General features: G+C 47.6%; 1 protein-coding gene across 1 annotated transcript; it reads left to right on the top strand.

Moving 5' to 3' along the window:
- The first annotated feature begins 303 nt into the window (after window positions 1–303).
- CRYL1 (crystallin lambda 1) lies at window positions 304–91,390 on the top strand. The gene is made up of 8 exons (XM_012778651.3): window positions 304–456; window positions 10,529–10,636; window positions 28,884–29,010; window positions 70,120–70,281; window positions 75,118–75,312; window positions 85,178–85,283; window positions 90,373–90,479; window positions 90,859–91,390. Exons 1-8 carry the CDS (start codon window positions 416–418, stop codon window positions 90,970–90,972), a joined length of 960 nt encoding a protein of 319 aa, XP_012634105.1. The 5' UTR covers window positions 304–415; the 3' UTR covers window positions 90,973–91,390.
- Window positions 91,391–144,179: the final 52,789 nt, after the last annotated feature.

The following is a 144,179-nucleotide window of genomic DNA, read 5'->3' on the forward strand; positions in this document are numbered from 1 at the left end:
TAGACGCCGCCGCCGCCGCGCCGGGGCCGCTGAGGAGACGCCGGCACCGCCTGAGGGAAATTCTCGTGGGGTTTCTCGGGGGAGCCCCGGCGGTCGCGCCTGGCGCCAGCCTGGCCATAGTCCCCTTCTGTGTACCCCAATTTTGCGGGGCGCGGCCACAAACTGAAGAAACCAAACAGTGACTCGGGCGGGTGAGAGCGCCCGGTCCTCCCGCCGAGCCTGCGCGGCTGCCAGCCGGCCCGCGCGGGCGTCCCGGCAGTGGCTCCACCGCGGCGCCGCCCACCGCGGCCGAGCGCCCCCTCCCGGCGCGGGGCCAATGGGCGCGGGGCCCGCCCCCAGCGCGGCGCCCAAAAGAGGCCGGCCCGCGCCGGGGGCTTCGCTCTAGTGCGCTTCCCGACCCCGACCAGACCCGGCCATGGCATCCTCGGCGCCCGGCGGGGTGGTGATCGTGGGCAGGTAAAGGCCTCCGAGCCGCCGCGCTGTCGCCACTGGACCCCGGGGAGACGCCGGGCCTGACGCGCGGAGGGCCCTCGGGGTGGGCGCCCAGGCCGCCGTCCCCGGGAGCGGGTGGGGTGGCGTGGCTCGCGCCGGCCTCCCGCCCGCCGAGCGCCCCTCCGCCCTTGCAGCCCTCCGCACGGAGCTGGCTGGGCCGGAGAAGCGCCGGGAGCGGCGGCGGCGGGCAGGCCCAGCACACCGTAGGGTGCCGTTGGATTCCCTCGGGCTGGCTTGCCCGAGGCCCCAAAGCTGGCGGCGTCTGCGGAACGGTGCGGGGCCCAGCACCCAGTCCGCGGAGGCTCGCCAGGCTTTCCGTAGCAACTAATTCTGACAACAGTCCTACGAGAGTGTGTTCTTACTCCCGTTTTACAAATGAGAAAACTGAGGGTAGGCAGTTTACCAACGTCACATTTAGGGACAGAGACGGGGCTAGCCCAGCAGGGAGGATCCGGATGCACGCGTGAGGCGTTCCTGTCGCGAGGGTGTCACCCTCGCCCGAGACACCGCAGGTGCCGGCGGACAGGCAGGCATTCCTAACGCGAGGGCGAGGCGGCGTTGCCAGAGGGGGAGCGATGGAGCCAAGGAGCTTGCCAGGTGTGTTGCCTTAACAGCCTAAATCCCCTCCAAATTGATCTCTGCTTTGTGCTCCCAGTCCTCCCCCACTTTTACAACTCTTGCTATTTTCATTTTTTTTAAAAAGGGCATTTATATGTATGTTTACATTGGTTAGCAATCTGTCAACGTGTAAATATTTGCTATTGATAATTGCAAGCACTTTTTTGGTGGCGACTTTGTGTCCCTTTATGCCATGGAGGTCTAGGTCCGACCGCTCCCTGTCGAGAGACCAGTCCCAGTGTCAGCGTTTTTCCTCTCCAGCTATGCAAGGAAGGCCTCAGGATGCTCATTGTCAGCTTGCTTTTGCTCCCACACGACTGAAATTAACTGTACCTTTGCCCTTTCTGGGCCTGTGGGTGCCTGTGGCTGAATCGTGAAGGAATATAAAAAAAGTACACTGTGCACCGGTTGCCTATTTATGCTTGTCGTGCATTTTAGTTATCGAGGGTCAAGGGCTAGACTCCAGTTTGTACATCTTCCATCATGCCTTGGAATAGTGTTCCACGTGCAACTAGTAAGTGTTAAGCACATTGAGTTTGGTTGTGCTGCTGTCCAGCTGAGGGTGGTTCAGTCTCCTGGGAGTAGCTGTTTGCTATTGGCAGTTGGTTTACCCCTGATCCCTTGACGGAGGCGACAAGGAGTTAGAAGGGGGTTGAGCTAACTTTAAGGATCACAGGAATTACTTGGGGCTTCGGCTTGTTTCTGTATTTTCTGGTTATGAAAGTCCTGTCCCTTACCCCTGACACCTGGCAAACACCCAGCTCTGCTGCTGGATCATGCTGGTTTCTTCCTTTCATTCTTCCTGCTCTTCTTTCCTCTCTCTCCCTCTTTCCTAGCCCTACAAACCATTCCAGGGAATATCCACTTAACAAATAGGGGGTGAGGAATGTAAATTAATTTACTAAAACATGGTTGAATTTCATTCTTGGGTTTTAGCAGACCAAAACATATTTCAATTTCAGGAACATACTGTTCATCTTTTCTTATCAGTTTCCAGATTTCCTCTTAAACATACTTGCTAGAAAGTCTGGATTTAATTCTTTTCTGTTGATCTTTTCCCAAAAGCCACTCTTCCTCAGCGCCCCTTAGCTTTCCGTGAGCATCCAGGGGGAGTCCCTTCAGAATGGTGGTCTTGAAAAGGGAAGAGTAGGTTTTGGAGAATTAAGGAAGGAGAGAAAACCTTGTTGGGTTCAAGGCTGCTGGAACACAAAGAGAGGGAAAATCTGGTAATGCCAACTTTTAGAAATGGGAGTAGAAATAGGTATCATGAAGATAAATTTGCATTTGAGTAGTGTTCTCAGGCCTCCATTGTTTAGCCTTACCTTTCTATAACACCGTGTTTCTGAGTCACTGAAGCATGAGGTCTGTATTCATACACGTGCTGTGTTGTTTATCCACCCACCTGTTAGGCCTTGAGCTTGTTTCCAATATTAATAGGAACCAGTCTGGGAGGAGACCCATGTTGTGCATGTTCCTGGTGCTTGGCATGGCCCCTTCTCTCCCCCTTGGAAGGAGCACAGGGAACATCCTGCTTCTGGGGCCTTTCTTTTAGGGTAGGAACTGTATTGTCACCAGCTGTATATCCACCATGCCTAGTCCTAGTAGACAGATGTTGGGTGTTTGTAACAGGTTGCATGTTTTCTACTGATGTGCAGTGTGAAGGGCTTGGTAGGGTATTGTTTTACATCAAGCAAGGCATCCCATAAGTTAGAGTCTCCATTTTTGTTAGATTGCAAACATTTTGTTTGGGGTGACTATGTACATTTTTTTATAAGAAACTTTCTGAGGCATGACCTTTCTTTGAAATTTTGCACATACAGACACACACCCAGCAAACCTTAGGATGCTCCTGTTGCCTCGTGAGTCAGCTTAAACTCTAAATGTGCCCTTCCTAAGTATTATTTAATAGTTCTTATGGGCAAAATTCCCATAGTAGACTTAGATCACAAGTATAAGAAAGTTTTACTTCAACTTTAGCCCAGTAAATAACTGTAGCTGTTACTTATTTAAATGTATCCAGAGATTTATTCAAAGTTAAGTGGCATTCATAAAATTGGAATTGAACCAATTTATTAACTTCCCTGCTGCTTTGCTGCTGTGTAACAGCATACGTGTGTGTTCATTTGCATTAGTCTTCTGTAGTACCCATTGAGATTTGAGTTTAGAACCTTTAAGGCATATCAGAATGGGAAAGACCTGAAACTACCTGTCACAGGCTCCCATTATATGGGCCCCAGGTATCTATCAGTTCAGAAAAAGTTAATAAGATGTCACAGGTGCTCAGGACAGGAAGATAATTATACTTGGGCCTGATGTAAAGTAGTATTGGGGGCAAGAAAGCTGTGGGAAACAAAGGCAGGGAACTTGCCCTGTTGTGCAGCCGTGTAGTCTGATCTCTGCGCCTCTCCATAGACTGGTCTCCTCTGTAGGTGCCCCCTTCTTGCCTGGCTCACTTTCTTCTCTCCCCTGTGACTTTATCTTGCACGTCGTTAACGTTGTACTCTTTCGAGCATAGTGCTGGCTACTGATTTATAGCATCCAATTTTCTGGAGAGGAAATTAGATTGGCTCAGTTCCTCTGTGCAAACCAGGCTGCAGAGAGCACAGGTGCTAGTGAGCAGCTGACTGGCTAATTCGGGCCAGGTGTGCGCCTCGTGCCGCTCAGCAGTGATTGCACAGGTGTGTGCTGGGAGGGGGGAACACCAGCTGGGTCCCAGGAGTGGGCTTTCTGCTGAGGGTCCTACAATGAAGATGGGCAGTACAGGTCATGAAACCTGCTACAGCAAAGATAAAGCTACTTTGCCTTTAGCACACATGTGTGAAATATAACTAATTTCCCCCCAACTTTTTATGATAAATTCTCAACAGAAAAGTTGAAAATATACCTACCCTTATATTTCAGTTGTTAAAAATGTGCTATATTTGCTTTATATGCAATGCAAAGTACCAATTCTGAATGCTAGATGGTTTTTAATATTTTTGCTAATATAAATTTCTGTGTGCATTGCCATGTTAACCTAAGATAGATTCTAGAAGTAAAATTCCTAGGTCTAATATTATAAACACTTTTGATACAGGCAGTTAGACTGCCTTCCAGATACCAAATCACATTCCTCCACCATAGGAAAAGAGTGCCTATTTCTCCATAACTTCACCAGCACTAAGCATGGTCAGTCTTCAATCCCTGCGATTCTGTTATATAGTTTATTTGCCGTTGTTAGATTGATACATATATTTGGTATTTATTAGACTAAGGTGGTGGTTGAATGTTTTCAAATTTTTTATTGCCTGTTCACAGGCTTTATCTTCCTCCCTCCATTTGGTGTGTTCATCTTTTTCTTCTGGACTTATAGGGATTTTTGTGTATTTATAGATTATAAGTATTTCCTTTTGGACATTTGTCTTATATTGATTTTTCTTCACCATAAACAGTTAAGATAAATTTATTTGGCAACCAGTATGCAAACATGAGGACCATGGTGACTTGGGTGTTGCAAAAATGTCTTTGGAAAGTTTGGAAATTACTGCTCTAGTGTAAATCTCTCCTTCCTGTCCCCGGCCCGCTGCATTTGTAGGTGGAGAACCGCTGCCCTCTTGGGCATGTGACTGACTTCCGGATTTCTGTATGAGCATAGTGGTAGCACAGCTGAGGACGGAACTCAGGGTACCGATGGCAAAAAGACTACTGAGATAAATGATTGAGTTACAATACTACATATATTGCCCTGACCATTAGAAAAGTAAAGTGAGCCACAAAGGCAAGCCATATATGTAATTAAATTTTCTGATAGTTGCATTTAAAAGGTAAAAAGAGGCTGGTTGCAGTGGCTCATGCCCGTAATCCCAGAGCTTGGGAGGCTGAGGCAAAAGGATCACTTGAGGCCAATAGTTCAAGACCAGCCTAGGCAACATAGTGAGATCCCATCTCTACAGAAAATTAAAAAATGGAAAAAGTAAAAAGAAATAGGTGAAATTAATTTTGATAGTATGTTTTAACATTTACAAAGTGTTATTTCAACAAGTATTATAAAATATTAATGTTTTGCATTGTCTTTAAAACACAGTGTGTATTTTATACTTATTTTGTATTATAATTTTATACATATTACATATTTTTATTTTTATGGTGTTACACTTGTTATTAGCACACTTCAGCTCGGATGAGCCACTTTTCAAGTGCTTAATAGCCCCTGTGGCTAGTGGCTACCACACTGGGCAGTGGAGGTTTAAGCAGTGACCTTTGCTAATCCAGCAAGGTCTGCAGAAAGCTTCCTTCTCTTTTTCGTGGCTTCCCCTGCAGCACACACTTAAACTTGTTTTCATAATGCAAGCTGTGGGAGGTGGCTTACTTAATGGGATGAACCTATTGTGTTCTTCTCAGTGGGGAAGCCTTTGACCTTGGGCTTTTCTAGACCAGTGAGCACCCCGCCCAGTTGTACCTTTGCCCAGCCTCTGCCCTGCCCATTCCCCTTGCCTAGTCCTTGCAGCTCCTTTCTCCTCGGTGCCAACCCCTCTCTCTTTCACTGTGGGGCAGACACAGATGTAAGGGCTCCTGGTAGGGAGAGGGGTCTGCGGCCACTCTCAGGGCCTGAGGGCCAGTCGGTCAGCTTGATCCGGTCCCTGATCAGCATGTGGTGAAGGCTCTTACATGTGTAGAAGGGAAGGGTCATTTTGTGGAGTTGTGGTATTTTCTTAAACTACAGAGGAGAAAGGGAAAGAATTCTCATTTTAAAAAATATTTTTTTTTTTTTTTTTTTTTTTTGAGACAGAGTCTCGCTTTGTTGCTCAGGCTAGAGTGAGTGCCGTGGCGTCAGCCTAGCTCACAGCAACCTCAAACTCCTGGGCTTGAGTGATCCTTCTGCCTCAGCCTCCCGGGTAGCTGGGACTACAGGCATGCGCCACCATGCCCGGCTAATTTTTTTTATATATGTATCAGTTGGCCAATTAATTTCTTTCTATTTATAGTAGAGACGGGGTCTCGCTCTTGCTCAGGCTGGTTTTGAACTCCTGACCTTGAGCAATCCGCCCGCCTCAGCCTCCCAAGAGCTAGGATTACAGGCGTGAGCCACAGCGCCCGGCCTAAAAAATATTTTTATGAATTATGTCATACATACAGCAAAGCACAGAAATAATAAGTACAGTTGTCCCTGGTATCCTTGGAGGATTGGGTCCAGGACCACCCAGTGATACTAAAATCCACAGATGCGCAAGTCCTTGATGTAAAATGATACTAGCACATAACCTATGCTCATCCTCCCATAAACTTTAAATCATCTCTAGATTACAAATAATACCTGATATGATGTAAGTGCTGTGTACCTAGTTGTTATACTGTTTAGGGATAATGGCAAGGAAAAAGTCCACATACTTAGTACAGACAGTTTTTCTTTCCTGAATATTTGTGATCTGCAGTTAGTTGAATCCATTGATGCAGAACCCATGTGTCCCAGAGGGCCAACTCTACATAGCTCAATGATACATCACTGTGAGAGTAGTTTTCATTCTAGAGTTAGGCTGCAGTAAGGGCTGTTATGGTTAAATAAGTCACTATCTGTTTCAAACATAGTGATAATGGCAATAGGAAGAAAAATGTTTCTTCCTATTGCCTATCTACGGCTGGGGCTGGTCGGTTGGAGGCTAGCATGAATGTTCATTGGCCTCTTAAGACCTTATAATTTCCAAATAGCTTTCAAAGGGCTCTGCAAAGAGTGGCTGGGGGTGGGGTGGGGGTGGAAAGAGAGATCCACTTAGCATGAGTTACCTACCGGTATTTCATTCTTTTTTATGGCTGAATAAGTCTGTGTGGTTATAGCACATTGTATTTATCCATCATTAGTTGATGGACATTTGGGTTGATTCCATTTAGCTGTTATTGATAATGCTGCTATAAACATTAGTATACAAGGTTTTTTGTGGACATGTTTTTATTTCTGTTGAGTACATACCTAGGAGTAGAATTGCCGTTACATGCATTTAAAAGAAATAGTTTAGCTTTTAGATGAATTTTAGATTTATAGAAAAATTGTAAAGACAGTCTAGACAGTCTCCATGTACCACCTTACCCAGTGTCTCCTGTTATTAACATCTTACATTAGTATGATGCATTTGTCACAATTAATGAAATAATATATCATTAATATTAATATGAACAATATTGACTATTAATGATAACACATTAAGTACAAAGGTAATTGCATTTTCAGACTGAATTTTAAATCAATATAACTAGGCTCAAACACATCTTTATTAATCAAAATAGGAACCATCACAATCAACACATTTTTGCCAACAAGAAATAAGTTTGTTTATTCCTGTAGCATAAAAATCTGTGCTTCAGGATTCCACGAACTCTTAGAAAGCATTTTCTGCATCCTGCTGGTTGTGGAAGCGTTTTCCCTGCAAAAAGTTGTGGAGATGCTTGAAGAAGTGGTAGTCGGTTGTTGAGTGGCTGATGAGACAAAACTTCGCAGTCCAATTCGTTCAACTTTTGAAGCGTTGGTTGTGTGATGTGGGGTCAGGTGTTGTCAGGGAGAAGAATTGAGCTCTTTCTGTTGACCAATGCCAGCTGCAGGCATTGCAGTTTTTTGGTGCATCTCATGGATTTGCTGAGCAGACTTCTCAGATGTAATGGTTTTTCTGGGATCCAGAAAGCTGTAGTGGATAAGACCAGCTGCAGACCACCAAACAGTGACCAAGACCTTTTTTGGGTGCAAGTTTGGCTTTGGGAAGGTCTATGGAGCTGCTTCTCAGTCCAGCCACTGAGCTGGTTGTCACCAGTTGTTGCATAAAATCCACTTTTCGTTGCACATCACAGTCTGATCAAGAAATGGAACATTGTTACATACAACAAGAGAAGATGACACTTCAAAACAATGATTTTTTTTTTTCAGTCAGTTCATGAAGCACCCATTTATCCAGCTTTTTCACATTCCAATTTGCTTCAAATGTCAATCTGATTGTAGAATGGTCGATGTTGAGTTCTTCAGCAACTTCTCGTGTAGTCCTAAGAAGATCAGCTTCGATGACTGCTCTCAATTGGTCGTTGTCAACTTCCCACGGCCAGCCACTGTGCTCCTCATCTTCAAGGCTCTCGTCTCCTTTGCAAAACTTCTTGAACCACCACTGCACTGCACGTTCATTCCTGGGTCAAACGCATTTTTGGTGTTGTGAGTTGTCTCCACTGCTTTTCGACCCATTTTGAACTAGAATAAGAAAATCATTCGATTTTGCTTTTTGTTTAAACATCATTTCCATAGTTTAAAATAAATATAAAAAAGCAAGTACTAAGTCATTAGCAAAAACACAGAGAAATGTGCAGTAAAATGATATATAACATCACACTTATTTAAGAATGTATTCCAATATCAAACGGCAAATTTCAACAGTTCTAAAACCACAATTACTTTTGCACCAGCCTAATATTTAATGTCCATATTCTCTTTGGATTTCCTTACTTTTTACCTAATGTCCTTTTTCTGTTCCTGGATTCCATCCAGGACACCAAGGGCTGTTTACTCGTCATTTCTGTTTTGGCTTCTCTAGACTGCGACGGTTTCTTAGACTTTCCCTGTTTTTGAGGACCTTGACAGCTTTGAGAAGCACTAGTCACAATTGGAGTTGTCTGATGATGCTCTCACAAGTAGAGGGGAGCTCTGGGTTGGGGGCTCCTGGGTTAGACCAAGGCGAAGTGCCCTTCTCATCACGTCATAGCAAGGGTACGTACTATCAGATGATTCGTCACTGTTGACATTGACCTTGAACAGCTGGCTGAGCAGGTGTTTGTCAGATTTCTCTACTGCAGAGTTACTCTAATTTCCCCCTGTCCATACTGTGCTCTGTAGAAGGAAGTCACTCAGTGCAGCCCACACTTCAGGGATTGGGAGTGAGGCTCCTCCTCTCTGAGGGTAGAGTAGCTACCTAAATTATTTGGCATTCTTTTGCAAGAGAGACTTGGCTTCTTCTGAATTTACTTATTTATTCAAACATTTATCAGTGTGGACTCATGGATATTTATTCTGTACTTTGATAATCCATCACTACATTTTGTTGCTCAAGGTGTTCTAGCTTTGGCCATTGGGAGCTCTTATAGTGGGCTTTTGTATCCTTGTGACATGCCCTATCAATATAGGGTTTAAATTTGTTTTAGCACTTTCTTTCTGGCACTATAAACTTCTCCAGGCTCAGCCTGCATATTTCTTTGTTCAGTCCTAGAATTAGCCATTTCTCCAAGAATTCCTGCTTCCTCTTATTGGAGAATGCAATTAAAAACCAAAGTTTGGGCTCTAGATGTGTTCCATATATTTGTTTTTAACCCTTTGAACAACCACGTGTGAACTCGTGGCTTTTCTTTTATTTTCAAGTAAGTCCGAAACAGCAGGTGGAGTGTGGTTGTTAAAAGTAAGGACTCAAATCAGACTGCTTGGCTTCCTCTTGTGGATCCAGCACCTGTGACCTGTGTGGACTTAATCCCCCTGTTCCTCAGTTTCCCCTTGTGTAAAATGGAAATAATTATAGCACCTACCTTGTAGGCTTGTTGTAAATGTTAACAGAGGTGAGACCTGTGAAGTGTTCAGTGGTGCTTAGCACCTAATCCATGCTCAGTGTGGGTGGAGGTGGCAGTAGTTATTTGGGAGCACAGGGAAAGTGCTATCTCTATTCTCCAAGTTCAATGACTTTCCTGAGACAGTGTCAGATGGGGGTTCACCAAGGGGCCTTGTGCCTCCCTGGCCCCCTGCCACCTCTCGGCTGTAAGTTTTTGTTTCAGTGTGTGAGTGATAAATACCTGAGATACCGCAGTGCTCTGTGTGGAATATTAATGCTGGCCCTGGGGTCCAGGGCTCAGGAGGTCATAGGAGGAAACAGATAACACTTAAATGCAGTTATCAAAATGTATACTTTTAAAAATGTATGTATGATGGTACATATTTATGGGGTACGTGTCCTATTGACACATGCATAGAACGTGTAATGGTCAAGTGAGGGTATTGGGATATCCGTCACCTCATATTTCTCATTTCTTTGTGTTGGGAACATTTCAAATACTTCTAGTTATTTTGAAATAAACAATATATTGTTAATTGTACTACTACTGTGTTATTGAACCCTAGAGTGCATTCCTTCTATTTAACTGTATGTTTGTACCCATTAACCAACCTCTCCATTCCCCCCCCTCCCCAATTCCCAGCCTCTGGCAACTATCATTCTATTCTCAACCTCCATGAGATCAACTATTTTAGCTCCCACATGAGTGACAACATGCGATATTTCTGTGCTTGGCTAATACCTGTAATTCTAAGATATTTATTAAATATTTTAAGAATAGGATACTGTATAATTTTTAAAAACTCATTCTAGGTTAGGAATGAAAAGCTGTTCAATTAAGTTAACTCGAATCCTTTCTTAATTTTGTTTCCCTTTAGCGGACTCATTGGGCGAAGCTGGGCCATGTTGTTTGCCAGTGGAGGCTTCAAGGTGAAACTCTATGACATTGAGCAACAGCAGATAACAAATGCCCTGGAAACCATCAGGTGGGTCAGCTGGTGCCTTCTGGGAGGAATCGAAATGGGTCTGTTTCTCTCAATTGGTCTTATCATTCCTTCAAAGCTATAAATATCTGTGATTTCACTTCTTCACTTGACGGCTGTTGTGGTGCCTCTGAGTTGACAAAGCCCAGGCCCAAGGTGGCTGGGACGTGAATTCGGACTGGAGAAGGGGTTCCCGTTGTGAGGAGAGGATCCTTCGGGTTGAGGAGATGCCAGATGGGAGTGGGGAAGCCGCACGTGGATCTTAGGCTTCACAGGGCTGGAGAGCCAGGCTTTCCTGTGTTCTCTCTGGGCGGAGTGAGCCCACTTCTGGCATGTGACAACCAGAGCTGCACAGGCGCATTACCTTTTAGAAACAGAGGGCCCACAGTTTTTTTTTTTTTCTTGACCTATATTGATCCAGTGATGGCAGGACCCAAATTAAAATAAATATCCTGAATTTTAGAGGTTTAGCAGCACTCCTGTGAAAGGATAGAACTGGAGTCGGTATGTGGGTGTCAGTCCCTGACGACTACACTAGTTAAGGTGTGAGCGTAAGTGAACTTACCAAATGCTCAGCATGCTCAAGGCTGAGTTTTAGGAATGTTAGTCACGGGTAGAGGAATAGGAACCAAAGAAACAGGCAGAGGGAAGGAGGTGAAAGATGGAGGAAGCAAGCTCAGGAGCGTGCCAGAAGGCAGACACGCCCTGCCCTCCCTGTGCAGCACACCCGCCTGTGCCGGCAGTCATTGCGCACAGTTCTGACCATCTCAGATGTGGGTTTGCTTAGCTGGTTGTTATCCTCCTCTGGATGGATTTATAACTTGACTTCGTATTTTTGTGCAACAAAAATATGCTTAATTTTTCATCTTTTCATATGATACATTGGGCTATAGGCATCAAGAAATTGGGTATAGTGGCTCACATCTGTAATCCCAGCACTTTGGGAAGCCAAAGTGGGACAATCGCTTTAGGGCCAGGAGTTTGAAATCAGCCTGGGCAACACAGTGAGACCCCATCTCTACAAAGAATTTAAAAATTAGCTGGACATGGTGGCATGCACCTGTAGTTCCTGCTACTCAGGAGGCTGAGGTGGGAGGATAGCCTGAGCCCAGGAGTTTGAGGCCACAATGAGCTACTATCGTGCACTCCAGCCTGGGTGATAGAGTGAGACCCTGACTCTTAAAAAAACACAACAAAAAACTATAGTCTAACATTGTTTTATAGATTAAGAATCTGGGCCCAGAGAAGTTATTTCTTCTATATAGTTATATATAGCCAGTGCCAACGTAAAATGTCAATCTAAAAAACAAACCAAAAAGTAAAACCACCATAACAAAATCACTTGTGCAGACTGTACTAGTTTGGAAGGAAGGGGACATGGCCCTGCCAGGCATGTTCTATTCACTAGGGATACGTAGGTAGATAACGTAGACAAACTCTATGTAGACAAAGCCTAGAAATCTTACTGTATTGAATGTCATAATAACCCTATGAGGCAGATATTGCCTTTTTTTTTTTTTTTTGAGGCAATCTTGCTTTGTTGCACAAGTTGGAGTGCAGTGGCGCAGTCATAGCTCGCAGCAACCTCAAACTCCTGGGCTCAGGTGATCCTCCTGCCTCAGCCTCCCAAGTAGCTGGGACTATAGGTGTGTGCCTCACACCTGGCCAAGTTTTTAACTTTTTGGAGGGACAGGGTCTTGGTATGTTACTCAGGATGGTCTTGAATTTCTGCCCTCAAATGATCCTTTTTTACCCCTCAATCATGCTGGGATTAGACATGAGCCACCATGCCTGGCCTATTGCCATTATTTTATGAGAAAGCATAGGTCTATCAGTGGTCTGTAACCTACTCAAGGATCCTGTAAGATACAAGATTCCAGCCCTGGTCTGTCTGATTTCAAAGATATGTTAAGCATATTCAGTATTCATTTATGCTACTTGCTTTATAGAGATCCTGCAAATGTTATTTTTAATATAATTTGATATATACAAAAATAGATAATTTATATAAGCTTAATAATGAACATCTGTGACTCTATTACCCAACCTAAGATCTAGAACATTTTCAGTATCTTGTGTGCACCTTTTAGATCTCATCCCCTTGCTTTTCCACCAGAGGTAATAAGTTTCCTATATTTTGTATTTACTATTTACTTGCCTAAAAAACACTTCTATCACATATGTATCCTAAACAACATATTGTTTGGTTTTGCTTGTTTTTGTGCTTTATGAGACTATTTCTAAATTTATCCAGGTTACCGCCTATAGCTATAGAACATCTATTTTCACTTCTATGTCCTTTTGAGTGAATTTGCTATATATTTATTATCCTCTTGGTGAATATTATAGCTCTTTCTGGTTTGGGGCTATTATAAACAATGCTACCATTAATAGGCTTGCATATGTCTTCTGGTATATAAGTGCAAGAGTTTCTGCAGGGTACATACCTAAGAGACTGCTGGGTCTCTTTCCTGCAAGGACTCTGATTGCATGGATATTGAACTATGTCATTTTTTTTCTTCCTGTCTTTTAACCTCTTTCATATTTCCTGTCTCCCTGTGTTTGGGGAATACATTCTAGATACATTCTTTAGATCTTTCTTCCAGTTTATCAATTCTCTTTTTAGCTGTGTCTAATCTGGCTATTTAAACTATGGGCTGAGTTTATTTCAATATTTTTTTTTTTATCTTAAAAGTTCAATTTGCCTTTTTTCCCCAAATGTACCTGTTTATAGTCCCTGTCTGGTTATTCTTTATGGTTCCATATTTCATGTCTTTGAGTATTCACGATTGTTTTGTATTATGTACCTGATAAGTACGATATTGAATCTGCCTTAGATCAGATTCATCAGAATCAGATCCTGAGATGAGGATTCCTGGGCAAGTGATTTCTTTAAGTGCTCCCAGGAGAAACCCGTAAGGGAATAGGGGAGATAGGATAAAGAAGAAACTGACTTAAGGGTATGATTTCAGGAGTAGTCTGAGGCTCACAAAGATTCCATGGGAGTTCTGGAGCATAGAGTATACTGCAAAGTTTTTTACCCATTAAGGCAAGTTAGCTGAGCTTTCATATTCCTGTATCAGTCACTGACTAAAGGCCTCCCCTGGTGGACATAAGCTCTCAGGCATTTCAGGTTCTCTGGTCTGAGTCCAGGGTAGTACTCTGAGGAAGGCTGCAGGTGTGAACCTTTAGCAACGAAGAACTCAAGGGTGTGGGGGTGGGGGGGTCACGAAGTGCTGGTGCAGGGGATTCTAAGGGATCTGGGTGAAGCACCAACAGCCTTCACTATAGCACTTCACTACTATATTGGCAGGCTTAAATATATATATTTTTTTGACTCATTCATACTTCCATTCAAGAATACTAGTTGAGAACCTGCCATGTGCCAGGCATATTTTAGCACTGGAGATTAAGTTGTAAACACAATAGATTAAGATCTCTGACTGCAAGGAACTATGGGGGAAAGGAAGGCTAGAGACATATATAATACAAAATGAGTTACTAAACTATACAGCATATTAGAGCAGGGGTTGGCAAACCATGTCCTATGGCCTGTTTTGTATAGCCTTTTCAATTCCTAGGTTTTTTCCTCTTTTAAAACATAGTTTTTATTTTTTAGAGCAGTTTTAGGTCACAGTAAAGAAGAAAGTACAGAGATGTCCCACATACCCCTAACCCCCCCCCCACATATTCATAGCCCCCACCCAACATCCTCCACCCAGAGTGGTACATTTGTTATAACAGATGAACTTACATTGACATATCATCACCCAGAGTCCATGGTTGACATTAGGATTCACTCTCAGTGTTGTATGTTTCATGGGTATGGCAAATGCATGCTAACATGTATGCACTGTTATATTAACAATATCACTCAAGGAAGTTTCACTGCCCTAAAAATCCTGTGTTCCACCCATTCATCCTCCCCTCACCTAACCTCTGGCAGCCACTGATCCTTCATTGTTTTGCCATTTTCCAGAATGTCATATATTTGGACTCATGCAGTATGCAGGCTTTTCAGATTGGCTTCTTTCACTTAGTAATATGAATTTAAGTTTCCTCCGTGTTTTTTCATGGCTTGATAGCTCATTTCATTTTAGTGCCGACTAATACTACATTGCCTGGATGTGCTGCAGTTTATTAATCTATTCACCTACTGAAGGACATCTTGGTTATTTCCAAGTTTTTGAAATTATGAAAAAAGCTGCTATTAAATGTTTGTGTGCAGGTTTTTGTGTAGACATGTTTCCAACTTCTGTGGGTGAACACCAAGGGGCACAACTGCTGGACCCTGTGGTAAGAGTATGTTTTGTAAGAAACTTCCAAAGTGGCTGCACCATTTTACATTCCCATCAGCAACGAGTGAGAGTTGCTGTTGCTCCACATCTTCATTGGCAGTTGGTGTTGCCAGCCTTCTGGATTTTAGCCATTCTGATAGGTGTGTGAGATATCTCCTTAATTAGCATTTCCCTGATGACATATGATGTGGAGCATCTTTTAATGTACTTAATTTGCCATCTGTATATCTTGAGTTTTTAAAAAAAAATTTTTTTTTTTTTGGTTAAAGGAGGAGCCTTAATTTTCCTTACTTGCTGTGATTCCTAATGCATAAAAATTATTCTTATGATCCAGGGTAAATAGAGGCCTTCAGTGATTTTTTGGTAGACCACAGTGCTGGAAGTCAGTCTTCAGATAGTCTTTAAATGTTAAGCCTCAATGAAACAGCTCAAGGCCATATAGTCCTGCTGTTGTAATTCAGAAGAGATAACCTCTTGATAGAGCACTGACTGGTTCTAAAAAACAAAACTGTGAGGCAAAAGGATTTTCACAGATCAAGTCCGTGCTTTTAAAAGGCATGGTGGGTGGGGCTCACGCCTATAATCCTAGCACTCTGGGCAGGAGTTGGAAACCAGCCTGAGCAAGAGGGAGACCCGTCTCTACTATAAATAGAAATAAATTAACTGGCCAACTAAAAATATATAGAAAAAATTAGCTGGGCATGGGCATGCCTATAGTCCCAGCTACTTGGGAAGCTGAGGCAGAAGGATCACTTGAGCCCAGGAGTTGGAGGTTGCTGTGAGCTAGGCTGACACCACAGCACTCTACCTGGGGCAACAGAGTAAGACTCAATCTCAAAAAAAAAACAAAAAAAAAAACACATACACAAAAAACACATGGAGGCACAAACAGCTTAATATTTGGTGTAATGGAGGTAATTTAGGGAACAATAGGAAGTAACTTACTGATAATCAAAAAGCCATTAAGGGGAATAAAATTGTAAAGAACTTTAAGGAATTTATGGTATTCCTAAATAAGTAAAATTACATCTAGTTTGTCAAATTCTCCCTTTATTCCCACGTTAAGTAGTTTTTGTAGGCTAGAGCATAGCAAGCCCCACTTTGAAAACGGTAGTCATTGCACATGCTGTGCTTCCTGCCCTTGGGTGGCGATCCTGTCTTAGCAGCAGGCCTGGACTTTCAGTTAATTGGTTCTCCAGTGATAGCATGACAGGTGGGTTTGCAGCCGAGAGACATTAGCCTGGTCACGGGCCCAGTATCAGAGGAGAGTTCCATCTAGGGAAGGGGAGACCCCTGAATGTCTGCCTAGGTTAGGCTTTACGCTGGCCCCTCTGGGCTCCAGATGAGGGTTGACAGGGCTGGTCTGGCGGGAAACAACACTTCAGACTTCATGGGTCTTGTGGTGTCAGTCTCAGCTCCAGATGAGGGTTGACAGGGCTGGTCTGTACAGGCTGGGCTGGAAACAACACTTCAGACTTTGTGGGTCTTGTGGTGTCAGTCTCAGCTTCTCACTGTAGACCATAAGCAGCTATAAATGGGTGTGGCTGTGATCCAATCCAACTTTATTTTATGGACTAACACTGAACTTTGTTCATGTAATTTTCATATGTCACAAAATATTGTTTCAAAAAACTTTGTTTCAACATTTTAAAAATGTGAAGACCATCCTGTCTCACAAGCTATATAAAAACAGGTGGGGACCAGATTTGGCCTGAGGGCTGTTTGCCCACCCTACCCTAGACTTCAGTTCTAGCATCGCTTCATCTTTTATTTTGTGGAGTCAACTACAACTTAGTTGTAACTAAGAAAACCCCAAAGTTCCTAACTGAAAAGTTCTTTGTTCTATTTCCTGAGGTATTTGTATTTTAGGCATTATTTTTTAGCCTAATTATATCATTAAAGGTTTTGGGCACTTTTAAAGTCCTTTCAGGCAGCAGGGAGTAAGTCGGGGATAAGGTTTTTGGTTTTTTTCTTTTTCTTAAAATCAGGTTAAAGACTTTGCTATTATCCTATGCTTTATTAAGAGTTATATTTCTTTTTGTTTGTTTGAGACAGTCTCTCACTCTGTTGCCTAGGCTAAAGTGCAGTGATGTCATCATACCTCACTGCAACCGCAAACTCCTGGGCTCAAGCAATCCACCTGCCTCAGCCTCCTGAGTAGCTAGGACTATAGGTATGTGCCCAGCTAATTTTATTTTTATTTTTATTTTATTTATTTTTTTTTTTGAGACAGAGTCTCACTTTTGTTGCCCTGGCTAGAGTGAGTGCCGTGGCGTCAGCCTAGCTCACAGCAACCTCAAACTCCTGGGCTCAGGCGATCCTCCTGCCTCAGCCTCCCGAGTAGCTGGGACTACAGGCATGCACCACCATGCCCGGCTAATTTTTTGTATATATATTTTTAGTTGGTCAATTAATTTCTTTCTATTTTTAGTAGAGACGGGGTCTCGCTCAGGATGGTTTCGAACTCCCAACCTCAAGCAATCCACCCGCCTCGGCCTTCCAGAGTGCTAGGATTACAGGCGTGAGCCACCACGCCCGGCCTATTTTTATTTTTTAGAGATGGGGTCTCTCTATGTTGCTCAGGCTGGTCTCGAACTCCTGTGCTTAAGTGATCCTTCTGCCTCAAGACTCCTGAGTAGCTGGGATTATAGGCCTGTACCACCATGCCTGGCTTCCTGTTTGTATAACTTACATACATTTAAGCTGAGTTAACATCAATATGCAGAACCGGTTATACTACTTTGGCAGGAAATGGGAATCTTGGGGTATCTTGTGACCTACTGCCTCTTCCTTCTCAAATTATTGTTGGCAAATAGCTTCCGGAAAGCTGGTTGAGTCGTGTCATATTGCCCTCCGCCCCCAGGGAGTACTGAATTCTTTGTCTTGAGTAATTTTTGAGTAAATCTGCTTCCCTTTCTTAAATCACAAGATCTTAAAACATGCCATTCCTGTACAGAGAATCCAAAGTAAGTGGATTGAGACCACACCTTGTTTTTGTAAATATTTTGGTCAATATGATGAGTTTTGACACCTGCAGATTGACAGTGACTGTGAGCTTTTGTCAACATCATCATTGTATATTGCCTGTGGTCCTTACATGTTCAGGAACGTGAGGTTAAAATGTCCTGGACCATATATTAGGCAAAAAGGAATTTGTGGAGAACCGACTTTATCCTCTTGTCAAGAGGTATCAATGATGTTACCTTCCTGATTGTGTTGGATTGACTGACGAGTTAGAATAGTTTGTGCTCCATGAGCATCTTTCACGAAACTGTTTTGTGGTCTCCGTGGGTCGTGGGCTCCATGAGGACAGAGACTGCATTACACTCCCAGTGTCCCTCACTAATTAATGTCATGTGGTCTCTGTAGTGGTCATGAATGCGGAAAGAAACAACATGCATGTTTCTTGTCCCCGGAGCCTAGAACATGCGAGGCATTAACTCAGTGGTTGTAACAGGGTCACAGGAACCTTTTCTAGAGTCTCAAAAGTCTGGCCGTGTTTCTCATAGATGTTTTCCCCACAATCTGTTTCACCTTGCAGTCTGGCTCACTTCCCATATCTGATTCTTTTCAACATTTCATAGTTGAAAATATGTGGTTGAAATTTCACTACTTATGTGTAGAAATTTTGTGTGTGTTAGACCTGTTAGATGTCAATCTTGTTAAGCAGCAGACATGGTACATCTGCATTCTGAACTTGTAGAAATGAAGTTAAATTAAATGAAGTTAATTTTTTTTTCAATTTAAGGAATTAGAAGATTAAAGAAATTATCACAACTCATTCCATGCCAAGGGATCTTAGTGAATGGTCGAAACAAAAAAGCTGTCATCCAAGACTAATCTTTTTGTAACAGGGTAGCACAAGGAAAAACTAAAAACACTGAGTGTTTGTATTTCATCATAGAAAGGCAGCTTGACCCTGGGAAACCTTATTAGCAGATACTCCACTACTTTGCCTTCCATTGTGTGCCCAGTGCTTGCTGCATGTTTGGTTTAGGTAAGGATGTCAGAGCATGGATGCAGTGTTCAAGAAGAAAAACCAAGTAAACAAAGTTGTAATGTAAACCCATAGCTCAGGAATGTTTTACTTATACATTTGGAGCTAGTCTCATTTCCATGTACTGGGTGGGCCATTCTAGCCCTCAAGAGACTAGGACCACCCCCAACGGGCCAGGACACCCATGGACACCATGGCTGTCCATGTTGATATCTTGGTGATCACCCTGACTCCAGGGGCAGAACAGGCTGCCTTGTCTGGCCTGAGCCCCAATCCGAAATCACCATCTTCAGGTACCCGCAGCTTTCCATGTCAGTTTCTCTGCTGCCATCTCTCTCTGGTGGTCTGTAGATGGTCACTCTGGTACTCAGGTTCACCTAAAAATGAACCAGCTTTCTGAATGGACTAGGAGCTAGTAAACCACCAGAAGTGATCTCTGGAACTAGGTAGCTGCCCTGTACTCTTGTTCCTCAGTGACTGAACTTCTCAGTAATCAGGGCTCTGACCTTACCTGGACACCTTGAACTCTGTTTTGATCTGGATTTCTCTGGATCGGTCTCTTTCCCTGATTTGAAATTTAGTTTTCTTAGTCGGTAACATACCTTTGGCTAGCATAACTGAGCATGGCAGATCACAAATTGCTCCCATTTCTGCCTGCACTCTGTTTGCAATGTGACTTTGCTACTCTCAACACCCCCCACCCACCCCCGCCGTCCCCCCTCCCCCGCCAAGTCTGGGCTTGGCCACAGGCTTGCGTGGCCAGTGGGCCATTAGCAAGCACAGCACATGCAGCAGAGGCCGCCTGTGCGTTGGGGTGCCCTCATGTGCTGTCAGGGGCCCTTCCTCCCTCCTGTGTCCTGTTGGTCAGCTAGAGACTGTGGCCCAGCTCTAAGCCAGCACCAGCCAACACAGCACCAACTGCCAGACAGGTGAGGGAGCCATCCTAGGCCAGTAGCCCCCAGGCAACCCGCCATTCATGGCAGCCACGCACGTGACAAGCCCAGCCAAGATCGCTGACCCCCGGGACGGTGGCAGTAGGTAGTTGGTAACAGATACACTGAGCCTTGGTCTGGTCTGAGGTTGGGAACCTCTGCCGATTCTAGGGTCTGGGGTTTGTGGGTTTGTCTTTCCACAGCTTTCCTGCTCTCGGGGGAATTCCACTCTTATAAGAAGCCATGCAGAACTATCAGTTCCCGTTCTATGGAACGTATTATAGTTTTATTTGATAAATAAAACCCCCATTTGTTTACTGGCCATCTATGGCTGCTTTAAGTTTACAAGTAGTTGTGACAGACCATGTGACCCACACAACCTATTTACTATCTCCCCACCCAATTAGGGAAATAGATCAGGGACATATGAGTGATAACAAACATGCCATAAGGTTTCAGGAGACGTTGGGCAGTTCCAGTCAAATGAAAAGTGAGTGCTTCATGGAAAAGGTAAAATTTGAATATAGACTTAGTAGGTAAAATTCCAAGGATGGAGAAAGCACATGACATGTTGAAGGAAAAAAAAATCAATTGCATTTCTTTATACTGGCAACACATGGTTAGAAAACACATTAAAAAATGTATTACCATTACCAACAAACATAAGTAATCTGGGTATAAATATTTGTAAAAAGTAGAAGACAGTCATGGAGAAATTCCTTCAATTTTATTGAAGGGGATAGCAAAGAAGACCTAAATAAATGGAGAAACACAAATCCTCTCCCTGGGCAAAAGCCTGTAGTTGTTTAATTACCTAGAAGGAAGGAACAGGGAGACAGGTTGACAGAAGTTCAGGAGTGATCTGAGGCCTGTGGCTGGAAGTTCACGGCTGTGGGTTCAGCCAGGGTTATTCAACCTGACTTATCTGTGTGTTCACAGATCCTGCTGTTACTTGGCCATCATTAGGACAGAGCAAATAATTGCTTCACTTTCCCCTTGTTTATTTTTCTTCCCAAACAAATAGTTCTGCGTTATCTGATTTGCGAAAGCCACATATGCTAGCTGTACATCTACAAAACCGGGGAGAAGTCAGAACACCTTGACTCTCTCTAGATGGCAGGATTACGAGTGACCGTCCCAGAACCTTCTGAGGGTGCACACTTACGTCATCCTGGGCGCTGGGTGGGTGCGTACATGTTAGCAGCGACAGCAGCGCTGTGATGGTGCAGTGGTATTAGGGATGTGTAGTACTCAAGAATGGTGTGAGTCCTCTCTTATCGGATCCTTGTCTCCCTGTGACGTTTCTGACAATGACAAACAGGAAACCAAAACACCACTTTTATTAACTGGGCCAGTGCCTGATACTTCAGCGTAAACTTTGTGGCTGACGCAAGCCCTCTCCTGCCCTGCTCCTCTCGCTGCCCCAGGATCTCACCGTCACCACCAGCCTGGAGGGAGGAGAGCTGAGTGAGGAAGGGGAGAAGGTGCGAGGGCAGGGACCCTGCCGGCCGCCCCATGGCCCTCCTGTGGGCAGTGTTTTCTTCCTTCGGGACATTTAAGTTCACATGCCCCACGCAGAGGCTTTTAGCTTCCGAAGTCTAAGGGCCTGGGCAGGTAAGGGGGGAACGATGGGGCGGGTGGGGCCCTGGGCACACTGGAGATAGTCTTCGGGGAAAGGCATTTGCGATTTTACAGTCTCTGAAATGTTTTGTATTCTGCCCTCCCCTCAGCTTTCAAAACACTTGCCGTGACTTTTGGTGTCCACGTGCTGTTCTGCCGGGTACATGGGGTGCGTTGTTCAGCTTGTGTTCTGGCTCTTTCACATCGTGGTGACTTAATTCAAGGCTCTTGTGCTGGCTCAGCTTAGCTCGTCCGTGTGTAGTTGGAGCCATCTGTTGGGCACTCGGTGAAGTCTGGCTCTGTCCCTGTCAAAGCAGATTACACAGCGTCCTAGAAGCCAAGGAGACTCACCTCTGTAAGCTTAATCTTACCTGGTACTCCACCTCTGCCCGCCTCTCCCTGACTTTAGCTGCCTCAGATCCTCAGACCTTAGGGAACAGGTGGGAGGCAAAAACCCTGCCAGGAATTGTCTTGAGGGTTCATGACAGGCTGATAAGATAAAAAAACATAAACTGTGACCTTTATTCCTCAGGGGTTTGCATTGTGGGTGGAGTCCTGCTGTAGTTGGGAAACAGGCAGTGAAGCATGAAAATAGATGAGGGGTGCACAGGGGGTCAGTGTGGCTCAGGGATGCAGGCCGCGAGCTCTGCAGTTGGATCTGGCTCAGTCCTTCTTCATAGCTGGGTAACTCGCCTACTCTGTTTCCTCATCTGGGGTGTAGAGGGAGCAGAGATAAATATATGTGATTTATTTACCCTGTGTGATTTGAGATCTAAGACCTAGGTCATTACATGAATCAATTGGAATATACTAGCCAAAATTATTCTCTGATTCTATAAAATCTACAAGTTGATTGTTCCCTAAATCAGTTTCTGAATTCTAGTTCACGTGGAGTTTGGCCATCTTTACTGTTTTTAAATGTGCAGTTTAGTATTAAATGCATTCACATAATTGTGCAATCAATTTCTGGAACTTTTTGTCTAAAAGACTAAAACTCTGGGCCAATTAAACAATGACTCCCCACTCTCCTCTTCTCCTGTGGAGAGAAGTTTTCCCTGGAAACCACTATTCTGCTTTCTGTCTCTATGATTTTGACACTCAGGGTATCTCATGTAAGTGGAATCAAAGTATTTGTCCTTTTGTGTCTGGCTTATTTCACTTAGCATAATAAGTGATAGTTTAATCCATGTTGTGGCATATGACAGGCGTTTCTTTCCCTTTAATGCTGAATAATATTTCATTGCTTGTACCACATTTTGTTTATCCATTTGTCAGTGGACATCTGGGATGCTTCCATCTTTGCTCTATTGTGAACAAGCTGCTATGGACGTGGGTGTGCAGCGATCTTTGAGATCCCGCTTTTGGTTCCTTTGGATATAGACCCAGAAGTGGGGTAGCCGGATCATATGGTAGTTCTATTTGAATTTTTTAAGTTGCCACCATACTATTTTCCATAGCAGCTGCACCATTTCACATTCCCACTATTGGTGCACAGGGGTTCCAATTTCTCCACTATTTTTATATTTTTAAATGTTCCTTTTGAAGAAACGTCAAGAAAAAAACATAAAAAGCTAAAAATCACCCATATCCTACCCTACAGTTTGAATTGTTAACATTTCCTTTTCTGCAATTTAAAATAGAAACTTAGCTGAAGTTAGGGTGTAGATATTCTGTCTTAGTGTTAGACTGCCCTCTAGAGGCGGAGCTGTGCATCGCAGCTGCTCGCCGGCGCCCTCTGGCTGCACGGCGGCATCCCCGGAGGCGCGAGGGACCTCGCGTGCCGTCGGTCATCTGGTCCCACTCGGTGTTTCTGGAGAAAAGGCGGAGGACGAGGGGACACACGCGCCTGCGCAAGCTCGGAGCAAGGCGGACGCGCTCCGCCTCCCCCTCGAGCAGGGCGGATGGCGGGGCCAGGCGGGGAGGACCGCGAGCCGTCCGCAGCTTCGGCTCTGTCGCGGAAACGGACGTCGTCCGGGGACACCCGAGCCTCTGGCGGCCGGACGGCAGCCCTGGCAACTCCCAGCAGGTCCTTCGGCGAAGCCCTGCGTTTTGCTGCTCCTGCCCCCCGCGCCCAGCCCCGCACCGTGCGGTCTTCATCTCGGTCCGCCCAGTCGCCACGAGGCGCAGGCCCCCCTGGGGCTGTTCTGCAGCCGGGCGCTGGCCAGCCCTGGACGCCGCCTCTGCTCAGCTTCCCGTCCTGGGTGCAGCCTGTGAAGCCCGGCGTTGGCTCGGCGACCCGGCGTGGCACGCCTGTTGGTCGCGAGGTCCTGAAAGGGGAGAGGGGTTTCCAGGTTCACTGGGGCCCTGAAGGGACAGCGGAGCCGCGTAGTCCAAGCGCAGGCCCACAGGCTGGGGAGCGGGTTAGCACTCGGGAGGAGTGGGTGCAAGCGCCTCCTGTCCTCTTTGCTCTGTTGGGTGCCCCGAATCTTCAGATTTTAAGCCGATAAATTGTGCCAGTTGGTCCTGTAAGTAAATCCCGTCAGACAAGATTTTTATTTTTAACGAGAGACAGTGTGTTTTGGCAGGAAGTTAGTAAGGAAGAGTGGATCCTGTTAACTGTGCCCTAGGAGGAAGAGACTGGGGTTAGTGGGTCGAGCTTCTGACAGCCTGGAGTCCTGGCGAGTCTAACCTCTTTGGGCCACGATTTCTTTGGCACCAAAATGAATAGGTGAGATTAAATAAAAAAGAAACATCTTTTTTGTCTTGATTTATTTCATCAGTATCTCTAATTGTTTTTAAAGCTAAATTTATTAGATTTGAGTGAATTCTTGAATTACAGATATTTTTTTTCAAATTGCAAAACTAGGATAACCCTAAAAATCAGTAGTGTTTTCTTCTCTGCACATATGGACAAGAACCATGATGTAATTAGTTAATAGTTGTGTGTTATAAATTTGTGTGGTAGAGATCATTTTCACATTGAATAACTTATTGTTAATAAAATGAAGAAGGTAAATATTTCCCTTTTCTCAGGAAATGTCAACTATGCATAGTACCTAGGTATATTGGACTTTGAAGAAATGGTCTAAAATTCCGTTTCTGGCAATATGGCATAGTGAGTATCCTGAAAACCCTTTCCCCTTCAAAATACTTAAAAATATTGGGTAATATTAGAGGTGTTTTAAAATGATGCACTGTGAGCTGGCAAGAACATAATGGAAAGTCCCAGAGGCTCCCGTGGGAGCACCAGTCCTGGCGGTCTGAGCGCTGGAGCTGGTGGCTGCTCCAAGGACACTGACCAGTCCTGCTCATCTGGAGCTTTGGTCGTCCGGCCTGCCTTATGCGCAAGGTGAGGGCATGGACTGGAGACCCGTGACTGAAGCCAGAGTTCCCAAAGGGCTACATCCTCAGTGAAAGGGACAGTTAAGACAAAAATCACTCATCTGCAAGTGGAGGTTTGTCTGTTTTGGCCTTGACTCTGGGTATCAGGGAGGAAGTGTTTCTCTGAGGATTTATAACCATGAAGCAGCTCTCAAAGTACTGGAGTCCAAATTCACACTGCCTGTGTGGTCTGGAATACCCCACGCCAAGGTTCCTTGGTTGGCAGCCCCCGAGTGCCTGGCAGAAGTAAAATGCTGTCATCTCCAGAGCAACGTACCGTAAGCAACGCTCATGGGATCCTTGGTGTTCAGTGAACACTCATAAGCCAAACCCCCAAAGTCATGAGAAACGGGCATTTTGAGCGTACTGAACTGAAATCGGAGCAGAGGATATTATTTAAAATGCAATTCAGAGAGATGAAGAGATGAAAATGTGGAAAAGTGGTTAAGAAACATGGAGGATAGAATGTCTAACATCCATGTCACTAGAGTTCTGAAAGACTTAGAGAACAGGGAAGGAAGTAATCTGTGAAGATCTGATTAAGAGTTCACGTCAAAGACACAAATCCTCAGATTCTGGAATAACGAAGTATCCCCAGCAGGATAAATAGAAAGCATGTCTGTACCCAGGAACAGCATTGTGAAACTGTCAAACACCACGCCACAAGGGGGAAAGTTAAAAACAGGGAGAAAAGACAGATTACTTATAAAGGAATGACAAGTTGACAATTTCTCAACAGCCAGTGGAGGTCAGAATATAGTGGGATGATATCTGCAGTGGCTTTACTAGGTAAGTCCTCTTATTATACAAGCATAATTTGGACACTGATTATATAGGATATTCTTATATACATTACATATTCTGAAAGTTTTTTTACGCGGGTATGGTAGGCAGAATAATGGCTCCCCCAAAGATGTCTATGTCTTCATCTCTGGAACCTGGGAATGTTTCCTTACATGGCAAAAGGGATTTTTGTGGATGTGATTCCATTACGGATGGCAAGATGAGGGGGTTTCCTGGGTTGGCCCGATGTAGTCACAAGGGTCCTCGTAAGGGACAAAAGGAGGCAGGAAAGTCAAAGGAGATGTGATGACAGAACATAGGCAGGAGTACAGACTGCTGGCTGTGAACGGTACAGGGGGCCATGGGCCAGTGGTGCAGGTGGCCTCTGGAAGCCAGAAAAGGCAAGGGATGGACCCCACCCTGGCGCCTCTAGCAGGAGGGCAGCCCCGCGGCCACGGTGGTGTCCGCCTCGCTGAGGTTTCTGACCAGAGCAGTAAGATGGTACATCTATATTCTCCAAGCCACTGAGTTTGTGATAATTGGTTACAGCAGCAATAGGAAACGGGTACACCACCTTTTCTGAGATACAATTTACATATCATGCAATGGGCTAATCTAAAGTGTACAGTTCAAGGGTTTTCCATATATTTAGAGTTGTATAACTAAACATTTTTGAAACCTGGATCAGACATATACTGTGAAATGGGAAAGAAATGGCCTTCTCGTCACACAGTGCTCTTCCCTGATATTACTGGGAACAGGCGCTCGGTCTCCCCGCGGGAGGTTTGCCGGGCGTCGCTGATGTGTGCTCACGCGAACCTCTGACCTGTGAACTTTTGCCTTTCCCTTTTATCTTAGTAGGGAACCTTTTCTTGTAACCATTTCTGCTGTATTTTCCTCAATGGTGTTTCAGATATCTATTTGCTGGCACTTACCTTGAACCAGCTTTCTGGATTTTAGCCATCAAACTTTTAAATCTTAACTAATCTGTTGCTAAGGCACCTCACAACGCCGTATACAATGAATATACACTTTCTGGTGAACTGGCTCAGACACACGCTTTGTTTTGTGTATTTCTCATTATTTTATAAGCTTCTACTTTAAGGAATTAGTTGTATGTAAAAACTTAAGAATACCTGCCCATTGAGGGTGGTCAGGGATATTGGGTACCCAGCGTTGAGCTGCTCTGTGGGTGATGAGGTCTCAGGAGGGACCTCTGCATGCTTGTCCTCCAAAATAAGACAGCCATTTTTGGGACTTATTGTAAGGTGTTTTTTGTTTTGTTTTGTTTTGTTTTTAAGTTGATATATTGCAGATCTTCAAAATTATTTACATGAGAAAAACTTCATACATTCTCCCCCTCCTTTAAAAAAAAAAAAAAAAAAGTAAGCCCAGGTCCCATGCGTGGTGATGCCTATAATTGCTTTTTTGTCCTTGCTGACTTGTAAGCAGGAAAGACTTTGCATCTGCCTGATCAGCAGAGGACTCATCTTTTCCTTGAAGCTTCTTTTTGCTAAAGATACTATAGAAACCTATTTGTATTTCAGTGTATCTTGGCAATTTTTGCCTTCACCTGGCGGACATAAGCAACATCAGACTGGGTCATTCTTAGACTGGGACGGAATTAGGCAACACAAAGCTGCTTCATGAATTTGCCTAAGCACAGACAGAAACAAGGCTGCATGTGACCCACCACTCTCTTGGTCAAAATGAGAGACTGCTACTTCTTTCCCCGCGACGGCTTTATCTCTGGTCTGGCCTCCCCTCCATATGGATAAGATCAACTGACTTCCCCAACCTTCAGGTTGCCCCGGCATGCGATCTAGGGGGCCCCACTTCCCGAGACACTCCTCCAAATCTCCCAACCAAAGCCCAACCCCAGTTCCAGGCTTTCTCTGGCACCCTCTCCCTGAGATGTGCCATGGCGCCCCCACGCACGATGTGTGTCTTCCTCGCCGCGCAGACCCCACTGGTTCCACTGCAAGTGGTAGCTTTTGGCTAAAGGAGCATTGACAGCTCACAGATAAAATCTGTGACATGAAATGGTGTAAAAATTATTTGACTTACTGGCAAAAAGTCCACAGAATTCTTTGGAAGGCACGGGCGTTGCTCCTTAGGCCGCCGTGTGTGTGTGTACACATATTCTGCCTGGTTTATTTAACCTGTCATGAGATATAAGCAGCACTGTCTACATAAATTGCACAGCGCAGTGCGAATGAAAATGTGGGGCTCCTTGTTCAAAATTTAATAAGAATTTTAAGAAGGTGACAGCAGAGCATCAAACCCAGCATAGGCCCCTCCAAGTTCAGGGTCCTGAGGGACCTCACAGGTCACACTCCACGAAGCCCACCCTGGTGATAAGACACCTTCTTTCAACCCTTCCATGCCTGGGGACTGACTCAGGCATGAGGGTGAAGAACCACTGCTTCCAATCCCCACCCTCAGGGCTTATGGCATCCTTTATTTTTCAAAATTTCAATTAAAAGTTTAATTGGATAAAGTATATATAACAAATTTATTCTCCTAACCACTTTTAAGTACAGTCAGGTATGTTTACATTGTTGAATGAAGGTGATGGTAGTGCATCTCCCGGAGTGTTTCATCCTCACCCACTAAACACAAACTCCCCATTCCCTCAACCCCAGTGCCTGGCGGCTGGGACAATGCTAAGTTTCTGACTCTGACCACTGTAGGTACCTCTTATCGGCAGAATCATACAGTATTTGCCCTTTTGTGTCTGGCTTATTTCACATAGCGTAAGGTCCTCAAGATTCATCTGTTTGTAGTATATGTCAGAATTTCCTCCTCCTTTACGGCTGCATGATATTCTGTTGTGTGTATGCACAACATTTCATTTTTCGTTTTTCTGTGCATCTGTCAGTGGACACTTAGGTTGCTTCTACCTCTTGGCTATTGTGAATAATGCTACTATGAATGTGAGTATGCAAAAGTCTCTTTGAGACCCTGCTTGAAATTATTTTGGGTAAATAACCAGAAGTGGAATTGCTGGATCATATTGTAATTCTACTTTAATTGGGGGGGGGGGGACCGCCATACTATCTTTTATAGTGGCCGCACCCTTTACAGTCTAACCAACAGTGCTCAACATCTCTGGTCCCTCCACATCCTTGCCAACGCTTGTTACTTCTATTTTTTTGGTAATAGCCATCCTAATGGGTGTGAGGCAGCTTCTCATTGTGGATTTTATTTGCATTTCCTTGGTGATTCGTGTTGTTGAGCTTTGTTTGCTTTTTAATTTGGTTTTGGATACTCGGTGATCATTCTCCACTCCTTTGCAGGAAGGACCTGAAGTCGCTGGAGGAGGCAGGTTCTCTGAAAGGCTCCTTGAGTGTGGAAGAGCAGGTGTCACTCATCAGTGGCTGTTCTAGTCTCCAAGAAGCAGTAGAGGGCGCTGTGCACATTCAGGTGAGTTAAGGACCTTGGCACCCAGGTCTGCATGGCTCAAGAGATCACCTTCCAGCCTCTGGAAGAACAGGGCAGTGAAAGGTGTGGACATTTTGTACCGTCAAGGTCAAGAATTCTGTTTTCTATGGTAGGAAATGTGGTCCTCAAAACATCCCCAATACAGGTTCCCATCAAACTACCCGTGACGATGTTATGGTTCGGAGGGGTTACAGTTTCGAGCAAAATACGACTAGATTATCTGACTGCTAACATTATTTTATTTTGTTTTATCGTCTTATTAAATAAAAAATTATATTTTTGTTCTCATATGTGATTGAATAAAAGCTTAAATTACCTGAAAGAAAACCTTTCATTTGCATGTAGCCTATCCAACAGCTTCACTTTAAAAAAGAGACACCTGGGGGCGCTGTGTCCACAGCGGGGTGAGCCTGGAGAGCTGCGCGGTCGCCCGAGAGGCAGCCGGCGCTGTGGCCGTGGCTCGGTGCTCTTCCAGGCATCCGCCCTCCCGATGCTCCTGCCCCGTGGAAGATCCCTGAGGCGTAATGTTGTCTTTTGAAAGGTTACGCTTATTGCTATTAGGATTAAGTAAATTTACCTAAAAATAAGAGCCATTATTCCCCAAATACTCCTCCTTGGTATTTTGTGTTCTGACACTTGCACAACGCATGCTGTTCCCAGGAGGATATTCCAGCTGAGAATTTGGGAGCAAACCACAAAGGCTCAGGTCAGATACGGGAGATGGAGGTTCTAGGTTTGTGGCTCTCACATTTTTCTAGTTCATTTAACATGTGTGTCACAAAGGAACACAAGGAGAGGGCCATTCAAGTCTTCGTCTCTCTCTAATATACTCATCAGGATCTCTTGATGTGAAGTTTGTGTGAAATTGAAGGGTCTAAAAGGGACCAGAAGGGCTCCCTTAATGAGCATCGATGACGGCCTGCTCCAGCCCTCCCGAGCTGCAGTGCCCTGAGGGGCCTGGTCACGGCAGAGAGGCTTCTTCACGTGGGTTTAGCTTTTAAGGACAGTGTTTAGCTACCGCATGTGATCTGAAGTGTGAGTATGTCATGTATCATTGTAATATTTCTACTTTCTCGTGTAACAAAACACTTATATTGAAACTCTGGACTGGTGTCTCCAACTCCAGTATGTGTGTCTTCATTAGAGCTGCTTTTTGTCTCTCTCAGCAGTTTCCCGGAGTGTGTTACCTTTGCTTCCTTGGAGATACTTGCTACACAGAGCTTTCCGAATCCCTCTGTGATGTTAGCACTGGAATTGTATCCTCAATCACTAACTCTCAAACACTTACGTGTTTTCCTCCCTTAATAATATACTTGTGGGTCCACAGTGTGACAACTTGCTGTGTTGCTTTTTTTTTTCCAGAAAGTGATCTTACTAAAGCTTATTCACAAATTTTCTAGCAATAGCAATTGTAAAGTTATGCCCTAGGAATAATGAATATATCTGTTAAATTTATCTCCTTGTCTCATTTTTAAAAAGTTTATCAGATGATTGTTATAAACACCTAAAACTAGCATGACTGAATTAGTTCAGGCTCGTGTGTCTTCATCAAACAGAATATTGTTTTTCAAAAACTATAGAACCCTCTGCAATATGAGACCATTGTAATGACTTGATTATAAGGTGAGCCTTTCTTCTAAGGGATAATTTTAGGGGATATGCTAACTTATAAGACATTTAAAGTGCTTAGCACAGTACTTCGCACATGGAAAATAGTAAATGATAATGATAACATGGCATTTATAATAATTTTGGTAATAAATAACATGGGGCAATGTATGGTGTTCTGGGCATAGTAGGCACCACTGAAGACTGCTCTTTAAGGTCTATCTTTGTCTTGTAGGTGAAATGACCATATTTATAGGGCGTGGCGTGTTGAGCAGCATCTATCGTGCAGAGGGACAAGGAACCAGGCAGTGTGGGGAGAGGAAGATAGAGAAGGGTGCTGTAAACCACTAGGAATTCCTGCGAGAGATTGTGTTCTTCAGAGACTGTACCTCTAGTACCGCAGAGTGTAATGGGTGAAGGGAACAGTTCTGACCCAGGAGGGTTTGGGAAGGTTCAATGAAGGCAGGATTTGTCCTGGCCTTTGACAAGTAGATTTTGGAGAAGTGGTGGGGAGGCAGAAATAGGGATCATGTCTCGGGAAGAGATGAACAAAGGGTGAGAGGTCCCTGTGAGGATAGTCTAGGCACCTGGGGAGGTTGGCGAGGCCAAGTTACTGGCCCATTGGAGGGATGGGGAAGGGGTGAGGCACGATGCCGTGGATGCCACCCTGAAGAGCGGCCCAGATGAAATGAAATCTGTAAAGTGCTTATGGTAGTGCGTGATGCATAGAAACACTGTTTAAATATTTCCTTAAAGAAATAGAGTTTGGATTTCAATCTATACCCTGATTAGAATCCTTTAAAGAAGGTGTGTAGTAGGAGAGTGAAACTAATCAGAAGGAAAGGTGAGGAAGGAAAAAAAATCAAGATTTCATTTTTGCCAGTTTTCTTGGGTATGTTTACACATTTCTTTATATGATGGGCATATTTTATCCTCCAAATCTTATAGCTGGTGCATATTAGGGTCTCATCTTAGGTTTACCAAACTAGTATTTAGGTTGGTACAAAAGTAAATGTACTTTTAGCATTTTGGAAATTTTCCATTTGATATTGGAATACATTCTTAAATGTGGTATGCATCATTTTAACGCACATTTCTCACTTTGTTTTTTTGCTAATGACGTGTTACTTGCTGTTTATTTTATATATATTTTAGACTATGGAAATGATGTTAGATAAGCAAATTTGAGCAATTTTCTTATTCAAGTTCAAAATGGGTCATAAAGCAGCAGAGACAATTCGCAGCATCAACAACACATTTGGCCCAGGATCTGCTAACGAACGTGCAGTGCAGTGGGGGTTCGAGAAGTTTGCAAAGGAGACGAGAGCCTTGAAGATGAGGAGCACAGTGGCTGGCCATTGGAAGTTGACAACGACCAATTGAGAGCAGTCATCGAAGCTGATCCTCTTACAACCACATGAGAAGCTGCTGAAGAACTTAAGGTCGACCATTCTATGGTCATTCCACATTTGAAGCCAATTGGAAAAGTGAGAAAGCTCAATGAGTGGGTGCCTCCTGAGCTGACTGAAAATAAAAGAAAATCGTTTTGAAGTGTCATCTTCTCTTCTTTTATGCAACAATGACAAACCATTTCTTGATAGGACTGTGTGACTAGGTGATGAAAATTGGATTTTATACAACAACTGGCAACAACCACCTCAGTGGTTGGACAAAGAAGAAGCTCCAAAGCACTTCCCAAAGCCAAACTTGCAACAAAAAAAGGTCATGGTCTCACTGTTTGGTAGTCTGCTGCCTGTCTGATCCACTACAGATTTCTGAATCCTGGCAAAACCATTACGTCTGAGAAGTCTCCTCAGCAAATCAACGAGATGCATGGAAACCTGCAATGCACGCAGCTGGCATTGGTCAACAGAAAGCGCCAGTTCTTCTCCATGACAACACCCCACTGCACGGCACACAACCAGTGATTCAGAAGTTGAACGAATTGGGCTGTGAAGTTTTGCCTCATCCACCATGTTCACCTGACCTCTCGCCAACCGACTACCACTTCTACAAGCATCGTGACAACCTTTTGCAAGGAAAATGCTTCCACAACCAGCAGGATGCAGAAAATGCTTTCCAAGAGTTCGTTGAATCCCAAAGCAGAGAATTTTACTCCATAGGAATAAACAAACTTATTTCTTGTTGCAAACATGTGTTGATGTAATGGTTACTATTTTTATTAATAAAGATGCATTTGAGCCTGGTTATAATGATTTAAAATTCACGGTCCAAAAACACAATTACTTTTGCACCAACCTAAATAAATGAAACCCCCCCAAACAAAACCTACCAACATGGTACCTAATGCTGTACCGTGTTAAGTGGCATTAGTATTTATAACAAACTGGAATGTTAAAAATATATCTTAAATGCCGGGCGTGGTGGCTCACGCCTATAATCCTAGCACTTTGGGAGGCCGAGGCGGGCGGATTGCTCAAGGTCAGGAGTTCGAAACTAGCCTGAGCGAGACCCCGTCTCTACCAAAAATAGAAATAAATTAATTGACCAACTAAAAATATAAAAAAAATTAGCCGGGCATGGTGGCACATGCCTGTAGTCCCAGCTACTCGGGAGGCTGAGGCAGTAGGATCGCTGAGCCCCGGAGATTGAGGTTGCTGTGAGCCAGGCTGACGCCACGGCACTCACTCTAGCCTGGGCAACAAAGTGAGACTCTGTCTCAAAAAAAAAAAAAAAAAAAATATATATATATATATATATCTCTTAAAGAATTAAACATTTCTATAAAGAAAGCTTAGGAAAATCCTGCTTTGGTCTTAGTCTGAAACTGTCTAGTATATTTGTGTATTTGTATTTTTCCAATTATCCTATTTATCTCTAACCTACTTGAGATAATACTGCAAATGAAATTTTGTATCATGGTTTTTATTTAAAACTTAGACTATTTCTTGCTGTGTGATTTGTTTAGAAATATAATTTTTGGCCTTAAAAAATTGCGATATCATTTGATGTCAAACCTGGAAGAGCCTTCCATCTAAAGATGCCAATACTGCTGAAGTTCCAAAGCATCTGCCGAGCAAGGACTGCTCACCCGGCCCCAGGCATATCCTCACCCTAGAGCCTGTAGGTGTCTTGCTAGCTGCTAGTGCTGCTCTTGTCTGCTCCTACGACTCCTTTTTCTGATTTGCACGAGGACAAATTCTCATTGTAGAAAAACTAGGCTATTTGGAGACAGTTTTCTCAAATTTTTACTGATATAGCTGTATATATTTGGGGGATCCATGTGTATTTGATGCATTTATACACTGTGTAATGATCTGATCATGGTAATTGAGATAGCATCACCTCAAACGTTTTATCTTTTCTTCATGTCAGGAACATTATAGATGTTCATGTTCTCTCCAGCTATTTTGAAATATATAATAAATTGTTGTTGACCATAATTTCCTCACTGTACTGCCGAATGCTGGAACTTATTCCTTCTAGGTAGACCTTCTCTTCATCCTCCCTCTTCCCCTTCCCTTCCTCCTCCCTCTTCCCCTTCCCTTCCTCCTCCCTCTTCCCCTTCCCTTCCTCCTCCCTCTTCCCCTTCCCTTCCTGGCCTCTGGTAACCGCTATTCCACTCTCTACCCCCATGAGGGCCATGTGTTTAGCTCCCACATGGGAGTGAGAACTTGCAGCCTTAGTCTTTTTGTGCCTGGCTTACTTCACTTAATGTAGTGTGACCTCCACTTCCATTCACGTTGCTGCAGTTGTCTTACAAAAAGAAAATTATTATTTTAGGGAATTGTTCAAAAGCAGGATACGGAACTTGTGGAGACACACACACTTTCATAGGTTGCTTGCCACAATTCTTCAACTAAAAGCAATCCTGTTGTAGGATCTGTCGGGTCCCAGAGGGCCAGAGCCCTACCACTGTGAGTATAATTCTCCCTGGTACATTGTTTTCTATCCAAACCCTAGAGGGCGGGAGCATGGGTCAGAGAGTTTCCTAATACTCTGCTGAAATGTGGGAGCGTACAAGAAAGAAACCTGAATTTCTAGAACTTAGTGCAATTTTGAAATCAAATCTTGCTTGGCAAGAAAATCTACTGTGTTGGAAAAATAAGTTTATTCTGAAAAGCCTGTCTCAAGTCTTGACTCTTAAAGAGCATTAAGGCTCATTAGCCGCCATGCAGAGGCGTCATCTAATCTCTGGAATTTAAGACTGGAGATCTCGGGCTGGTAAGAGCCAGGGGAATTGTTTATACAGTTAGGAAGTTAAATTGGGGTTTTCTTACACAATCTCAGGATGACAGCTGAAATCTAGAAGTAAAGTTGATATGGTCCATATAGATGATCAGAATTTGCATCTAAACTTTACCTTTAAGATTTAGCAAGTGCTAGTCATTCTGATGAGGCATTTCAGACACTTGTCAGTGGTTACAGGAAGTAGTGTTCATGAATACCAGTAACATTTCTGAAACTTAGATATTTTATAAAAGGATAGAAGCTTGTTGGACTCTTGGTCTTGGTTCACTGAGGCCCAGAATAGCCCTCCTTTTGGTGTAGGAGTGGGGTGGGGTTCAGGTAGCATCAGGCACATGGATGGCCAGCCTTGGACTTACAGGAGTGTAAGTGTTCCATTGAAACTGGAATTTCACTTTTTCTATTCTGTGGTTTTCTTAAAAATTATAAAATTAGGTTTACTGAGGTATAGTTCACGTACAATAACCTGTTTTAGCGTGTAGGGCTGTGTGTTTGCACATGGTCACATGGGAGACCAGCATCAGGCAGGCTGTAGAGTGTTCCTGCTGCCCCCAGGGACCCTTCCTTGCGGTTAATCTCCTCTCCCCCTTCCCCAGGCCTTGACCCCCACTGATGTGTTTGTCCCTGGGGTTTTTCCTTTTCCAAGAATGTTATATGAAATGGAATCATACATTATGCAGCCTTTTGAGTTTGGTGTCTTGCAGAGAACAAGATACCAAATGCTGTGAGAGCATTAGGAGAATATTCAACAGTGCTATGTTCTCTTTGGCCCGTACCCTGTGGGGTTGAGTATGAAGTTAGATGTGCTGGAGCAGAATAGCAAAAGGCAACAGGGCAGTCTGAATTTCTACTTTTCCTTTTTCTTTCTTTTTTCTTTTAAGGAGACAAAATCTTGCCTTGTTGCCCAGGCTAGAATGCAGTGGCATCATCATAGCTCACTGCAGCCCCAGCCTCCCAAGTAGCTGGGACTACAGGCATGTATCACCACACTGTTAATTTTTATGAAGATGGGGGTCTGGCTTTTTTGCCCAGGCTGGTCTTGAATTCCTGGCCTCAAGCTGTCATCCTGCCTCTGCCTTCCAAAGTGCTAGGATTATAGGCATGAGCCACTGTGCCCAGCTTACTTTACCTTTCAATTTTGGTATCTTGTCTCATTTCCTTCATACCAAACTGCAAATGGTATAGTAAATTTTTATAAAGAGTTAAATATGTCTTATTTTTTTAAGTAATATTGGGATCTATGCCGGGTGCAGTGGCTCACCCCTATAATTCTAGCACTCTGGGAGGCCGAGGCAGGTGGATTGAGCTCAGGAGTTCGAGACCAGCCTTAGCAAGAGTGAGACCCCGTCTCTAATAAAAATAGAAAGAAATTAGACAACTAAAAATATATAGAAAAAATTAGCCAGGCATGGTGGCATGTAAATGTAGTCCCAGCCACTCGGGAGGGTGAGGCAGGAGGATTGCTTGAGCCCAGGAGTTTGAGGTTGCTGTGAGCAAGGCTGACGCCACGGCACTTACTCTAGCCTGGGCAACAGAGTGAGACTCTGTCTCAAAAAAAAAAAAAAAAAAAAAAAAAAAGGCTAATGGTGTCTGTTTGGTGGTCCTGTGCTGGTATTATCCACTACAGCTTCATGAAAACTGGTCAATCCATTACAGCAGATGTCTACCACCACCAATTGGATGAAATGATGAAGATGCTTGTGATTAAGCAGCTGAAATTGGTCAATAAAGACAGGCTGATCCTCTTGCAAGACAACACTTGACCACATGTCGCACAAACAACGCTGCTCAAACTACAGAGGCTGGACTTGGAAACTCTGTCATCCACTGTATTCACAAGGCCTTGCATCAACTGACTACCACTTTTTTTTTTTTTTTGAGACAAAGTCTTGCTTTGTTGCCCAGAGTAGAGTGAGTGTGGTGGCGTAGCTCACAGCAACCTCAAACTCCTGGGCTCAAGCAATTCTGCTGCCTCAGCCTCCTGAGTAGCTGGGACTACAGGCATGCGCCACCATGCCCGGCTAATTTTTTCTATATATATTAGTTGGCCAATTAATTTCTTTCTATTTATAGTAGAGACGGGGTCTCACTCTTGCTCAGGCTGGTTTCGAACTCCTGACCTCGAGCAATCCGCCCGCCTCAGCCTCCCAGAGTGCTAGGATTACAGGCGTGAGCCACCGTGCCTGGCCTGACCACCACTTCTTCCAGGCTTTGGACCACTTCTCGCAAGGAAAAATAATCAGTTCTCAACAAGCTGTGGAAAACGCCTTTTGCAGTTTCATCGCCACTTGCTCTCCAGGCTTCTTTGTTACTGGCATAAACAAGCTACCGTTAAGATGCCAAAACTGTGTCGATAGTTAGGCAGATACTTTGATTTATTGTACTGTTTCTTGTTTGAGATATAATAAACTATGCTTTTAATTTGAAATTGGACATTTCATATTTAGTAGACTGTAAACAAAGTTTGGGTGCTGGAAAGGGGAAGACATGACTAATTCAGTTACTCCAATACCCATTTGTTACATTTTTATATATTTACCTCTAATCCTTTTTCACATATTTTTTATAGTTATAATTGCAGTGTGTCTTCATAGGTACAGCATCATTCTGCTTAGATTAGTGAATATTTAACACTTTTCTGTTAGAATTTGCAGTTCTTCAATGGTTGTGCAAGAGGCTGTTGAGTGGCTGTATCAGCTAAGTCAAATAATCATATAGAGAACAATGTCCTTAGAGCTGCTCCTGCTACAGTACTCTTATAGTTAGGCTGGTCGGTCATCCCTGCGTACTGTTCTTTTATGCTTTTTAAGGGCAAGTGCATTAAAAATGGAGTGACTCACTGTCAGCCCCTTTTGGCTCTTGATAATGGCAGTATGAATTCTCCTTATGCCTTCAGGAGCAACCCGTTAGTGCAGTTTGATGTTAAACTTGCCAGAGTTGGGTCTGTTGCTCTTTAAAATGATTATTAAAGTGTTAAATGAAAACATTGTCCCAATTTGTAACAACCAATAATATGGCATTGTCCCAACATGGACATTCTTATTTTGGTTTCTAAAATATCTGTAAAACTGAATGAATAACCCTAACTTTCCTCTAAACTTAAAAAATAAAAGCTAAAAAGTATGTTTTAAAGCAAAAGTCCTCAAACTTTTTAAACGGGGCCAGTTTGCTGTCCCTCAGACCCTTGGAGGGCCGTTGGAGAGTGCGGCGCACATTCCACACATGCGCACTGTGGGCCCGGGACGAGTCAGCTGCTAAGCAGGACAGGCAGCAGCAGCAAAAACACCTGGCAGGCCGGATGAATATCCTCAGCCGGCCGCATGTGGTCCACAGGCTGTAGTTTGAGGACGCCTATTTTAAAGGGTCCTACAGAGCCCTTTTGGAAAGATGGGATGGTGAGTTATTAGAGAGTTGACTTTATGTTGATGATATACTCAGTCTAGATAGAAACTGAGTTGTCTTTCTGCTTTAGAAGTTGTAGGTTGTTATGCCCAAAGTCAAAGTAAGCAAGTATCAAATGTTGTAAACATTTATTTTAGAAAGTCTGTTAAATGGGATAGATAAATACAAGCTAAGGAAATAGTTTTCTAATCTTACAACTAGGTTAAAAACATGATCAGGCCGTTTGAAGGTGACCATAGCTTACATATTTAACACTTGGACAATAGGAAATGCTTTAGCAACTAAATATTTGCTTCTAGTTATTTTCTCCAAAGCGTTTCTCCTTCTTGCTGTTGGAGGCAGGCAGGTTGTTGTTTACAGAGCACACCGTGGAGTCTGACTTTGTAAGAGTTACATTATAAAAGTGCGTGAGGAAGTCTGTCTTGGTGTAATATTGATAAGAAATATGGGACACGTGGGCAGGACTCGGTGCTGGTCCAAGTCCCAGGGACCTGGTTCCCTGGCGAGTGCTGGGAAGGCGCTGGGACTGCTTGTGTTCCCACCGGCCCTGGCCCCCTGCGGGCCTGGCAGCAGCAGTGCTGGGATTGTATCTGCTGACTCTGAACCGCCTGGGTTTACTCTCATTTGAAAGTCAATATGCAAAGACTTGTTGCCCAGTATATCTGTTTGAACCGCTGGGGGAAAATCAGATGATTTCTTTCAAGTCAGCGACTTTCACTTTTTGGGAGCTGGGCTGTGCGGTGTCAGTCCCTGTTACCCAGCAGAGACCTCCCTGTCACAGCCCTGGCCGTGTGCAAGCCCCAAGCTGTGCGTTCGGTGAGGGAGCACGGCTGGGATGCTGTTGCTGCTGTGTGGCTGGGGGGCAGCCCCGGTGCCCCTCTAAGGGGGTTGCGTGCCTGGTGGGGGGAGAGACCTGCCACCCTACCAGGACGTGCGGTGTGCAGCCAGGACGCTCCAGCCAGGAGGAGGCTTGGGGCCTTCCCAGAGAAGGGCAGTTTTCCACCAACTGAGCAAATTTACACAAGCCTTCCTTTCACAGGGTCTCTGCCCACTGTTTTAGTATGTTACAGGGACCTGTCCTGGGGCCTTTACATCTTGCTCTGCTTGTAAGTTTGAAATTTGCCACCTGAGTCGGTAGGTGATGGGGTGGGCATCGTCTCCCTCCAAGGGTCCGGGGTTTCTCCCATAACTCGGGGCACTGCCAGAGCGGCCGTGCAGCACCGAGCGACTCCCCTGTGTGCCCAGGACCCCCAAAGCTGGCACAACCCCTTTTCCATCTTGGCCAGTGACCCCCTACTAGTGGTCACTCCCATGCAGGGCGTGTGTGAGAGCCACCTGCTGCCAGAGCCGTGCTGGCCTTGGGATGTGCCCTCAGGTACCCAGTGAGCACTCTCAAGGCCACTATTATGGCCAACAGTAGAAGAAATTATGAAAAATGTGTCATGACTACCTTAAAACTCCAACTCCTACATGCCTGTAAATGGTGCAATTTTCAGTAGCTGTGGCTGAGCCCCAGCTGCTGTCCTTTGCAGAACTCGGGACACCTGTCCGCACTTTCCTCCAGGCACCCAGGTGGTTTTATCCAGTGTCTGCTCCCCAGCCCAGAAGTAGGGGTGCCCCTTCTTTATAGACTAACGAACAGAAACCAACGCCTATCATTAACAGCGTCTCGGGTGACCCACTGCTAAATTACCCTGTTGTTTATACCCAATTCACTTGGTATGTTTTCGGTACTTTCCTGAGACGATGTTAGAATAGGGAAGAGTCATTGTTTTTTTTTTACATGGACCGTGATAAAAAGAGAAATGAAAAATGACTTATCTTGAATCCTGCTACCCTCACAAATGATCTGTTTTGTTTTTCTTGTTTTCTTTTGGTCCTGATAGAATTTAAGGTAAAGGTCACACCTGGATCGTGCCCCACCCCAGCCCAGCTGTAACCGAGGGTGTCATTCTCCGTTAGGTTTGCACTTTTGTGATGGCGCCCACGTTATGTGTGGGGGCTCTGCTAGCTGAAGGCCAGTTCAGAGCCTCAGGCTGGTGCCAGGAGCTGAGTCTGGCCATGTGCAGTTTCCAAAATAATTGTTCATTTGTTTGTTTGAATGACTCGCTGATGTTTAAAAGTCTGGAAATTTCCACATAAAACATAGCTGCCTCATAGCTCCAGAGAGTTGGGCGGTCCAGCCGCAGCGAGCGGGCCTGCCCACGCGGCCACCGTGAGGCTTTGCTTGTGTCCCCACCACTCGTGCCGAGGCCACGAGTCCACTGCCGCATTTGCACTGTGTTCCTTCAAATGGAGAGAAAGGTGAAATATTTGTGTTTGTATCTCCATCCAAAGTGAGAAAACAAGAACTAGATCGAAGACTAACTTTTACACCTCCCTTAACTTGCGTGCTACCTCTCTGTGAGCAGGCAGGCACTGGCTCCTTTGGCCACCCCTGTCCTCCCCCAGCAGGACTGGATCTTGGCCCCCAAACCCCAAATCCTAACATCCTGATGGCAGGAAGAGGCCCAGAAGTGAGTCCAAAGAGAGATTCCATCTCCCCGATGCTGAGAGCACAGCCGGCTCCCACTCCCTGCCTGGCCCTCCCTGACCCCAGCCAAAGTCCTAAGATTTCCTGGGGTGCCTCCTCCCCACACCCCGGCAACCCAAGATCCATGCATCATCCTGGCATTTGGGGAACCGGGAGACAAGGCAGCATTCCAGCTTCCTGCTCCTCTGTGACAGCTCTGCCCCAGGGAGCCAGCCCTGCACCCCACTCTGTCCTTAGTGTCAGAACCCCTCTTCTTAGAGGTGGAGGCCGTGGGCAGGGAGGAAACTTTGACTGTGGCTACTGCCCCCACTTCAGGAGAGCAAGGCCAGCAATTGTATGGGAAGTTTAAATAACAGAAGTTCTCTCTGCTATAAAATGAAGATAATGATAGAAACTTACCCCCAAGGAGGAAACGTCTACTCAGCATAAAGTGCTCGGAACACCCTGTGTGTCGTAAGTGTCAGCTGTAATCAATCGGTCAGTGCAGTTGGTCCATATCTGTGGGTTCTGCATCCATGGATTCAGCCAACCACAGATTGAAAATAGTTGGGAAAAAATTGCATCTTTACTGAACAAGTACAGACCTCTTTTCCTGTCCCTATTCCCTGTACAGTACAATATAATTATTTACGTAGCATTTCCATCACAGAGATCTTAAGTAAGCTGGAGGTGATTAAAATATATGGGAGGATGTGTGTGAAGTATATGCAAATGCAATGTGTTTTATGCAAATGTGTTGCTGTTTTACGATGTGTGTGAAGTATATGCAAATGCGATGCTCCTTGAGCATCCATGGATTTTAGCATCTGAGGGGGGTCCTGGAACATTGGGAACTGAGGGATGAATATGTTAACGGGGGTGGAAGGTGCCCCAGAAACCTAGTTTCCTAATATTACCATTGCTGTCGTTTTGGATTTCTTTTGTCTTTTTCACACATATGTTTTTTTTAATTTGCTTTAGTAAACAGTTGATACCACAGCGAACATATTATTTAATGTAAAGTGTTCGATGTTGCCTTATTCTCATGGCCATTTTTGTAATAGCCGCATAATCTTTCCCGTGTATTTACTCTGACTTACACAGCCATTCCTGTACTGCGGTTCCCGTGGTTTGATTCTGTTTAGTATTTCACCCTTATGACACCTTCATGGCTGAGACATGTGTACTGTGGATCATTTTGTTTAGGATATTTTCCCTAAAGTGAAACTCTTACACCAGAGGCTCTCTATGCTCTTGTTCTTATTTTTTGTTTTTTTTTTTCTTTAAATTCTTTATATGTTTACTTTCCAAAAGGGTATGTGGTTAATGGTCTTACTGTGTTTGTCTTAAGTTTCTGGAAGAAATGAAGTTGTAGATTTAAATATAGCCATTCAAAATGCTCTTCCCCTTTCTCTTCTTATCTGTTGTTAGTGAGAACAATGAATTGGCTTTTTGTGTTAGTCCCGGGAAAAAAAGAAAATCCCCAGAAGGCTGAAGGATGTCTCTGTCCCTGTCAGCTGAGCGTCTTCGAGGGTGGGCGCGTCCCTGTGGTGTCCCAGACCTGGCCACCCTGAGACCCAGGCTTGGTCTTCCTGCCCCATGGCTGTGCCTGTGCTGTGCCCTGTGCAGGCACATCTCTGCACACTCGGGACAGGTCGCTGCTGGAGACTGCACTTGGACTTGCTTCCAGGGCCATGCCCGAGTCAGGATGATGGGGCAGAGGTTTTCCATGTGCCGGAAGGGAGGTCCTGTTGCCTCTCTGGAGCTTTTTCTCTTCTCTTTTGATGCTGCTTTCATTTTGGTGACAGTGGGCTGCTAAATATATTGCTGTTCTTGGGATATTTGAGGGAGGAAGAAGCCCTGCTCTGTAGGAAAGGTGGATTTAACTTTATACCAAAATTCCAAGTGATCGTGCTGTCAGTAACCTTTTCAAGGACCATTAGGTATAGAAGGTCACACTTCATCCTGTAAGTGTGTGATGTGGATTGACCGTTGTGGCTGTCCATTTAACCATCCTGCTGGGCTTTTGTCATGTTGTGTTTGGCCCAGAGGAGCAGCCTCAGCTCCAGGAGTGGGCCTTGTGGTCTCAGCCCGTTGGGAAGCCGCTGTCCCGTCAGACAGCTCTCCCGTGGGCCAGGCGCTGGTGCAAGGATGAGCAAATGGTCCAGCCAAGACCTTGACAGGTCTCCTGTGACTTTTAGGCTCCTCCTCCTCCTAAGCAAGCCACAGGAGGAAAGTAAATATCCCATGCCTGGCTGTGAGGAGAAGGAATCGTGCAGCCAAGGTGGCCTGAGGATAAACAGATACAAGCATGATGTAAAGATAAGAACATTCTAGGGGCAGGAAAAGTCCCATCCACTGTGTTAACTGAGGTTACAGTCCCTTCCTACCTCGGGACTTTCCGTGCTGTGAGCTGTTCATTTCTCTCTTGCTCAAGGCAGGTTGAATTAGGTGTGTGATTACCTGTAGCTGAAAGCATCTGCCTGAGAAATGTGATCAATTACCTGCTGACCCGGACTCGAACTTCTGAAAGGCTGCTTGGTAGGTTTTAAAATCTTACTGTAGGTTCAGAGGTGTAAAATATCGCTTGTTTTGTCCTCAGATTCATATAAGAATGGTTAAAGCAAGTCTGTATTTATAAAGGACTTTTAGGCCTGGGTTTGAATGACATGCATAAAGAGATAGAAAAGAAAGCTCCTGAATTTGAACCTGCTGACATCTTCACATGCGGTCCAACTGCTGAGGAAATGGCATAAGCTTTAAGACTTCCACAACTTACTTTAAGCCCTTCAGAAAGTAGGTGGTTGTCCTGTCTCTGGCAGGCGCTGACGGAGGACGGAATGACAGTAGTGAAGCTGGCCGTGAGGGAGGAGCCCAGCCTCACTCTCTCCGTGTTCCCACCTCTCATTAGTGTCTCTGGAAGCCTGGGATGCGGCTCCCGGATGCACAGCGAGGAAGGGGAGAGCAAGATAACGGAGGAGGTGGTACCATGTTTCCCTGAAAATAAGACAGGGTCTTATATTTATTTTTCCTCAAGAAGACACCCTAGGGCTTATTTTCAGGGGATGTGTTTTTTTGTTTAAGTACAACAATCTACATTTATTCAAATATAGTTGTCATCTTCTGGAGCATCATCCTACTCTCCAAACCCCGAATTCCATCCTGAATTTCTTGCAACTCTATTTCCTTTAGAACCATTGGCCCCAATCTCTCATGTGGAGCCATAGAGCTCTCATTAAATGAGCAGCTCTTATCCATGTAACCTGCTTGGAGTGTGGTAACAACACTGTCAGTGATTTTTATCCCATGAATTCTTCACCCAAATCATGATCTCTTGCAGGCTTAGCTTCACAAAGTTTCCATGCTGATTTCTTGTCATTCTGTTTTCAATGTAGTCGTTAATTTCCATGCGCAAATGGTCTTTGAATGGCTTGTTTATTGCAATATCAAGGGTCTGCAGATAGGCAGTCATTCCTGCAGGAATCATTATTTGATCTATTTTTCTCTCGGCAAGGAAGTTCTTCACCATTAGCATGGTGAGTGCTGGCTGAATCCCAGACTAGCAGACCTCTTTGGCTGCCTCGCAAAACAAGTGGCAGCATTAAATCAAGCCACTTCCTTATAACTGCTTGTGTGCACCAGGCTTTTTCGGTTTCAAGAACATAAATGTTGGAAACACGTTCAGTCTTATCTTTCTTGCCCTTAGTGATAAGAGGTGTGACTTTCTTTCCATCCAGACAAACTCCCAAAATACAGGTAATGAGTGAACTTTTTTTTTTTTTTTTTTTTTTTTTTTTTGAGACAGAGTCTCGCTTTCTTGCCTAGGCTAGAGTGAGTGCCGTGGCGTCAGCCTAGCTCACAGCAACCTCAAACTCCTGGGCTCAAGCGATCCTCCTGCCTCAGCCTCCCGAGTAGCTGGGACTACAGGCACAAGCCACCATGCCCGGCTGATTTTTTATATATATATATATTAGTTGGCCAATTAATTTCTTTCTATTTTTATGGTAGAGACGGGGTCTCGCTCAGGCTGGTTTTGAACTCCTGACCTTGAGCAATCCGCCCGCCTCGGCCTCCCAGAGTGCTAGGATTACAGGCGTGAGCCACCGCGCCCGGCCATGAGTGAACTTTTGTGACCAGTGGAGGGAACGTAGATTGAGGAGGCACCCCTCTGTTCAATTGTCATTTGGGCTTCTTGACCCATAAACACTGCAGTTTCATCCATAGCAATCATGTTTCAAAGTTGATATTTAGAAAAGTCGATGCCATTAACAAAGGACTTGAATGCAAGTGTTCACTTAATAACTTCAGCATCTTTCAACTTACAGTGTTGTCGATTTTCTTAGAGACAGTTCCTATCGCTGAAGGAAGTCATCCAGCCAGTGTTGTGATGCTTTGAAATCTTCTGGGGATATTTCTAATTGTGGTGCCATTGCAAGGGCAAATCTTTGAATATCAGCCCTGCACACAGCCAAAGCCTTTGCTCTCCTGTCAACAATCCATTCGCCGATCATGTCTTCCAGCTCAGGAAATAAAGGTTGCTGACCTGAACCACACTTGCGCTTCTTAGCATTTCCTCTATCCACATGCAGACTGAGGTTATCGTATTCTGCCTGCCCATTTGGATATCCAACTACTTCTCTTTGCAGAAAGCCGTAAGATTCTTGCCCTTGGAATCCTCCACAATTTCTTTCTTGTACTCAACAGAATAGCTTTCTTTTTGTACTCATCTTGTCTGGGGGGACAGATACTCAGGAAAAGCAGAGATAGGCCAGCAAAGCAGATGTGTAAGGGCTGGCTTATTTATCAGAGATCCAGTGAGCACTGGGTCCAATCTGCACAGTGGAGCAGAAATGATCTCTCTGGGCTCAGTAGGAGACTGCTTGCTGAAGCTTTTCCCCTATCCCCTGGTGTTTGTGGGGGCGTGAGAGAGGCCCGCAGTGCTGAGTAAAATGGCAGCCACAGCTTTCCTTCTTCCCCTTGGGGACACACAATACCTAAAGCAGAGCGTCCTGCTCCTCACTTCATTGAGATGACTTTCCCCTCAAAGCCTCAGCTTGCAGCACGCACAGGATGGCCGGGACCTGACAGGGGGAGCCGACCTTGTTGGTGGGGGTGCCCCGCACCTTTCCGGTCACCTCTGGGATAGTAGCTGTCATGATGGGGCAGATGAGAAGGGCTGCTTGTCATCTTTGCCCCTCGGAGAGGAAATGCATGGGTTGTGCAGATGCGCTGCGTGGCCACGCCCATCACCAGGGCTCATTGTCGGGGTAGGTTTCTGTTGCACAAATGCTTAGAAATCCTGCTGAGGCTTATTTTATGGGTAGGTCTTATTTTCAGGGAAACACAGTAGGGATGTCTCTAGAAAGGAGCCTTAGAAACTGGCGTCTGATGTTTTCAGTTGACGGCCAGCGAGTGGATCCTGCCGGTGGTCCTTGGTTTATACCAGGGGTTGTTGGATAGCTAAGGCACTACTTTCACACAAAAAGTAAATTTTGCAGATATAGCTGAATCAGAAGGGTACTCACTGATTATAAAACTGGAAAATTTTAGACATCTTTAACTTCTTTTAAAAAAATTCAAGGAGTTTTTAATTGTGGAAAGGTTTGGGATAGAACAATCCTGTTTAAGGTATTGGTGTTTATCTTTCCAGGTGTTTTTAATGTGGGCCTTGTAAAATTTTAAGTGAAATATCTTAGACACACAAAAAGATATAAATAAATATATCAAATAATATATTGAAGATCGAAGGGAAAAAACTCAATTTAAGGGAGAAAAAAAAACTTTACAAATACAGCTCCCTGTTGAAGCTGTCCTTTGCCCACAAGCTATCACTGTAAGAAATTTATCCTGTACTCTTTCTATGTGTTTTTTACTTTTACTACGTTTATGTAACTGTAAACAATACACAGTATAGTACTGTATGGTTTTTTACTTTATTGAAACATTATACTGTGTGACTTCTTGAGCAACTTGTTTTCATTCATTGTTGTTTCATACAACTATTACACAATTTATCTGTTTCCCTGTTGATGGATGTATAAAAGTTAATGTTGAATTCTAAAGAATGTTCCAGTGATTATTCTTATTCATTTCTTCTTATTCATGTGCATAATTAGGGTACATAGTTAAGCATAGGCCCTCTGTCTTATATAGCAGGTACAGCAACCTCAACTTTCAACTTCACACACACCAGAACTATCTGATATTTCAGTTTTTGCCAGTCTGATACGTGTGCAATGATAACTCATCTTTTTAATTTGCATTTCCTTGATTACTTGAAAGGTAGAATATTTGGCTGCCCAGGTAGAATATTTGCCCAGGATCATGTAGAATATTTGGCTGCTGCTTTTTTTTTTTTTTTTTTTTTTGAAGTGCCTATTGTATGCTTTGCTTGTTTAAACAAAATCTTTTTTCTTTAACTGATATATAGAAACTCTTTTAAGATTTTAGGCCCTAAATCCTATGTTTTAACATTTGATCACACTTTGCAGGCTGTTTTGCTTCGTTTATGGTGTCCTTCTATGCACATATGGTTTTTTTATTTCAATGCAGTCAAATTTGCCGATCTTTGCCTTTTTTTCCTGTGCTCCTTAACACTTGTTTGCGTATTCCTCGTCCCCTTTGTTTGGAGATTGGGGCGTGTGCAAGGCTGTGTGGCCGTGCTGTGAGGCGAAGGCCGGTCGCATCATTGCTGCCGGCATCCTAGTAAACTCTCTGTAGGTCAGTGCCAGGTCTTTGCTGAGAAGATCTACAAAATAATACTGCAAAATAGGGAGTGGTGTGAGCCCACCCGCTTGGAAACTGCATGCCGCAGTGTGGTCGGTGCCTGCCGCTGTTTGCTCTTGCTCAAGGGATTAATTGTTCCAGTCCTCTCTGGTTCCCGCAGTGATGCTTTTCGATTGTTTGCTCATAGCTCTTTCCTTTCATAAGGGAGAAAAGGAAACCTAACCTCCAAATCACTCCTGAGGAGTTCCTAGGAACTTCTAACCCAAGCCCAACCCTAGAAAACCTTTGACATCTTTGTGTTTTGGTTCATTGCTTGAATAACTCGCATTTGTTTCTCTGATGTTCCGAGGTCCAAGGAGGTCGAGCGACTTGCCCAGGATCACGCAGCAGGTCTGCGGGGAGTGGGGAGTAGATACAGGTTTCTGTGACTCCCAGGTTAGTTTTTTGCTTAGTCCCAAGCTATTCCCTGCTGTGAGACTTTGTTTATCTGTCCTTGAGGCCCCTTCTGGGTATGCTTAGTTGCATAGCTGGGATATTTAAAAGTCTGATATCCCTTCAGCTATGGGTATTAGCCAGCTTTAAAATTTGCACATAGAACAGCTGAAGGAATTGTCCTACTCCTTTATACAGACTACTTTGGAGTTGTTCATGTATCTTTTCTAAAAGAGCAAATTCAATATGAAAAACATTTAAAATCTTCTTGATTGACTGAAGGATTCTAGTGGAGGGACTTCTGGTCAGGAGGCATCAAAGTTGCTTTGAAATAAGCAAAAGGTTTTCTTTCAGGGCTATGGTGACCGTAGCCGTGTGTAGCACATCTTTGTCCTGCAGGACTGTTTTTACGTTGACCATCGTAAAGCCTTTCCTGACACCGACTGGAATCTAAAGTGAAAGTGACGGAGCCACCTCAGGTCAAAGCACTTCTGTGAGGCAGACACCATGAATGAAATCAGACCGGAAATGGCAGATTGGAAGAACATCGATAGCAGTGGAAACTATTTCCAAAAGGCTAATCTATAAAGAACTGCTACAAGTCAAGAAAGGTGCAAAGCAACCCAGTATTAAAATGGCCCAAAGTTATGAATGGCCAGTTCACACACAGAAAAAGATACAAGGGCCCCAAAACATGAAAACCTAAGTTTTTCCCCCCTCCCATCAAATCGGAAAAATCAAAGATTGACAAAGCAGCCTTGGCGAGACACTCTTGGCGTATGCGCACTGTGGGGAACTAGGACTCGTTTGCCCGGGTCCGTTTCCCAGGGCTGCCATAGCAAATTGCCAAACTTGGTGACTTAAGACAACAGAAATGGGTTTTCTTGTAGTTCTGCAGGCTGTGACTCAGGCGCCAGCAGGGCCACAGTCCCTCCTCAGCCCTCCCTCGCTGCTGGCGGTGGCCGCAGTGGCTTCACTCCAGTCTCTGCTTTTGCTGCCTGGTCCCTGTGTGCCTGCCCTGCGTCTCTGTGCCCAGACTCCCTCTTCTTCCTCTTACAAAGAGACCAGCATCGGGTTCAGGGTCCACACCAATCCACAGCCCCATCTTAACCTGATGGCATCTGCAGAGGCCCTCTTTCCAGATGAGGTCACATTAGTAGGCACCGGGCGTAAGGACTTTAGCATATTTTTGGAGGGGGCGGGCACAATTCAACCCACAACACCCCATTTGTGTTAAATGGGCATTCACGGAGATCTCATCCCTGGATTCTGCCCTATAGACACAATCCCTCTTTGCACAGAAGTTACGTGTAACTTGCCTAATGCGCGTATTCATATGAATAGAAATGCATATATTTTTTGCAACTTGCTTTTTACTCATATGCTTTTTGAGATCTGTTCTAATTGACACACTAAGTCCTTTTTATTCACTTTAATTTTATTCATCTTAATATCAGTTAATATGCATAGCCCACAGTTTATACCATCCCCCTTTGATGGACACACGGGTGGCTTTCAGATGCAGTGGTTCCCCATGGGGTGTTCCAGAGCCGCCTCGTGGGCATGTCGGAGTTGCCTCTGCACCACGTACTCAGAGGTAGCGTATCTAGCTCATGGGATTTGTGCATTTTCAGTTCTTCTAGACGTTATAATGCCATATGTCATATTGTCAGTGTCCAAAATGTGTCATTTTACACATCTTCCAACTTTGTGTAAAATGTATGGAGCTTTCATTTCTCTACGTCCTTTTCAACACTTGATGTCATCAGATTATTTAGTTTTCGCCAATCTGTTAGGTGTGAAATGACAGAGGTCCTGGTTTTAATTTGTGTGGGACAGGGAGCTACCTGTCCTTATTTAAGGAAGGGTAGGAATTGGCTGAGTTTAGGAAGTGCATGGGTCACATTTGCCTTTGTGAAGCCTCCACCTCCCTTGGGAATAAATGGGGCTTGAAGGCAGTTTAGCACCTGGCTCAGAAAGGCGGCGGTGGTTTCTACAGCCTGTTGGCGGACGAGGAGAAAGCTCATGAGACCCATGTTGCCGAGATTGCTGTACTAGTCGGCTTCCTTCAGAGTGACACACCAGGAGGAGGAGTCTTATTTTTTTTCTACAAGTAAAATCGGATCACTGTCTTAGCTCTGTTTGGAGTGAGCTGTTCGTGCTACGATGATAGGAAAGTAGCAGGTTGCAAACCTGTATGTGTGGTGAGCTGTTTTTGTGAGGGAAAATACTGAGGAAAAACTCAAGTGTTAATACTGATTATCTCTTGGAAGTGGAGTGTGAGTAAGACTTATCTAAGTTTTCAACAGTGAATACCTCTATGTTACTTTTGTGGAGGTAAAAGCACACTTATCTTTTAAAAGGGCTGCCATGTGGTTGCCCTGGCAGATGTGAGTGACTTTTGTCCCCACTGGGCTGGCTCAGTGGGTTGCCCAGATGCAGGCCCAGGAGGTGGGGAGATGTGGCAAATGTGGATACTGTAAGTATGTGACTACTCTAGGAATTAAATAAAAGGTATATAAAGTGCTTAGCCTGTACCAGGTACTGTTAGTAATGATAATGACTGACTTTCAGAGTTTCTTATGCCAACAGTTTTACTGATGATTTTTCACATTTAAGTGCAACTTAGGTGCCTCTGACTATTTCTGATCGTGAAGGCTGTGGGCGGGCACATTCCCTGCAGGAATTGGAAAACTACTATATCCGTGCCTGTTGCTTAGCAGGGAACATACTCAGTAGCCGCCTCCCCAGTGTTCGCCCAGAACAAAGGGAACTGCCAGACTAGAGGCTCCACAGAGGTCCCCTTGAGGTGACAGCCTTGGATTTAGGCTATAGCTGTAGGCCTTACAAAGCCAAGCGGATGAAACTTGTCATCTCTCGTTGGAAATGTGGCCAAGAGTTATTATTTTAAATGTAATCTGCTGAAATAGCTTATGTTGGTGTGTAATGGCATCCCAGGCAATGGAGTCTTCCAAGAAAACGTTCACATTGGCAAGCTAATTAAAATACTCTTTTCTTCCTAAGAAGCCTGGCTGGATCCCAGAACTTCCTTTAGGGCAGTACTCAAGCCTGTCATAGTTTATTTTGTTGCTCTGTTTTCAGGCAACAGATTTGGTCATGGTTTTTATTATGTGGGTGCTGAAAAGGTGTCTAAAGATCCACCTACTCGCAAGATAGTCATCTGTATCCTGATGCTCTAGAGATTCCCACGGGCTCCGCTCTCTGCCGGTTCTCCAGAGTCAGGAGCCACCCTCAACTCCCAGACCCACACCCCACAGGCCATCCTGGGAGATCCTGCTTCTTGGAATGGTCCTGGAAGCCACCTCTTTTTATCCTTTGCCATTTGCTTTAGGTTCTTTCTAAATGGCCGTTCTGATCCACCCTCCTCCCCCGTTTCGCAGCCTCCTGTCCACAGGATGCAGGGCAGCCCTTGGCACGGTGCTCGAGCCCACTGTGGACCGTCCCCTGCCTGCCTCTCGCCTCATCCCTTCCGCCCTCTCCACCTGCCACACTGAGCTCCCCGGAGGCCCGAACACACCTGGATCTGTTTCTGGGCTGTCTTTATATTATCTTGATACATGTGTCAATGTAATAGTATGTACCAATACTACTTTCCCTTAATTACTGTAGCTTCATAGTAGGTCTAGAAATTAGATTTTGTGTCATCCAACTCTGTTCTTTTTCCAGATGATCTTGGCTATTCTGGTTTCTTCACCTTTTCCTATAACTTTTAGAACTATCTTGTTAATACCTACAAAATAACTGTTCGGAATTTTTATTGGGATTTCAGTGAATTGGGTTGAATTGAGGAGAATTTACATCTTAACATTAAGTCTTCCAATTCATGATCGTAGTATATCTCTCCACTTTTCCTAGGCCATCTTTGGCTTACTTCATCCGTATTTTGTAATTTTCAGCATATAGATACTTAAGGTATTTTGTTACTTATCTGTAAGTAATTTGTGTGTGCTATTATAAATGATATCTAAACTTTTTGAATTCCAATCATTCATTGCTACTGTATATAAATACAATTAGGTTTTTAATATTGACCTGATTGGCCTATATCTTGCAATCTTGCTGAACTCACTAATCCTCAGTTTTTTGTAGATTCTTTGGGATTTTCTATGTAGACATTGATGTTTTATGTGTATAGAGACAGTTTTGTTTCTTTCTTTTCAGTCTATATGTCTTTTATGTTTTTTTTTGTTTGTTTGTTTGTTTTTTGCCTTATTGCACTGGATAGGACATCCAATATGTTGTGGTATAGAATTTGAGATTGGACGTCTTACATTTTTCCCAACCTTAAGGGGAAAGCCTTTAGTCTTTCACCATTAAGTGTGATGTTAGCATAGGATTTGTAGTTATCCTTTATCATGTTAAAGGAATGGATGTTTAATTTTTTGAAGTGATTTCTTTTTATATCCATTCAGCTGATTACGTGATTTTTCTTCTTATGTCTGCTGGTATTATGAATTACATTGTTCGACTTTAAAAAGGTGAACCAGCCTTGCATTCCTGGCATAAACTCCAGTTAATCATGATGTACTGTCCTTTTTTGTTGAGAAATTTTGCATTTGTGTTCATAATGGATATTCTTTTCTTGTAATGTCTTTCGTATTTTGGTATTAGGGTGATTTGGGCTTAATAAAATGAGTTGGAATGTGTTTCGTCATCTATTTTCTGAAAGAGATTGTAAAGATTGGCAGTAGTTCTTGTTTGGCAGAATGTTTAGCAGATTTTGGCAATGAAATCATCTGGGCCTGGAGTTTTTTGTTGGCAGTTTAAACTACAAATTCAATTTATTTACTAGATATAGACTATTGAGGTTTTCTATTTCTTCTCAAGTGTTGGTAGTTTGTGTCTTTCAAATAGTGCATTTGTTCTGAGTTGTAGGATTTCTTGGCATAAAGAATTATGCATAATATTCTTTTATTAGTCTTTTAATGACTAGGACTAACAGTGATGATCCCTCTTTCATTCCTGATATCGATAGTTTGTCTTCTCTCTTTTTATTGGTCAGTCTGCTTTGAAATTTATTGTTACTGGTTTTTACCCTAAGAGAAACCAGCTTTGATTTTATTTATATTGTCTATTTTTCTGTTTCCAATTTCATTGATTCTTTTCTTATTATTTCCTTCATTCTGCTTTCTTTATATTTTCTCTTTTTTTTCCCTTAGCTTCTTAAGATAGAAACTTGGGTAAAGACTTTTGAGACCTTTCTTCTTTATTAATGTAAACATGTAAGGCTATAAATCTCCCTCTCAACATTGCTTTTTGTTGAATCTAATGATAATGTTGTGTTTTCATTTTCATCAAATTCAGAATATTCCAACTTGCCATGAGAATTCCACTTTGACTCTGCATTATTTGGAATTGTCTTATTTAACTTCCAAATATTTGGTGATTTCCCAGAATACCCTTCTGTTATAGATTTCTACTTTAATTCCATTTATGGTCAGAAAGCATACATTGTATGATTTCTGTTCTTAATTTTAAAGTTTGTTTCATGGCCAGACTATGATCTGTCTTAGTGAAGATTCCACGTGCATTTGGGAAAAAGTATACATTTTGCTGTTGAGTAGAGTGGTCTATAAATGTCAAGTCAATCAAGTTGGTTGAAATGTTATTCAGATCTGCTATGATCTTATGTTTTTTAATCTACTTGTTCCAAGAGAGTGTTATTGAGGTCTCCGGCAGTAGTCGTGTATTTGTCCATTTCTCCTTTCAATTCTCAGTTTTTACTTCATGTATTTTTAACAAGTATTTAGAAATCAGTGTTTAATATCCAAAATATGTGAAGTCCAAAATATTAATTTTTAGAGCAGTTTTAGTTTTGCAGCATAATTAAGGGGAAGGTACGGAGATGTCCCATGAACCCCTGCTGCCACACATGCATAGCCTCCCCATTATCTACATCCCCCACCAGAGTGTGGTGCAGTCTTTACAATTGATGAACCTACATTGGCACATCATAATCACCCCAAATTCCATAGTTTTAGGGTTCACTCTCAGTGTTATATATTCTACGGTTTTAGACAAATGTATGTTGACATGTATCCATTATTATATTATAGTATCATACAGAGTATTTTCATGGCCCTAAAAATCCTCTGTACTCTGCCTATTCCCCCCCCCCCCAACCACAACTTCAGCTCCATTGTTAGGTGCGTAAACATTAAGTATTGTTATATCTTCTTGGAACATTGACCCCTTCATCGTTATGTGATGCCCCTCTTTATCACTGATTGTACTTGTTGTTCTTAGTCTGCTTTTCTTCAAATGCTAATATAGCAACCACAAGTTTCTTCAGTTAGTGTTTGCAAGGAATATACTTTCTCATCCTTTAACCTATTTAAGTCTATGTTTAAACTAGATTTTTTTCCTAGATAGCTTAGATTGGGTCTTGCTTTCTATTTAATCTGACAGTCACTGTCTTTTAATCAACTATTCACATGGAATGTGATTGTTGATGCAGGTGGCTTAAGATGCAGCATCTTGTTGTTTTTTATTTGTCCCATCTGTTGTTTGTTACTTTTTCCCCGCTTTTGTTAATTGAACATTTTATGATTCTATTTTATCTCTCTATTAAAAGACTATACTTCTCAAAACTTTAATTGTAGTCATAGGATTTAAAGTATTTATTTAAAGGATTTAAAGCCTCTCTAATCAGAGGCTACCTTCTAATATTATTGTATTAATAATGCTTCACATTCTTTGTGCCATTGTCCTATGTTTACATGAGCGTTTACAATGCATTGCTGCTATTTTTGCTTTGGATAGTCAGTTATATTTTAGAGCAATTGAAAACAAGAAAACATTTACTTTACCTTCAATTATTCCATTTTCAGTGTTCTTCATTTCTTTATATAGATCCAATTTTCTGTCTCATAGCTTTTTTCTTCTGCCTGCATACTCCTTAAAATTTTCTTATAGATTGATTCTGTTGAAATGAATTCCCTAAGTTGTTTTTCTAAGAAAAGTTTTTATTTCTTAATTTTTGAAAGATATTTTTACTGGGTATAGAATTCTAAGTTGACAAGTCTTTTTTTGTTTCAGCACTTAAAGCTGTCAGTCCATTGTTTTTATCTTGCATTGTCTGTAACAAAAAGTCTATAATTTGTACCTTTGTTTTTGTACATATAATGTGACTTTTTCCTCTGACTGACTTCAGTATTTCCTGTCTTCTATTTCAGCGATTTGAATATAATATACCTAGATATGTGGGAGTTTACTTGGAAGGGAGGGGCATATGTGCTATTCTATATTCTCTGAGCTTCTTGGATATGTGATTTGGTGACTTTCATTAGTTTTGAAATATTCTTAGCCATTATTTCTTTTACTTCTAACCCCATTCTGTCTCTTCTGCTTCTGAAATTCTAATTGCATGTATACTAGGTGTTTGATATTTTTAGTAGAGGTCACAGGTGCTGTTTGTTGTTCTCAGTCTTTTTGCTCCTTGGTTTTTCATTTTGGATTATTTTCATTGACTAAATTTTTAGGTTTATAGATTATTTCCTTAGCTGTGTTGAAGGCAGAAAGAGGCACTTGACTATCAGCATCTGGCCTGGATCAGCATTGTTCTAACTGCCTGGGAATGAGAAATTGGTAGAACCCATGAAGAGGACATCATCAGAAGTCCAGTATTATGTCCATGTGGATAAACTGACATTTTTTCTGAAAGCCACCTTGGTGCTGGACATGGGGAGGGAGTTGGAACAGTTACAAGAGCATCTCTTGTGATATCAGTAGGTTCTACCAAACTCTCTGCAGACCCCGCCATCAAAGAAGCACCTTGTCAGCTATGCTTGGTGTCCAAACTGACTTGATACTTCCTTATAGTTTTCATTTCTCTGCTAAAATACCCATATGATTTTGTATGTCGTCCACATTTTTCCTTAGAGCCTTTAATGCATTAATCATATTTATTTTAAATTTACTGTTAGATTGTTCCAGTATCCGAGTCATATCTGAGTCTGGTTTTGATGATCTTAGGTGTGTGGTTTCTTCTGCCTTTTTGTGTGCCTCACATTTTTTGTGTTTTTGAAAGCCAGGTATCTTGAGTTGGAGAGCAGATACTCAGGTGAGGAATTTTTATGTCTGAGAACAGCCTTTCCTTCTGCTGTGCTTTCATTCTGGGGATTTGCATTGATCTAGTTAGGAGTTGGGCAAGGTGTGAGGTTTGTGGTTGCTATATGGTTACCCTTGGTGTATTGAAGGTTTCAAGTTCCTGTTGCAATGCCTTGCGTTTAAGATAAAGACTGATTGGCCAGAGGGCTTTGGGCTTTTTTCCCTTCAGTATCTGTTCCACCCTCAGCTTTCAGTTTTCCTTTTGCACTTCTCTCATAGAGGACCTCTGTCCACGTTCTCATTCTGTCCCTCTCCCAGAAGTATTCTCCTGTTACTTGCTACTTAATACTTGTCCACCGGGGGAGGGCGAGCAATGGGAGGGCTCTGATTCAGCTTGAGTATTAGGCAGGGCGCTGTGTCCCTGGGGCTTGGGGGGTGGGGCTGCCTCAGTGCTCCTGGCTCTCCCTGGCCGGGGGTGGCCAGCGTCTGTTCCTGCCCTTCCATCAGGGATACGGGTTTATTTCAGTCCTCTTTTCCCAAATACTGTAGGTTTTTAGCAATGAGAGTTTTTGTGCTATTGTCTCTAGTCACTTCAGTGGATTAAAATGTGTTTGTATCACATATTGAATTTGTCATGTGTTGGGCTGACATATGATGTCACAAAGAGCCCCAATTGTTCCTGATTATTTCCCTCAGATTTTTCCTGTGGACATCTAAAGTTTGAGAAATGTGTGTCTACTCATAGCAGTCCTGAGTGGATTGAGGAATCGGCGGGCTGCCTCCTGTACTGGTGGGATCGTCTGTCAGCCCCCCTCTGCCAGGAGTAATTCAGTCTGTTCTCAGCACCCAAAGCGGTTGCAGCATGAAACAGAGCGTCACAGCTATTGGTTAAGTCTCTCTGGCGTACATAGGGACTTAAAAGAAATGGTTACTAAAGAAATTTCAAACTAGGTTACAAAATAGTTTTGCCACAAAGGAAGGGCTCCTTTCTTCTTAGTACTTAGTGGTCAAGCTGGTTTATCATGGGAGCATCGAGGAATTTTCTTGACTCTGTTGTTGGATTCAACAGTGGGCAGATCTGTGGACATTGTTACCCAGCCCTGTTGGTTTTGTCTTTGAGCCAGCTTCCTAGAGACCTTTAGCCAAGAACTTTGCTCGTTAATGCAGTGGTGAAGACACTCATAACTGTGTACTAAGCTATACTATATCAGAGCTATGTACAGTGTACAAGAAGGGCTGCTACCATTCTACCATTTTTAAACCAAAACTAGTTTTCACTACGTTTTTTAATTCTCTAGTTGACTAGTTTGAATGCAGTACTACATAGCTGGGTGAAATGGGGGAAAGGCCCCCACTGATTGGTACTCCGTTTTTGAATGAAGAGGGATTATTCCTTGAGGAAACTGGACCTTCCCCACTGGACGGGGTGGGAGAACTAGCCAGACCCAGCACGTCCACTGACGCCCAATAGGGTGACAGAAGTGCTGTCAGCTCGTCCTCACGCCTAAATAGGACTTGTCCCCTTTTAAGACTTGTGACTCACGGCTTCGGAACTTTTATTAATCAAAGCACTTTTATTGATCTAGAGGCTCTGACTAATTACCTGCCTGTTGGTAGGGTGTGTGTTCTCATCAATTATTTTACCAAGATGATTTTTACATTGATTTTGTTTGGGGATAGTTGGTGCTAGACAAACACTTCAAAATCTTCAGTGTGAAGGGAACGCTTTCTTTTCTTAGACTGAAGGTTTAGGACTATTATAGAATTTTAGTTTATCCTTGGGCCAAGACACATTATCACATATCGTGAGCCTCATTATGGGAAAAAGAGACTAGAAAACACTTTTTCCTCAGTTACACAGAGGCCTGGCTGCTGGGAGACAGTTCTCCAAGGGTCTCGCGATTCTGCACTCTGTGAGCAGAGGCACTGCCTGCCCTTTGGTCCTGGACGAGCTTTTCAAGGATGCTTATATAACTGATGGCTTTGGAAGACAGAGATGGCGTCTCCCTCAGGGGCAAAGGGCAGGTAGATTTGCCTGTAGTCAGTTATAAAAGACTTGTGTTCCCTAAGCTCAGCTGTTACACAAACCCAGAATCCACTTGAAGGGTAAGGGGGACTAAGGAGAATGTGAAACCCCTGCTTAATAAATATCCTGTGTGTAATTTAGTCCTTTGTCTCTGGCCCAAGAATCTCGTGCTTCCTCCCAGCATCTATAAAACTGTGACAGGCCGATTGGCTAGCTTGCAACTAAGGTAAGATCTCAGACCTTTCATAGTTTTTGACACTGTTCTTGAATATTGCCTTGCCTTAAAGTTAATATAAACTTGAAAAATAGAGGGGAAAAAACCTGTTTTAATCCCATCACTCTAAGATCAATTACCTTGATAGCATTCTTTTCCCTGCATTCAAAAATCAACATTCTATTTGTATAAGTAACTCATGGTAATCATAGAAAATTGGAAAATCCAGAAAAATACAAAGAAAATTGGCTGAGCACAGAGACTCATACCTATAATCCTAAGCACTTTGGGAGGATGAGGTAGGACGATTGTTTTGAGGCCAGTAGTTTGAGACCAGCCTAGGCAACATAGCAAGACTCTATGTCTACAAAAAATAAAATGAGCCAGGCATGGTGGTGTGCGCTTGTAGTCCCAGCTACCTGGGTGGCTGGGGTGGGAGGACCACTTGAGCCTGGGAGTTTGAGGCTGCAATGAGCTATTGCCACTGTACTCCAGCCTCAGGAACAGAGTGAGAACCGGTCTAAAAAAAAAAAAAATTAATGTGCCTATTGCCCAGAGATTGAGCCCCTGTTACTATTTTGTGTATTTCCTTTCGATATTTTATGTACATTTAAAAAGTTATAAGGAAGACTATTATAGTCTTCATTCACTTAACATTGTATTTGGTTTACTTTCCCATTCCATTAAGTTTTAATAAGCTTGCTGGCTTTAATGATTGCAGTATCTCATTCTCTGGATGTCCTTATTGTCGTAATCATTTTATATTCCTTTAGTAAATTTTGGAAATTGATTATGTCTTCATTGCTTCTGCTCCATTCTTATATTCATTCATTCATTCTCTTTCTCTCCCCTCCACCCTTATCTGGGATAGCACTTATATGTTAGAACTTTTTTAACATTTCTGTGTTTCTTAACCACTTTGGTATGGCGCTCATGGGCCTCGAAACCTTGCCCACAGCCAGCACTCATAGTCGACGCTCGGCTGTGTGCGTTCATCTGTGGCTATGGACTATAGTCGATGCTCATACTGAAGTGGTTAAGATCTCTTCTGTATTTGTACTCATTTCTCTCTCCATGCTTTAGTCTGGATATTTTATCCTGATATGTCTCTCAGGATATTATTTCTTCAGCCAAGTTTAATTTTCTTTTAAATTCATCCTTTAATTTTATTTTTAGTCGAATTTCCATTTGATTTTTTTATAGTTAATATGCTAGAATTGTTCAATATCTTGAAATTCCTTAAACATGTTAATTATAGTTATTTTGAAGTTCATATCTGGTAACACCATTATCTGAATGTCCTGTGGGTCTATTTCTAAAGTCTGTTTTCTCTCTTGGTTTTCAATCAAGTCAGTCTTCCCTAATATTTATTTCTTCATTTGAGTGTGAGATATCTTTTATGAAAAACTAAGGCTCTGGTTGATATCTTTCTCCAGAGAAGGCAGTTAGGTGTTAGGAGCATATCTCCCTAACTTAATTGTGGATTGAGGTAAGTTGAGGCCAGGATTGAGTCCTTACGAAGACTGGTCTGTTTCTTGTTACCATTGTTCCTGTGATATTGCCTTTAAGGATCCCATTTGGAAACCTGGAGCAATTGCCAGGCCCTGAATGCCGAAATTTTCCCTGGCACTCTGAGTATGGTAAAAGTCCTGCTTGTCATTTTAGCCAATTAATCTGTGCTTTTGAAATAAGCAGGTGCTTCAAAGGGAAAGTGGAGCCAAATGTAAGGCTTTTATTTCTGGGTTTCCCTTTTACCTGGAACTTGGCTCTGTAATTCTTCACTGTTTGGATGCTTTCTGATATCTTCAAACAGATTATATTTTACCCTTTTCCAGCCTTTTTAAAGTTATTGTCAGCAAAAGGATTTGTCCAAAACAACCTAGTCTACCATTGCCAAAAGTGGAACTGTCTACAGGTAATTTGTGTATGTACGGCTGTTCAGTGCTGGGCCCTGGGGTCTGGTGGTAAATTTGACCTTTCGGAAACATTTTTCATGTTCCTTCTATTAGTGAATATTTTTTCTCCTAATAATTCTACGTAAGTGTAATTTGTGGTGCCATGTTAGTCTTCTAGCTATGACCAGAACACATAAGTGTTTGTAGTCATCAAGTCAGACCAGCGTATATGTGTGGCAGTCTGGCGTGGCACCATATTATCATTTTGCTTACTTTTGTTACCGCATATATTGCCTACCATAATATGGTTACGTGTTTCTGTTTCTACTTCCCTAACAGGACATGTGTTTCTCATTTATTTTTAGAGATAGGGTCTCACTCTGTTGCCCACACTAGAGTACAGTGGCACCATCATAGTTCACTGCAGCCTTGAACTTCTGAGCTCTCAAGTGATCCTCCTACCTCAGCCTCCTGGGTAGCTGGGACTACAGATGCATGCCATCATGCCCAGCTAATTTTTCTATTTTTCGTAGAGACAGGGTCTTGCTCTTGCTCAGGCTGATCTCCTCAAACTCCTGGAGTCAAGCAATCCTCCCTTCTCAGCCTCCCAAAGTGCTAGGATTATAGGTGTGAGCCACTGTGCCCAGCCTGAATCTCATTTTTGATGTCAATTTTGCTTTATAGATTTTTACTTTCTGTATGGCATTCCGGGTAACTTCCCTAACTCTATCCTCTAGTTTACTAATTCACTCTTCAGCTGTATTTATTCAATTGCTCAACCTATTAAGTTGCTTTTCTTAATTTCAATGACTTTAATTTCTAAATGTAATTAGTGCTTTTTCAAATCTATGTAGTTTTTTCTTGGTTTGAGTCCTTTCTTATGCTTTGTTTTTTAAACCCTATTAGACTCTTTTAGTTATGTGAAGTTCTTGTTATCTGATCCTGGACTTTGTTCTGTCTAGAGGGTTTCATGTGTGTTGTAATTTTGGGTTGTGAGGTTTCTTCAGTGAGGCTCTTTGTGAATCTGAAGAAAGATTTGTGGCCTCTTTCAGCAAGTATCCTTCCAGAATTTTTTGAGTTTGCTTCTACCAGGTTTATCACTAACCTAGGGCAATCTTTATGTTACTTTGTCAGCTTTGTAGTGTCCAGACCACAGATATAGGAGAATTTTGAACCCCAAACCTGGGTAAAATTGAGGCTTATGAATATGAATTCATGTTAATTTATCCCTCCTTTCACTCTTTGACCTTTCCAATTGGAGGCCAGATCTAGTCCAGCTTCTCTGTCTTTGCCCTCAGCAGGTGGACTATCTTTTGTATTAACTAGATGACGGGTTCACTGAAAATACAGCCTTTTGAGAGTCTCAGTTTTATTTTAGTGGTCTTGATTCCAGCTCCCTGAATCATGTGGCCCAAGTATTCAGCTCAGCTTAGCTTTTCCTGAGGGATTTGAACTTCACTTTAGACTGCTGAAATCTACTCTCTACCCCAGATGGCCTCAGCATCAGCTCTAATGCTGGCTGCTGTGGTTTTCAGTGTCCTTGTTGATTGTACCTGGTGACTTTCCTTACCTTCCCGAGAGCTCAGCTCTTCATTCAGGAGGATGATTGGGTACAGAATTATGCAGTATTTACTACAAAGGGAATAAATACTCCCTTTTCTAGTCCATCATATTCCCAGAACCAGATGTCTTCATCAGTTTTTTGGTTTTAATGTATCAGCTATTAGGTTCTTTGTAAGAAATTAAACATCAGTTTATGAGGATAAACTCCATTGGAGCTACAGATCACAGGTAGGCCTGGTGCTGAGGATTAGCTTTGATTTTAGTAAAATTTATGAATGAGTCCTCAGCTTTCTGATCAACCTCGTGCTGCTCTGTAATCTCATATTGCTTTTTCCTGTGTCAAAGATCTCACCTCCTGGTGTCTGGGTTTCAGCTGCTGCTCATAGTAGTAAGGCTCAGTAAAAGATGGTTTGGGATTTTCTCATTGCTGGTGTCAATCTTTGTGGCGGCGTCAGTGACATTTCTTGTGTGTTCTTTGCAAAGGAACTTGATTGAGGACCACAAAGGTCCATCACAAGTGACAAGCCACTGCTCAGCTGCTTCAGGAATTACCACCCTCTTGCCTCTGTGGTGCCCAGTAAGGAGGATCAGCAGGGTCCAGGCATGGTGCTGGCCCGCAGTTCTCTCGTGCTGACGCAGGGATTTTGCCATAGCTCAACCGCTTTCGAGACAAGTCTTCAGCAGGATGATAGCCAGGCATTTTGCAAAGTTTAATCACCTGGGCACTACCAAGTGGTTTTGTAACAGTGGCAAGAACCTTCTCCTTTTCAATCCTGGATTCAGTGGTTGAGTCCTTCCTCGTGTGCACGGCCTTCCTGGGATACATCGCAGACGGGAATATCTGCAATTCCTCCCACAAGGTTTTGACTGCAGTGGGGCTTCCCCTCAAGGGCTTTTAGCCCCAACGCCGCCCTTTTCAACCTTGCCACTAGCACCGGCCACCTGGGCTCCAGGTTTCTTCTCCTTCGTAGCCGGCTTCTCGACTTTTTCACCTACCACCTTGCAAGATGGGAAAGAGCCCTTCCTCAGTTTTATGGGAGAAGTTTTTATTAGCACACATTCTCTTGTTTCTAATTTTTGAAAAGTTTGGCATGAAGTTGCCTACCCACCTTTGTTTTCAGGGTCATGTGTGTTTTCTTTTTTTAATTGCTGCTGGGGCACCTGTGGGGAAAATCTGGCAAAGGATATTTTTAGTTGAATTCTATCAGAAGCCAAAGGTCAGTTTTATGAAACAAATACAGACAAACCAATGAATATATGTACATCTATATTAGCTCTTTCTAAATTAACCAATTGTCTTTAATGATGGGAGGCCAAAATACCAGGGCTGCCACTGAACAGAGCCGTACCCTAGGATCCCAAGTGCCCCGGTCTTGTGCTGCTTTGGGGTGCGAATGGCTGAAGCGGTGATCCTGCCACACCTCCTCTCGATTCTCAGCCTTCCCGAGAAACTTCGCGGTTTTGGGGGTGGGTCAGACTCACATTTAAGGACTTGAGGGGGAAACAGTATGTGCCTCTTTATACAGTATGTGGCATGGAACACACTGCTTGGTGGCTTTCTGAATGCTTCATGGAGCAGGAAGGGGCAATCCTAGTAGTCCCGGTAATTCATGTATGATCCATGAGTATGCGCTCACTGCCGCAGGCCGCCGTTATGTTAGAAATTGAGGGCTGGATTATGGCAAGTGTTTGTACTAGCAACTCTTGACCCATAGAAGAGATCAAATAAGGATTGTTCAAGAAAAAGCAACTTGATTCCATTTTTAGAAAGAAAAATTTAAAATAAAATGAAACATGTTTATTGTAGATAGAACTCTAAATCTTTCTTTAAAAAAAGTGTGATTTTGGTTCTCTTCCGTGATATAAGGAAGGAGAGATTAAATGGATAAGAAAGGAACCAGGAAAAGAGAGACTAACATAACATCTACTTGCTAAAGCTTAAAAAAAGTGTTTAAAAAGATAACTGTGTTAGTATTTTTAAAATAATAAAAATAGCCAGATTCCTACCTAAAGTTTTGTAAGCTCAGCCAATCTTAAAAATCTCTATTCCTAGTAAAAATATTTTTCTTTACTGCAAACTTCTTGTCTCAGCAACTAGGGAGAGTGTAGAACCTTAAGATGAGAAAAACTCTTTCAGAGTATCTCACACAGAGAACAAGGGTTGGGGAGGATGTGGAGAAAGGGAACCCTTGTCTACCAGTTTACATTAGTAAGTTAGTACAGCTATCTCAGAGAGCAGCACAGAGGTTCCTCGAAAAAATTAAAAATAGAACTGCCATGTGATCCAGCAATTCTTCTGGATATATATCCAAAGGAAATGAAATTGGCATGTTGAAGAGATGTCTGGACTCCCGTGTTCATTGTAGCACTATGCACAACAGCCAAGATGGGGAATCAACCCAAGTGTCCGTCAGTGGACGATGGATGGATAGAGAGAATGTGGTGCATACACAGTGGAATACTCTCCAGCCTTTAAAAAGGAAACCCTGTCATTTGTGACAACATAAATGAACCCACAGGACATTGTGTTAAGTGAAATAAACCAGGCACAGAAAGACAAATACTTCATGATCTCACCTATATGTGGAATTTTAAAAAGCGGACCTGATAGAAGCAGAGAATAGAGTGGTGGGTACCAGAGGGCTGGGGAGGGTGGTGGGAGAGTTACTGAACGCTGAAATACAAAATCTGGGTTAGGAGCAATAAGTTCAGGAGAGATCTATTGTACGTGGTAGCTAGAGTTAATACAATGTATTATATACCTGAAAATTGCTAAAAGTAGATTTGTAAATGTTCTTATCACAAAAAATTATGTGAGGTAATGGATATGCTAATTAGCTTGACTTAGCAATTCCACAGTACATATATCAAAATATTATATACCATAAATATAGTTTTTTTATTTGTCAACTAAAAATTAATTAGAAAAAAAGAGTACCCAACAGACTTTTCAAAGCTATGTTGCAATTTTGCAACTATATGTAAAAATAGCTTCCCTCCCAGGTTTCTCATATGGACAGATGGATTCAAGGTATAGATAGCTATTGAACATACTATTCCTGTTGTAAATACTATATAATTATTTTATAGTGAGATGATATGGTTGCAAGTGAAACTAGTTTTATGGTACTATAAAACCTGAGTTTTCAAAAATGGAACATTTATAGAAAACAGTGGTTGTCATCCTCACAAGATAACTCAAATACAAATTATTCAAAGCAATAATAAGGTGTTTTGGCTAAAAACACTTAGTTAAACTTATCTCAACAAGAAGAATAAATTTTAAATTCCATGTTTCCCACCCCTAAACCTCATAAGTAGGCTCTCTCCTCGCTCTCTGCTGCTTTGACAATTGCCACATCATAAACAGGTCACTGTTGGAAATGCATTATGTGTCCAATCTAGAGCCAGAAAAAAAAGGTTATACAAAAGAGTTGTGTAGTCCTCTCAATCTTGATTGTTAATTGGAATCTAAAGATATTCCTCACTTATAATAAATGGTCTCAGGGTTGCTGGCTACTCTGAGTTACTGATGTCCTTCATGGCAACTTATTAATTTTCCATTTTTCTTCTTAAAAATTTACTCTTCATGCCTTAAAGATTCTTTCTCCAATTTTATGTTTCATGTTCTTCCCAGCACTTTAAAAAAAAAAAAACAAACTCATATTTAAAACTCTCACTTCTTCCTCATGAGAAATATTAGAAATGCAGTAAAGCTATATGATAATTGCAAGCCTAAATGAAATATTTTTATTGTATTTTTCATGTCAAGCATTTTAGCCCAATTCTAAATGATTTCATAAAAGGCACAGGAAGACTCACTGGAATGAGGATGGGAACAGACACATGATCAGCATAGCCACTGTTGCCCGTGCCACGTGAGCTGCCGCTGGGCTCTCTGCGGTCACCCTGCGAGGGGACCGCTCCGCAAAGTAAACACCAGTAATCCTGCACCCGGAACACCTAAGCCCCAGGAAGTCACATTCCTAAATACAGTCTGCGCTGAGTTTTGCTTTGTTTGGAAAGTAAAGACTTGGGAAAGGTCTCTCTGGATTTGCTATAATTTGTTCTAAGTTATTGTAGAATATGTATAGGATTTGTAATAGGCTTTAAAAAAAAAAACGAAACTTGATTTTTAAGGGAAAAGATGAGCCCCTGGTGAGGGCAGAGTGCAGTTTATTGCCTGTGGTGTTGAAAGCTGATATACTCTTTCCCTTTTTTCTTAACACGTTCATACTATAATTCTTCTAGCCCAAGAAGATTTGTTTTTTGGATAATTATGATGTCCAATGCTTAAGAGGGATAGCCGTAGCAGTCTGTGAATCTGATAGATTAAAGATCGTGCTCTTGAGAGAAGCAGCGGGGTATTAGAGGAACTGGGGGTATTAGACAGATTGAAGCAGGAGATGTCCCTAGTGCTAGCAGACTTTATAATAGAGATCAATCACCTCCATCTCCAACCTGCGCGTGAATTTCCTTCTGCCATAGTTGCAGTGGGATTCTAACTCATCTTTTTCTTGAAATGCCTTAAGTACTGAAGTCTTCTAATTTGTTTTTTCTTTCTGGAAACCACATTGAAGATTGTTTCCAGCTATTTGCACTAGCAAACACAGATTTTCTAGCAACAGGGTGCCTGTTTAAAATGCTTGGATTGATTTTGTAATAAACCTGAACAATGTTTTATTTTCACCATGGAAATACGTGTTGGCAAATGTATGTTGCATAGCGAGAGGACAAGCTTCAGAAGTGAGGACTCACCTGGCATCCCCATTCCCTGGGAATTGTCTAGTGAGCTGACTTGCTGTGGCTGTGCCACTTTTCCAAAACACAGTCCTAATGAGTTGAATTAACTACCCAGCCAACTTTTGCTACTAATAAAGCACTAAAGTTTATTAATAACCTACTTAAAAAATAAGTTAGAATTATGTTATACCTGCAATACTTTTTCTTCCTTTCCAGAAGGGAAGGGAAAAGAGACAATGTTTAACCTTAGCCTCGGCTCTCAGCTCCTGACTGATATTCCTCAGCCAGTAAGAGTTATTGTATTGTCTGTCAAAATCTGGGCATTCCCTGGAGGTGGCTGCACATGAGAATATTTATTTTGTGCTACATCTCCCTCTCACCTCAAAACAAACAAAACCCAACAAGTAAACAAAAGTCAGTCCTTTGAAAGATGCTGTCAAAGTTTAATTAAGTTCAAACTGATTACACTCAGCAGTGATAGCATTTTTGCTAACACTTCACATTTGGTGGCTGTCTCCAGCAGGGGCCCCTGAAAGAGCTGAGATGAGAGCGTGTGGGGTGGGCCCCACCTGTAGTTTGGAGAGCAAGTGCAGCTAAGGCTCAGTTGTCTCATTGTTTGACATTCTTCCCTGCCTTTCCTCCCAGCCCCTTTAGGGCAGAGAGAATGACTGCAGCTTCCCTGAGCTTTGTAGTCAACTGCAAGTGAGGAGGGTTCTGATGAAGTGTGTCAGACTCCCTTTCTCAGACCAGGGCTATCCCAGTGAATAGCAAGGAAATAAACTCAGGTGTGACAGGGACAGAGGCCCTTGTAACCCCCACGGAGCTCATCCAAGACAATTGGGTTACTTTTAAAAACAGCAATAAAACTTCAAGCAAATGAGCCATTAAAAACCCTTACATAATTGTAGCAGGTTTGAGTTTCCTCTGGTTCAAGGTTTCTTGCCTCTTTGATAATCAAAGGATCTGAAGGAAGGCATAGAATTTCAGGGGAGAATCTGCATGACAGGCTCACAATAAAGCTATTCATGACGACTCTTTTATTAGCTTGAACAGGATCCGCATCATTCTTAGTCTCTGGCTTTGCTACAAGGCCCCATTTAAACTGAACCCAGCTCGCAGACTTAACTGATCCACGAATGACTCGATACAACTGGCCGGCTACTGTAGCTCTCTTCCCCTTGTGATAAGGGAATTTAACACAATGGGCTTTACAGTTCTTAAATGACTCCATTTTTTTTTTCTTGTCTTTGAGATGTGGTGTTTATGTGACCTTTTGTTTTTAATAAAATTTCACATGGTTTGGTTATATTTTTATAAAGTATAAAAAATAAAAAATGGACTCCCTACCCTCAGAATAAAACTTGGAGATGATGTAGAAGCAAAATTCATGTGTCTTACTATTTACATGGCTGATTTCAATATATTAGATCAGGCATCCTCAAACTACGGCCCACAGACCACATGCAGGTCTTTTTTCCCGTTTGTTTCTTTACTTCAAAATAAGATGTGCAGTGTGCTTAGAAATTTGTTCATAGTTGTTTTTTTTTTTAACTATAGTCCAGTCCTCCAACTGTCTGAGGGACAGTGAACTGGCCCCCTGTTTAAAAAGTTTGAGGACCTCTGTATTAGATATTCTTACCTATTAGATATTATTAAATCAAACTTGAAAATCTTTTATTTTTGAGGGGTGATTCTGATATAATTGCTAGTAGTACTTCAACATTGAATTTCCCTTTGCGTGCTTCTGGTTATCTGCTGGTGTTATGCTATCTTCACTACCTTGCATGTAAATTTAGCATTTCCAGGAAATTGGCCAGGTGGTTAGAGACCATGGAATGACCACAGTGCTAACTTCTCATTTTTCCCATCAGGGCACATTTGTTTTGTCCCTGAGTAGCTGGGAGGGGAGGGGGAAGCTGACATGAGGGTGCAGAGGAGATCGCGGGCACGTTTGCTAGCACAGCACACTGAGTACCGCCACCCACACACTGGGTACACGCCTCAGAATAGTGGTTCTCAAACTTTAGCCAGAAAAGGAATCATCAGAATGCTTATTGAAATTGCAGATGCCTGGACACCTCCCCCCCTCCCAGACTCTGATGCAGTAGGTCTGCGATAAGGGCCTGCGAATTTGCATTTTTAACAAGCTCGCAACTGATTCTGATTGAGTGTTACTAGACCACACTGAGAATCATCATCCTCAGGTCGCCAGGGAGTGTTGGGAGTCCACACCGTCTCCCCTACAGCACCTGTGGCCCCCAGGTGAGCAGGGACCCACCTTGGGCAGGAGCGACCCCTGGTGCGATCCCCGGAGGTGCAGGTGGCAGGGAGGGAAGGACAGCTCTAGTGTGCCCAGTGTCCGGGCAGCTCCAGCCACCGCCTCCTGTTCCCCTGCCAGCCCCGGCAGGGCAGCGTCTACTGCGTCCTCACCTTCCCAGGAACGCACCTCACCCAAGGGCCAGCGCTGGGGTGTGAAGGTGGCATCTCCCTCCCTCCCCAGCTTTGTAATTAGAGTTTCAGAGTGGTGGTTATCTGCAGTGTTTAATCCAAATTTGCTTCTCTGTCCCCTCCCTTATACCCCTATTAAAGTAATTTTAGATTTTTAGAAACAAAGGTCTTTTTCAAAAGTACTTCTAATTAGACATAGATTCTCAAGGAGCCTTTGGCAACAAAACAAAAATAAACAAATAGGACTTAATTAAACTAAAAAGCTTCTGCATAGCAAAAGAAACAATCAACAGAATAAATAACCTACAGAACAAGGAGAAAATAATAGACTTCAGAGACTCCAAAGGTGGGAGGGAATTACCCACGAACACGTTTATTCATTGCATGAGGATGAGATTTTCGCCTGAAGACCAGTTGATCTGATGGTCGGGACAGATATGGGAGTAAGTGCTGATGACGACTGCTGATGTTCCAGCAGTTTGCCCGGGGTGCTGCTGGGTGTTCTGTTTGTAGAAGCCACCCCCATATGGTTGGCAGGCTTTACTATGAGAATCTTCAGACCTATTCAAAACTAGGAAGCGCTGCAAGCTTCCAGGTATTCATCACTTACTTTCCAGAGATAGCAAGATTTTTCGTGTTTCAGCAGCCCTTTCTTGTTCAATTGTGCTGGTGTTTTTTTTAGGGGAGAAAAAAGTAAAAATCCATTCATCTGTTAAAAGGTTCATAGCTGAACCCCCTATAACAAAAAGCAGATTAACAGGAGAAGAGCACACAGATCTATTTAACAAGCTTTATGTGACAGGAGCCTCAGACATGGAGACCCAAAGGCACAGGGAACTTACGTATTTTTATGCTTAGGTACGAAGAGTGGGCAGTTGTTTAGAGATGTGTTGGACAAAGGGGTCTGATCTAATGGCGATAGACTGGGGGGAACTTGGCAAAGCCCGAGTCTGCAGAGATAAGGACTTTTCTCTTTTCCTCTGGGAATAGGGAGGGCACCACTGGAGTGAGGGTCATGTGACCTGCTGGGCGGGGGAGAAGAGCAGGAAAAGGTCAGAGAGACCTTCTTGCTTCAGCTGTTTTCTCAAATGCCACGATGCCATATTTTGGGGTAACATGTCCTGAACCCCCCATCATTTTCAAATTAGTTCACTTTGGTAATGAATCGAACAAGACCTGCTTTGCTTGGAACCTGACTGAACACAGTGATCACAAGTAGTAATTTAACTATGTTCTATTTCAGGAATGTGTTCCAGAAAACCTAGAGCTGAAGAAGAAGATCTTCGCGCAGCTGGATAGCATCGTGGATGACAAGGTTGTCCTCAGCAGCTCCAGCTCTTGCCTCCTGCCCTCCAAGCTGTTTGCCAGCTTGGTGCACGTGCGGCAGTGCCTGGTGGCTCACCCTGTGAGTGTCTTAAACCTGGGGGTTCACTGAGTCTCGTCCGGGGGCCATAAAGTGTGACTGACCCACTAGAATTTTGAATTGCTCTACTGAGATAAGATTCACATACCACACAATTCATCACTTGAAGTCGTACAGTTCAATGATTCTTAGTATATTTTCAGAGTTGTGGAATGGCAGCGTTTTAAAAAAGAATTTATCCAAAAATTCTTTTTTTTTTTTTTTTTTCCTGTGTACCTAACGCACAGTGGAATTAGCAATGCTGTGAGGCTTTTGCCCTTAGGTGACTTTACCGTGCAGCAGAGGAGGCTAATGACTAACCAAGGAATTCCACTAACAGGGTAAAAGTGCTGCATTAAAAATGTATACACAGAGGAGGGTTTTATAGATGTCACTTGCACTGTGTCATTTGTACTGTGAAGTTTACTGAACACAATTCAGAGTAGCATTGGGTGCATTAAAATGCAGATTCTCAGCCCTCTCCTGGGATTCTGATCCAGCAGGTCTGACTGAAGCCCCTTTTCCCCTGGCTGTCCCTCCCACCCATCTGTCGTGTTATCCATGCAAGCTTGTTTGCTGGGAGCACACGACGAGGTGTACTGGACAGTGAGTTCCAAGCGAGTTCTGCATGCCAGCGCCCAGCGGGTCTCTGAGGTTAAGGCACTGATGGGAGGGAAGGGGATGAAGGAGGAGATTCAGGGATCACTCCGGGAAGACATTTGAGTCCCAACTGTGAGCTCGGCATGATCTTGGAGAACCAGGACAGCCTGTTGGGACAGGTAAAGCCGACTTAGCTCCAGCCGTGGTAAACGTGACGGTGTATGATGGTGGCCACACCCTGGCACCACTGGGTCATCAGAGGTTCAGGCCGGGGAGAGGTGACACAGCCAAGCTGGGGCCAGCCTGGCTAGCGTGTGGCTGGGCTGATGAGGGGAAGAGAGGGTTTGAGGCTGGGGGCGAGCACCACACACACAGACCCCAGGGCAAGAAGAAGCTCGATTGAGCGGGAGGGAGCACATGTGCCTGGGAGCCGTGGGGAGGCGGGAAGGCTGGGGGATGCTCGGCTTACACAGACGCAGGAGAGTTACTCCGAAGGATCGGGACGGCGCAGGCGCAGAGCAGCCACGTCATGTGCCAGCGCTGCCTGGGGAGGTGACGTGACGGCCTGTCCTGGTGTGGACGTGGCTCAGAGAGGAGCAGGACGCAGGCAGTGTTCCAAGCACGAGTGGCCTGCTCTCAGCCGGGGAAGTTTCTCTTAGCAAGAGCAGTTGAGAGTGGGGAGGGGTCAGATTTGCTCAGGGAGGTGAAGAGTGAGCTGTGGACCTACCGGATTTTATACGCTGAGCAGAGGGGCAGCTTGGACTGCTGTGAACGTGGCTGTGTGGTTCTGGGCGTTTTGCCGTGCACTGGAATGTAGTGGAAACAGTGAGGGCTGGTTATAAAACAAGGAGGCTGAGGCCCATAGAACAGAGAGGAGAACCACTCACATTTAGTCACCACTCAAATACAAGTGAGACGAGCACCAGGAGGGGCCCTAAGTGAAAGCCCCCAAACATCCAAGTCCCAGGAAGCCTGCTACGTCTTTGCTCCTGTGACATATCCACGCCCATACACAGGACTCTCGGAAACCTGAGCACTCACTAGGCGGTTACTTGATTGCCTCAGTGGAAGGCGTGAGCCTCACGCCTGAAGCATCCCAATTCTAATCTGGGTTTTTACTTCTTAGTTGAAAACAAAACTAAGTCAGCATATACTTCCTGAGTTCTTTGACAAGACCTTTGCCACATCTCTTCAACTTTAAACTACCTGATGGGTGAGATGGCACCTGAGTCACTTTCTTCTCTGTCACACCCAGCCCAGTCCTCGGGCCAGTGGGGCAGTCGGTAATTGTTGAATGACATTTCTCCCCCTCATCCCCATTCTCCTCCATCCCAGTGTTGCCTGCTTTCACTTATTCAATTAGACAAACAGTATAAAGTCCAGACCTTATTTTTAAAATTAATCTGTTTAAATTATTTTTGACCAAAACCAACTTTGAAGCAAATCAGATAACCCGAGTTAACTATCTTGGGATTTCATCCTTTCTTTCTGCTGCGTTGGAGCAGCTGGCCTCTCCGTTGTGCCACGGAGAGAGGCCAGACCCTAAAAAAGGAAAAAGAACCACACATCACCTTTGAGAAGCTTTAGTCATCAGTGATCTTTGGACAGGAAATGGGATGAAGGAAAGGGAGGCCTGCTCGTGCCCTGGCAAAAGCGCATATTCCGCAATCCCGAAGGATTGCTGCTGCCTCCGCCCTGCATGGAGTGGTGCCAGCCTGGTGTTCCCGTGGGTGGCTGGGTGGGCACATGCTCTCGTCCCCGGGAGTTCAGAGGGCTGTCAGGGTGGGCTTCCTAGACCAGGGCCCGGGAAGGGCCGTGGGCACCCGTCACTGAAGGCTAGGACAGGCTGTAATACAGCCCTTCCCTCTGTCCTGGACACGCTTCCTGTCCTCGCCTCAGAGCAGCAGTTCTCTGCTCGTAGTGTAGCCACACTTTGCAAAGGCTGCTGCACTTTTTCTCTTCCTTATCTCTGGGGGGGAGGTGACAGTCCTGAGAGCTGGTGGGGGTCTCAGTCTTGGTCATGGTGGGGGCCATCTGCAGTGGGGACCCGAAGACAGGAGCGGCTGTCGCAGGCTGAGTCCGAGCCCGGGCCTGCTTCCTGCCCAGGCCGCGTCCCCGGGCTCCGCACCTGTGCCTTTTCTGACTCGCCCTGTCTGACACTGAATCCACCCGCGCCCCTGTTGGCGGTGAATGCGGGGTGTGGAGAGAGGTTCCTTTGGGAGGTGCAGAGAGTGGACTGCAGGTGGCCCCGTGTCCCTCAGTTGTGTGCCTTTTATGGTGGGCAGTGTGGGGCTGTCACTGCAGGGTTTTGAGCTGGAGGGGCAATGATCAAGGCCCTGTGTTTTATTTTCCTAAGTTTTAACTGTGGAAAAACACACATTGCATAAAATTTGCCATCTTAACCATTTTTAAGTGTGCAGTTCGGTGGCATTAAGCATGTCCACATTGTGCGACTGTCACCACTGTCCATCTCCAGAATTCTTGTCATCTGACAGAATCTCTGTACCCGTTAAACACGAACTCCCACTACCCCTCCCCACAGCCCCATGCAACCTCTATTCTGTTTCCTGTCGCCATGGATCCCGGCAGGATCCGTCTCACCAAGGGTGGCTCTGGCAGCAGTGCCGGGATGCGCTGGGGAAGGCAGGACCCGGGATGCCTGCAAAGGGGGTGGAATGAAGTTGGAAAGTGGGTTCTGAGCTAAGGGAGGAGGGAGGCATCAGGAATGGGTCTCATGAGAGATGAATTGACAGGGAGAGAATTAACTGGGCTTTGTCGCTGATGGGACATCAGGGAGGCAGGGCCCAAGGACGCCCCTCTTGGTGCTGACTTGGGTGTGGGGATGTGAGACGAGAGCCAGGAAGAAGGACACCCGCCTGGGTGCAGCAGCCACAAGGGTGGCGAGTGCCAGGCGGGTCTGTGTGGCGGCGTGTCGGGTGTGTGGTCACACGCGTGGGCCTGAGATCTGTGAGGCACGCTTGGTGGGGGTGACGCCTGGGGAGTGGGCGTGGACGGGGCCACCGTGGCAGGCCGGAAGTGCAGTCTCGCGGGCAAAGTGTGGGCCGGAGGGCAGCTGTGGAGCAGGCCGGGACGGGGCAGCTGGCGAGCCGCACGTGGAAGTGCTTTCTGCCTACTCGTCTCAGTCTGCGGTTGCCACCGTGGCACTAGGGCGCTGAAGACCCGGGCCCGGCAGCCCTGTTTTGTCGTGAGGTCGAATCCACCTGAGACAGACACGCTCCCAGTTCTCACGACCCTGATTTTTACGTGGAGACAGGTGCCGTTCTCGCTTGCTCCAAGGGGCTGAGGGAGTGTCCGGCACGGCGGGGGTGGAGGAGCCCCGTGGGGACCGATGCCGCCCCCGGGCAGCAGCCGGGTCTCTCTCCCCTCTCCTGCGGAGACACCTTCACGTGGGCGCTTCTCGCTAATAGACGTTTCTCGTAACACACGTGACACCCTACTGATGACCCAGGTGTGGGGGAAAAGCCATTTCCCAGCATCATTTGGGGGCCGGTTTGCTGCAGTATGTTTGGCTCGGTGAGGCCAGTCAGGCTGTACCTAGCACTGTTTTCCTCGGGCGACTCTGCGGGAATCTCCAAGAACAGCTCAGCAGGGCAAACCAGGGAAGCAGGGGCAGGAAGGTCGCATCTTGGGCTGGGCAGCCTCGCTCGGGGCCTGCTCCCTGGGACTGTGCCGCCCGCCTCCTGCGCATGACGGCGTGGAGCTGCCGAGCGGCCATTTCCATCCGGAGCGAGCCGGCAGCGCCAGACGGGGAGGCAGACGTTGGCGGTGCAGCAGGGAGAGGGATTCAGGGAACACCGAGTTTGGGGAAGATGCTGCTAGTAGTGTTTGACGGTGACTGCAGTGGGTAGATGTGCTTCCGGAGGGTGGTGAGGGGGAGGCAGCCGAGAACCCCCCGCTGGAGAGGCCGGGGGTGGAGATTAGCAGCAAACACACAGGATGGTGAGCTGACCTCCAGAGCTTAGCCTTATATGTTAGTTATGTTTGCTCTCTTTAAAAAAAAGAAAACCACGTGATTCATTGTTCAAATTCTCTTGTTTCTTATTCTTTGTGCATAAATTCCTTAAGTTTCTTGTTGTTGGATGCTGAAACTAAAGGGGCCTTTCCAAAGATGTGTTTGCCCCATGTGGCCGTTTGAGCTGGTGGGCAGAGTCGGCCAGAGCAACACCCCGAACTCCAGCGCCCTCTCCTTGACGCCCCTCCCTCTCTCCCTCCCCTAAGGTGAACCCACCGTACTTCGTCCCTCTGGTCGAGCTGGTCCCACACCCGGAGACGGCCCCTGCCACGGTGGACAGAACCCACGCCCTGCTGCAGAAGATCGGACAGTGCCCCGTGCGCCTGCTGAAGGAGGTGGACGGCTTCGCCCTGAACCGCCTGCAGTACGCGGTCATCAGCGAGGCCTGGCGGCTGGTGGAGGTGCGTGCACCCCTGCCTCCCTCCCTCCCTCTCTCCCGGCCTCCCTCCCTCTCTCCCTGCCTCCCTCCTTGACTGAGCAGGACAGAGAAAGTTGCTTCCCAGGCACCCTGCAAGCTGAGAAAGTCAGAGGGTGCCTGGTCTTTTCTTGCTCTATTTTGGAGACCAAGCTTTGAAAATACAGCATAGCAACTCATGGTCAGTTGGGGAGCTTCCCCTTACAGCCAGCCGGTCGCTGGATGTTAGGACACAGTGATACACTTGTCTCTCTCCTGCCCTTTCACGGCATGACCAGGTGACTCCTTGTGTGCCGCGTGCTGCCTTTACCCACAGAGTCGGGTTTTACCTCCGAGGGTTGTAATTTTTCCAGTGGAAAAAAATATATTTTTTGTAAAATAAACTTGTGTCCCCTGAAGGATTCTAATTAGTTCAAGAAGAAACAAGGAACACCAGCGTTCCCGTGTGCGTTTGCGCGAGGGACGGGCGCCTGGCAGGGCAGAGGTCAGAGCAGCCCCGGGGTCTGGGAGTCGGCTGTTTGGTTTCCGTTCTGGTGCTTTCCCAGCTTCTGCCCACACCTGTGCCACGGAAGCACAGTAGGGAGCGTGAGGGGCTTGCAAGTGATGGGAGGTGAGGAGGATGGTGCTCAGGCTCGGGTCGTCTGCTCCTGGCACGGGTCCACGCAGATCCGAGTGCTGACTCGCTTGGACGCGCCCAGCCACGCCTGAGGCGGGAACCAGGGAGCCGGCGGGCCTCGGTTCCTTGGGCGTCGTGTGCTGGTTTCCCAGCAGTTCTTCCGGGCCGGGCGGATGTGCGAGACGGACGTGGGCCTCCGGAGCCCGCGCTGGTGTCCCGCCAGGTCCCCGTGGGTGCTCCGTGCCGCACGGTAACCGGCTCTGCGTCTCGCTGGCTAGATTCGCTTGGTGCCCCTGCATCGCCCAGCAGCGGGGCTGGGATCCGCACTCAGCTGGCAGGCTGAGTTTCTCAGCGGTTGTGGGTGTTTCTGAACATCAGTCGGGTCAGCGTTAGGCCTCCTGAGAAAGCGGACCCTGCGGGTGTCTGTGCTGGCTGCTGTGGGGACTCGCGTGCTAGAGTCCCTGTAAGGAACCAAGGGCTAAAGAGGCCAACGGATATGGGAAGGTTAAGAAAGTGTGAATAGACCCAAAGGGTTGCCTTTGGTGAAAGTCTAGAAGATGATTTTTTTAAAAAAAGTAAAGATGACATACAGACATGGTGAGGACCCAGGCATGTCTAGAAACCCCAAGTCCTCCTCCCCCAGTGGGGTGGGCATGTGGAAGCACTATTTTCTGGAAGGCTCTAGGCTCGGTGGTAAAGCTTGCTTCCTCTCAAGGTTGCCCTTGAGAAATCTTGCCCGCGACTGATGTACCTGCCTGAGCAGGCAGTGGTGTACCTGGCGCGGTTCCCATGAAGTGGGTTGGTTTGAGGATTCTTGCCTTTATTGTATGAATTTCTTAAAAGGAAACCTCTGCTGCTGTGGCCTGTTTCTGCTTCAGATCCTGCAAGTTAGCAAACCTCCCCAGAGCCCCACCTCCACCTTTTGCAAATTTGCATGTGTGCCTTGAGCCACAGTCCCCGAGGGGTTGAATGACACCGCTTTGACTCACGACTTCAAAGCCAGTCGAACTTGAATTTATATCTTGGAGTATTTCAACAGCTGAACTTCAACTTAGATTTGGGGAGTTCCAAGTTTATCTCCAAACTTTAAGAGCTGCTTTAACAAGGAGTGGAATTGGGGGAGTCTTTTGCATGTTTTCGGCTCAAAAGATCCAAAGGCCTCACAGGGGCCCTCCTTCCAAGAGAGGCTGGGGTGGGCCTGTGTCCGGAGCACCTGACCGTAGTGAGCAGAGTGAGTGTCCAGCAGGGGCAGTGGCCCCTCAGGGACTCGCAAAGCCAACTAGAGTTTGGTGACAGCCTCTGCTGTCTGACCCACGCGAGGCTTAGTAATTGGCTAGGGCTGCGGTGCTCTCAGGGGAGGAAGAGCACCAGGTGACTTGGCTCCGGCTGCTGAGGGGCCTCTTAGAAGCCCCCACACCTGTGTCCAGGCGTCCCTGGTGCTGGGTCAGCAGGTGCGGGAAGGGACGCCATTCCCTGCTGTCTGTGGGGGAACAGCTCTGTGCAAATCGAATTGGGCGTGAATTAGGGGCTGACCCCCAAGCCGGGGCATGAGCTGGAGCAGGACGGGACAGTGGGCCTGGCTTGTGTTCCCACCTGGCACGGTGGTGTCTTGACCACGTGGTGCCAGTGTTGAAGGGACAGAGGAAGCTGCACAGCCGCTCGCTAACCATTGACAGTGTGGCTCACACTGACTGACTGCCGCGTGTTCAACCAGCCTTGCGTGCCTGGAATAAATCCTGCTGGGTTGTGGAGTGTCATTCTTTTTAGACAATGCTGGATTTGACCTGCTTATGTTTTGGTGTTTTGTTTTATTCTTTTAGTTGAGACAGGGTCTCACTTTATTGCTAGAGCTAGAGTGCCGTGGTGTCATCATAGCTCACTGCGACCTCCAACTCTTGAGCTCAAGCCACCCTCCTGCCTCAGCCTCCTAAGTAGCTGGGACTACATGGCATGTGGTGGCATGTGGCATGTGCCACCATGCCCGGCTCGTTTTTCTATTTTTTGTAGAGACGGCGGGAGGGGGGGGAGGGTCTCCCTATGCTGCTCAGGATGGTCTTGAATTCCTGGCCTCAAGCTATCCTCCCACCTCAGCCTCACAAATTGCTAGGGTTACAGGTGTGAGCCACTGTACCCAGCCTACCTGCCTTTTTGTTTGTTTTAGTTTGTAGTTTTATATCTAAATTCATAAGAGATATTCTTCTGCAGTTTTCTTTGTACTCTCTTTCTTTGATTTTGCTATCAAGGTAGTGCAGATTGATCATCCCTTATTCAAAATGCTTAGGACCAGAAACGTTTTGGATTTCTGATTTTGGATTTGTGCACGTTTGTACTCGGTGGCTGACAGTGCCAGTTGGCTGGGAATGTCATTTCAAGTCAGTGTCCTTAAGGCACTAGTACAATGAAAGGGATGCTGTGTTGTGACGATAAACTCCTGGCCAGACAGTAGCTGAGTCTGTTGCCTGTAAATTCTTTCCTTCAGGATGGGACAGGTGGAGGTGCCAGGAGTGAATCAGGAAGCCGTCTGCAGGGTCTCGAGATGGCCGCGATGGCGGCCTTGGAAATCGATGACTTTAGGTTTTATCCGTCCTTCTGGGCAATGTCATCCCTGTGCAGGATTTCTGTGCTTAGGGCCCTACGCGGCACAAATTCAGTGCTTGGTCTCTTGATCATCAGGGAGGGTGTGGCTGGTGGCATCTGGACGGGGCCCTGGGATTCCAGAGCTCTGTCACTGAGCCGTATTTCAGACACGAATGCAGCTGTTAGGAATCATTTCAGTTAATGAAGTGTATCTCAAGATCACTGTTTCTTAAAAAAAAAAAAAAAAGAAATCCTAAACTTTTAAGATTAAATTTTAAAATACATAAAATGTAGGAAACTCCAGCTGGGGGTGCAGGGTAGGGGCGGGTGGTTGGGTCTTTCTCGGCTCCTCTAACTGCCTTGTGTCCGGGCCCGTGGCTTGATGTAACTCTTCCCGCCAATTGCACAGACACACGTCAGCAGTGTCTGAGCTGTAACTCTGCACCCTCTGACGGCTTCCCTCCGGACACGTCCCGCGCGGCCGCAGCCTGCAGCCCGACACAGCATCCCGCCGGCCCTTCTCCAGGAGAACCGCACGGCCCCACCCTCCAGGGGCCGTCCACGGCTCCTCCCAGCGAGCTTCCTGCATTTGTTTGGATAGGTTTATGCGTTTAACTAGAAGTGAATGAAATCTCTTTTTCCTTAATCAATTTCCACATCTCTTTTGGGATACCGAAGTATTCAGTATCTTAAAATTAGGACTGGGAATCTCAGCTATGTAGTGACCACAGGAGAGTCTTCAGCGAAGAAAACTTTATGTGCTGACTGGGAATCATCAGCTAGTTAGAACTTTCTAGCAGTGATTCTCAGTGAGAAATGGACTGTTTTCATGATGATATTTATTTAGTGGGTGGTCATTTTCTGAGTAGTCACATTGGTGAGCAACAAAACCCTGTTGAAAAGAAAGAACTGCTGACTTACTATTTTAGAGATAACTATATCCCGATTAACAAACATAAATAACATCAACCACATACACATTATGAAAAACCAAAGCCGCTGCAAGCTGCTATGCTAGTATAACAACTCTGACAAACCCCGCAAATAAAACTGCTGTTACGGCAGCACCTCACTGCCAACCCCCCCCCCAAGCAGGTGCCCAGCCGTGAACACAAGTGACGGATGTCAGCCCCTCGGTTTGCAGCTCAGAAGTTAATGGGTGGTGGCCGTGGGCCCTGAAACAGGGATGGGAGGGCAGAAGGCGTCCCCAAGAGTACAGTCAAAGGAGTGTGCATGTGACGAATGACACTGTCTGTGGGCCCATTGCCCTGTGGGAGCCACAGCCTCCCTGCCTTCCCTCTCCTGCAGGAGGGGGGCTGCTCCGGGCCAGGGCATGAAGCCCCCCAGGGAAGTATGGGGGTGGGGCGCAGAGACAGGGCTTGTGCTGCTCTTTCTGTTGGCTTAGGGACTTGCACGCTTTGGTTCACGACTCTTTGCACTAAACTGTATTCCCAGAGGACCAGCCAGGTGAGTGTCCGGCCCTTGCTGGGCAACGGTGAACTCACTTCCACACGAAAGGAGGGATTCTCTTTGTTGTTGTTTGTTCTTAAGGTCAAGACCTTTCCTTTCTTTCAGACTCCATGACACTGTTTCTCCTCCTGAAGTCATTGTCACGCATCACTGCAGGCCAAGAAGCAGCAGGGACTGTCACTGGGGCCTAACAAGCTCTGGAACGTCCCTTTTATGAGGGCAAAGTCTTTCCTCTCTTTCCCTTCCGGTTTTTGGGTTGTTTCTATTTTAAAACTATTTTGAAGAAAATTCAAAGGGGGGAAAAAACACCTGTGTTTACCCTAAGTCAGACTACTTCAGTTTTCTGGTGTTCTTGTCTATTCTGTTGTAAACACATTGCTCAAACTTGTATTCAGTTTTAATGGGTTCATGATATTTCATTTAGTTGATCTGATTTTTAATCTAAAAATTTCCTGATCTGGTCTATCGGGGGGTTGTTTCAGGGTATGATAGTTTTGGGTTTTCTGCCATGATGACGCCTCAGCGAGCCTCTCCTCTCTGCACAGTCTCTCTTTTGGGGGCCTTTCTGTGGGATTGTTCCCAGGACCGGGCTAGCCCTGTCCGTGGCATTTTTATGACCTGACAGACTTGATGGAGCCAAGACGCCTCCCAGAGGTGAGACCCGCCTCTGGCCGCTAGCTGCGTGTGGGTTTGTTTCCCAGCAGCCTGACCGGTGTGTCCACCCGGCGTTTCTTGCGTCCTCCCAGAAGGCTCTCGACAGGATGGGTGTTTTACGGGCATGATTCAGTGTCCTGTTGCATCAGTTCAGTGTGGTGTTCAAACAGCTCTCCTAGAGTCAGCAAAACCTGCCCGAGTCACTCTGCAGGAATGTCTGTGTCCTACTTCCAAGAAAACCTGTGAGTGTTGGCAGCAGACCCGGCAGCTCACAACCCGACCACGAGCCTGCCAGTAATAGTGGGCAGCACTCAGCAGTCTTTCATCTCTCCTTATTAGGGGCCAATATTGGCCTCACCTTCTCCCTGGGAGGCGGTGTGGGTGGGGACCGTGGGGTCAGATCTTTGTCACCCTTGCTCTGGAGCCGTTTCACGTCGCACGTGGGAGAAGCGGTGCACGAGCGCAGGGACAAAAGCGTGTGCGTACGGTCGATGTCAGTGGAGGGCGCTGACCCGGCACCAGTTGGGTTCTCGGGAGAGGCTCGTGCATCTTCATGCTGGTTCTGAATTTAAACTTGACCTGTAACTCTTCCACTCCACGTGCCATTTGCAAGGACGCCCGGCCTGGGCGTTTCAGCCAGAGGGACGGTCCAGCACCCCGGCTCCTGCTCGAGTCATTCCCACACCAGTGGTGGTTCTTGTCCGGTCTATCCTGGAGCATCTCTGGATTACTCACTGAAGTTGAACTTTGGTCCATGCTTGCTCTAACTAAAGATTCAGGTGGACTCGCTGCCTGTAGTCTCGTCTCCTTGGCCTCTGACCTGGGTGATACCAACAAGCCTGGCGCCTCTTTCAGGTCGCCCTTGTAGGATTGAAGAGGGCATAGCACTCTGCTTCTCACTATTGCATGTCATCGTCTGATGCTCACCTAAGACAGAACGTCTTCCTACTCTTGAATCTTCACCTTTCTGCTGTTTCTCAGTTAAGACGATGGACAGCTCTGCTTGAGGAGGGTGGGGAAGTACTTACGTAAAACCTCGTCTGGATTCCTGGGTGGCAAGTCTGAGTTCCTGGTGGTGGTGGTGGTGGTAGTAAAGTTAAAGCAGTGTTTGCACAAGAAAAACATGAAAATTCGGGATCAAGTTTGGGGAAAAGTAGGACAAAACAAAATAGAATATATCAAAAGCTGGGAATTTGTTTTTGAAAAAAAGGAAAATGAAAACAGAGGCATGCAAAAAATACATAAGACTGGGATGATCAGGGAGAAGGGAAGATAACTCTGTGAGGCTGGTGATCAGTAGAGGAAGTGGTCGCAGGGGACCATGCATCGAATATCACATACCCCAACCCCGCAAGACCCACCTGCCTGCCCCTCCTTCCGGGTCTGGTGCAAAGACCAGAGCAAGTAGCACGGCCCCCTTTGACCTCTTGCTATTGTTAGTCATCAGACGTGCCTTGCTGCCTCTTCTCCCCACCCCACAAGCAAACACCCCTGCGAGGTCAGCTCTCCAGGCGGTGCACCCGTTCAGGCAAGCACAGTCTGCGTGTGTCTGGGAAGGTATTTTGTAGCTCAGTTGACTTGAAGTAAAGGAGATTATTATCCACAATCGGAGTGGGCTAAATCCAGTTGGTTGAAAGGCCTTAAAAGCAGTACTGAGGTTTCCCTGAGGAAGGAGAAACTCCACCTGTGGACTGCAGGGTCGGCTCCTGCCAAGCTGCAGCCTCTCTTGTGGGCTCGAGACCTGCCAGCCCCACGATGGCATGTGCCGGGTCCGCGCGGTATGAGTCTGTGTGTCCTGCTGGCTCTGTCTCCCCGGTGGGACCCTGCCTCTTACATCCCTAAACCCTGGTGATGCTTACAAGTCGTACCGTAGTAATCGAGTGCTTCACTGACTATCTCGAATTTTCTCCTGCTTCACAGATGAGTCTGTGGTTCCCCCAGCCAGGTGCTGACTCCAGTGTTCCAGGTACAAAGTTCCTGCCCTGGCCAGGCGCACACATTAGTTGGTGGCAGTAAGTCTCGGCCTGTAGCTAAAGGAAGTAGAGGCAAGAAGTTTTCCAGTAAAGAGGAGTCCTTAGCACTCTGCCTAGTGGTTTTTCAGGACATGGTACAAAAACCAGGTTTTGAACTAACAGTGGTCTTAGTGCTCATTACTCTGTTTGAGTTTTTAAGAATCTTTTAAAGATTTAAGGGGCTTCTCTTTGTACATGTGCCTCAGTGACGCGCCCTCCCCTACAGCTTTGCTATTGGAAGTGCGAGGAGGCGAACCTTGTCAGCGTTTGAGGGAACCGGATAAATTAATTTGTTCTCCTTAGCAGCCCCGACGAACACAGGGTGGGATGATTTAGAACGAGCAGACACCCTGTTCCCTACCAGTTTAGCAAGCCTGGGGACACCGAGTGTCGGAGAGGACACGGAGCGGTGGGGACTCTCCCACGCGGTGCTGGCGGCAGGGAGCACGGTGCACCCGCTTCCGAGCACAGCTCAGCGTCGTCTGCAAAACTAAGTAAAGCGGCTCTCGAAGAGGGAGTTGCCGGGCGCAGTCAGCACACTTGCCCTCACCGCCGCCTGGCTGTCTCCGTCTTGGTTCTGGGCTCCGTCCTCTGCTCCTGCATCACCACGGAGCTCTTTGCAGGTGAACCTGGTGTCCAAACTGCCACCCACACCTGAGACCACCTGTGTGTCACCCACAGCAGCTGAGGTGCCAGTGACGGGGGTTGCAAATCCCCTTTCTTGCTCAGCTTCTTGGGTGGTGGCCTTTGGAGCTTGGAAGCAGGAGGTCCCACAGGTGGCAGCGGGACAGCAGGGGCCACCTGCAAGGTGGGAGGCTGTGCCCTGTGCCGACAGGCAGCCCTTCCAGGGAGAGGCAGAGGCTTTGCCCACAGCCCAAGCCAAGGGGACACACGTGGTGGGCAGCCTGCCCGGCTGGTGGCTGGAACCGGAAGCAGCTGTGTGGATGTGCCCCTGGGGTAGGAGAGTCAGGTTCCCAGCTGAGGGCTGCCAGGGCCACCAGGCTGCCGATGGCGTTAGTGGCCTCTGTCCCCACAGCACTGTCTGTGAGAGGCAGCAGCGCTCAGGAGATGAGACCTGGAGTGGCAGAGTCCCCAGGAACCTGCCAGTCTGACCTGTGAAGGTGTAGGGCAGAACGTGACGGCTTCCCACAAGGCCGCCACTGCCAGTCAAATGCCCACGGTGAAGACACCCCCAAGGGAGTGAACTGCAGTGGCTTCCTGCTTCATCCCCAAAGTAGCATGAGGCCAAGTAACACAGGTGGCAGATTGGACATCTCACCTCAACGCCTCTTGCTTTGCAATTCACATTTGCAGATGATTCTAGGGCCCCACCTTGGCAAAAAAACCCATGGTTCTAAGCTACATTTCATCAAAGAATATCACTTTCTATGTACTCATTAACAGCTGGCAAGGTGGGACTCACAGGCAGGTGAAGCCTACAGCACACCTCCCTCCCGCTCTGGATGGCTCTGATCTCAGCCCCGCATCCTGGCAGGTATCCAGACAGGCCCCCCGCACTTTTCCTCCTGTGCCCCTTCCTCCCTGCCCCCGCAGCTGCAGGTGTCCACAGGCTGAAGGGTGCGGTGGGGAGGGATTGACCTCAAGCCCGGATGGATTGCAGGGAGGGGAAAGGTGAATTGGTATTTGGCCATTTCACAAAATAGTATCTTTTCAGGACCCATTATATATTATAGTTTTCTCATGCAAAACTTAATCAAAATATAATTACAGGTTGAGTATCCCAAATCTGAAATCCAGAATGCTCCAAAATCTGCAAATTTTTGAGTGCCGAAGTGAGATAGTGACCGCTTTGCTTTCTAAGGGTTCAGTGTACACACATTTTTTCATGTGCACGGTTACTGAAAAATATTGTATAAAATTTCATTCAGGCTACTTGTGTCTGTGAAACAAATGAATTTCGTGTTTAGACTTGGGCCCCATCCCCAAGATACTACGCACATGCACGTGTTCTAAAATCTGAAAACCATCTGGAACCTGAGACCTTTCCAGTCCCAAGCGTTTCAGATGAGGAATACGCAGCCTGTTTAGCGCTTCAGAGAGTATTTTGGGATCCTGCTCTAAAGGAGTTCAGGCCGGGCGCGGTGGCTTCACGCCTGTAATCCTAACACTCCGGGAGGCCGAGGCGGGCGGATTGCTCGAGGTCAGGAGTTCGAAACCAGCCTGAGCAAGAGCAAGACCTTGTCTCTACTATAAATAGAAAGAAATTAATTGGCCAACTAATATATATAGAAAAAATTAGCCAGGCATGGTGGCGCATGCCTGTAGTCCCAGCTACTTGGGAGGCTGAGGCAGGAGGATCGCTTGAGCCCAGGAGTTTGAGGTTGCTGTGAGCTAGGCTGATGCCACGGCACTCACTCTAGCCTGGGCAACAAAGTGAGACCCTGTCTCAAAAAAATAAATAAATAAATAAATAAATAATAAAGGAGTTCGGATGGAAGAGATGGTAAGGAAATTGTCTTTGCAGAGAACTCATGTGTGTGCCGCCCGTTTTCCCCACGCAGGATGGAGTAGTGTCTCCCACCGACCTCGACCTCGTCATGTCGGAAGGGCTGGGCACGCGGTACGCGTTCATCGGGCCCCTGGAGACCATGCACCTCAATGCGGAAGGTGCGTATTCGGGGCTGAGATGGGAATTCTGTGCTATTTAGTGCTCTCTTGGGTCTTGCAAATTGTCAAATTTGCCTTTTCTTACAACTGAGTAGAGATAGTAGCATCTGCAGGGGATGACGGTTGGGACACAGCTGTGTGCACTGAGGTGTAAATCCACGTGGATTCATGCACCTCAGGGCCCCGTGTGGTGAAGTGTGCTCGAGTGACAGCTCAGAGGAAGAGAGCCGGTTACTTTGCTGCATGTCATCCAGCCTTGCAGAAGAGAAAGTTGCATTTTCCTAAGGAAGATGGAGTTATTTACAGAAGCAAGAAGAAAAGGCTAGGAGGGCAGACTTGGCCTACAGGAACCTCTGCTGGACATGTCTTCTGCCTAAACATGAGCAGCTTTTAAGTGTGACTTGTTGAGCCCTAGGTTTCCCTTCCGGAAGGCAAGGGAGCCTGGAGGAGGTGCGTCCATGGGCAGGGCGCTGGGGCGGGGCAGGCCAGACCTTCGACCCAAAGACTCAGAGGGCCTGGGGGAGGTAGGTCTGAGCCTGTGATGTGTGACTCCAAAAGTCGGACACCTCGAGAAGGACAGGATGCTTCTAAGAATGAAACTCCATCAGTGAGACTTTTAAATAATCCCAAAAGAAGACATCATTTAAAAAACAACAAATAAAAACCCTGTACATAAGTAAAACAAAATTTAAAAGCTATGTATAAAAATCTAGAAAGCTATCCCCTAGATATTACCAGCTATCTCTTGGTGTCAAAGCTATGAGTAACTTTTATTATCTTTTTTGCTTTTCTGTGTTGTCATAAACTTCAATTATGTAGATTTATAATACTAAGCTAGAAAACGTGCAGAAAGAGAAAGGGGATGTTGTATGCAGCTCCATGGTCTATATTTAACCAAGGATACTGAGAAACTCAGACTTACCCAGAAAAAGGTGACCAGAGAGGTGCCTGCCTGTCTGCTTGTCCATGTCTTTTGTGGGGGTGGAGCCCAGAGCAAAAGACTGGAAATGGCAGGCACACACAGGTCAGGGCTCAGTACGTGGCAGGAAGAACTTTCTAGTAACTGGAGCCGATGTGCAGAGAAGGCTACGCTGTGAGCAGGCAAGTCTGAGTGGGCACCTGGCTGCCCACGGGGGGACATTTAGACGTTGAGAAGGAAGGAAACCCCTGCAGTGAGGAGGAGTTGGAGTTGGTGACCTCGTAGAGTCTGACTTCAGTTCTATAATTCCACGGCATTTTAGTAGTAGTTCAATTTTCACATGAAACATACTTTCCAACGAATAACTCAAGGCAGTTTTACTAGGCATGTTCCTGCACACGGCAGGTACACGCGTGAGTCCCCGAGTGGACCTGCCACGCGCCATGCGCACGCAGCCCGTCTCTGCTGTGCGTCTGCCCGAGCGCCCAGCTTTGCCGAGAGCAGCTGAAGGAAGGGGGCTGTCGTCTGCGGGCGCCGGCCTGTCAGTTCTGTGTGAGGAGGACCGCTGAACGTAGGAAGGCAAGGTAAAGAAAGACGCCCTCTGCAAGGGAAACGAGAGTCTTGAAGTATCATTAAAATAAAGTCCTGGATAACTTTAGATGTTTTGCGACCAGAACCTTACGAGTGGCGAGCGCATTTAAGCATTCGAAATGTACGTAGGCTCTGCCTGTCACCACTCTGGTTTTCTTGAGTTTGTTTTGGTATTTTTTCCCTTGAGAAAAATAAAGATAATTGAGGTATCTTGAGAAATTGATAGGGAGAGAACTGAGAACAGCTTCGACTTTCAAACAAATAGAAACAGAAGCCAATGAAAGCAGACACTCAAGAATCAAATGGGTGGCAGACAGGAAGGAGGCCGTGACAATTTCAAACACAGCAGGTATGATAAGAAAACCTAATTGGCTTAATGCGATCAGGCTGGGCGGATGTAATTTTCAACTTCAGAGCATTCCAGAGACCAGAGTTAGACGGTTATAAGATCTGGCTGAGAACCAATGGAAATGGTCATTCTTCTTCACAGTGTCACCTAGAATATATCAAGATTGGAGTTTGAGAGATTTTTTTCTCTTTTTCTGATGTTGTTTTTGTAAAGCCAGCATCTCAGGTTAAGGGTGGTTATTGGTCTTAAAAGCTACCATTTATCTAGAACTAGTTCAAATACTTTAGAATTTGTTTTTAATCTAATAAAATAGTTGCTGAGAAATAGGAGGCCAGTGTGCTTGCTTTGCCTTTTGGCTACTTTTTAAGAACAAGGTCTCACAGCAGCAGTTCTGGCCGGTCGCTGGGGCCCCGCCCTGGCTCGGGTGAGTTACTTAAGCTCAGTGCACCTCAGTTTCTTCATCTGTGGAATGGGGACGTGACAGTGACTGCCTCCCGACAGGTGTGAGAATGGAACCAGATGGGAGCGCTTGGCTGGATGGCTGGCATGTATTTAGTCCTTAATAAATGTCATGTTCATATGGTTTTGTCTTATTTGTTTAACTTACTACTTTCCTAGGTTTTTTTAATTCTCCCAGAAAGATTTGCAGGCACCTGAGGGAGGAATACAGTGTGGGGTGCTTTTGCTGTGGAGTAGAGACCTCTGAGCAGGTACCCCGAGCTTCGCCGCCTGGTTTGTCTCTTGCGGAGCTTGAGCCGAGACCAGCAGGTAGCAGTGGGCGCCGCTCTGTCTCGTCCCGGGGCTGCCGGGGCTTCTCCTCCTGCGGTGGCTCTGCTGTGAGACGGGTGCTTCAGAATCTGGCAGCCCCTGGAAATCACCTCCAGGGGAATGGATGTTTATTTACCGTCTTACCTCACAAAATTTGCCCTTACGTGTAGACGCTTGTCTGTTTCTAATCGGGGTGCCTACCCTGGGGGGTTGGTTCATTTGCAGGGGGCTGTGGGGGCTGGGCTTGGCTAGGCCAGGGAGCCTGGGCGGCTTCCACCTCCCCGACCCAGGGAACCCGATCCTGAGAGGAGGAGTCGGGTGGTGCCGCTCTGTGCTTTGAGGCCTTTTGATTTTCTTGAGATCTGTGAAACCCTGTCTCTTAAAAGCAGGTAAATCCGCGTAAGTGTGGGCTCGTCAGCTACGTGAAAGCCAGACTCCTCTGGTGTGGGTAGCAGCTATGCTGTCCACGAAACTCGGCTCCCAGAGCGGAGCACGTGGCCCCCCGCCGGGTCAAGGCCACCCCAGGCGCCTGCTCCGTGATGGGAACGGGAAGGCATCCTGCCATGCTGCAGGTTCGGGAGACCCGCTGCCCCACCTTGGGGCTCACAGCTGAGGGACCCCAAGTTAGAGAGCAGCGAGATAGTCTGATCTCGTGAGAATCAATGGTTCTTTCCATTTTGTTTTGTTTTCCATGTAAGTACCCTTAAGACATGAGGTTCTGAGTCTTCTATGAAGCTCAGCCCCGTGAGGGTTTTGGAGGAACAGCTCAAGGGACGGGGCGTGGAGGCGTAGGAGGAAAACAGGGACGGCCACGTGGGGTAGGAGCAGCGCGAAGGGCAGACTCGGGAATGAGGGGACGTGGGTTGCCTTGTGTTTTTTCCATTTCCGATTAAACTAATATTTTAGAGTAAGTCCCAGTTGGTTCTCCTCTCATGGTATAAAAAAGCCAAACTTATTGTAGAAAATAAATTATCCCTCCCTAAATGGAAGGGGAGGTGTTGCAAATAAGTCAGTCATAAATTTACAGGGACTTGATTGTACAAAGGCAGATTGAGGTCCTGAGCCTCCATCACCGTGAGCGCCCTGTGTTTGGAGCAGCCGCAGCCCACGCACGGCGGCTTGGGCACGAGGTGTGGCCCTCCCCTTCACGGACGAGGAAGCCTGGAGCACGTGGTAAAGAAAGGGCTTTTATGTATTAATAGCTAGATAGAAATTTTCGTTTTGTTTTTTTGAGACAGGTCTTGCTGTTTTGCCCAGGCTAGTCTCAAGCTCCTGAGCTCAAGCGATCCTCCTGCCTCGGCCTCCCGAGTAGCGGGGACCACAGGTGTGTGCCACCACACCTGGCTGTTGAGAGAGAAATTTTAACTGGTTCCCTGAACAAATGTGTGGGGGGGGGGGAGTTTATGAGTTTTACTGTAAAGAGTTTCACCACATTTTATTCTATTTTGTTAAGTGTCCCTATAAAACCTTACAAATTTTATAAAAGGCAGTAGGGACTTTCTTAAGTTCCAGAAAGCCCCTCAGAGATTTGAATGATCTCACAGAAAAGTGAAAGATGAGCACTTGTTTGGAGAATGGAAAGTAATCGAGAGACCAGTGTGGTCCGTGGATTGAACCCCGCGGCCGCCCAGGTGGGGAGGGGCTGCTGTCCGACCCGCAGGCAGGGGGGGTGTGGGCTCTTTGCACTTGATCCAGTTCTTGTGTCTCTGCCCCCCGCCCCGAAAGGAATACACTGTATTTGTGCCTAGATCTTGTCTTAGTTGGAATGAATAAATAGAGAGGTAAATAACGTCTAACAACATGCAGGCGGTCTTCTGCTCTGCGGCGTTGCTGAGCCGGCGCTGGCCCTCGAGGAGTGTGTCTCGGCTCTGCTCGGCGAGTTCACACTTACGTTAGGCAAGTGAAACCCCTTCCTTTGAAAAGGGTTCCCACCAGTTAATTGCAGGTGCTCATGGCAGAAAACTTGGTACGCTTGAATTTTTTACCCTTGAAAACAACTTCTCGAGGAATTTTTGCTCACAGAGGAGACAAAATTGAAACTCAACGAATTTAGGCTTTCCCATCAGTGTAGGTCAATCAAAACCAAACCCAGAAGGTATTTGTCTGTCTTTTTCTTTATTTTTTTTGAGAGTATTTATTACTGATTGCTTTTATTTTAAATTAATCATGCCCAGTTCTTGTGGGGTAGGGGACAGCCTAGCTCCAGGTCTCTGTAAGTCCTGCAGTTTCGTTGTTTCCTTGTTACCTTCTTGGGCTGACTGACCCACTGCTGCGTCCGTCTGGGTTTGAACGCTGTTGGAAATGAGCCGCCAGAGGCGGGCGGCGGGCCCGGCCTGCCTTGATCCACCGGAGAGAACGTGGCTAACCGGAGCCCAGAGCAACGCCTGTGGACGCATTTCTCAGTGTGGAGTTATGGACCTTTCTTGCTGATATTGTGGATTCTTGTTTTCTTGCAATTTCAGGTATGTCAAACTACTGCGACAGATACAGCGAAGGCATGAAGCGTGTCCTGAAGACTTTTGGACCCATTCCAGAGTTCTCCAGGGACACGGTTGAGAAGGTTAATCAGGTACGAGACGCAGTGTGCAGAAGCGTGCCGGCGCATGCCTGCCACCGGTGGGCTCCACCTGCAGCTGGGACGTCAGCCCTTGAAGTTGGTGATTCCTCATTCCTAACCCTGCCTGTCCACGGTTCCATCATGTCAGCAGGACCCCGTAAGAGCAGTGTGACCAGTGAGCTAGTGATTCATCTCAACTTGTCTCCCAGGGACTTAGGTCTCTAAAGGCTTGGAAGAAAGCTTGTTATAATTGAGGGAGGGTTTAGTAGTACCCTTTTGTCTTTGAAAGCAATTTGTGGGCAGTTTACATAAACACGGACATCAGTTACGATCCTAGTAAATTATTGATATTTCCTCCTCATGCTGCTTTTTCCCCTCTTCCTTATCCCAGGCCATGTGCACGAAGGTGCCTGATGACCCGGAGCACTTGGAGGCCAGAAGGCAGTGGAGGGACAAGTGCCTCATGCAGCTCTCCAAGCTGAAGCGGCAGATGCAGCCCCAGTGAATTTCTCGTGCCGTGACTGCCACTCCTCTCGTTTGAAGTCCTCTTTGAGAAAATCAGAAGCACTTAATCAGATCTCGTCACAGAGACGTGCCGTGGGGACCCCGTGCTGGCGCCGGGTGGCATTCCAGTCACTGTGGGTCACAGCCCTGGGCAGGGAAGTGGCAACCGCACTGGGATTCTCAGGGCTGTGGGTTTCCTGCCTTCAGAGAGTTTGGAGATTTTCAGTTTTTGTTTTCAGTGTGATTACGTGTGGCTGTATTTTATAGCCAATGATTGTAGTTTCATTTGAATCTGCGGCAAAATATCTTTATAATTGTTTTCGAATCCATTTCTGAGTACTCTCTGATGCTGCATTTCTGGGGCAGCTACTTCTACTTTGCTAATGATTGTTCTCAATAAAAGTTCATGATTGCATAAAGACATCCTTTTTCTGGGAACGACGGTGTCCAATCCCGATGGCTGGCGTGTTTCAGAGCGACCACGATGAATGGGAAGTGAGCAAATGCTGAGTTCTGGGTCCTTTGTCCCTCCTTCAGTGAAAATCCAGCTTGGACCAGTGTGGTCAGACGGAGCTTGGGAGGAAACACCATTGACCTCCCAGCCCTCGGGGACTCCCACGTCTGTAGCAAATTACAGGCACCAAAGTCTAGATACCTGTTTAATCCAACAAGCCATTCTCTTCTTTGACGAGAAGTCTTCCCCTAGCTCCAGTCCCCAGAACACTCTGGGAGGTAGCAGCACGCACCCCCGCCTGTGTGGCCACGTGGATCACGGTGACTGTGATCACTGGGTGCCACACGAGGCCCCCGACTGCTGCCAGCCTTGCAGGTGACTGGCTTCGCTGGAAGGGCGATGCCTCTCCGTGGGGCCCAGGCCGTCACGTTGGAAGCAGCATCCCTCACTAGGAGGACGTGCACGTGGTCATCTTGTCTGACCTGGGCACAGACTCGTTCATCACCTTCATTCGTTCTCACAGCACGCGCTGAGTGGCCGCGAGGCACCAGGCATCACACGTGATCTGCCTTTCAGAAGGTTGTAAGACAAAAGAAAAGTTGGGCCGGGCGCGGTGGCTCACGCCTGTAATCCTAGCACTCTGGGAGGCTGAGGCGGGCGGATTGCTCGAGGTCAGGAGTTCAAAACCAGCCTGTGCAAGAGCGAGACCCCGTCTCTACTAAAAATAGAAAGAAATTAATTGGCCAACTAATATATAGTGAAAAAAATTAGCCAGGTATGGTGGTATATGCCTGTAGTCCCAGCTACTCAGGAGGCTGAGGCAGGAGGATCGCTTGAGCCCAGGAGTTTGAGGTTGCTGTGAGCCAGGCTGACGCCACGGCACTCACTCTAGCCTGGGCAACAAAGCGAGACTCTGTCTCAAAAAAAAAAAAAAAAAAGTTGGTGCTCCAGAGGAGTCCTGCACGCAGCAGAGCGTGGCCAGCTGCCTCCCTGGTGCACCCTGGAAGGCTTCAAGGAGGCAGTGGCCGGTACCAGGTCTCAGCCAGCCCTCCCTGGCAGAGGCAGAGCGCGAGGAAGGCCGGGTGCTCTGGAAGGGGGCTGCTCACCAGGCAGGCAGGGAGCTCCGGGGAGGCGGCCGCGGGGACCACAGCCACGGTTAGACCTTCACCTGGAGCGAGAACAGCCTGCGGTGGGGAGTGGCCGCCCAGGTCGGCGTCTCGGTGCATTCTGAGGGGCCGCCTGGAGGCAGGGAGAGCAGCGGCCCAGGCGCAGGTGAGGACGGTCAGCCCGTGAACTCAGACCGGCCTGGGGCAGAAATGACAGCCCTCCCGAGGATCCGGACCGGAGAGAGAGGTAACGGCAGGGCCAGGTGATGACACGGCAGTGCCAGCATCATTTACAAGGTAAGGGGACGCAGGAAGTGAGAGCCCCGATAGGCGCACTTCACCGAGAAGATGATGTGGCCGGATGTGAAGGGGGTTTCCTGCGCGGAAAAGGACCCTTCCCTCCATCCGATTCTGTTTCAGAGGCTCCCGGGACTCTGAGCCCCTCGTCCCTCCACTGCTGGGCTTTGTGCCCTGGGCCGCAGCCGGCCCTGCTCTGCCCTCAAGCTGCTTCCCTGCCACGCGCCCCTGCACTCGGCGCCCGCCGGGCTCCCCGTGGGTTGGCGGGCTCGTGGCCTCGGTGAGCCATGTGTTCTGTGCCAAGTGGCCTCTGGGCGCAGGGGCAGCCATGGTGGCACCACGGTGTCCGCACGCAGGATGGAGGTGGCGTGGCTTGGAGCACGCCCTTTTACACGTCTGCATGCCGTCATCCCACTTTTGCTGCCAGGCGGTTGTGTGGACACCGGGCGTGTTCTAACACGCGGCAGCGGCAGCGCTGGGCGCCGGGGAAGAGTCAGGGGGTGCAGCTGCCGGGAGCCCCAGCTCAGGCCGCGGACACGGAGGCGCGTGTGGGCGGCTTCAGGGAGGCGGTTATGGAAACGGCCGGGCAGAGCCCAGAATGGGCCCCAGGTGGAGCAGGAGGGAGAGCCGGGTCTGTGAGCCTCCCCCGGCAGGAGACCAGGCGCCCGGGTCCTTCAGAGAAAGGGGGAAGAGTTAGGAAGGAGCAGCTCCAGCCTGGGGGCGCCCCGGCCCTCGGTCTGCCCCGGCACAGAAGCCGCTGCCTAGGGCCTTGGGCGCTGTGATGAGCTTAGCCCTGCACAGTTGGTCAGGCCGCAGATGTCCCATAAGTCTCCTCTTCCTGTTCCAGGATCCCCTCCCGGCCATCGCGCTGTGTCCGCTGTCATGTCTCCCGGTCCCCTCTGGTCTGTGCCAGTTTCCCAGCCTTGCCTTGCTTTCCATGACCTTGACAGTCCTAAGGAGCCCAGCCAGGTATCCTGGGGACTGTCCCCGGTCTGGTGTTTTTCTCAGGATTAGACTGGAATTAGGTCCTGAAAAGATCGCCCCAGAGGCGGAGTGCCTGCTGGGCATGTTGCATCCCGAGGACGTGGCCTGCTGCGGTGACGCTGCTAGGACGCTGGCCTTCATTGCACCACCTCGCTGGTTTCCTCACCGTGAATTACTGTTAGACGGTGGGAAGCTAATGGGAGGGACCAGCCCAATCAGATATGGCCCTGACTGGTCTCTGAGTCATTTTCTCAGCAATGCAAATCTATGAACCCCCATCCGCAGCGCGTGGCCCTCACACGGTTCCTCTCGTGTCGGGCTCCGAGTCCACCTGTCTTCTTTCCTGAAGCGGCAGCACGGATCCGAATGATCGCCCTGCTCTGCGTGTGTAGCTTAAGGGGCTGACGGTGGGGTCCCTGTGATTCACGTCTGGTTCTTACATGGTTTTGAGATCCAGGAGCTATTTTGATAGTGTGTGTGCAGTTGATGAATTAGAAGGAGATTTTTCTCAGGCTAATCAAGTCACATGACGGATACAAAAAACCCACAATAGCAGTTTTATTAATTTTCAATGGATTTTTCTAACACACACTTATTGAGCATCTACCATGTGCCAGGAACTGTTCCAAGCATTGAGGACACACCAATAAACAAAGCAGGTAAAGAAACACCTGCCCGCATGGAGCGTGTACCGTAGCTCCCGTGGCGGGAAACACAACATAAGTCCAGAGGCGAAGCGTAGAAGCCGTCGAAGGGGATCGGTTATGAGGATAAAAAGGAAGCAGGGAGGGTGGTCGGGAGTGCAGGTGGGGTGTGTGATTCTAAAGAAGTAATAAGGAAGCCTTCGTGGGAAGATAACATTTGTGCAGAGACCCAAAGGAAGCGAGACATGAGACCACGGAGAGAGGTAGGGAAGAGCACCACAGGCAGCGGGAACAGAGGTGCGGTGGCCCTGAGGTAGGAGCGAAGTGGCATGTCCGCGGAGCAGCCAGGGGGTCCGTGCAGCTGAGTGGCTGCAGGGAGGGAAGAGGCGGCAGGAGCCGAGATGGAGGGGCAGGGCAGGGCGGGGCCTTGGAGGCCAATGTGAAGACCACACGAGGAGGGAGGCCGGGGGAGCCACACGGTCTGGCTGGGGGTGTTGAGAAGGGGCTGCCTGGAGCCCTGGGCGGGAGCGGGTGGGCGGTCAGGCTCTCTTGCCACCGTTCCTGGTCAGAGGTGCTGGCAGGGGCTGGGAGGAGGTGTCGGTGGGGAGGGAGAAGCAGGCAGACCCTGGGGCTGTCTTGGAGGTGCATGGGGTAGGAGGGACTCACAGGTCGATGTGGGCATGAGAGAAAGGCGTGTGTGAGGACAGCCCCAGGGTCAGTGGAAGGAGGAGCAGTCGCCATTTCCTGGGATGGGGAAGACAGGAGGACGGGAGGGCAGGATCCAACTATGACCAGATAGTTGCTGGTGGCTCGGAACCCGAGCAGGGGTGCGGGGTGGGGGCGAGCTGCGCAGTGATGGCCAAGAGGAGGGCGCTGGCTCAGACGGAAGGAAATGCTTTTTGCCGCATGGTGATGGAGCCACGACACAGAGACCTGATTCTGCCTCAGTACCCTTCTCCAACAAGAATGTTTTGAGCAACTACTATGCACTTCGGGGTCTGGGGCTATAGAGTGGGTTGACCTTGACCATGACAAGTTCACAGCCAGGTGGGAAAGATAAATGCAGGTGTCTTCAAACTACGGCCCGAGGGCTACCTGTGGGTGTTTTTTGCCCATTTGTTTTTTTACTTCAAAATAAGGTATGTGCAATGTGCATAGGAATTTGTTCATAGTTTTCTTTAAGCTATAGTCCAGCCTTCCAACGGTCTGAGGGACAGTGAACTGGCCCCCTTTTTAAAAAGTTTGAGGACCCCTGGATAAATGCACGGAGAGAGAAGCATAATTTCAAGTTGCAAGTGCAGTGAGAGATGCCTATGCAGGGTGTCCTGGGAGCACACAGGAAGGGCCCCGGGCTGAGCCTGGCGTGGGAGTGAGGGGTGTCAGCAGGTGAGGTCTGAGCTGTCAATCTTAAACAGCGAGAAGAAATGAGGTAGGTCAATTCCTGCAGCCGGGGACTTGCTCCCGGGCTCCGCCTGGGGCAGCAGACAGGTGTGCCTGGGAGTCTGCAGATGGCTCCCCGTGCTCCAAGGCAAATGGAGAACCTGCGCATTCCCTTACCTTTAAACTTCTGCCTGTCCAGGTGGCTTTGCACGGGTAGGACACCTTGTGTCACCAGACACCTGGCACTCTGCCTGGAATTCCCTCCTGCCCCTTAAAGGACACCAGTCCAGGGTTCTGGGAAGGGGGTGGAGGGTGGGAGGGGAGAGGAGAGGAGAGGAGGAAGCAGGAGGAGAGAAGGGAGGCGAAGGAAGGGAGTGAGGGGAGGGGAGGCAGGGCTGCGGGTCCCAGGCATCCTTCAGGTTCTCAAAGTGCCCTTTTGTTTTCTTCCTTATGAGAAAATTAGCCTCCCGAGGGGAAGCCCATCTGTGTTTAGCTGGAGTACAGGCTCTTTCTGCTCCCTTTCCTTTGGCGTTGGCTTTTCTGCATTTTTCAGATTTCTGGGCCCAAGTGACTTGGGTCAATGACCCCCCAGCACACTGACTCAGAATTCACTTTCCCCACCAGAATTCCAGCTGCTTCTGCCCCTCACACCTTCTGGCCCCACAGCTCCCTAACTGAGCCCAGGAAGCCTCCGGAACCGCAGGCCTGGCCTCTGCCTGGCCGAGCGAGCGTGGGGCCCCAGCCCGCCCGGCCGCGGGGCGCTGGGGCTCCTGCCCAGTCCCGTGCTCTCGGCTGGCACTCTCCTTTTTTTGTTTTCATGGGGATCTGAAATGCTCCTTTTACCTTTTTTGGGAAAATTGCCTTTTGATCTTGTGTCCTCAGATAAACTGTGCTCCTTTTTCTGTTTTGTTTTGGTTTTGGTTTTACCTGAACAATTCCTAAAATACTCTCACTTGCACTTTCTCTCCTGCGTTCCAGGCGCGGGCGGGCTGGCTGTAGAAAAATACGTATTAGATCAAAGTTTGCCCCCTACCCCTCCGGCCTTCGGAAGAACTAACGTGAGAGGCTGCGCAGAGGGGTAACCGTGAACAGAAAACCTTCCTCCGCTGCGTTCCGTGTTTCTGCGTAGAGGCCAGACCATCCGTGCGAGTGGTGAGATACTGGAAAAACAAGCCATGGTGAGTCCCGGCCTCCTTTCTTGGAGGCAGCCTCTAGTTAAGGACGGCGCCAGGAGGCCGCTGGTGCGTGATCTCTGAGCGCTCCCAGCCGCCGCTGCCTGCTGGACGTGTCAGCTACGCTTGAAGCTCTGGCTCGAGGGGTGCAGGGGGCAAGCGCAATATACGTAACCTTGACATTGGTACCCCCATAATATGCTGAAACAAAAAAGAATTTAAAGAAAAAGAAGGTGGTGCCTTCCGGTGCAGCCACCGGGTCCTGCCGCGCCTCCCGAGCCGCTTGCTCCGTGGAGCCCACCCTGGCTCCGCCCTTTCTCTGGAAACTCCGCGGGAACCTCCACGCACCAGCCGTGGCCATCCATCGTCCTGCCCCCGACTGGGACAGCTGGCCGCACATTCTCTGCGGACGGCGATCGCGCCCGCCCCACCTGCTTGGTCCCGGCGGCAACTCGCGCCACGTGGGCGCTCGGCCAACACTTGTTACAGAGACCCATGAAGGGGCGTCTCCGCTTTGGGCCACTTGTGATGACGGCTGTTTCGGTAATTAGGAACGAGAGCTACAAGAAGATCGTGAGGAAGTACTGGGCCACAATCTGAAAAAGAAAAACAAAAACAGGAAGGACCCGCTACTCAGCAAGAACACTCCCGAAACCTCGGCGGTGGGTCAGAACAACTCCAGGGCCAACAGGAGGGGCCTCAGTGGCCCGAGACAGACCGGGCGTCAGCGTCAATAAGGACAAGACCGCAGCATGTGACAGCACGGCTGATGTGTCAAAATCCACACGCTTACAAGGGACACTAATAAATTTTCGAAAACCTCATCAGTAACTTTTGGAGCTGTCACAGACTAGCTCATGGCTCTGAAAAATGACAGAGAAGAGGGCCCAAGCATTTAACATGCTTCCCTTATGTGAGCTATGCCCCAGGGTAGCCAAACGGTTGAGGAGGGCACGTTGCTCTGTGTGTACTCAAGCTACATGAAGAACGATGGAATTACAAAACTATGGCTGGCAAAAAACTCCTAGCCCACAAGTAGGTCTCGGCAGCCATGTGAGGGCCAGGGTCACACACACGCCCGCTGCAGATTGCACACCCGTTCGAAGGTACTGAGACAATATTACAAACAATATCTGTATGCCAACTAAATAAATGGACAATTTGGAAAAAAGGAACAGTTTCCTAGAAAATATAATTTATCAAAATTTACTCTAAAAGACAAAATAAAAAAAAAAAAAACCTGAATGGTTCTAAAACCATTAAAAAAAATGGACTCCATCATCAAAAGTCTTCCAGAAAGGAAAACACCAGGCCAGGTGTTGTTAGGTTCATGCCTGTAATCCTAGCACTTGGGAGGCCGAGGTGGGAGGATCGCTTGAGGTCAAGAGTTTGAGACCAGCCTCAGCAAGAGCAAGACCCGGTCTCTACTAAAAATAAAGAGAAATTAGCTGGGAAACTAAAAGAAAAAAGGAAAGGCAAAAAATTAGGAAAAGGAAAGGCTTGAGTCATATCATGTTAAATCGGGACAGACTAATCCAATCATACCTCATTCAAAATTTGCTGTTTACAGGGTTCAGAGATGCCCCACACTGACACGACACGTTAGGAGGGGGAGGGGACGGTGTAAAGAAGCGTTTCCTTATTAGTCTGGGTTCTGGACACTGTGTCCATGTGCCACGCTAAGAAAATGGTCTTAACAAAGCAAGGAAGTTTACTTTTCACAGGAAAAGCTTACATTTGATACTAGTTAACTTTTGAAAACTGAACCAATAATTCTTATATAACACTAGGAATTGAGAAAATTGTTTCTGAACAGCCACCTGAACTAGGCATTCTTCCAAGTGTTAGGGCCACTGTTGTTATTGTGCTGAAGATTATAATAAAAACAATCCTCTAGAAAAATGCTCATTCCATGCAAATATCCTCTGCAGCTGAGTAAACTGCTCCTTGCCGAACACTTTGGGAAGGTACTTAATTCTTCAAGGCAGATAGGGTGACAATTAATTCAGTTTTACTAATAATTGAAGATCTCTGTCTCTCTCTATATATAAAATATATATATGTGTGTATATATATATATATAGATAGATAGATGATATAGATAGATAAATGGTAGATGATAAATAGATAGATCACCTCCTGTCTTCAACAGGTCAGAAGTAGTTGCCACTTTTCCTTCAGTAGTTCAGTAGATCCACTTTTCCTTCTTCTCAATCCATAATGAAAAAAATTCCTTGCTTGTAAATAAGAAGGTGTTTGTCAGTTTAAAAAGCACAATATTTAGATTATGTTTGACATTTTTCTGTAAGAGAATTTGGGGTTTTCAAAATATACAGAGTGTCTTTAAATCATACCAGCAAAAGCTCTAAGTGCTCATTTTTCTAGCTTAACAGAGTATTCATTCCACCATAGCTCTGATGCTAAGACACAGCCTGCCTTTCCTGTCTGTTGTACAACTGAACACCCAGTGGGATGATATAGAAGGTAGGTATCGCCACATTGGAGCTCTTAAACCTTGAAAACAATAATCTGAATTGCTATGGCAGCTGAGCCCTGTGCTTTGATAAACCTTCTCGTGCTGTTCTATACCATAGTACGACCAAGATCACCCCTTCATCAGATCCTAAGTTATAGACTACTGGAGTCAGAAGAAACTTCAAAGGTCCAAACGCCCTGAGATGAAGAGTGCTTTCCCGTGGAGGTTGGATCTAGCGCGTCTTTGCCATTGCTGTTCGCACTCTAGGGGTGGAACCGAGGTACGGATCACAGAGCAAGCGTGTGGTGGAGGTGGATCTCATCTCTGGCTTCCTCGCCCCCCCAGCAGTAACAGCTACCATTCCACTGAGCGCCCGCTCTGCTCCTGACAATGCCACGGGGCACTTTATGCCCATGCATTATCTTTGATCCACAAAACAACCCTGGAAGGAGGTAATTTTGTTATCAGTTTTGAAAAAGAGATCGGAACCCAGATTGGTTTGGCTTCAAAGCCTGTTCTTTCTGTTACTTTCCGAATTTTCCCTCAATTTTAGAGACAGTGTAAATGTGTTTCCATTACAAAAACCAGATAGCTTTGGGGAGGGGAAACAGCAAAGAGTTGAGGAACCCCAGAAATGGTGTTCAGTATCCCCAAGTTACCTTGCATAAACTGGATTCTCTTTTCTATGAGTTGAGGCCTGTACTACTGTGAGTGGATTCTTGTCTAGGGACAGATGCCATCAGAGCCTAATTCCCAGGAATTGCTCTCAGGAATTCAGCATCCCTTTTGCTGTGGATGCAACATTCTTGCCCAGATTCCTAAAATCAAGCCCTCGCAAGTAAAAGGCAGAGAGGAAAGGAAAGACTGAATGAGGTAGCACAGGAATTTACTCCAGCGCAGGCAGCTCGACGATTACTTCTTGTTGATTTCAGTCTTTGCTGCAGAATATTTTAAAATCGACACAAGGATGAACATTTTTGGGATTCAGATTCCTACTCTGGGAATCGCCTGTTCCTCGTTCATCAGGACCCTACGCTTCCGTTCCCATCAATGCGTGTATCAACTTCAAAGGAAACACTGTCAGCTTCATAGGGCTGATTTCTGGAGAGATGAATTCGATCCTAGATCACAGCTGAAAAGCTCTGTGCATGGTAAGCTTACAGGATCAGAGCTTTCTGAAGGACTGGGCCACTGTCGTGACTATCGGATGAACAGAGGGACTGTGTGGGCAAAGCCTCAGGGAAAAGTAGCCCCGTGGATAGTTTGCCTTTGACTGCAGAGAGAGCGTTCCCGATAGATTCTGTGGCTGACACGGTCCTGGAATGCTACCTGTAATTGGCACTCAACCACATGAAAGTTTAGCAGGAACTGAGCTTGGCAGGGAAGTTACTCTCCAAATTTAGGACTCCCAGGCAGAAATGCATAACACTGGATATGCTGTGGCTAGGGAGGGTGAGAAAATGAATGTTCCGGTTCCCAGATAACCTCCTGTTTGGGGATACAGAACATCAAATGAGCCCCTCGGCGGGTTAGGTGAGGGGCTGTGGTGGAGAGAGTGGTGAGCTCAGACTCGGGGTCTTCGGAATCTGTGTTAGTTTCCTAATACAGAGAGGGGAGGCCTTGTTAGCAGGACGAGTGCTCCAGGCCAGTGGGTAAGAAGAGATAGGCCACTGTCCACCCAACTCAGGCATCAGCAGGAGATGCCCAGAAGCCCTGGGGACCAGGCCAGCCACACCCAGGACAGCACAAGGCCAGGAATTAAGGGCCCACTTTGCACCAGGCAACGTGTGGGGTCTAGAGAATAATATTGATCCAATGACCACACCAAAGGATACACAATTACAAATTGACAAGTGTCTGGGTCACATTTCTCTGAGTTAGTTTAAGTATATCTCTATGATATACCTAAATATGATAGAGACATTAACCCTTACTCTTTTATTTTTAACTTTTAATTGAGGCATATCTTATATACAGTAAAAGGCACAGATCTTAAGTGTTCAGCTGAATGAGTTTGGAAAATGTATACAGCTTTTCTGGTGCAAGCCAGATTTGGTACAAGCCAAATCAAGATATAAAATATTTCTGTGTTTCTGTATAGAATATTTCTATTTCACCCCTGAAAATGTCCTTGTGATCCTACCCAGTGAATACCATGCTCTTGTGAGAGGCAACCATTGGATTAATTTTATATGTTCTTGAACTTCATATAAACATTATTCTTTTGTGTCTGGATTTTATTCATATTATTGCATATATCACATTTGTTTTTATTGCTGAGTATTCCACTGTATTACATGAATATATTGTAATTTATCTATTTACCTATTGAGGGGCATTTAGGTTGTTTACACTTTTAAGAATACAGCTGCTATGAAATTCTTGTACAGTTTTTTTGGTGGGCACATGTTTTCATTTTTCTTCAGTAAACAGGTAGGAGTGGGATTACTGGGTCAAAGGGCCAGTGCATATTTATCTTTTTAAGGTACTGCAAACCACTTTCCCAAGTGGCTGTATCAATTTACATTCCCACCAGTAACGTCTGAGAGTCCCGGTTGCTTGATGCACTCAGCAACGCTTGCAAATCCCCTCGCACATGTATAACAGCTGTTTTGAATGGCTTGGCTGCTAAATTCAACATCTCATTTATCTACAGGTCTGTTTCTCCAACCTTGATCATGGGCCACATTTTCTGCTTTTGCGCCTGTCCAGTGTCCTCTATAAACAGTTCATATTGTTTTGGGAATTGTGGATTCGTTGTGGAGACTCTGAGCTACATTACCTTCCTCTGAAATGTGTTGTTTTGCTCTGGAAGGCTCTTCCATTACCGGCATGTCACCTGGGTCCTGGGAAAGCTTGGTCGTAGGCTTTGTTATTTCGGCTTTGTCATTATCCTAGTCACAGTCTTGGGAAGTGGTTCCTGCCCCTAAGGTGCCGTCCTACTGGTTTTTCAGGGAGAGCCTGTAGCGCTCGCTGAGCCCTGTCTCAGTGGGACTTGAACTCAGAACTCCAAGCATGAGATGCTGCTCTGTGGCTTTTTGCCTTTCAAGCAGCTGCTTTCTGCTGGGCTCCTGGGCATCTCCTTGCACACGCACCATTCACACGTTAGCCAAGGACCTAAGGGGAATTCTACGCTGATTTTGTGGTTTCCCCCTGTAGTCATCCTGCCTTCTGGGATTTGGCTCTTCAATTTCCAACTGTGATGGCAGCTCCGCCCTGCCATCCCTGTCTCTTTAGCCCGATAACATGGCCACTTTCTGCCTCGACTGCCTAGTGTGCTTTGCTCTGGGGCAACTGGATGGTGTCCTCAAGGGAAAAGTGGGTTCGATGTGGAGCTCGCCAATGTGCTTCTGCTCCGTCAAGGAAGAGGCCTCCCCCAGCTTTGGGTTGGCTTCTTGCGCCCTCAAACTGCTGCTGTTTATAGTCTGACCCGAGTTTGTGATTGTCATCGGCAAGACAGTGAGGCCAGTACAAGTTATTCTCCCAAGACGGGAATCAGAACCCACCTGAGGAGCTTTGAAAAATCCGGTTGTTGAGTCTACACTCCAGACCAATTGCATCAGATTTCTGGGTGCAGAAGCCAAGCCACGCAGTATGTGTCACAGCAAGCAGGTAGGTGCCTAATGTCACAGAGTTAGTATGTTCCAAAGCCAGGATCTGGATGTGGCCAGCTCTGACTTCAGACCTGCAACTTAAGCATCGTCCTATATTGTGATTGTGCTGGGGAGGGCAGCTTCAGAGGGGAAGGCCATAAATTTAGTTTTGCATGACTAATATCTTACATCACCATAATTTATTATAAAATTTCCCATGTTGTTGGATAGTTATGATGTCAATTTTTTATTACAAATTATTCACAGAACAGGTACTTCATGAAGCTAAGTAAATCTGGAATTGCTTACTTAGGATGAATTATTAGAAGAGGAAGTAGTTGGTCACTAGGCAGGGACTTTTAAAACTCTTAGCACCTATTGCCAAAGACCTTGCACAATGTACGAGAATTCTGGGTATATCGAGGCTTAGATAAATTTTTGATTGGGAGGCAAATAGGATTGTTTTTATTTTCATTTGCCAATCTGGACTTGGACATTTGATTTCTAGTCCGTGTTTCTGGTTACTGACGTTGGATTTGGCGAACCTTGCGTCTGTCCATCAGAGGGTGTGTGGTCCACTGTCTCCCGGGCTTCCCAGCAAGGGGCAGCAGCTGGAGGAGAATGGGAAGGGGAGGCCACTGTCCTCCCTGCACAGACGCTGTCTCTTGTGGAGAGAAACAGGTCCTGCGCACCTGAGGCTGAATCACCGCCACAGCCCACTTGTCTCTTAAGCCACCTAGGGATTCCCGGCATAGTCACCTTTTCATAATCACCTTGCCACATTTACCTGTGGGGTGATTTGTGGGGGTTGATGAAGAAATAAGAAGAGATTTTTAAAAGCATGTTACACCCTTTCTGGACGCACGACCTCCTTGTTCAGGGGTGAAAGGGCAGGGCTAGGAAAGTGAGCACAGGGCAGGACGCGTGTGCGTCTGACCTGCCTGGCTCGGGCAGGGTCCAGAGGATCCATGTTCTCAGCACTTTCTTCTGTAGAAACATATTGATATATATGCAGATAACAGAGCGTTTGCAGATACTGCCAAAGCATTATTTCACATAGAAAATACTGTGTAGACTGAGACAAAACACAATGTCCTAAATTTTTCTTCTTTTCTCTTTCTTTTTAAAATGCTCTTTTCTGGAGAGCTGTGACACCAAATCGGCAGTCCCCCAAGTCAGAGCGGCGCTGCATGGGACATTTAAAGTCATGCTTAAAAGTACTTTTGAGGTTAAATTCGGAATCTTTCTTGAAAAATGAAAGTAAATTCCTGACCGCTAAGATGAAGATACTAAAACCAAATAAAAACGCGTCCTGTTCAGTATTACCGTGTTTCCCCGAAAATAAGACAGGGTCTTATATTTATTTTTCCTCAAGAAGACAGCCCAGGGCTTATTTTCAGGGAATGTGTTATTTTTTTAAAGTACAGTACAACAATCTACATTTATTCAAATAGAGTTAAGTCGTCTTCTTCTGGAACATCATCATCACTCTCCAAACCCCGAATTCCATCCTGAATTTCTTGCGACTCTATTTCCTTTAGAACCATTGGCGCCAACCTCTCATGTTGGGCGACAGAGCTCTCGTGGGGCGGACGAGAAGGGCTGCTCGTCGTCTTTCCCGCTCCGCCACGAAACGCACGGGTTGTGCAGACGCGCTGCGTAGCCAGGCCCGTCACTAGGGCTTATTTTCGAGGTGGGGCTTCTATTTGCGCAAATGCTTAGAAATCCTGCTAGGGCTTATTTCATGGGTAGGTCTTATTTTCAGGGAGACACTGTATTATGATGGTTGCCAAATATCAGAACCAATTTCTGCCACATCCACATGAAAACCTGGCAACCTGAGACAGAGCATTCCACAGATGAGTCATTCTGAAGAAGTCCTTTTTGCGTGTGTTAGCCAACTCCACGGAGGTGTGATATCATGTAACGAAACGCACACACTTTAAGCGCACACTTCTGTGACTTTTGGCTCATAGGGACGCCATGCAACCACCATGCAATCAAGATTGGAACATTTCCATGTAAGTTCCCTTGTGCCCTTCGCAGCCAATTTTCTCTCCAAACCCCTGCCCCAGGCAACTACTCGGCTGATTCCTATCACTGGAGATTAGTTCCGCCAGTTCTAGAACTTCATGTAAGTGTGGTCACACAGTATGAACTCTTTTGTGACTGGCTGCTTTTAACTCTCGGCGTCATGTTTTGAGAGTCACTGTATGGTTGTATGCCAATTTGATTTTTTTTTTAAATTGCTGAACAGTAAATAAAATTCCCATTGTGTGAACACACCACAGTTCATCTATTCACCCTGCTATGGGCGGTTCCCCACCCCACCACACCCCAACTTCTGGATTTTATGAATAAAGCTTCTGGGAGCATTTGTGTATACACGACTTTTGTGAACGTATGTTTTTATTTTTATGTCTAAAAGTGGAATTGATGAATCATATTGTAAGACTATGCTTAATTTTGTAAGAAATAGTTCATCCATTTTTCAATGCGGTGGTGCCATTGTATGTATTCCCAGCAGCAACGTGTAAGAGTTTCAGTTGCTCCACATCTCTGTCCGCATTTAACACAGTCGAGCTTTCCACTTTTAGCCATTCTAGTGGGTGTGAAGTCACCCTAGTGTGGTCATTCAAATATTTCCGATGGCCATTTTGAGGATCTTTCCATGTGCATTTTGGCCACACATACATCTTCTTATGAGAAATTCTATTTTCAGAATTTCAGTTTTTAGCAGATTCCTTGTTATCATGGATATATGGACGTTCTGCATGTATTTGGGATGGCAGTCCTTTGGAAGATAAAACGTCCTGCAACTATTTCCTCCCAGTCTGTGGCTCATCCCATCACTTTCTTAATGGCTCCTGGGAGAGTCTAGCCCTCCCCCCACCTTGCATATACATTCCCCGTGGATTTCTTCTTCCTGTGCTCGTCAACTGCGGCAACGTCAGCACTTCTCGGAAGTGTCGCTCCTTCTACAAAAGACGCTCTTCGGGGAACCTTGGCCTTTCCTCGCATCTTGGCCTTTAAAATGAGTCAGGAAGGCTTCAGTTGCTCTGGACTGGGCCGCGGATCATCTATTTCATGCCGCCCGGGCCGGGGAAGCAACTCCTTTCGTGCCTCAGTCAGCTGCAGTGTTGTGTCAAGTCCCCACTGCAAGCCTCGTGCCTCGCGTTCAGCTGCTCCGCAAGTGCCGGCACCCGTGGGGGCCGGGGATTCAGCTGGGGAGGCGGAGGAGGGTGTGGCCCGGACGAAACATGCAAATGCACTTCGATGCAGGGCCAGCGGCTTTCCCCTGTGCCCCGAACTCTTGCGCCAGGCAGAGAAGGCTGTCGCGTGCCTGTGTTGTTACCCAGTGGTCATCCGGCTGTCTGAGTGCACCAACGCCCGCCGTGCCGTCCCGGAGCTCCATCGGTGCCCGCAGACCTGCGCGTTGGGTACGGGACTTTTTGTTCCATCACCAGCCCCTAGGTAGCCTCAGGGGCCACTGTCACGCCCCAACACCAGAACCAAGTCCACCCCCGAGTGACGCTGTTGTTGTCTGAGCGATGTCATCTCCTGATCAGGGTCCTTTTCTTGGAACGACCACTGAAAATTGTTGGCGACTACTTTCTGTCACCGTCTGCCCTTTGGATTTTAATATTCAGAGCCACTGCTATGGCCTTTCACCACGTTTCGCTGCGATTAATTACACATGGAGTCTGGAGAAACAGTGGTGCTGTTTACTACAAATAAGAATTCGCAAAGAAAAGGCAGGAATGCGCACATTATAGAAACAGATTCAAGAAAAGTTGGCTGTTTTAGCTCAAATTCATGAAGATTCATAATTTTATCCCAGTGTACATAAATTGGTGACGGGATGGGTAAACAAAGGCCTCGTGAATTGGAGACTCGGCTTGTATTTAGGGTCTGCATTAAGAACCCAGGCCGAGGTGCAAAACTATCCCGAACTTCAGTCGTCTTACTGGACGTGCCCTCAATGTGTTTTTATTCTGCTCTTTCGTGTGCATATTTTGGTTATGCTTTCTTAGGCATATCGATCCCATATCGACTTCGCTGGGGAAATATTTTCTGTTGAAAACGCAGAGCAGATCTAAGGATTTGAGTGGATTTGGGTGTCTGTTGGAGGTAGATGTCCAAAACTCATCAAAAATTAGCTTGTCATGTCTTCCCTTCTCCCGGGGCTGAGGAGAGCGATCATGGGGAACCGCTGAAGGCTTCCCATGTTTCTCCCGTCTTGCAGCAGAGCTACCTTCAGCCCTTCTCACGTGTGGCCGCCGCGTCTGCCTGCTCAGCCGGAAATGACCGAGCAGGCCCAGGCCCCTCGGCCAAGCCCGGGTCCGCCAATGCCCAGCAGCTGCAGAGGAGGAAGAGGAGGACTCGGCTTCGAGGTCCCGCGGGAGGCCTCTGACCCGAGTCTATTTGCTCCGGAGACGCGTGGAAGAAGTCTGCTCCTGCGCCAGCTACGGCGGAGTCCCGTAGTAAAGGCCAGCCCGCGTCAGGGCCCGTCTTCTGTCCCCAGGCTTCGCTGGCTTTGCCTGGCCGTCTGCGCTGAGAAGACGCCAGGCCCGGCTCGCGGGCACAGGCAGCCCTGCAAGGAAGCCCGGCCCGGCCCGACCGGCAGGTCCCGGGCCGCCGCGTGTGACCCGGGAACGAGCGCAGCCCGCGCCACGGGGTCGGAGCGAGAATCACAGGGCCGCTTCCTGCACGTCAGCTCTCGTGCGCGGGTCCAACACACTCACACACTCTCACTCACACTCTCACTCACACTCTCACTCACACTCTCTCACTCACACACTCTCACTCACACACACTCTCACTCACACTCTCACTCACACTCTCACACTCACACACACTCACACTCATATTCTCACACACTCACATATACACTCAGACATACATACACACTCTCACACTCACACAAACTCACACTCACACACTCTCACACTCACACACTCTCACACACTCTCTCACACACTCACACACACTCTCACACACTCTCTCACACACTCACACACTCACTCACACTCTCTCACTCACACACTCTCACACTCTCTCACACTCATACTCTCGCACATACTCTCACACTCATACTCTCGCACATACTCGCACACTCTCACACTCATATTCTCACACACTCACATATACACTCAGACATACATACACACTCTCACACTCACACAAACTCACACTCACTCTCACACACACACTCTCTCACACACTCACACACTCTCACACACTCTCTCACACTCATACTCTCACACTCGCACACTCTCTCATATTCTCACACACTCTCACACACACTCTCACACTCTCACACACTCACACTCTCACACACACTCTCACACACACTCACACACTCACACACACACTCTCACACTCTCACACTCTCACACACACTCACACTCTCACACTCATACTCTCACACTCTCACACACACTCTCACACTCTCACACACTCACTCTCACACACACACTCACACTCATACTCTCACACACTCACACTCATACACTCACACACTCACATATACACTCACACACATTCACACTCTCACACACTCACACTCACACACACTCACACTCACACACTCTCACACACACTCACTTTCTCACACACACACTCACACACACACTCATACTCTCACACTCACATACACACTCTCACACACACACACACTCATACACACACACTCATACTCTCACACTCACATACACACTCACACACTCACTCTCACACTCATACTCACATACACTCACACACACATTCTCTCACTCATATTCTCACACACTCACATATACACTCATACTCACGCTCTCACATATTCTCACTCACATATACACACACTCACACACACATTCTCACACACTCTCACACTTTCTCACACTCACACACTCTCACACACACACTCTCACACTCATACTCGCACACATACACACACACTCATACACACACTCACACACACATTCACACACACTTGTGCACATGCACACACGCACTCACACTCGCACGCACACTCACATACACTCACATGTGCGCACACTCACATATACTCACACATAGGCACGCACATGTGCACACACGGAAGCAGGCTGGCATTGTCACCCCTTTCACCATGACAGCAACTCTGTCCTGGGGACAGAGTTGAGTGGCTTTCCTGTTTCAACACGGAGCTACGAAGCTGTCAGGAGCGCAGGGACAGCACTGGCCCTGGTTCCTTCCACAGCAGCCCTTGGTCCCACTGGAGCTTCAGGCTGGTCACACAGGTGGCAGTGAGAAGACCATCGGTGGCCTTCCACGCCGAGGTCATGGACACCCCAGGGCCTTTGGAGAGCCGATAAGGCACAGTGCTCCGGCAGGGAGAGACTGCAGGAGGACACGGCAGGAGGACACGGCAGGAGGACACGGCAGGAGGAGAAGTCGTGGCTGAAGACTCACCGGATTCTGAAGGCGGAGCGGGGCTCTGGGGAGTGGGGAGCCTGGGCGGGAGGCGGGCGGTGCGCACAGGGGCGGTGCGCACAGGGGCGGCGCAGATCCAGACGCCCCTCGTGTGATGCGCGGAGGCTGCCACCAGGCCAAATGTGGGGTGAGGAATCGCGTGAGACAGGATTTCCGTGGTTCCTCAGTCCCAGCTCGAGCTTGAGGGTCCCTGCCCTCTGCTGACTCAGGGGCCCCTGCATGGAGACCCTGCCCGGTCTCCAGCCTGCATCCCACCGTCCCCGGGCTACAGAGACCAGCGCGGAGCTCTCCGCGTCCACACTGGCTGCAGGCAGACCTGGGGTGCGCGCGTGCTGCTGGCGGGCATGGCCTAGGCGGCGGCGGTGCAGGCTGGCCAGCAGGCCCCAGGACCAGCCAGCAGCTAGGAGGACGCGGAGGGCTGGGCTCTGGGGCGTCCACCTGCTGGGGCAGATCACAACAGGAGGGAAGCTGTGGCTTCTGGGCCAGATGGGGGCAGAGGTGAGGAGGCTCTGGGGCTGGAAGTTTCCAGATCCTGGGAGAGGCAGCAGCTCCTTTGGTGACCACCTTGTGCAGTGTGGCTTTGGGAGTCATTTGTGAACCTTGGCTAAGTCTGTTTCTTCAGCCCTCCTATGATGCTGTCAGCTGTTGGATATCCTATAGTATTAGGTCATTAAGTATGGAATCGCTGATTTCCTTAAGTACTAAGTCAGACAGTTGATATCTCTGACATTTCACTTTGACACTTCTTGTTTCGTTTTTATTGTGAAGGTGTATCCTCAGTCTTCCAAACACACGTTTTGGCTTGTGATTATATTGCAAATTTGTTTAGAGCAATTTTTGTGAAGCCGTGGATAAGTAAAATATTCACATTATTTTCAAATATGAGTTCTGTCGGGGAACCAATGCAGTGCAGACAGCTCAAAATATCAACCAAGTTTGGGAAAGATGTTGCTAAATGAATGCATACGTCAATGGTTTGAGAAGTTCTTGAAAACGAGCCACGTGGGCAACCCGAGACCCAGGTGGATAATGATGAGCTGAAAGCTGGAGTGGAAGCGAGTCCATCTCAACCTATGCGTGAATTAGCAGCAAGGTTTGACGTTACTACTCCAACAATATTTGGGCCATTTAAAACACATGGGCAAGGTAAAGAAGCTGGATAGATGGGTTCTGCATGAATTAAACAAGCGTCAGAAGAGAAATCCAATCGAAGCTCGCCTTTCTTTGCTGTCACGACAAAAAGGCGAGCCATTTCTACACTGTTTTGTTATGGGTGATGAAAAATGGATTCTTTTTGACAATTGCAAGCGTTTGGCACAATGGCTGGATAAAGAGGAAGTGCCGAAACACAGTCCCAAACCGAACATTCATCAGAAAAAGCTAATGGTGTCTGGTGGTCCAGCACTGGTATTATCCACTACAGCTCCATGAAAACTGGTCAGTCGATTACAGCGGATGGCTACGGCAACCAGTAGGACACAGTGACGAGGGTGCTTGCGATTAAGCAGCCGAGATCGGTCAGTAAAGACAGGCCAGTCCTCTTGCAAGACAACACTCGACCACATCGTCGCACAAACAACGCTGCTCAAACTACAGAGGCTGGACTGGGAAACTCCCTGTCAGCCACTGTACTCAGCAGACCTTGCACCAGCTGACCACCACTTCTTCCGGGCTTTGGACCACTTCTCGCAAGGAAAAATATCCAGGTCGCAACAAGCTGCGGAAAACGCCTTTTGCAATTTCGTCACCACTCACTCTCCAGGCTTCCCTGCGGCTGGCATAACCGAGCCACCGTTAAGATGGCAGAACTGTGTCGGTAGTTTTTGCACGTACTTTAATTGTACTGCCTCTTGATTGAGATATAATAAACTACACTTTTGACTCAAAAATCAGACATTTCCTATTTAATGACCTAATAAATAAATCTCTTTCTGCTAAAACTTACCTGGAGTAGGTAGGTATTTGCTCATTCTCTGCAAATGAGCCCTGGTGATGCAGCCTGGAGCTCACCTCACACCCGGTGAGCCGGCGGTGCGCACCTTCAGCCATCAGGGGTAAACCAAGTCAGACAGGAGGCGCGTTTCTCTGCTTGGAAAGGAGAAGCCCTTTTCTACCTTGACGGCTCCTGACAATCCCTGCGGGAGCGGCGGCCTGACTGCGGAGCCACGCGGACCAGAGGGGCTTGTGCCGAGCCCGCACAATCCCGTCCCGCTCTCGGTTTCCCGGGATGTGCGTCCCCGCGGGCGCTGTCCTCGTGACAGTCAGTCCCGCCTCTCACGCGGAATGCAGTCCCGGTGGAAGCCAAGTTCTCCCGCGCTTTCGCCCCAGGAGCTGGGGTCACGTGTCCTGCACGCCGTGGGGGAGGCTGTGGCGCCAGGGGGCCGTGGCGCCGCCACCCTGCGCGAGGAGGGCACCGAGCCTGCGTCTGCGCGCTAGGGCCGCCTCCCCGCGTCTCCCCCTGTGCGATGGGGGAGGGGCGGTTTTGCTGAGCCAACTGCACGATAATCATTGACTCTCCTCGCCACAGTCTTCGCCCCAGGGGAAGGCTCCTGGTGCACAACTAGACACAACTGCAGCCTCCCGCCTCCCTCTTCCAGCCTCGCCTCTGCAGCCCCAGCCAGCGACCCTGCTCCTCAACGCCTGCTGACGCCTGCCCACACCTGACCCCGTCTGCCCTGGGCATTGCAGGGCAAAGCCTCTGTGACCACCTGCATGCTCAGGGCTCCGTGTGCCCGGCACGCAGAGGGGAGGGAGCGACCGTCAGGTGGGCGGTGAGCTCACCCAGGGGCTCCCAATCTTTGCTATTCATTTAAAAATCCCCGGGGAGCATTAAAAAAAACCCAAAGCCCAGATCACAACAGTGCTGGGGTGGGGGAGCCAGGCACCGATATTTGTTAAGGCCTTCAGGTGATGCTGTTGTGCAGCAAAGGCCCAAACCACTGGGGCCTTAGCCTGATGGCAGAGACGTCACGTCACTGGGCCGCCTGTATGGAATCAGAAGGGCGACCAGGGGGACCCGGACCCCGGCGCCCTCCTTGCAGGAACCGGCGCACTGCAGAGGTCAGATGGCGTGCAGAGGTGGCTCTGGCACCCGCCCGGCCGGACAGGCAGGCCAGCCTGCACTTTGGTCAGTAGAGAGAGGAAGCTGGAGGGCTCAGTGAGTTCAGGGGACACTGAATGTCGTCACCGTGGGTGTCTGTCCGAGTGTGGCCCATCTGTGAGCCATTCTAGTTCCTTCTCTGTGCGTTGGGATCTCCTGCTGTTACTGAGAAAACATTGAGCTGCCCAGCGTGGTGTGTGATTCCAATCTCTGCCTCTCGAAGGTAATTGAGATAATAAGTGGGAGGAAGCCAAGGATTTATTTTCAGGTAATGTGCCAGGAACCAGGGGTTCCAAAATTAATAATAAATAATTACTGCCCTTGAGGATCTCTGAGACTGGTGGGGGAGAAAGAACATGTAATTACGCAGTAATACAATGTGATAATGCCAATGGGAAAATTAGCGTGCTACGTGCTCAAGCAGTGGCGAAAATCAGTGCTAGCTTCATACAGGCCTCCCGGGATGAGCCAGGAGCCAGGCTGCACACTTGACACTTAAATTATTCACTCTGTACCCAGCGCCCTTTGCACACTCTACAGACGAGGACGTTGCAGTCCGAAGATTACCTGCCTTGCAGAAATCTCACAGTTAATAGGAGGCCGAGGTGGCATTTGAGCCCAGCTCCATCTGCCTCCAGAACACAGGAGCCCACCTGCTACTCTTTCGAGTCCTCCTGCATGGCCCTGAGCTGAGTGGTAGATTGAGTTCATGGAAGATTCCAGAAGGGAGGTGAGCCTTGATAGATTAACAAGATCCCTGGGAGGAGGAGGATTTCTGGAAGAAAGATGGTGAGGGTGAGGCTGGTGTCTGTCTCATTTACTGCCGAACCCCAGGCCTGCTGCACAGCAGGCTCCCGGCATGCAGTGCAAGAGTAGCTGGCAGGGAGCGGCCATGGAGGCATCCCACGGAGCTCGGCAGAGCCAGGAGCCGCCAAAGGACCACACACAGCTCTCTGCAGCTGGGGGGCGGGTTCAGGGGCTGCTGGGCTCAGATGCAGCTGGCGCAGTAGGTGGGGGCCACGTCATTCCTGGCCTGTGTGGGCCCCAGGTGTGCCGGCTCTATCCCATAGGTGATGGTGTTGCGGCAAGCGTACAGCTGGTGCTACAGCTCTCCACCGGGGAAAGAACCGAGCGACACACGAAGAGTCGGAGAACAGCCTTTATTCAGCCAGCAGGCTCAACACAGCAAGCTGTCTTCCGCCCCTGCCCTTCCTTGGTCTCCTCCTGCTTTTATACCCTTGGTAGGGCTCAAAAAGCGTCCAATCAACTACAAGCTTTAACATCCAATCAGCAACAAGCTTTAACATCCAATCAGCAACAGTGGGATTCAAAAATTACCCAATCAGGATCACTCGAGCAGTGCCATCCCGTGGGCGTGAGGAGCCATAGGGAGGTGGCAAGTGGGCCCCGAGGTTTTCTCACATCAGTGGAACTTCACTGAGGGGTTAGAGCAGAGAGGGACAGGTCGCAGGTGTGAGGTCTAGATGAACTTAAGGGAAGCGAAGTGGGGGCAGTGGCTAGTTGAAGACTGCTGGAACACGGCGGCCTGAGCAAGGCGGGGCAGCGGGGATGGCGTGAGGGACGTAGGACGTGAGCTAGCGAGGGCAGGGGCTTGTCCTGCTCCTCCGTGTGTCCCTGGTGCATGGCATGGAGCCTGGCACATAGAAGGTCTCAGTGGCGGTGCACTCCAAGCCAGAGCACGGATGAGATGAGGCCGTATTTCCACACATGTGGCAGGAGGGTGCCGATGCAGAGGCACACTCCACTGCTGGAAAAAGGAGGCAGCCCAGCAACTCCACTCCTAGGCGTGCCCAGGAGTGTGGAAGACAGACATCCACACACGGGCGTGTGCTCAAGTGCTCACGGCAGCGAGATTCACAACAGCCAACAAGGGGAAACAACCCAGATGGCCATCACTGGACAAATGGATCAACTAAGTGTGGTCTGTCCATGCAATGGAATATTAGTGTTGAAAAAGGTGGAAGCACAGACACATGCTACAACATGGATGAACCTCAGAAACATCATGTGAAGTGAAAGAGGCCAGTCATAAAAGGACACTTAGTGTACGATTCCATTTATATGAAATGTCCAGAACTGGCAAATCCGTGGAGACAGGAAATAGATCAGCGGCTGCCAGAGGCAGGGTGGGAGGCGAGTGCTGTGCACAGGGTTTCTTTTTGGAGTGATGAAAATGTTCTGAAATTAAATAGCAGGGATGGCTACACAATTCTATGTACCAAATGTGCATAAAATGTACTACAAACCCTGGATTGTACAGTTTAAAAGGTTTTATGGTAAGTGATGTATATCTCAATAAAGCTGTGTGTATAGAAAAGAAGGTAGCAGTCTTTGTTTATGGTTAAATGATGTGCAGCGATTCCCCTCGATGGCCGGCTGGGGACAAGTGTTCTCAGTGCCCTTTCTGTTGCGTCCAGGGCGTGTTTTCTGATGGGCTTCGTTTAGTAATGGGGGCAGGTGGATGGCACAAAAGGCCAGTCCACTCTCGACCTCTGCCACCCTTTGTGGGCAGAGAGTGTGTCACAGGCGTGGCACAGGGCACAGGCGAGGGGGAGGGTCCTAACACCAAAATTCATTCCTGCCTCCCCAATCAGGAAGCACCTATTAAGCACCTTGTGATTTCTCGAAGCATGGGGGGAGGGGCCTCGTTGGAATGTGACATAAAGGCTGACGGGTGACTTCAAGCAAACGTGGAACCCACAATTCACTGAATTGTCATCTTCCCACTCACGAAACCAGAGACCCTATAAAGCGCTCGCTTTGTTCGTGGGAGCATGCAAGACTGGGGAGCTGTGAGTCCTGGGGCTGAGATGACCCAGGAGCGGGGTGTGGGGACATGCGAGGGGCGGGTGTGATCGCCCCAGGCCCCAGCGGGGCCAGCAGCAGGGTGATTCCGGTTTGCCCTGGCTCTCAGGACAGCCTTCCTTCCCGAGGGCCCAGCTCTCCCTGCTCTTCTGGGAGAGCCGAGCCACCATCGAACTCACGGGTGTGATGGGAGCCAGTGGATTTGCCACCTGCTCTCTCTGCTGTGTTAGGGAACTGGCCACCAGCGACCTCGGCCACCCCCACCTGGCCAGAGCCTGCCGCGCCTGGACGGTGCCCAGGCGGGAAGTCTTGGAATTGGCCCTGGGAGCACGTTCCCGCAGGGATGTGACGCTGGGGTGCTGGTTTTGGCTGGGCAGTGCGTCATGTCCGGCTGCATCCCAGCAGGGAGGTGGCAGGGACACACCGAGGGACCAGGAAATCATTGAGGTATTTGTAGACAGACAAATAGAGTGACACAGACACAAAGCCCCATTGTTAGAGGGAAAACATTCTGACGAGCTTCCTCCAGCTAATCTGTTATTCTTTATGCAGTCTGTTCTCTGTTGAACAATAATTAAACATACATACAGCTTCCAAAACAGCTGTGAGAATGGAAACACGGCCACATCTTTTTCTCTTTGCTGATAGTTACCTTCCAGCGTGAGCTCACTGCGAAATCTAGTCACTGTCTTACCCGGACGCACAGGACACTTGGCCGTCCGGCATAGTCTGGATCACAGAGGACACGGGAGGGCGGAGGCCCCTGCGAATGACCTGCCGGAACGAGCGGAAGCAGATACCAACACCATGCAGCCTGTGGGTCAGTATAGGAAACCAAGCCACCTGCAAGGGCCTCTGAGAGAGTGTCTGTCACTGCCTCCTGGGGACCTTCTAGAGGACTCCCTCCCTCCCCACCACACCCACTAGGCTCTTCTCCCCCTCTACCTGCAGCCAGGTGTTTGGAGGAGCTATAGCAGTTATGCAATTCTTCAGGAGGAGGAGGCTGTGGAAACAGCTTGGCCCTGGCTGAGGCCAACATGACTCTAAGGAAACCCCAGCACCGGTTGCCCCTCCTCCTGGGGACTGACGGGGGTGGGGGTGGGGGCCGGGCCTGGCCTGCCTGGGACGGGTCTGCAGGGCTGGAGGCAGTTGTTCAGGGAAGGCACACAGCACAGGGGGTGAAGCAGCTCTGGAATGCGGCCCAGCCGAAGGCCAAGGGCTCAGGGAAATGACTTCCAGGTGCTGCTTCTGCCGATACAGCTGTGATAAGAAGTGAATTATCTCAAGTTCAAAGACAAATTCGAATTCATACTTTGAGACTAATGGTATTTATAAAAACAAGAAAATGAATAATGGAGCTGGTTTTGATCCTTTGAGATCATCTGTTAAAACTAAAAAGACCCTTTGTGAGTGGGAAGGAGGGGTGACAGGTGGCGGGGCGGGGGGGGGGGAGTGTTCAGGGCAGAGACACGGTTCTGCGTGGTTTTAGCGACGGCGGATTCACGGCGTTACGCGTCCATCAAAGCCCGTGGAATGCGCAGCCCGAGAGTAAGCTCCGTGAACTACGCGTGCTAGTCGGTAAGAAGGCGCCTATGTCCTGCGCCGATTGGGTGCCTCCCTGACTCGTGTAAGGTGTGGACAACAGGGGAGAGTGGAGGCGAGCCGGCAGAGGGAGCACTCTGGGCTTTTCTGCTCACGATGCTCTTTTTAAAAAGTCTGTTAATTTAAAAAAAAAAACAAACAAAACCACGCTTTGGCTATTTGCTACATCTGTAGCAATTTAATTTTTAAGGAACAATTGGCCATGTGGAGTGGAATCCTTCTGTAAGCTGTGGTGCTGGGAAAAGACAACCGACACCCATGGCTTGGGCAGACTGGGAGCCCCGGGCTCCTGAGCGTCTCGCCCTGTGGGTGGCGGCGGGCACTCCTGTGGACGCCGGGGCTGGGCTGTGTTTCCCAGACACTTACAGATGCCAGCGGTTCCTTTCGGGTGTTTGTCTGAGTGTGGTTGGCAACCTCCTGTGTTAGATGTGGTATGAATTAAAGCACAAATCCTGGGCCTTCCCTGAAACTTACCAAGAAGCAGCTTGAGCTCCGAATCTGTGTTTTTTTTTTTAATTTTTTAATTTTAATTTTTTTTTTTTTTTTTGAGACAGAGTCTCACTTTGTTGCCCAGGCTAGAGTGAGTGCCGTGGCGTCAGCCTAGCTCACAGCAACCTCAAACTCCTGGGCTCAAGCAATCCTCCTGCCTCAGCCTCCCGAGTAGCTGGGACTATATGCACGCACCATCAAGCCCGGCTAACTTTTTCTATATATATTAGTTGGCCAATTAATTTCTTTCTATTTATAGTAGAGACGGGGTCTCACTCTTGCTCAGGCTGGTTTCGAACTCCTGACCTTGAGCAATCCGCCAGCCTCGGCCTCCCAGAGTGCTAGGATTATAGGCGTGAGCCACCATGCCTGCCTTTTTAATGAGCACCCCCGTCATTGTTATGCACACTGACGTGTGAGAGCCAGTGCAGTGCGATTTGTAGCACGGAGCCCAGCGTTCGCATTTGGTAGGTGCTCAACACAAATGAATTTATGGGAGAGGCACAGAATGCCAGGCCACGAGCGGGATTCTCAGAAGTGAATGGGCACGATGAGATTTCTTTTTTATGATCCAAAATACCTATAGTTGGAGCAAGCTCGTAACTAGCAAAGTGATGTGTGCTTTATTAAAGACCCACAAGAAAACACACCAAATGATCTAGTAAGATTCTAGTGTTACAATCTGGCTAAATTTATGAGAGGAGGAATCAAGGAAAAATACTCAGGCCACCTTTCAGCAGCCACCTTACTAAAGAGAATATGGCCTATGTCACTTTACTAAAGAGAATATGGCCCATGCCCTTACCTCCCTGCAGAGCAAGGCATGTAGGTTTCAGTTACAAACCCAGCTAGATTTAGGGATGCAGGAATAATATGCTGACTATAAGGTTTTCAAAGTTTCTGGAACAAACACTGTGATGAAATTTTCACGAAAGAATAACATGGGCTCTAAAACAAAGAGCTCAAAGAAAAATCTAGTAACTAGGGAGTGTTAACCACAACTTGCTATTTACAACTTAGTTCAGGTGTGTCGATTTGCTTTTTTACCCAACAGATGTTTACTGAGCACCAGCTATGTTCCAGGCAGTAGGGGTACACCTGCAAACAAGACAGACAAGGTGCGTTCCCATGGAGCTCATGGGAGGCAGACAGAAAATAAACCACAAAATGAATTGAATACCTTTGCATAGTAATAGGTGCTCTGAAGAAAATGAAACATGAATCGTGTGGAAATACTACTTAGTTAAGGTGGTCAGGGCGGGTCTCTTTGGGAAGGTGACATTTGAACTGAGACCTCAATGACACAAAGAGCCATCCTTCTGGAGACACAGGGCACAGGCATCAGTGAGTGCAAAGGCCCTGGGGCATTTTCTGGGAACAGAAAGAAGATCAATATGACTGGAACATAGTGAGGCAGGAAGAGGAGGAGTTTGGTGAAGTAAGGAGTCAGGATTGTGTTGCAGGTATAATGCAAGTTATTAGAAGTTTTAAGTAGTACAGTGATATGCTCAGATTTAATTCTTGCAAGAACATTCTGCTAATTCTTCAGTTGAGGGTTCACAAGTGTTATTTGATTATTGTGTTTCACAAACTGTAAAATATAATGCATATAATATTAATGATATGCAGTATTTTATTTTTAAAATCCTGTCTTCTGTATAGGGAATGGTTTGTAGAGGGGTAACAGAGACATTAGGTAGACCTGCCATGAAGGGCTTGGACGTGGATGGTAGCAATAATGATGGAGAAAAACAGATAGATTCACAAGGTGTTTTGGAGACACACTGGCAGGACTTGTTGATGAGCCAGGTGTAGAGGAACAGTGAAAAAATGAGAAGACCCAAAGATGGCTTGAGACTGAGTGGATGGTGAGGGTATTTACTGAGATGAGGAAAATTGAGGAGGAAGGAAGTTAGGGAACATGTTTGGGGAAAAGATTAAGAGTTCTATTATGACCATGTTAAGTTTGAGATGCCTATTATTCTTCCAAATGATGATGTTAAGTAGGAACTTGTATAGAGAATTCTAGAACAGTGTTGAGATCAGGGCTAAAGACAGAAATATGAAAGTGACTGGAATATAGATGATAAATCTATGGACTTGGAATCCCTGACTTTTAACTGTGACTACTTTGGTCCATTTAAATTTATTGTCACCACTTATATATTTGGATTTATTTGTACCTTCTTATTTTGAGCTTTCTTTACTATGCCTTTTCTTTGCTCCTTTTCCTCATTTTTCTTTATTCTGTAGGGTTCATTTTATTTCTCTTTTACCCCCAGACTGGTTTGAGTATTATATATCTTATTTTTACTCTTTTAATGATTACCCTGAAGGGGGGGGTTGGCTATTTTTCTATTGTGGTAAAAATTCTGAGCATAAAAGTTATCATTTTAACCATGTATTTAAGTATATAGTACAGTGGCATTAAGTGCATTCACATTATTATATAGCCATCACCACTATATCCTAATCAGAAACTGTATCCATTAAATAATAACTCTCCACCCCCCACCCCTAGTCCCTGGTGATCATTGCTTTACTTTCTGTCTTTATGAATTTGATGATTGTAGGTATCTTATATAGTATTTGTCCTTTTATGTCTGGCATATTTATTTCACTTAACATAATATTTTCAAGATTCATCCATGTTGGAGCATTATTAGAATTTAACTCCTTTTTATTATTAAATATGTATATACCACATTTTGTTTATTCATTCATCTGTTGATAGACACTTGGGTTGTTGCCACCTTTTGGCTATTGTGAATCATGCTGCAGTGAACATTAGCACGCAAGTATCTGTGGGAGTCTCTGCTTCTAATTCCTTTGGGTATATAAATAAAGGGGAATTGCTGGATTATAGGGTAAATCTAGTTTTAATTTTTTGGGGAGCCAAAAAATTGTTTTGTTGCAGTGGCTGCGCCATACTACATTTCTACTAGCAAGGCACAGAGATTACAATTCCCTTACACCCTCACAGACACTGATTTTCTGGGTTTTTGGTAATAGCCATTTTTATAGCTGTGAAGTGGTATCTCATCATAGTTTTGGTTTGCGTTTCCCTAATAATTAGGGGTGTAAAACATCTGTTCATGTGCTTATTGTCCACTTGTATATTTTCTTTGGAGAAATGTCTATTCAGGTTATTTGCCCATATGTTAATCAGGTTGTATGCCTTTTTGTGTTGAGTTGTAAGAATTCTTTTTTGTATGCTATATATTAATCCCTTACCAGATAAATAATTTACAGATAGTTTCTCCCATTCCGTGAGTCATATTTCCACTGTCTTGAGAGTGTCCTTTGCTGCACAAGAACTTAATTTTGAGGAAGTCAAACTTACCTACTTTTTTTTTGTTGCCTGTGGTTTGGCATCATATCCAAGAAACCATTGCTAAACCCAATGTCAGAAGCTTTCCCATTGTGTTTCCTTCTAAGAATGTTATAGACCTCACATTTAGGTCTTTGATTCATTCTGGGTTAACTGTTGCTTATGGCATAAGATAAGTCGTTGTCCTTAAATTTTGACATGAACTCTTGACTAACTGAAATCTAAAGTTCGACTGGAGCCATCTGTGAAGGGGGCAAGAAACAAGGGAGTGGAGAGAGGGGAGTGGGACAAAGGGGGCGTCAGAGGCGGCGTATTTACATTCTGTGGAGACTGATGCGGAGGAGACAGGGCCTCACGGTGCGGAAGAGGGTGGTGAGCTCACTGCAGGTGCCAGGACCTTGGGCAGGTGGGGGGAGGGGCTCTCAGCAGGAGCCAGGACGCGCCAGCCCCTGGGAGGAGATGGAGAGCCGGGGGGACACAGGGCTCTCCCTTGTCCAGTGGGAGTTGAGGTCCCGGCAGAGGGTGGGGATGGGGCAGAGTGTCAGGAGTGTGCGGGAAGCCCAGGTCGGCAATGGGCAATTGTGAGGCAGGTGACCCCCAGCATGACGCGAACATTCCCTCTGCTTCCACTGCACTCCCGGGCCCTAGAGGAGAGCGTGTGCACTGGGGGCCCGGGCTGCGGGCTCTGCAGGCCGGTGAGGCCTGGAGGAAGCTCCGCTGCGGCCGCGGGAGGGCCAGGGCGAGGTGTCCGGGGCCTTGGCGCTCTGAGGAAGGGGGCGGCAGTGGGCCACATCCTGGGACCTCACACCCTCACCCGTGGCCACCAAGCCCACTGCTGGCCGAGAGGGCAGGTCCAAGACGTCATGGGAAGGTGTTTACTGTCCCGCCAACTAAGCATAAAAGGGCTCATTTTAGAACGTGCCCCTGGGCTACATTAGATGGAGTTGCTTTAAACGGGTCCGTGTATACAGTAGCAGCCGAATAGGCTTCTTAAAGAAACAGATTTCTTGAGCTAGGACTCACACGCCATACGATTCGCCTATGTGTGTGCAGTTTAGTGGTTCTTAGTGTGCTCACAGAGCTGCGCGGCCGTCACGATACGTTTCAGGACGGTTTAATCCCCCGCCAAGAGCCCCGCGCCACGGTTCACCTGCCCACTCAGCAGGTGAGAGCACGTAGGGTGTTCTCACTTTAGGTTATAGAGGTTTTGGAAACGCTTAGAAATTGAGTTTCTTGCCTCAAGGCTCCAGGGACAGAAGGCAGCCTGGACTCGCCGTGACAGCCTGTGCTGGAGACCAGTGGGACGGGTGCCTGCCCACGAGCACCCCCACGAGCACCCCCACGAGCACCCCCACGAGCACCAGCCACGAGCACCCCCACGAGCACCCCCACGAGCACCCCCACGAGCACCCCCACGAGCACCCCCACGAGCACCCCCACGAGCACCCCCACGAGCGATGGGATCCAATTAACGCCGATCGCGGAGCTGAGTGTGAACCTGGCCTTTCTTCACATAGCTGGCATTAAAATCCACCCTGAGAAACTGACGATCAAACTTGATAGACCACAGTCTAACTTCAGTTGGAGCCACTTTTTGAAAAAAAAAGTCATGACTCAATGTTGCCTCGTTGTGCAACAATTTTTAATTTGACGGTAATAACTTGACTTTCACTGCGAGATCAGATAGTGACATGAAAAATATTGATTTTGGTCACAGGTTATAGTTGCATCTTGGAATCATCTTAATACCAGGTGCAGGAGGTAAAACCTATTTATTTAACGTTGGTTTAGGGAAACCTCCCCCCAAAGGCACTATGAACCAGGGTGGAGCCAGACACCTGAGTTCTCTGCCTTCCAGGGTCCCCCGTGGGCGCTCGGGGCATTCGGTGTCCTGTGTCCCCATTTCCCTCCTGCTGCTGGGGCCCCAGGCAGAGACGGGTGGGAAGCAGGCATCGCCCAAAGACCAGCAGCTCTAGGCCCTGACTTTCCGAAGCCCTGGGCGTTATAAAGATAAGGCGACCGCAGTGTCAGGCCTTGATCCACTGGTGAAAGAAAAACAGAAGTAATTGTGTTCTCTGGAGGGCAGGGCTCTGAGTACAGAGCGTCTCGTGTTTTCAAAGTAGGACGGCGTCCACAGTTAATATTTGGATGGGCCACGGCGCAGGCCTTGCTCGCTGGAGCCCAGCCCGTCCGTGGCGGACAAAGGGCCCTTGCTGCGCGCCTGCCGGGAGGACGCCGGGCGCAGGCGGGCGGGGCGGCCTCCTGTGCTCTTCCTGTTCGGAGCAGAGTCTTGCAAAGGGAGCGGCTCTGGAAGAAAAGCAGAGCTCCGAGCGTCAGAGCCTGCAGTGTTTTGAAATACTTCTGCTCCAGGACCCTCTGCCATGCTCGCTGCCAAGGACAACACCGACCCGCGGAGGCGGGGCGTCGCCAGCCCACGAGCCCGGGTGACACGGAGCTTCCACTAGCAGAGGAGGTGGAGGGGGAAAGAAAGAAAACGCTGAGCCTGGCAGCCCCCTGGGAGGTTTCTTCTAGCGCCTGCAGCCCGGCACAGCAAACACCAGCAGGCCACGAGGCCGTGGCGGGGACAGAGACAGCTACAGTAGCGCCCAGCAAGGGGTGATGAAGTAGGTGCAGGGAGGTGAGGGACGTGCCCAAGTGGTGACACCTGGATAGAGTTTTAAAGGGCAAGGAATCACGTAGACAACATGGGGCACGGGAGAGGCTTGGGGGATGGGGAGTAGTGCTCCAAGTAGAGGAAACAGGACAAGCAAAGACACAGGGCACGCAGGGGCATGACTTGTGAGTGTGTGAGCGTGCACGTGCGTGTGAACATGCGTGAGCATGTGAGTGTGAGCATGTGAGTTTGTAGGTGAGTGTGTGGGCGTGAATAGGAGCATGAGTGTGAGCACGAGTGTGTGAGCATGTGAGTGTGGCATATGTGTGCATGTGAATCCGTGGGCATGAGAATGAGCATGAGTGTGAGCAAGTGTGCGAGCACGTGAGTGTGAGCATGAGTGGAACATGTGAGTGTGTGGGCATGAGTGTGAGCATGTGAGTGTGCATGTGTGTGAACATGCGAGTTGGCGAGATGTGAGTGAGCATGAATGAGTGTGTGTGATGAGCATGAATGAGTGCGTTTAGTGATACATTTGTGATTTGGTGATCTACAAAGTCCTGTGGACATTTAAAACTACTATTAACATATCACACTTTATTAAAATTTTTTAACTGTCAATATTCTCACTAGATTGTAAAAGTCATGTTTATTTTGATCAACCTTAAAAAGACTTGAACGAATGGACACAGTCTACATGCTTACATGAAAACATTTAATTTTGCAAAGATACAAACATTCCAAATGAGCCCATACATTTTTAACGTGGCCCCACTCGAAATCCCAGCGGGATGCTTTTGTGATTCCAGATTTAAATTCTATCTGTATGAGTAAATATAATAGTGTTCAAGTGAAAATTTTAGGTGAAGAACCATATTTTAAATTATGGTAGGAAGCTGTAACAACAGATGGTTTTATTGTAGGCATAGCTAGCTCAACAGACTGAAATAGGAAATTCAGAAGCAAATTTAGGTCTCTGTAGTAACTTAGTTATGACAATGGCATTTAAAATGCCACATAAATGGTGGCAGAATCGCTGACCAGTAATTTGGAAAACGGCTTCTCCACGGTTCGGTGCCAGTTCTCAGCGCACGGCCAGTCCACTCGGTTCTCCCGGGCTCGGCGACACGTGTGCCGGACACCGGGCGCGCCTGGGTGGCCGCCCACCCCCGTCTGACTGGCCGGAGACTCCAGCGTCGTGTCCGGGAAGTCGCCTGCCGGGAGTCGTGTCGTCCGAGAGTCCCTTTCTTGAGCGTGGGGTAGGGTAGGCGTCCCCGCGGAGGCTGGCCCTTCCCGGCCGAGGAAAACAGCTAACCGGGGACCAGAGACACGGTTCACTCTGAACTCACGCGTGGGACTTTGGAAGGGGAGAGCCGTCCTTCTCCGGGTTCTCAATGCAGGGCGTTGCAGGATTTATCCAGCGCACTCGATGACACAAATTTAAGCAACTTCTGTTCCAGTAGGTGAGCGCCCAGAAAGGAGAAAGAGAAAGAAGGAAGGGCCGCAGAAAGTCGGCCGGGCGCTCGCTCTGGCTCAGGGGTGGCCGCGGCTGTGCTGTGGCATTGCCGTCACAGTGCCGGGAACGGACTGAGGCCACCGGACGGCGCACTGAGAAATGGCTATGATGGCACATGGTGCGCTGCGCATATTTCACCGCATTTTTTAAAAGGAGTTGGGAGGGCCGGGTGCGGTGGTTCACGCCTGTAATCCCAGCACTCTGGGAGGCCGAGGCGGGCCATCACTCAAGGTCAGGAGTTCAAGACCAGCCTGAGCAAGAGTGACACCCCGTCTCTACTAAAAACATAGAAAGAAATTAGTTGGATAACTAATATATATATGTATATATATATATATATATATATATATATATATATATATATATAATTAGCCTGGCATGGTGGCGCATGCCTGTAGTCCCAGCTACTGGGGAGGGAGGCTGAGTCAGGAGGATCGCTTGAGCCCAGGAGTTTGAGGTTGCTGTGAGCTAGGCTGATGCCACGGCACTCTAGCCCGGGCAACAGAGTGAGACTCTGTCTAAAAAAAAAAGAAAAAAAAAAAAAACGGAGCTGGGAGAAGAGAAGGCGCGGGGAGGAGGGTGAGCCAGACTGTCTCTCCACCCCGGGGCCTCGTCCACATCCAGCCGGGCTCAGGCTCAGGCACCTGCTGGCGCCAGCACATGGCACTTTCAGACCTGTTCATTTGTGCCGGGGGCTCAGTAAAAACGACCGGCTTTCTTCTTTCTTCCTTAGGGTGCACCTCCCAGCGACTCGCTTGGGCCTCTGGAAAAGCATCTTGGATACAGGGCATCATCTCCCGGGCGCTGTGTGTGCATTGGCGCCACGGTGCCCGCCGTTGAGTCAGCTCTCGTGGGCGAGCGTGGCCAGCATCCCACCCGGTGGAGCCAGGGCGCAGGCTGACCGCGGTGGGTGCCGCAGGCGCGTCCTGCCGCAGCCCTCCCGGCGACCTCCCACCGGCCCACGCCCCCGTGGCCTGCGCGAGGCGCCTCTGTGCTGTCCCCACCGTCATGGTGCATGTCACACGCGCCAGCTGCCAGTTGTGACTAGCTGTCCCGCTGAAGTCAAAGCTCTCTGAGTGCAGAGACCAGCTGGTGTTCAACTCCCTGTCGTCCTGTTGTGACCCGCCCGCTAGAGAACGCGCTACATTCTTGCTTAAGGAATACGTTATATTTGAACCTCTCCAAGGTATTGCTGAGGCCTCTGAGGCCCGGAGCTCTTCAGTGGCACGCCCTTAGTGGCAGGTGACGAGTACAGCCCTGCATGCTGACCTGCAGCGGGGGCGCCCCTGCCTGCACAGCCTGCTGCTGCCTCTGCAGGTCAGGTGCCCCAGTGCCCCGGGATCGCTCCCACCAGCAGAAATCACCAAGAGTTGAAGTGAGAGGAACAGCTGTGGGAGGGAGTCTTGTCTGAGGTGGCACCTCTGAGCTGGGGAAGTGCAGCTGCCCTTTGCATCAACATTTCCCTGGCCGTCCCTGCAGCCCTGCCCAGACCTGTGCTAGAATCCTAGGAAAACTTGGTAAGGGCCAGGTCTACCATCCATGGGGTCTACACACACGCGTCGCTTTCACCCACTCAATAAATACAATATTAATGTAATATTAAAATACAGTATTAATGCAATAAATAAATAATAATGTAAATATTTACATCCTCCAGACTCACATGTCCACATTTTCCTGGAGGTTGTGGATGTAGAAGCATACATTTATCAATAAAGTATTAAATGGAAGATGTAGGGAAAATAACTAATAATTTGTATAGTAATTCACGTTATTTTTTTCTTACAAATAACACAATATTATTATTCCTGTTACCGGTGAGAAAACTAAGTATTGATAAAACAAAGCGAGGCGGAGTGACTTCAATCTCAGGGTTATAAGTGAAAACATTGTGATTCAAACTCAAGTGTCTGACTCTGAAATTATACGTTTCTCCTTCAGCCGAAGCATTGCTCCCAGACTCAATCAAGCATTACTGGTCCATGTCTCGGTCTGTTCTGGCTGCTATAACAAAAATACCTTAGACTGGGTAATTTATAAAGAACAGAAATTTATCTCTCACAGCTCTGGAGCTGGGAAGTCCAAGATGAAGGCGTCAGCAGATTGGTGCCTGGTTACGGCTCTCTCCTTCCAAGACAGTGCCTGCTCACTGTGTCCTCGTACAGCAGGAGAAATGGAAGGATGGACTGGCTCCCCCCGCCCTTTAATACGGACATTAAACCCATCCACGAGGGCAGAGACCTCCAGATCTAACCACCTCCCCAAAGCCTCACCTCTTAATACCATCACTTTGAGGTTTATGTCCCAACATAAGAATTTTTGGAGGGACACCAACATTCAGGCCATGGGAATTCATATCAACAAAGCAATAACGGTGTATTTGAAATAATGTGATTATTACTTTCAACACTCATTAGCCCTAGTACTTACTAAAAATATGATTAGAAGTTTAGATTGGGGCACAAAACCTCTGGCATTTGGCTCTATCTTCTTTATATAAGTTTTCTGCATGGAAATATTTGAAAAAAAAATAAGATACATTCTCTCTTATGTGGGTTTAAGAAATCAACAACACATAGTTGAGAAACAACTGTCTTTAGTAAAATGTTTAGATATTTTGATATGGTTATATAAGCAATATGCAGGTAGGATGGAAACTTTTTAAAAGATAAAGATGGTAAAAATCTCACATAGTCCTGCCACCTGTCATACCACAGACGGCGTTCTGGCACATGAAGAAATACATATATGTTGGCCAGTCTTTCTTCTAAGCATGTAGAGGTATGTTGTTTACATAATTATACCCGTATCATGTTATATCCTGAGACTTGTTTTCCGTGTAACATTATATCTCAAATGTAGCGATATGAATGGCAGCCCACAACCCAGGAAAGCAAGAAATATAACTTTCCTTTTCTCACCACACCTACTTCTGTTTTAGCCCCCATCTGACAGGGGAGCCGAAGAATGGTCTCGTCAGTTAGAACGTCCTCTGTCCTGAAGACTGCCTATCTCCCAGTGTGGGGGAGGCAGGCAGTGGGGCCACCAAGGGCCCCGAGATCCCTCCCCTGGGGTCCAGGGTCTGCCTGGTGTCATGGTGAGGCACCCTCTCTCTGGGGTCCTGTCCAAAAGACCAGGCACTTGGCTGTCTCAGACCTCTCAGGATTTGGGGCCCAGGGTCCCTCCGAGGGGCCCACTGGTGGACACCGGAAAATAGCACTATTGTGATGAGCTCATTCCATGAAAACTCTCAGAAGTTCTGTTACTTCCAATGGTGGAGTCTGAAAGTGAATCACGGAGTCAAAGGGCAGCAAGATGCTAAAGCTCTTCATATACACATCAAATTGCTCTCCAGAGAATACCGTCCCGATGTCCGCGTCCGGGAGCAGCCCGGCCGGCCCCACGGCTCAGGGCGGCCTTTCTGCACCTCGGCCAGCAGACTTGCCAAGGCGTGATGCTGTCTGTTCCCCTGCTGAGCTTCACGTCTTCCAGTTAGAAGGTCAACTTTTATCCACAACTCATTAGACGCAAAGTGTATATAATTGGGACAGCTCCAGGCCTCTGTTGTCCATCTCCAAATAGCAGCCCAGGACGGCCCTGCAGGGACGAGGGCAGAGCCCGCCAGCGGCTGCACGTAGGACCCAGGTCCTTGCACAAAGAGCCTGGTCACTAGGCAGCGTGGCTTTGTGGGAACCCGCAGAGCCTTCCTGCAGAGGTTCCTACAGGCCACCTCACCCAAGCCTTCCCTTTCCCGAGGAGGAGGCAGAGTGACAAGGCGGGGTGAGGCAGGGGTGCAGCCCCGACGGGACCCCTCTCCACTCTGAGCCCGGGTTCTGTCCGCCCGCCCTAGGGGCGCCTGGCCCCAGCTGGGAGCCCTGCGCCCAGACGTGCTCAGCCCCTCGCCCCGGGGGACGCGCCCCTCAGGTCACCCGGACCTGCTCCTGGGGCAGCTGGCTCCAGCACAGGCAGGAGCACATCCGAAAGGCCACCGGACTCCCCAGAACTTTCCCCGAGCTGGGCTCAGGGGCCGCCCCAGCCGAGGGCCGCGCTCTGTCTTCTTGCTGGGTTGCGGCATTTCCTGCTTTCCATTAATTACATCTGAGAGCAGCGTTTAGGCGATTAAAGGAATCTCCAGCGCCACCCTGGCTCACACTGTTTTCCTCTTGCTCAACGTACTGCTTTATATTTAGGGTGGTTTATTCCAAAGGCTTCTCCTCTCTAACAGTGCCCCTGGGCCCCTGGGTCACCTAGTTTCCCGGCCAGCTCCAGAGGGCTCTGGAGGCCTGTGTCGCTCCCCACTGCAGCCTGAAGGATGAGCGACAACACACGCCCACGCACGGAGTCGTGGGAGCCTCAAGTATTTCCAACTTTGGGATTTTTTTTGATGTGGGACATTGTGAAATTATTACGTTGTGACACAATTTTATTTTTTTAATGGAGAGAGGAAACCAGCACTTACTGGATCCCCGGCACGGCACAGGCATCACAACGAGGACTTCATAAACGCTCTGCCCTCGTTTCCCGCAACCGTCCTATTCACGCTTACTTTACTCACAAGGAAACCGAGTCACGCGGCTAACAGGAAGACGGAGACTGAAAGGCAGACCCAACACTGCGCCTTCTGCCGTCGCTGCTGCGTTATCTTAAAGCATCTGCACACCCTAAAGGGCGGCTCTGTTCTCAGGGACAATACACTCCCAGGACCCCGGCATCGGTTTAAGGTGCGGAGCGGCCGGGCAGACGGAGCTGTTTAACAGACGTCGCTGGACTCGCTGAGAGCCGCGGGAAGGAACACCGAGGAGGAGGAGGTTGCCGGGGCGATCGGCTCACGCTCCTAAGGGGAAACGGGTTTTAATGGGGTGAGAGTCACGGGGTGGTGGCGAGGGATAAAGGTGGCCTTTCGCGGGGGCTGGGCCACGGAGGATGCCTGGCAGCGACAGCAGGCAGGAGGAAGGAGGAGGCCCTGAGCTGAGCCTGTGAGCTTGCTGATTGGCCGCCGCCCCTTTTACTGGGAAAGAAAACTCGAGTGAGTTAAGTGACCTAAATTACATGCCTGGGCCTACAAATGACCTCAGGCAGATAATTCTACCTGCTATGACTCAAATAAAATGGGAGAAATAATATTGCAATCAACTCTCTTTACTTCCTAGAGATGCTGGGAGGGCTTCCAGAGACATTCATTTCTCAACCTATCAACCAATGTTGGTTATGCCCACGCACGGTTCTCTAATTTTTTATTTCTTATGTCTCAGGACCACAGGAAAAGCAGCTTTCTTTATTTTTTATTTTTTATTTGTTATTTTGGCGTATTATGGGGGTACAAGTGTTAAGGTTACTTATATTGCCCATGCCCCCTCCCCCGTCGAGTAAGAGCTTCAAGCGTGTCCATCCCCCAAACACTGCACATCTTACTCGTTGTGGTTGTATACACCCCTCCCCTCCTCCCCCTCCCCCCTCCCGACACCCGATAAATGTTACTCCTATATGTCCACTTAGGTGTTGATCTGTTAATACCAGCTTGCTGGTGAGTCCATGTGGTGCTGGTACAAGTAGATCTACCATTTGATTCAGCAATTCCACTACTGGGCATCTACCCAAAAGATCAAAAGTCACTTTATGAAAAAGCAGCTTTCTGACATAAAACACAGAAGCTGTGCAGAGCTACCCAAGTTCATCCTAAAATTCAGTTTCTACCAACCAAGTACCCTTCTCGGTTACAGACTCATGAAACTAAAAGGTCGTGGGGATGACTCAGCCCGGCGATGGCGAGTGTCTGGCAGGCAGCCTTCCAGCCCCAGGGCCAGTCCCAGGCGGACGCCGTCGTTCCATCCAGCTCTTGTCCTCAGAGCCTGACCACAGCCCCCAAGCCCTTCCCCACCAGCCAGCGCGACCGACCGCAGCTGGCGTGTGAGCGGAGGCCTACTGGCTCCCTGATCTAGCCCCATCCTTTGGCTTACAGAACAACCGGAAGGCTAGAGAGGCTCGGTGAGGAAACCGGGGTCCACGGCTAGTGAGACGCAGAGCCGGGACTACAGTCTAGACCTCTGACTTCCACCTCCATATCCTTCTCACACCTTTAAAGCTAACGAGACCCAGCTCCACTAACTAATGCAATTATTCAATAAATATTTATGGAGCATCTACTAGGTAGCAGGCATCGTGCCCAGACACATGACTGACGCCCCCTCAGCCAGCTGGAAAGAAAGCTCATAAACCACAGGCCTCTGTCACTGAGCATGAGCTGGATCGAAATTCAAATATATGGTATATATACACAATTTCGGTCCATGGACTTTCAAAATACTTCTCAAAAGGAAGAAGTTACAGGGCCGGGCGCGGTGGCTCACGCCTGTAATCCTAGCATTCTGGGAGGCCGAGGTGAGAGGATCGCTCAAGGTCAGGAGTTCGAGACCAGCCTGAGCAAGAGCGAGACCCCGTCTCTACTAAAAAATAGAAAGAAATTAATTGGCCAACTAAAAATATATAGAAAAAATTAGCTGGGCATGGTGGCGCATGCCTGTAGTCCCAGCTACTCGGGAGGCTGAGGCAGAAGGATCGCTTGAGCCCAGGAGTTTGAGGTTGCTGTGAGCTAGGTGGGCGTCATGGCACTCTAGCCTGGGCAACAGAGTGAGTCTCTGTCTAAATAAAAAAAAAAAAAACAAAAGAAGAAGAAGTTACAGAATGATTAATAATGCAGTTAGTGACTGGTAGCCACTAGTAGCAGACCTGTGTATTTATTGGCTCCTGTTTCTCCTCTGGCCTTTCCCAGGTGCTGGCAGTAAGAACCCCCACATGCAACACGGCTATGTATAGCTTCAACAGAAAACTATCCCAGGAGGAAATGGAACACATTGTTCCAAGTCTCATTCATATACCAAGGTTTAGGAGGGAAGAAAGATCTCACCATCATAGCTTTGGTTACACTGAAATGATTAACCAGAAATGACAGAACGGCAGTTGAAGGTCACGGCATTCTCTCCCCCGGTCGCAGTACGGGGAAGACAGCCCTGAGCTGGGTGTCGGAGACCCGGGCTCTGCTCAGCTTCTCCCCCAGGCAGCTGGGGCTAGTGAATCACTTCGACATTGCACAGCCTCTTTCCTCATTTATCAGGTTCGAATGACTCTGCCCCCTGCCTGCCTGGCAAGGGTGTTATTAGGATTAATAACACCAATAAAATCTCCACTGCTATTGTGCTCTGCAATGTTCGCCACACTCTTTCACAACCACCCGGAGAGGCCGGTAGGGCGTTTATGATCACCTGCAATTAAAGGATGAGAAACCCTAGGCTCAGAGGAGTGAAGTCACCTGCAGAAGGTCCCGGCCTGGCCCGCAGCGCGGGTGCGGCTTTCCCCGTTGCAGGGCGTTTCCTGGCATTGCCCGGGCCCCTGGGTGGGCGGGTGGGCGGGGAGGGACAGTCCGAGTTCCTGCGCCTTTCGGGGATGGCCGGGTGTCAGGGTTGCTCTCCAGCTCCAGGCAACGCTCAGGAGCTCAGAAATATCTCGGTGGCTCTTGGCAGGTTCTCTGGGCACGGAAATTAGGACAGGATGTTTCCAGCGAGAGGAGCCTGCTGCGCTCCTCCGAGGGGCCGCATCTGCGGGCTCCAGGCTGCTTTGCGTCTCTGCCGCCTGCGTCACCGTCACCACTGTGGCCCCTGTGTGTCCCCAGCCGGTTTCCCATCTCTGCGGGTCCGGCCGGCCTGCACGAGGAGGGGCTGCTTCTCCTCTCTGGCCTCCAGCAGCCTGGCGGGGGCTCTGGAGCAGTGGCTTGCAAACGTTTTAGAATCAGCGTGCGTGCCCGTGAAACAACGAGGTGCTCTCCCGTGCTGCCTGTGCTCTGAGGTCTCCTGGCCGATTCTGTGTCGTAGAAAGGGAAATGCTGGTGGCGGCCTGATGTGCTGATTGTCTGACCCTCCCGTGGGTCGAGGCCCACAGCTTGGGAAACACTAAAAGTGGCCTCTTTCAAAGGGCGATCTCCTGCCCCCTGGCACCAGGGGCAAGTCCCCGCTGTCCAGGGTGGAGACCGGCCAGTCCGTCCTGGGTCCCTGCGCAGGAGCTCCCGGGAGCTGGCTGCCTGCAAGCCCCTGGCCCCGCCGCGGTCCTCCCCTGGCGGCCAGAAGGGTTTTCTGAAAATAGAAACCCGCCCCTTTCACGCCCTTCTTAAAACCCTCCACCACCTCCCCCAGCTCCATCACCTAAGGGTGGAAGGCCAAGGAGGCCCTCTGAGCCCGAGACGTCCTCCCTCCCTGCCGTCCCCACACCTTCCCCTGCGCACCCCGCCGCACACAGTGCCTTGGGAGGGTACTTCGAAGTCTCTCTCCAGGTCCTTTGCCTATTTTTTAATCAGGTTGTTTGCATTTTTTGTTGTTGAGTTGTTAGCTCAGGAATTTACTCAGGCAAGTCAAGATTTATACTCGGTCCATCAAAAGTTCAAATTCTTTTATCAATTCTTTTGCCTTCCCCTCTCCCTTCTCCTGGGGGTGGTATCTGGGTGCCGACTGGCTAAGGCAAGCTGCTGTAACAAATACACCCCAATACATGTATATTGGGGTGGTTCAACACAGCAGAATTTTTTCTCGTTCATGTCAAGTCCCAAATATGCATTCTGAGTCGGCAGGTGAGATAGTTCAGGGAGCAAGCTCCTTCTTTCTACCTTGCGGGGCTGCCGCTCTGTAGGGCCCGACCATCGTTGACGTCCAATTGTGTAGGAAGAACTTGTCCTGCAAACACCTCTTCTGCTCATCTTCCGGGGTGCAGAACCTCATCACCTGGCCACCCCTACCTGAAAGGAAGCCTGGGAACCCTAACCGCCTTCCGGAAGAAGAAAGATTGATTGGGGGGGAGCAGCTTAAATTCCCACCACGAGGAGGAAGCCAGCATCACAGAGCCTGGGGGGGGTCGTCTTATCTGCTCCTCCCTCACCTTCACGCCCTGTTGAGATGTCTCCTTCCACTCGTCCCTGCTGGTCTCTGGCCCCGCTGCAGCCGTTTCTGATGCAACTGCCCGGCCTTTCGGCAACTGCCCCTCAGACGGGCCCCGGCGCTCAGTCCTCGGCTGCCCCGAAATGTCTGAGCAGCGGGGCGGGAAACACGCACACGGAAAGGAACAGGAGACGACAGCACTGCGGGAGAAAGATGGAAAACCACATTCAGATCAAACTCAAATTAGAAATTAGATTAATCAAGTTTAAGACGATGTGGCGACTGATCACAAAAAAGAGAAAAAAATATCAGAAATAAAAGCCCACAAATAGATTAAGGGACAGGGATGATACTAAAAAAGAACAACAAAATCGAGTCCTCACAAAGTCACATAAGTCAAGTAAAAGATGGACGGCAGTGAGGAGACAATCCACCCAAGGACGGAGGCAGGGAACGCACAGAAGAGACATTCAAGGATATAACACAGGAGGATCTTTCTGGAAAGGAAAAGGAACAGTATATTTGCACGAAAAGAGCACGCCTCATTTCAGGAAACTGTGAATTAGGACACGCAGGTGATAGTTAAGCTATTGAGTTTCAAGGATGAAGAACAAATTCTGAAGTCATCAGGCAGAAAAAACAAAAAAACACACCTACAAGGGCAACAAGAATCATTCTGACGTCCAACTTCCCTGCCGTGGCACTCAGTGTGCGGGAAGACCCCAGGGGCGGCACCTGGCAGTTCTGACAGGAGGGGCCACGCGGGCCTGTGCCACCAGGCGCCACGCGGGCAGGGGCACAGGCAGCACCCGGACGGGACAGAGCTCAGGGAGGAGGAGCCGTAGTCAAAGGAGCAACGTGGTCACCAGGGAATATGAGTATGACGGTGACAAAACTGCACACAGTGAACTGACAGTGTGACTGGCAGAAACAGGGCGGCCCAGGGTGGGGGAAGAGGAAGAAATTCAGCCAAGAGTCAACAAGCGCTGTCAAAAATGGAAACACTCACTGGGAGGAACCGGTAACGACCTTAACCTCCCAACGCTTCTCACAATTTCTTTGTTTAGGTTGGGTACGATTTTTAGGAAATCATATTTCTTGCAGTGAAGAAAGTTTTATTTGAGTTTTAAGAACTCCTTCGGTTTAATTCCCTTCTATTAAACTGAAGGAAAATAAATTTAATACTTTTTTATTAATGATGACATTTTAGTATGATTGTGTTTTTACAAAAGCATTTCCCTCTATGCGCCCGTCCGTCTTTGTCTAAGCATGTGGAGACGTCTGAGGTAATGCTCGCTTAATGGTAGCGGTAGTCATTTCTGGGTGTGGAATTGGGGTGATTAAAAACTGTTACTTTTCTATTTGTTGAACTTTTGTACTTGGTATTATATGCATACATTATGTTTATAAAAACAATAAAACGAATTTTCCTAAAAAAAAAAACAACAAAAAAAACAACTGAAAGCAAAATGTGCCAAGATGGTAATAGTGGTTAAATCTGGTGGGAATATGAAATGTCAGGGGTTTTATCTTTTTCCTTTTTCATTAATAAAGGGGTTTTAAAGAGATTAGTAGTAGAGTTCAAAGCGTTCTAAACACAGCAGCACGATTCACAATCGAAAACATGTGGAGAGGGGGGAGGGAGGGCAAGGGCAATATACATAACCTTAACATTTGTACCCCCATAACATGCTGGAAAGAAAGAAAGAAAGAAAGAAAGAAAGAAAGAAAGAAAGAAAGAAAGAAGAAGGAAGGAAGGAAGGAAGGAAGGAAGGAAGGAAGGAAGGAAGGAAGGAAGGAAGGAAGAAAGAAAGAAAGAAAGAAAGAAAGAAAGAAAGAAAGAAAGAAAGAAAGAAAGAAAGAAAGAAAGAAAGAAAAACATGTGGAAACAACCCAAGTGCCTATCAATCCATGAGTGGATTAATGAAATGTGGTCTACGTATACCATGGAGTTCTACTCGGCCACAAAAACCAATGGCGATCTAGCACCTCTTGTATTATCCTGGATGGAGCTGGAGCTCATTCTTTCAAGTATCCCAAGAATGGAAAAACCAACACCAGATGTGCTCACCATTAAATTGGTACTAATTGATCAACACTAATGCAGATATATGGAAGTGGGGGGGGAGGGTTGGGTAAATTCACACCTAACAGATGCGGTACGAGCTGTAACTCGAGTGGTGCAAAAGCAATTTATGTAACCTAAGCATTTGTGCCCCCATAATACTCTGAAATTAAAAAATGGATAGCTATCATGAATAGCTTTCTGAAGTACACATAAAGAGGTATATCATTATTTTTACTGGCTGCATAGTATTCCACTGGATATGAATATAATGTCATCCATTTAACTAGTCCCATATTTATTGGCATTTAATATATTTCCAGTCATTTGTTCTTGTAAACAATGCTGAAATTAATAGCCTTGTATGTGTGTATGTATATTCATGTGTATGTGTAGTATGTATACTTCTTCAAATATATCCATACATAAATTCCTGAACGTAGAATTGCTGGCATGAAAAAAAAAAAAAAGCCATTGCTAAAACATTTAAAATCTTCTGACATGGACAAATTCCAGCCTGGGGAGTCACTGTAGCTGAGATAGCTGAACCAATATGAATTTTTAGAGAAAAACCATAAAAAATAGGAAAGGGCTAAAAAGGCCAGATTTTGGAAAACATGGGGGCCTAATTTTCAAGAAGAAGGAGAAATATGAGGTTTTTAAACCATACTCTGTGAGTTGACATCTATTCTGGAAAGATTCTATAATGGATTTTTAATGAGATGCTTTATCAATACAGGTTGTTGTTTTTTTTAAGTCGTATCAATCTAAACCAGTTTTTGTGTGCGATAGGCCTGCTAGAAAAATCAAAATGTGTCAACGTACACAGCCTGCGCCCCGGCCGGTGGGGGAGGCCGGGTGTTGCCGCAGGGGAAGGGGCTCGCTCCCGTCTGGCGGTCGGCGGGGTGTGTGGCGCAGCAGGGATGAGGGCCGGGCCCAGGATGGTCGCTTTAGGTAGGTTGTTCATTCCCTCCACGCCCTGAAGCTGCACAGAGGCGGTTGTGTCCGCATGTTACGGAGGAGGAAGTGGCGGCCAGGCGTAGGTCAAAGGGAGACGAAGGTTGAGGTCAGGGCGTCCTGGCAGGGAGGCAGGATGGGCCTCGGGAGGCCCCGTCATCCCAGAGAATTAGGGTCAGGGGTGGCAGGTCCGGTTGGACCCACACCCAGGTGTGTACACCGGGCGCCAGTTCCGTGTGTCCACTGGGGGGCGCTCCTCTCCGGAGACCAGGTGCTCACACAGGTGCATCAGCGCTGCAGGGGGACCGGTCATCTCTGTTTTAACCCCGCCCGAGAGGTGGTCTCAAAGCGGCAGGGACACGCGGCCCCTGACCCAGGTGAGGACCATTCTACTCAGGCCACAGGAGGCCTGTTCCAGAAGGTTCAGCTGCCTTGGCGCAGCGTCTGTCTCCCCCAACACAGGCAGCTCTGGCTCCCCTCTGTGGCCTCCACTGACCGTCCCCTCCCGCCACGCATTGCCCCCCGCATGGGTCACTCTCAACGAGCTCAGGTTCCGCTCCCTAGACCACAGCCCCTGTTCAGCTCTGCCTGCCAGACCCCCGGCCAACCCCAAGGCGTGTGGACTCACTGTCATTTAGCTCCTCAAGAACAGCATTCTTTTTTTTCTTTTAGTGGTATAAATTTAAGAGATACAAATGCAAATTTTGTTACATGCATATGTCATATAGTGGCGAGGTCTAGGCTCTTAGTGTCACCATCAACTGAATAATGTACACTGGAGCCATTAGGTAATTTTTCACCCCTCACCCCCTTCCGAGTCCCCAGTGTCTATTATTCCCCTCTCTGTGTCTGTCTGGACACAGTATTTAGCTTCCCCTTACAAGCGAGAACAGGTGGTATTTGACTTTCCGTTTCTGGATCATGCCTCCTAAGATAATATCCTCCCATTCCACCCGTGTTGCTGTACAAGACGTGATTCCATTCCTGTTTATGGCTAAGTAGTATTCCACAGTGCATACCCGCCACACTTTCTTTAGCCAATCCTGCCTGAAGGGCCAGATGGTTGGTGGACTCCATATCTTTGCTATTGGTCTTATTGATAAGAACATACTGGCTTAAGTTCTTGATTGCCAAATGGATTTCTGCCTCACAGATAAGTATTGAATGGATTACTAATGAAATCCTGAGGTTAGTTAGATAGAAAGACAACCATCCATATTTTCCCTCTATTTCTCTGGGGACATGATTTGACACTGGGCGTCGCTGAATCCACATCACCGCATGGTGCTACTGAGCACCCGGGCTGTTACTGGGAATGTCGATTCAACATTTGCGGGGTTTTCAGTTTTTGTGGTCATTTGTGTGAAATGGTGCCCAGTGTTTGGGTTTTCCACTTGGAAAGCTTGTCATTGGCCTGTAGCAACTAAGCCACTTATTTTTCTTAGAATGATGCTGAGAAGGAAACAACTAGAACAACAATCATCAGGATGACCGGACAGGCGCTAACCTGGCCCGCCTGCACTCTGGAGTGTGGAGAGGGGAGACATAATGAGTCACTCACTGCTCAGTAGAACGCTGTCAGTTCCTCTCTAAAGCGGTGATGGGGTTTTGCTTCTCTGTTGTTAGCATTTTTGATTTAGCACTCAGTGTCAAAATAAGAATTATGGAGTAGCAATGCCAGAGGGATCGAGGGTCTTTGGGCTTTTAACTTTGTATGTTTTTTTAATAATCATAGACTCAACTTCTTTTATGGGAAGCTGTGAAAGTCACTCTGTGTGTGTCTCTAACACACCTGACTTATGAGATCCCATCTCTTGAGGGCAAGAAATGTTCCCCAGAGTCAGAATGTCACCACTCGGGAATAATCTAATATTATAAAAGTGCTAATTATTTTCCCCCAAACATTACAGCAAACCCATTACTGTGAAGATGACCGTGTTAGCTCCCCGTTAGGTGAAGAAAACAACAGCACCAAGAAGGGAAACCGTTCTGCTCTGTAGGGGAACAAACAACATCCCAGACTCAAATCACTTTTGACTGTTGAATATTTTTCATTAATCAAAGAGATTTGAGTATATGAGATTCCTTCTCAAGGCTTTCTCATTTGGCTAATTATTTATTTAGAAGAGAGAAAAGGAAAGAGATGAAGACTGCTGAGCTCAGCAAACTCCTGCTCTGGGCAATGTGTCAGGTCTAAGGTCATTTTGATCAAAATCTGAGCCAACCTTCAGATGACAGCTGACATATCACTCTCTCCAGCACTTCTTTCCTGCATCCTCAAGGCCAGGGGTCCTCAAATGTTTTAAACAGGGGGCCAGTTCACTGTCCCTCAGACCGCTGGCGGGCCGGACTACAATTTTTTTAAAAAACTGTGAACAAATTCCTATGCACACTGCACATATCTTATTTTGAAGCAAAAAAACAAACAGACAAAAACACCTGCACGTGGCCCGCGGGCTGCAGTCCGAGGACGCCTGCTCAAGACAGTGCTGAGCGCTCCTCCCTGCCCCTGGGGCTGTGCAAGCTCCTCCCAGCCGCCCGGTGTCTGGTACCCGGCGGAGCCCGGGGATACGGTTTCTCAAGGCCCCCGCTGGGGTCTGCCTGGTTCGCCACTGAATGCTGAGTACCCAGCTGGGGACCTGTACGGCGGGATGGCGTCAATGCACTTGTCGAACAGAGGAATGTCAAATGGCATTCAGGAAAGCGAAACTGCCAGGAGGCAGCGCGATGACCCATAGATTCAGGCTGCAGAGTAACTTCCGTGGGATGGGGCGCCCCGGCAGGGAGACCCGGACAGCTTTATGGAGACTTGCAAGGGCTGGGGCTCAGGCCGGCTAGGAGCTTCTTGTCGTGACACTTCCTCTCCTGAAACCGGACGTTTCTGCTACAGAGGAATCATGTTTAGGAGGGGTGGTTCCCTCCAAGCAGCAGCCGCAGCCTGTCACCTCTGCCAGCAAGGTGGCTCTTTCGGCACAGTGGGAATAAACCCTCCTTTAAAAAAATGTGGGCACCATTTCAGGGAGATTCCACAGCAGGGCCAGGAAAGGGGGTGGTGTGCACAAGGAATCGTTCTGTCTCCAAAAAGGTAGCTCAGGCCCGAGACGCGGGGGGGGGGGGGGGGGGGGGGGGCGCGAAGTGCAGCCACCCGCAGCAGGGACGTGCTCTATGTGGCCTGCGTCCAGCCCTACTGCGGTGTCTCCAGGGCCCATCCCAGGAGTAGGGGACTGGACCAAACCCCTGGTGGTCCTGCTAAGATAACATGAGAGTGTCCCAGGGCTGGGCCTTAGCAGAGGGCAGAGGCTGCGGGTTTGAATTCCTGCTCAGCCTCAGGTTGGTGTTTGCAAAGGACATTCTCAGGCAGCCTCTGGGGCAGCAGACGGCCTGGGCTGAGCTGGCGAGCGTTGGGGCCCTGGGTCAGGTCAAGAACACAGCCCGGCCCCAGCCCAGGGAGACGCAGGCACGGCGGGGCTTCAGCCCCTGCAGTTGTGCCGATTAGATCAAATCCGCCCCCACAGCAGCAGCCGAGCAGAGAGGACAGGGCCCCACAGCGGGGGCCTATTTCGGCAGAGGGTTTGACTCAGAGCCGAGACTTGCCATGCCACTTCGTGAAGTTGGTAACCCTGCAGGGGTCCTCGAACTTTTTAAACAGGGCGACAGTTCACTGTCCCTCAGACCGTTGGAGGGCTGGACTATAGTTTAAACAAAACTATGAACAAATTCCTATGCATACTGCACATATCTTATTTTTGAAGTAAAAAAACAAATGGGCAAAAACACCCGCATGTGGCCGTGGTTTGAGGACGCCTGCTCCAGAGGCGAGCCTGTCACCTCGTAGCACACACGGAAGCGAAGGCGTTCACGGCAGCGGTTCTCAGCTGTGCCCAACAGTCGGCAGGGCTGCTGGTCAGGAGTGCAGACTCCGGACGCCACCCCCAGCATGACTGGCACCTGGGGGGCTCTGCTGCAGCTGGCGTGCAGGCGACACTCCCGCGTGCAGGTGGCCGGGCTGCGCCAGTCCCCACACCCCCGGGTGGCCCCTTCTCCACACCGTCACCCACAGCGTCACCGCCTCTCACCCGTGGAGAAAACGGCTCTCCTTTGGGTCATCTCGAGCCCTTCTTTTATGGAAAGTGGGGTCAGTACGGGACTGGCATTGCTTTCTGTCGAAAACAACTGGAAACTAATTTTGTTTTGCTTTGAGGGTGAAACAAGGAGTAGTAATTGGACCTTTGTTGTCTTTTCCTGATTGTCCATTTTTGTAAGAAAGTGAATACCAAGCAAAATACAAATGGATGTAGGAAATTCCGCCTAACTCAGCAACGTCTCTAAAAGCAAATACAGCGCTCGAAGCAGAAAGTCCCGGGGTCACACACGGTGCCCGCCCTGCGCGGGGCTGCGGCGGCCGCGGCGGGGGCCAGAGCCCTCCCCGCCCGCCGGCCGGGCCCGCGCGGGGCTGCGCCCGCCCAGGCTCCGCTTTCAACCTTGCTCCCAGCAGCGTCGCTGAGATATGACGAACGTGCATACAATTCACCGACTTACTAACTTTTAAAACTGTGATACAATATAAAACACAAACTTTGCTATCTCAACCCCTTTAAAGTGTGGTCAGTGAGGGGAGCTGAGTACACTCCCGATATTGTGCAACCGTCGCCACTGTTGTCAAGCCCTTTTCATCGCCCTAAACAGAAACTCTGCCCCCAGGAAGCACTGACTGCCCCTCCGCCGCCCCCGCCACCCGCCGACCCGGGGTGTGTCTCTGTGAGCTCCCCTCCCCCTCCCCGCCCCGCGTGGACGTGGCGTGTGCGGCGCTGTCCTTCTGCGGCCGGCTCACTTCACACGGAGCGCCGTGTTCTCGAGGTTCATGCGGGTCGTAGCAGGCGTCCAAACTTCCTTCCTTATCACGGCTGAATAGCATTCCATGCAAGAGAGCCTGTTTTCATCCTCGTTTAACACTTCCGACGGCACCTGCGTGGGCTTCCCACACCGAGCGATTCTCCAGTGCTCTGCGGACACCAACCGGGTGCCCGACAACATAACCCAGTGCCGAGACCAACCACCCCCGCTGGCGCAGGCCCCACTCCCCGGAGGGCCCGGTCTCCCCGCCCGCCCACGCCACCTGCCCCTCGCAGGTGGGGCCTCCTGTGCCCGGGACTGACCTGGAGGTTCCCCCGATTCCCTCCCCGGACGCGACAATTTGCTAGAACAGCTCACGGAGCCCGGGGAGACGGTCTCCCCGTGTTTACCACCTTGTTACAAAGGACGCAGCTCGGGGACAGCCCGGCGGGGGCCTCAGAGGGGAGACGCCGGGGAAGGCCGGCAGCTCACCTGCCACCCGGCCCCTCTGTGGTGCGCTCGGCAGCCTGGGGCTCTCTAAACGCGGTCCCTGCTTGCAGCATGTCTGCGGCGGCCTCTGTACCCAGGCACGACTGGTCAGGTCATCGCCCACTGCCTCACCCGCCGGCCGAAAGTCTCGCGGCTGGTCCCAGCCCCCATCCCCCATCCGGAGGTCTCCCGGCCAGCAGCACACGGAGCGACTCTCATCCTTCCAGATATTCCAGGGATCTGGGGAAGCGCGTGCCAGGAAACGGGGCACAGACCAAGCGTCTGCTTCGTGCTGTGTGGGAGCCGTTGTGTGTGGAGTCCTCGGTGCATCGACTCCTCTGTGGCTGGACGCTGGGACTGTTGCCACCGTGGGGCCCAGCGGGAACTCCGAAGTTCCGCTGAAAAATCAACTCGAGAAAGGCCAGGTAGTTGGAGGAAGGGCGCACGTTTGTGAACGGGCACACACGGGAAGCTTCAGAATGAAGGCGGACGTCTTTTAGGAAGGCATGTGGTTTTGCGTGCCACGTGCGTTCTGGGTCCAGGACTGAGTCAGAGGCCCCGGCCCATTGACTGAGTCACACGCACACCCACGCACCCTCTTGCAATACCTGCACTTCCCCAGTCGCGCCCTTCCCAGACAGGATCCTTCTATGAGTATTGACAGCTGGTGTGAAAAACGTGTTTAAGCGTGGCATCGGAGGCTGCAGAGTGTAAGCCCCAGGCCCCGACGGCGGAAGACAGGGCCGGGCACGGCTGGGGCTTGCTGATGGGGGGAGGGACGGGGAGGGTGTGAGACCAGAAAGCCGGCGCTAGTGCTCCGGGAGCAGCTGAGAGTCCGCGGCTGTCCGAGGGGCCGGGCGGGCAGGCGGGCTCCTGTGCAGAGGCGACCGGTGGGCCTGGCCCAGCCCGAGGCAGAGGAGACGGGCAGGGCACCGCGGCCAGGGTCCCCACCAACGCCGTGGCCCACACGGGCGTGACGCCGACAAGCGTGGGGACCCGGGACAGGGCAGGACTCCACGTGGCTGTTTCCAAAAGGGAGGCAGTTTCATATTTCATTTCCAAATCTTTCTATTTTGTTTCCCAAACTGCCGCTCTTTTCCATCCTTACGGTTCCCTCCTAATTCCGGCGATTCCCCCGGCACGCGCTTCCTGTGGGGCTCCCGCTCTGGAGTCCCCGCGTCTTCCAGACATCTGTGTGTACAGTCAAGTGGCCAATTCGCAAACCAGAACCCGCCCTCCCCTGCTCCAGCCCGCTGGCCTCAGCCCAGCCTGCAGAACCCTTACTCCTCTTCGCCTGCAGACGGGGACCCTCAGCACAAGCTGGGACTCGGGCCTCCTCCTCCTCCTCCTGCGTCTGGGACCCTGCATCCCTCCCTGTCCGGGGCCTTCTCTAGAATCTCTCTCCTTCCTCTTCACTCCACCAACCGTGACTAAGTGTTTCGTGCCCCACCACCACCCCCTACCCCCACCCCACCCCCTACCCCCACCCCACCCCCTACTCCCACCCCCATCGTCCACCCCCCAATCCAAGATGTTCGAGAAGAGCCCAGACTCACAGGAACATCCTACAGATTCCAGAACAGGATTCCGGAAGCACCACCTTCCAGACTTGAGATTTCACTTTGCTCAAGTTATTTAGGCAAAACGTCCTATTTTTCCCCACTTACAGCCAAGAGTTAAGCATTTGATGGTTACATTTTAATATAGAGATTGTTTGGACTTGACAATTCTTGAGACTTAAATCATTTATTTAAAACATTAACATCAAGATTCACCCAGTTTATATATTGGTGGGATTCAATTTGCCAGCGCTTGGTAAGGATTTTTACAACTATATTCACGAGGAATATTGGTCTTATAATTTTCTTTTCTTGTAATGTTTTCACCTGGTTTTGGTATCAGG

Source organism: Microcebus murinus, chromosome 13 (assembly GCF_040939455.1).
Source record: "Microcebus murinus isolate Inina chromosome 13, M.murinus_Inina_mat1.0, whole genome shotgun sequence".
Taxonomy (NCBI): Eukaryota; Metazoa; Chordata; class Mammalia; order Primates; family Cheirogaleidae; genus Microcebus; species Microcebus murinus.

Coding starts and splice junctions, on each gene's coding strand:
- CRYL1 (XM_012778651.3), top strand. CDS start 416: ATGGCATCCTCGGCGCCCGGCGGGGTGGTGATCGTGGGCAG. Junction 10,637..28,883: donor AATGCCCTGGAAACCATCAG/GTGGGTCAGCTG, acceptor ACTCCTTTGCAG/GAAGGACCTGAAGTCGCTGG. Junction 29,011..70,119: donor AGGGCGCTGTGCACATTCAG/GTGAGTTAAGGA, acceptor GTTCTATTTCAG/GAATGTGTTCCAGAAAACCT.